Raw genomic sequence first — 144,179 nt, forward strand, 5'->3', positions numbered from 1 at the left:
CAAATTCAAACTGAATGGGGCTTTCTTCTGCTGCCTTCCAGAGGGCGCCTGCAGTCCGCCGCGCGCTGCTCTCGGGCGGGAGCGGCCGCCCGGCGCGCAGCTAGGAGCCAGCGAGCCGGACCCGAGCCCGTGCGGGCCAGCCGGCGGCGGCTAGGGCGGAGGCTGCCGAGGCGCCCGGGCTCCGGGACCAGGCACCCCGGCTCCGGGACCGGGCACCGGACCGCGCCCCCCCTCCGCGCCTCCGCAGCCGGCTCGCTCGCCGCGCACCCGAGCGGGGCGACTGTCACTAGCCGCCCGGACGGGACCCCGGGCGGGGTCTCGGGGTCCCGAAAGGGGCCCGGGCGACCCTCCGAAGAACTTCTTGTGGGCGGGTCCCCGGTACCCTGTGGCCCGGGCGACCGCTATTGTCTACGCGCGGCGCTCGGCGGCGGCCCGGGGCGCGGGAGCCGCGGGCCGGGCGGGGCCGGGCCCGGGGTGGCGGCGGGAGGAGCCGGGGGAGTCGCGTGGGCCGGACTAGGAGGAGGAGCCGCGACCGCGGGAGCCGAGCCGGAGCGGCGCGGGCAGCGGGCAAGCGCGATGCCGGCGGCGGCGGGGGACGGGCTCCTGGGCGAGCCGGCGGCGCCCGGGGGCGGCGGCGGCGCCGAGGACGCGGCCAGGCCGGCGGCGGCCTGCGAGGGAAGTTTCCTGCCGGCGTGGGTGAGCGGCGTGCCCCGCGAGCGGCTCCGCGACTTCCAGCACCACAAGCGCGTGGGCAACTACCTCATCGGCAGCAGGAAGCTGGGCGAGGGCTCCTTCGCCAAGGTGCGCGAGGGGCTGCACGTGCTGACCGGAGAGAAGGTGAGCCGCCCGGGGCGCCGGCCCCTGGCCTTCGGGTTGGGGGATCGGGGCGGCGGGGACCCTGCGGAGAGCCCTGCGCTGCGAGTCTGGCTGCGGAGCCCCGGACGGGCGCCTCCCGCTCCGTCTGCTTTTCCTCTCGTGTTGAAAGCGGGGTCGAGCCAGACGCGCGCGCAGACCCTCGCAGCCGGGATACCGGCCTTTCCCGAGGGGCGATCTGGGGTCACTTTCCCCAGGGGGCGACTGGTTTCCCCGCGAAGCCGCCCGCAGCCTTTTTTGCTCCTCGAAGGGCGCCGCCTGGCGGACACCAGCGCGGGGGTGGGGTGGGCTGGGGGCTGGGGGACTCTGCTCTCCCGGCCGGTAGGGGCGGCAGATCAGTGGAGAGGCTGGAACCAGGAATGGAGTGAGTGGGCCCTTACGCTGAGGGTGGGAGAGCTGATTAGCCAGCCCTTGGGGGAACTTAGAGTCTGATCCGCACCCTGGGCTCTGGGTAGGAGGTGGGGGACGGACGAGAGCCCAGGGACGTACCCACTTGTGCGCTGCGGCAGCTAGGGGAAGTTTTGCGTGCTCACAGGAGGGTTTTCACACGCCGCCCCTCCCTCCACCCACCCTTCCCAGCCCTGCATCCCCATATCACCCCCTCCCCACCCTCAAGCATTCCACCCCCTCCTTCCCTCCTCACTCCAGCCGCTGGGGTGGGAGCTGCAGTAAGGATCCCGCTCTGGCATATGCAGAACTACACACCGCTCTCCCCAGATTTCAGAGGTTGGGAGATGCCTTCTTATCTTTCTAGAAGAGGGGAAAGCAAAGGAAGAACCCCAGACACCTGCAAGGGCACCCCTTCCAGCCTTGTGAGAGGTTAGCAGGGTGTGAACCCTTGCCAGGCAAGCCTCAGCTAGACCTAAGTTGTAACTTAGATCTGTGAGAAGAAACCCATAATATGCATATGACTTACTTTTGAGGTGAGACTCCAGCCGGGAGGCTGCCCCAGCCTGGGAGTTACCCTAAGCTTGGAGCTACTTCAGGCTGGGGTTGCCCCAAGCTCATGATCATCTGAGACTCAAGGCTCCCCCCAGGCTGGGGCTTGCTCGGCACAGGTGGGGTAGTAGCCCCTTTTTGTGGCCCATTCACAAGGGAGGCATCAGCAGTGTGGGTGGGACCGGGAAGCTCCAGGCTTCCTACCTGCCCTTCCACCCTCTGCCCTGGGATCCTCTGTCCAGCCTGGGAGTTCCTGGGAATGCACTGCTGTGCGACCTCTGATTACTGGGCGAGCTGTCCTGCCCCCCAGTCCCCAGCCTCACCTGGCTTTAATCTCCCTCCTCGGTTCCCCAGTGTGTCCTGGAGCCCCTTGCATTTGAGTGCAGGTCTCCATCATCCTTGTCACTTGTCCTTTTCCTACAGCCGCTCTGGGTGGGGTGCCCTTTGTTTTGGGTAAGTGGGGTTACAGTGAGCAGTTCTAAAAGTGCCTCTTGCTTGAATTTCCATGCAAAATGGGAGTGTTCAGGATGAACTCACTGAATTGAGTAACTCTTCAAAGAAGAATAAGAATAAGAAAAAACAAAAACAAAAACAAAAAACTCCAAACCTCATTCTAGTCCAAAGGGAGCGCGGCACCGTTTACTCCTGGGTTCGCAGTGGGCTGGGAACTTAACACATCCCGTCATGGCGCGGGGATGCCCGAGGCCCCAGCTTGCTAACTACAGTGCACTCACTTCTCCGTGCCCGGCACGCGGGGGTAGAACTTTATTTTCATTCGAAATGTATAGGATTCAGTCTAGTTGTGTATGTTTCCTCTTGAAACTTAACAAAAAGAGACGAGGCGTTATGCGGGCAGCAGAATGGGCAACGTTAGGAGTACGCTCGCTTCCCCTGCCCTGCCGCTCAGCTGCTTCGGGCTGCCTTCCACTTTCTGGTCCCTGCTGTGGGTCCGGCTCCTCACCGCTGCATTTTTGCGCCTTAGCATCAGGCTGTTAGTTTTGGCTGAACTGCCCGAGGATGCACTCAGAGCTCAGTCCCTAGCCGGATGCTTGGGTTCTGGAGCTCTGTGCTGGGCCCGAAGGCACCCTGGAATGTGGGGAATTCCTGCCCGGATGGGGTCCAGTGAAGATTCCCCCTCACCCTTAGGTGCTCACGCCCGTTTATGTCATCTTGTCTTTCTTAAATGATGCATCTCACTTCCTCTCCACAAGGGGAGGAACAATTAATTGGATGTAAAATTATTGTGCTGGACTAATTGATTGGATCTAGTTAAGGAGGGTGGTTGTTAGGGTGGAGCCGGAGGTTGAGAGATTTTTGTGATGTGCCCTACTTCAGCCCTGAGAATCAGCGCTCAGGGAATGCAGACATCGTGAGAAATCTGGATTTTAGTTCACTTAATGGCCAGCTTGCAAGAAACAATGGGTGTCATTCATAGCTTTTTATCACCTTAATGCTTAACTAAAAGATTTGGTTTTTGGCAGATCGTAGAGATTAAAATGTTTGTGCGTGTGTGTGTGTGTGTGTGTGTGTGTGTGTGTGTGTATACGTGATTCTGCCTGGGAAGTATTGCTGAGTTCATGAGTCCCCAGCCCCACTCATGTGCTGGATAATGTCTTACTAAGACCAAAACAAAGGTGAAGTCAACCTCACACTATTTGCAGCCTCCAGGTCTCTTTATAAGGTGATCTATTAAGAGGGTTTTCGCCCAGAAAGGGGTTACTCCTGTGAGCCAAGCAAGGGGACACCTCGAGGTGACAGGACCCAGAGGAAGGGAACGAAGTGTCCCCAGAGTGGGTGATATGAGTGTTCCAGAAGGGCCTCTCCCCTCAATAATTCCCCCTTTGGGGAGGTGCATACTTTCTGGAGAAAGCACTTCACTTTTCTCCATTCCTTTTTTTTGGAAAGGACACAGACCACCGCAGGAAGGGAATTAAGTCATGAAGGCTGTCCTAAGAAATAGATGTATCCCCCCCACGCGATCCCCTGAGTGGAAGGATCCAGGGCAGCCTGTCCTGAGGAATCAGTTCATGAAAAATCTGCAAAGGGGGATGGAGAAAGGGAAGAAGGGGAGGTGCCCCACACCTGCAGTTGCAGTCTCAAACTGTGTACATTGTGTTGGGTGATTTATGCCAACATCCAGAGTAGTACTGGCTTAGGGTGCGTGTATGTTTGTGTGTGTGTGTGTTGTGTTGTGTTTTGACGTGGCGCACGTTTCCAAAAAGCTTTTCCTACGTGGCTCACTGAGAATTACTGTCTGAGTCCGTCTGACAAAAGGAGCCGCTTTTTCCTGACTTTCATTCAGGCTTCAATCCTATCTTATCAAGAGGCTCCTTTTCCCACCACTGCCTGCAGGACAGTATTTTTTTTTTGGCCAGCCTCTCTCCAAAGTTGTTTGAAAGTCATTTGAATCCAGTTGGCCCTTTTACCGCTTGAAAAGAAAGGATGGCTTTGGGCAAGACCTAATTTTGTCCTCCTGTAGCTTTGAGTTGCTGCCATCCTCCGTTAACGCGGCTTTGAAAATAAATCATTCACTCGATCATGTGAAACTCTTAACCGGCACGTTCTCAGTCTGTCTTTGACTAAGTTGATGATTAGACAAGGAAAAATGATCACAAAATCAGACTTTGAAAAAAAGAATTCTTAGTGGCTTTGAGACAAAGAGCAAAGTTGCTGTGCAGGAGCATTAAGTGATAACTTTGAAATACGCAGGAAGAGGTGTGCTTGCGGCCTCTGTATTGGTCCCCAATGCCTATGAAATGCATAGTCTCTGGCACTTGATAGGTTATTCATTTTAAAAATGAAAGAATATAGTTGCAGAGGCTTAGAGAGAAGAGCAGAGGGCTATCTCAGGTATAGAGCAGGTTCCACAGGCAGGCAAAGCTGCAAAAAGGGGAAAATAGTTGAGGCCACAATTACTTCTTTTTGTGATTAAGTCTCTCTGAGAGACAAAGTTAGGTACAGAAAATGACTGGTTAAGATGTTTAACTACCTTGTTCTAACCCTTGGTTAAAAAAAAAAAAGCCTGTTTATCACTTTCATTGGAGCTATTTTGGGGCTAAAAATAAGGGTTGCCTGCTTAGTAAGCTGCCAATAATTATGCTTCAAGCATGACAGCGCCAGATACCTGGAGTGAAGGAGTTACTAAAAATACAATTTACTATGTTTTTTTGGAGCAGGAAACATGACTAATTTTAGAGGTGGCCTTTCGGCAGATCTGTTTTTAGCAAGTATTTCGGAAACAAACAGGTGCTAAATCCTGTATTTTTTTTTAAAGTGCTAGAAATTTAGGGGTAATAGCTCTGAGGCTCAAGAAATGCCTAGGGAACTGGAAATTCCCTATTAGTTCCCAGCAGGGATTTCTTGGCACGCGAAAGGCATTGGGCAAAAGCACCTGCTCAGTGTGTTGCTTGTGATAAGGCAGTGCCTATAATTTCCGAGATTGCATGCTGCAGTTCACAGGCACAATCTTTTTGAACTTCCTGCCCTGCCTCATCTTTTTGAAGTCCTTGTGAATGATGGAAATTGGCACTTAGGGCTCGCTTCTCAGTGTTCATTGATACGCAGGTCCCATGGACTTCAAAGGGCGCTTTGAGTCAGCACAACAGCGCTGAACAGTGCCCACGAAGAGGAGCACAGCCTGACATTTTCTCTGCGGGTGTGGAGTCACCGGCACAGGCCGGGCCCAACGACAGCGGTCCGCACGCTGGTGGCCGTTCCAGGGCCGCGTGGCAATCATCCATCCCAGGGGTTAACTTTTCCGGGAGGTGTGGGGAGTGGCAGCTGTGTCTGCCCAGAGAGAGCAGCAGACTGGGTGTCCTCTGTGGGAAGGTGGTTTGGACACCAAGTATCGTTTACCTTGGGAGGTACGCCCCATCTCGATTATTCATGGTAACCCGGCGACCTGCTCTCTTGGCTAATTGAAACCCGTAGATAATCCCCAAGCCTTACTTTTAGCAAACTGGTGAAACCTCTTCCTCCGCTCAGCCTGGGCCCTGGCCACGTTCAAGTGCTGACCTGAATTGAATTTCATGCTCTCTGATGAAATGGTGCTGGCTGGTAGGATGACCAGCAGGGAAGGGGTGAACCACGGGACCTGAATGGTACCCGAGGAGGCAGATACTTCTACAAAGGTAGACAGAGCTATTGCCTCTCCTGTCTCCTGAACACCAGCTCAGCGGTATAGCGCTTTGTGGCATATTCAGGGTCTTCCATGCATTTTCTCATTAGTTGCTAGAAGCAACCCTGGGCAGGTGAGAACCAACTCGCTGGTGTCCTTACCTGTGTTGACTACGTGGAGGTATGCCCTGGGTAGATTTTTCCTCTGACCTTCTCTTCTCTATTGCTAGGGCTGCCCTAACAAATGACCATGAACTGGGTGGCTTAAAACAACAGAAATTTATTCTCTTAGACTTCTGGAAGCCAGAAGTCCAAAATCAAGGTGTTGACAGAACTTCTGAAAGCTCTAGGGGAGGATCTTTCCACGCCTCTTGCAGCTTCTGGTGTTTGCTGACCATCCCTGGCATCCCTTGGCTTGTGGATGCAACACCCCAATCTCTGCCTCTGCCTTCATATGGACTTCTTTCCCCTGTGTGTCTTCTCTGTCTCCAAATCTCCCTCTCCTTATAAGGAAGGAGGGGAATGTGGTCTTAGGGTGTATAATCGGGACCAACACCTGTGAGGGGAGGAGAGGCGAGGGGAGGGACAAGGCAGCATTGGGCAAAGGCAGAAGTTGGGCCCCGACGCAGTCCCAGCTGAAGCCCCCCGCCCATGCCATGCTGCACTCTGGAGCTGAGACGTCCAAGCTGGGGCTCTGTATCTTTATATCTACTGAGGTGTCCAGGTTGGGGCGAAGGGACTGAGCCTTCGTAACTTTGGACCCTGGACCCTGGGTGAGGGCTGCCCTGGGAAGGAGGCGTGGCTTTGGACACTTGCTGAGGGTAGTTCCTGGGGCGAGCTCGCAGCAGAGGTCAGCAGCTGGGGAGGAAGTTCTTAGTCCAGAAGGGGAAGTGGGGCAGCGCGGCCAGGTGTCCACTGCTTACTGGGAGAGACAGGCCAGAGTCCAGGGTCTTGATCTGAGTCCAGGCCGGATCCATAAGCAGAGTGGGCAGCTTCCCGCCCTACCTTGCCCACCTAGTTATGGCACTTCTCCACCTGCAGTGAGGGGACAGCCAGAGTCTGCTTCCTAACAGCGACCATCCTGGGAATATTCCGGCCTCACGTTTCTTTCCACTTAGGATGCTCAGGGCTCACTGTTGGGTTTGTGGGTACCTTTGGGGTACTTTCATGTGTTCTATGTGTTTTCTCTTGAGGACTTTATGTCCACAGAGTTGGGCTAACTTGTCGGCCAGCGTGTCTAATCAGAGACAGTGGGAGAGATCCTCCCTCCCCTATCACTCCTGAGTTGTGGGAAATTGGATTGTCGTCAAACAGAGTCATGATTCGGGACATTCGGGTGACAGGAAGGATTGCTCGGGTGGGAGCCATCTCTTAACACCCTCTTACCACCTCTACCTCCAGCGAACTGGCTCTTCCCTACCCAGCTATGCAGTTTCTAATTACTGGATTCTTTCTGGTTTTTAATCACGGGTGTGTGTGTTTTAAGATTCGTTTGGCTAAAGTTTGGAATAGGAAATACAGACACGTGGTCTTAAATGGAAAGGTTTCAAGAGGGGTGAAAGGAGAGCAGTGAAAGGTAATTCTGCCTTTACCTGTGCGCCTCAGTGATGGGTTCCTCTCCCCAGAGGCAACCCCACTTCTAGTTTCCTGTGTATCCTTCCAAACATACTCTGTCTGCATACAAGTGTACATACATTTGATACTCCATATGCATGCATTTGTAAAGGTATAGATATAGGGAAATATATTTTTACACTATACATGCTGTTCAGTATCTTGCTTTTTTCACTTAACAATATATCTTGAACAACCTTCCCCCAAATTACTACAGAATTGCCTTATTCTTTTTAATTACTGCATAGTATTCATCATATGGAGGTACCATGTTTACTTAGTCATTCCTCGATGAGTATGTCAATGGACGTCACTTAAGGAATTAAGCACAATTAAAGAATGGACATTTAGGTTGTATACAATTTTTTCTTATTCCCCAATAGTGCAGCAGTAAATATCTGTGCCTTTGTGTCATCTTGTAAATGTTTCAAGTATATCTGAGGGATAAATTCCTAGTCTTAGGCGAAAGGGTATGACTGTTTATTTTTGTTTGTTTTTTTGGCCACACTGTGCAGCTTGTGGGATCTTAGTTCCCCAACCAGGGATCGAACCTGGGCCCTCGGCAGTGAAAGCTCTGAGTCCTAACCACTGGACTACCGGGGAATTCCCAAGGGTATGACTTTTAACTGTTGACGAATATTGCCAAATTGCCTGCCAAAGAGGTTGTCCTAGTTTATACTTCCATCAACCTGGTATGTGAGTTTCTTTCCACATCTTCATCAATATAAGGTACTCTTAAACTTTCTGATCTTTGCCTATCTAGTGGATTAAACACGGTATCTTTTTTATGTGTAATCTGTCATATTTGTAAGTGAATTGAACATATTTCATATGTCCAAAAACAATTTGGATTTCGTTTCTGTTAATTGTTCATGTCCATTCTCCATCTTCCCTTGGGTTTTTGGTCTTTTTTAATTGATTTATAGGCACTTTTTATATTTTAAGGCAATCAATCCTCTTTCAGTGATATATTTTGAAGCCTCCTCCACCTTGCTTGCTCCCTGCTTATTCTTTGTCTTTGTTTCTTGGTCATCCTCACCATTGCAGAGGTTATTTCCCTGGATTCTACTAACTAGTGAGGGGGCCATAAGGAGCTTTGCGGTTCCATGGACCCCTACAAATTGTATGCGTATAATTATATTTCTGGGGCAAGGATCCATGACTTCATCAGATTCTACAAGGAATTATTTACCCCCAAAATGTTAAGAGCCACTGCTTGTTGCCTATCCGTGTCAGCAATGCTGTCTGAATGGAGGTTTGTATGTTGGGATCAGGATTTGGATCACCTTGGCGTGTTAGCACCTGTGCTAATTGGGCTGAAGTTGCAGATTACACTCGGGCTAGGCAGGTGATTCTATGACTGTGACCTTGGCTTGGCATGCCTAATTTCTGCCTTCCTGTCCCCCACCATGCCTGGGTCACAGGGAAAGGGCATGATAGAGTGTAGACAGATTTTTGGAAGACCTTGACTCTTGCTAGGACATGTTTGAATCATGTCCCATTATTTCTTCATGGGAAAGGTGATAGATACAGTTTATGGTGGGTGGTTGAGAAGAAAGAGAAAGAGGGAGTATCAAGGGAAATGAAAACCTTTTAAGGAGCAATAGCTGCCTCTTAACTTGGACATAAAATGTACTGAGTCAAGTGTAAGCACGTGTGTAAAAATATTCCTGGGACACTTTGGGGCTATTTTGTCCACCCACGAAGCCCTCCGGTGGGTGGTACTGGTGGAGTGAACAACTGGGCCTGTTTGGAGTCCTGGAGATCAGCATGGCCTCGCTCTGAAGACCCTCTCTATTGCTCCTGTCCCCTGTCACTCTCTGCCCCCTCACCCTGCTTTGTCTTTCCTCAAAGTGCTTCTTACCACCTGTATTAGTTTGCTAGAGCTGCTGTAACAAAGTACCATACACTGGGCGGCTTAAACAGCAGAGACTTATTGCCACAGTTTTGAAGGCCAGAGCCCAAAATCAAGGTGTCGGCAGGGTTGGTTCCTCCTGAGGGCTGTGAGGGCAGGATCTGCTCTAGGCCCCTCTCCTTGGTTTGGGGATAGCTTTCTTCTCTCTGGGTATTTTCACATTGTTTTCCTCTGTGTGTGTCTGTTTCTGTGTCCACATTTCCCCTTTTTATGAGGACATCAGTCATACTAGGGTCCATCCTAATGACCTCACTTGATGACTTCTGTCAAGATCATTATTGCCGAATAAGGTGAAATTCTGAGGTACTGGGGGTTAGTCTGAATGTTTGTGTCCCCTCAAAGTTCATAGGTTAAAACCTAATCCCCAGTGTGACAGTATTAGGAGGTAGGGCCTTTTGGAGGTGATTAGGCCATGAGGACAGAGCCCTTATGAATGGGATTCGTGGCCTTAAAAAAGAGACCCTAGAAAGCTCTTTTGCCTGTTCTGCCATGTGAGGATATAGCAAGAAGATGGCTGTCTAGGAACCAGGAAGAGAGATCTCACCAGACGCCACATCTACCTTGATCTTGGACTTCCCAGCCTCCAGAACTGTGAGAAATAAATGTCTGTTATTTATAAGCTATTTGGCCTATGGTATTTGTTATAGCAGCCTGAACAGACTAAGAAAGGACTTAAACAGATGAATTTTGTGGGGGACTCCATTCAATTCATACCATCACCTGACCCCATGGTATATATTTCTGTGTTCATATGTTTATAATTTTTCTCCCCATTAGACTGTAAGCTCCATGAGGAAGGGATCACTGCTTTATGCTTCGTGGCTAGAATAGTATCTGGTACAGAGACGGTGCTCAGTAAATATTTTTTGAATGGATCAAAGAATGCTTTGATCTCCCCAGGCCATGAGGACGGTTGGCCGGAATGGTTTTGTTTTGTTTTGTTTTGTTTTTTGTTTTTTTTTTGGTCGCGCCACGGAGCTTGCGGGTTCTTAGTTCCCCGACCAGGGATCGAATCCGGGCTCCATCAGTGAAAGCATGGAGTCCTAACCACCAGACCACCTGGGAGTTCCCTGGCCGGGAATGGTTTGACAGCCCTGTCTCTCTCACTTCCTTGCAGCTCCTGGGTGCGCCTGTGTGAGCAGTGAGTAGATTGGACAGCTTGTTCAGCGGGCGCTCTTTGGGAAAAATCCCAGACCCAGGACAGCTGTGCCTTCTGCAGGGACTTGTTAAAGAAGTCACCTAGGTATCAGAGGGACCAGCCAGAGACAGAAAGATATTCTGCAATGTCATGGGACTGTTAATGGACCCTCAGCTCTTTCCTGAGAAAATGTACCAACACTGCAGCAGATGGGCGACGTTGCTATTTGCAAACATACATTTCTTTGGATGTTGCCCATGGAGATATATGGAGCTTTGGATTCTGTCTCTTTAACTACAAATTTTTTTATAAGTTTATCAGTCTCTTAGCCAAATTGCTGCCAAAACATTGAGCAAACCTGCTTGCTTCTCTTGCCTGTTCTCTGAGCTATTTGATTCGTTCTCATCCCTTTCCTTGCGTTATCTCTGTCATGTTTTTTTTTTGAAGTATAGTTGACTTACAATGTTATGTTAGTTTCTGCTGTATAGCAGAGTGATTCAGTTTTATATATATGTGTGTGTGTATATATATATGTATATATATTCTTTTTTTATATTCTTTTCCATTATGGTTTATCATAGGATATTGAATACAGTTCCCTGTGCTACACAGTAGAACCTTACTGTTTATCCATCCTATATATAAAAGCTTACATCTGCTCACCCCAGCCTCCCACTCCATCCCTCCCCCAACCCCCTCCCCCTTGGCAACCATCAGTCTGTTCTCTTTGTCCATGATTCTGTTTCTGTTTCATAGATAGGTTCATTTGTGTCATACTTTAGATTCTACATATAAGCGATATCATATGGTGTTTGTCTTTCTCTTTCTGACTTACTTCACTTAGTATGATAGTCTCTAGTTGTATCCATGTTGCTGCAAAGGGCATTATTTCATTCTTTTTTATGGCTGAGTAGTATTCTATTATATATATGTACCACATCTTCTTCTTTTTTTTTTGGCTGTGCTTCGCGGCTTGCAGGATCTTAGTTCCCTGACCAGGGATTGAACCCGGGGCCACAGCAGTGAAAAGGCCAAGTCCTAACCACTGGACTGCCAGGGAGTTAACGTGTACCACATCTTCTTTATCCATTCATCTGTCGATGGACATTCAGATTGTTTCCCTGTCTTGGCTATTGTGAATAGTGCTGCTATGAACGTAGGGGTGCATGTATCTTTTTGAATTATAGTTCTGTCTGGATATATGCCCAGGAGTGGGATTGCTGGATCATATGGTAGCTCTATTTTTAGTTTTCTGAGGAACCTCCATACTGTTCTCCATAGTGGCTGTATCAATTTACATTCCCACCAGCAGTGTAGGAGGGTTCCCTTTTCTCCACACCCTCTCCAGCAAGTGTTATTTGTGGACTTTTTCATTATGGCCGTTCTGACTGGTGTGAGGTGGTGCCTCATGTAGTGTTGATTTGCATTTCTCTAATAGCTAGAGATGTTGTATCTCTGTCCTTTTTACCTCCTATTGAGTTTCTGTTGTCTTACATCCTGCCCCATGGCTTTTTGGTAAGGTGTCTGGCCATCCCTCTGACTCTGTTCAGATACTCTTGTGCCACGAATCTCCTCTCTTGGTCACGACTTGCTCTTTGCCAGAGCTCTGTGCACAGGGCGCAGGAGGGGTGAACAGCAGTGACGGACGCTTCCTGGGCACAGAGCATGGTGCTGACGGACAAAGCAAGTGGAAAATGCAGCAGCTGCCCACGAGGAGGCTTGCTCTCTCTGTTTCGGATGATGGGATGAAGTTCCAAATCCCAGTGATTCTCTTGTCTACCTGGAGCAGAGCAGGGTTTCCGTGACCTTCTGAATCACCAAAAACCTACAGGAGAGGATTGCGTGCTTGCCCTTTGCTTTGACCACAAGGATGTAATACTGATAACAGTAGTAATAATTAACATTTATGGATCGCATACCATCTGCTAGGCCGTGTCCTAGATGCTTTGCTGCAGAATAGAATTTATTCCTTACAGAGGCTTTTGTAGTAGGCAGTGTTGTCCCTATTTTGTAGCTTAGGTTGACCAGCCATCCGGGGTGCCCAAGAGTCTCTAAAAGTTCTGCATTTGGGGAAACTCCTAAGATAACAGCAAAACCAGATGAACCCAAGAAGACATCTCATCAGTATTTGGAACCCTACTGAGGGTTTTCAAATGAAAGTATTAAAGAGGAGTTAATCAGGTCATGAATAAGTGATGAACGAACCAAAGCCCAAAACCCAAAGCCCTGGGCGTAACTGAGATGCTTACTGTGGATGATGACCTCCACTTGTGGTCCTGGGTGGTGAGGGGGGCTTTTCCCACCCCTGGGCTCCAATATGCTAGGTTCACCGTGCACTCCAAGTCTCCAGGGTGGGCAGAGGTCCTGGTCTGCCATCTTTTACAAGTTCACAATGAGATGAAGAGCTTGAGCCTGCTGTGTGTGTGTGTGTGTATTATTAAATAAAAATCATAATACCGAGCTAAATATAAACACACATAACTCTTTTTTTCAAAGATTTTTTTGATGTGGTCCGTTTTGAAAGTCTTTATTGAATTTGTTACAATATTGCTTCTGTTTTATGTTTTGTTTTTTTGGCCATGAGGCATGTGGGATCTTAGCTCCTCGACCAGGGACCGAGCCCACACCCCCAGCATTGGAAGGTGAAGTCTTAACCACTGGACCACCAAGGAAGTCCCCACACATAATATTTTGGTAGCAGATTTTCTTAATGAAGGAAGCAATGGGGACTAGGAGTTACCTTGAGTAGCTCTGATTAGCGTTCAGTCTTAGTTTTAATACCTTTCTTTTGCATTGGAGGGAGAAAAATCTGTATGAGGGGAGAGAGGATTTTGAATAAAGGTGAAGCTGCAAATGCACGTCTTACGTAGCTCACTGAACAGTCCCTGAGAGTCTCCTTGTTAGACCACCCTCCTTCAAGAATGAACACAGATTATTTATTAAAAACAAAGCAGAACACCCAGTGCCTTTGCCTGCCTTATTTATGCAGACAGTTGGAGCTAGACTAGCTTTTCTAAGCCTTTGCTCTGTCCCCATTTGGGCTAAGAAGGGACGCTGGAGCCAAACGGAAGGAAGTGCCCAAGTGAAAATGCAGCTGCAAGGAAAGTGAGTGTAAAGTCTGGGATCAGAATATTCTAGCATGTTACCTGAGCCCTACTTTAGTGAAACCAAATGCATAAGTGTTATCACTTACGTAATCTGGTCTTTGGGTGGAATTACTGTGGCTTTGATGTAGAAGTCGAGGTTTTTAAGTGTATTCTTTATTCCAGGTTAAAAATTTAATTAGAGAAACTAGTTGATGACTCAGTTCTCAGTTGAACATTTACATTTATAATACTAATAAAAAACTTGTTTTGAAAACACTTCTTCAGGTTTGTAAAGTGTCAGTCCCACGGGATGACATTTTATTCTATTAAAAACTAACATTTGTGAGCAGTGGTTGTAATTTCAAGCCCGACTTGACGTAATGAAACTTGAATTTCCCTCTGGAGGGAAGGTGCTTTATGGCTATGGTACTCCCACCCAATTCAGTACCCTGAGATGCTTCTTCCTAGATCAAAACTGAGCTTTTTGTCATAGAAGCCATTAAATTAAAGCACCTGAGAGCACATAGAGTAACAAATGGTTTCTTTCCAATAATCAGACTTGGAATAATGTGCTACAGATTTCAGCAGGGCATATTTATTTAAAATATATATGTAAATCATCTAGTATAAATCCGTGTTTTTCCTATGATCAGCTATAAATATTTTTTAAATAATTTTTTAAAGTATTTTGGACCAAGTACTTCGTGTTTTAGAAGTTTTTCAGCTAGTCTAGTCACTGGCACATTCTAGAATATTTGTGGTTTTTAATTAATCAAAATAAATCCTAGGCTAATATTTGTCAATTGCCATGTATTTTGTTCTTGCATAGCCACTTACATATACTATTTTCATTATTAACGCTACCACTTGCTACCACACTTGACATGTTTCATTATATACTCCCCTTCGGTTTTAGATACCTTAAAAAAAATTATCCTTTTTTAATCTGATTAATGAAACATAATTTTCCCCCCTGGTTCCTTGTGGAAAATAAACACAAACACGAAGAAGAAAGTAAAAATCACCTGTAATTATACAACCCAGCAATAATCACTGGGTTTAGTTGTTTGGGCTGGTTACATGTGATCCAGATATATATATATATTTACACACACACATATGTGAGTGTGTATATACTTTTAAAAAGCATATTTTGATAATTAGTAGGGTTTATCATAATTTGTGTACTTGATTGAAAATGTGTTTCCTCTTATTAACAACTGTTAATGATTTTTCCCCATTTTTCTCCTGTTCGTCTTGTTGATTTCCACAAACTCTTTACATATTAAGGATATTAGCTTTTTCATCTGTTATGTTGCAGATATTTTCTCCCAATTGATATTTGTCTTTTGATTCATTTTATGGTTCCTTTTTTGGGGAGGGGGTACATAAAATTTTATATTTTGTATAGTGAAACCAATTAGTCTTTTTCCTTTAGTTTTCTCTTATTTTTTATGCTTAAGTAAACTAGAGAGTTTGTTGTTGATTTTGCTTTATAAATTATCAGTGAGTCTTGCCAGTGTTTCATTGTCATCTGCAGAAAAATCTTTGTGTTGGGTAGGGATTTTTGACTGAATTTTCTAGCCTGTTGCATGATTTAACTTAATGGGGTCATGTACTAAAGCACAGGCTTAGGAGCTGAAAGCCTTGGGTTCCAATGGCCTTTCTGCTGCTACCTAGTATCTGTGTGATCTTGTGCAAGGTATTTAAATCTTCTAAACTTCAGTTTTTGTATTTGTAAAATAATGATAATAATATCTCACGGGAATTCAATAGAAATTTGATTAAATATATATGTGTGTGTATAAAATACACATGTATGTAAAAAAAATATATATATATACTGTGTATTTGGTGTGTATGTATGTGTATATATGTGTAAAGCACATAGTTAGCCTGAAAATGTATTCAATATTGTGTTAGTGAACAAATGGCAGTTGGTTATCTTCTTCTGTTATATTTTCACATTTATATTTAACCCTTAAAGATTTGTGTTAATTAGGCTCTTTCAGATAGCAAGTTAACAGACGCCCACTCAGTTCATCATGGAAGATGGAGTTTATTTTAAGGATAAAGGGAAGGTGAGGAAGAAAGACTAGGGCTACATCTCTCACTTCTGCAGTCAGCACCTCCCTGAGGCCTGGAAGGTCTGCAGGACTCCCCAGGGCCCTGGATGTCTGCATTCCAAACATTGCGCTTCCCTTCCCTGCCTCTGCCTGGAGCTTCCCAGGCTCCTAGGGAATATTCCTCCGTCCAGCCCATCCTCCCTGCCTTTTGGCTTCTCTGCCTCCTGGTTTTCCCTTTCTACTCTTTCTAAGTATTATTTGGTTCCCTGACATTTTTTGAATTGGTGACATAGTGCTTGGAAGGTCTGATCATTGAATCCATACTGCCCTGACCTTCTTGTCACCTTTTTGGCACTGAGCATCCTTTAACAGTAGAAAATCATTTTAACAGTAGAAGAAAGAGTCAATTTATAGGTGATTCCCCATGAGTTACCAGATTGGTATGGTTTAGAAAAATATATTAGACAACTTAGTTCTCCATGTTTTTGATTTGGTAGCCAACTCTTTCCTTAACACTCAGTAAAACATTTTACTGTCTTTAGGGGTTCTGATTTCTTCTACATTTGTGGTTTTGGGGATATGGCACTACATTTGTTAACTGGCCCTTTGCTAGAAGTTCCCATTATTTCCAGTGTGATCTAAGATCTCCTTAGAGTCCAGGATTGGACTGAGAATTTTTTATTGGATTATTATTGCCAAAATATCTGTGTTTCCATTTCCTATAGTGCCTCCCAAACTTACCCCCCCTTCAAAGGCAACTTTATTCTTGTACTTTTTCATCTACATTTGACCGCCAGTCGTCCTATGATGTGAGAATAGAATATTGATTGTTTCCTGTTGCCTGTGGGACAGGAATGCTTCTTGAATTAGAGCTAATTTTGGAGTTTAAAGTACTCAATGTCAACTTTTGAAGATAGCCTGTTTAAGATCACTTTGTTATACAAGGGAAGGTCATCCAAGGCTGAGGGGAAGGGAAAGGAAGAAAGAGAAGGGAAAAGAGAAAAGAGCTGATGACTTCTCCCTCTTCTGAATCATTCCCTCTACACTCATGGAGAACTCTTTCCATTTTCATATTGTCCTTTTTAAAGATTTATTTCTTAATCTAAAGCCATTTGCTAGGTGTACTGTGAGGTCAGAACGTTCATGGCTGGAGAAGTTTCCCGGTTGTGAATGGTTTTTAAAGAAAGCATTACCTTTTCTTGGCCGTTGGAGATGATCATGTATTTTTTCATTCAAACATTTATTGATTTCTTTCATTATGCACAGCTGCTGGCAACTTGTATGCGCTTTTGTACAAATGAGAAAAGGCATGTATGTCTAGACAGACTGGTTAGAAAAAGGTGTTGCCCTGGGCAGACTGTTTAGAAAAAGGAGTCTCCTTTGCTAGACCAGTTGGAAAAAGATGCCCCCACGAGTGGCTGCAGCGCCATGGTACCTGGCACCTCCAGGGCACACGGGTTGGCAAGTCAAGTGGAGTCTGGGTTTCTGTCCCAAACGGCCCCTCCAGTGGGTGTTTGTGTGTGTGTGTGTGTGTGTGTAAGGCACCAAACGCAGTGGGAATAGGCAGAAGAATCAGATCTGCCCTCAGGAAACCCGGGTTCTAGAATCAGAACCAAGCCATGAACCACAAACACAGAGCTCATGGTATTACAGTGAAAATGTTTCCTCAAACACTACTGTATAGCACAGGGAACTATATTCAATATCTTGTGATAAACCATAATGGAAAAAAATATGAAAAAGAATATATATATATATATATAACTGAATCACTTTTCTGGACAGCAGAAATTAACACAACTTTGTAAATCAACTATACTTCAATAAAATTTAAAAAAAAAGTTTCCTCAGAGAGTGACAGATGAAGAGTCCTAGGGTCTTAGGGAAGCTCCAGTAAAATTCTGCAGAATCAGTCCTGGTTCCTCTCTGGAAACATCCACTGTGTTACTTTGCTCAGTAAGAGAAAGACAAGCAAGATGAAGCATCTGGGTGAGAAATCAATTCAGTTGTGTTTGTGTTACTCACTGTCCGGGAGACATAAGACATACTCCGGCATATGTAACGTTAAGATCTTGGGGAAATGCCCTTCACTGGAGCCTCAAGGCCTGTGACCCGACCCATCTCCTGAGTCATCATTCAAGCCGATGGAGAGGCCCAGGGCTCAGACTTCCTGTGTGTTAAGAGCTGCAGCAGCTGTTCAGCTGGGGTCCCATAGACCCTGCTCTACGAGTCTGAACAGAAAAATTCCCCCAAAGCACTGATTGCACCTCAGGCCCCTCAGCACCATACCTCCCTTGGATGGCTAAATAGTGTGACCGCTTAATAAAGGGTCAGAGACAATTACATGCAAGTGGAGAGAATGAGAAGCAAGAATCTTTGAACAGAGTTGGCTTTTGTTGTTGTTTTTTCTGGGAAAGGAACGTGATAGTTTTGGGTTTCTCCGTGTATGATCTGAGAGGCTCATCCATCTCAGTGTGACAGAGGAAAATTTCAACATTAGGAGAGTAACTTTTGATTTATCACAAACAGCTGGGTGGGCCATGCCTCACTGGTACCCGGGCATCAGTGACCTTTTCAATATAGTTGCTCAGTGCGGCTTCTGCCCCTGAAAGGGTGTGTAAGCTGGTGCTTGGTGTTTGCAACGGTTGTGAGCCACTGTCATCCTGAACATCCTCACCTAGAGACCAAAGTCTTGCATCTCTTGGGGTTTTTGTTATGGGCTGAATTGTGTCCCCCAACGCCCACCCCCTGCCCCAAATCCCATGTTGGAGTCCTAACCGCTAGGACCTCAGAATGTGGCTGTCTTTGGAGACAGGGACTTTAAAGAGGTAATTACAGTAAAATGAGGTTGTATGGGTGGGTTCTTAAACAGTAGGACTGGTGTCTTCCTAAGAAGAGGGGATCTGAGAAACTCTGCCCTGTGTTCTCACCTCTCTGCCTTCCGTGGAAGCCTGCCCATCTGTGGGGCTCCCAGCTCAAGTCTGGGTCCGGTATTTCTCAGCCTTGATGTTCACCCACGTGCCCCTTGGTTAATCCCCACCTGGCAGAACCATTTTATGGTTCGTGGTTACTATCAGGACCAGCTTTGTATTTTGGGGTTTTATTAGGGCCAAAGTAAGTGTATTGAATATGCGTTTTGCCAGCTCTCTTTTCTTCCAGACTCTGGAGGCCTCTCCTCTGTCTCTGGGTCACCCCTTGAAGAGGCCCAGCCTTGAACTTTGCTGTGGATTGGGGTGGGACAGGGCAGGGGTGGGGCGGAGGCTGATTAACGTCGGCCCAGCCCTGAGGGAAGTAAGGAGTTCAGGAAGTTTAGGGGAAAGGCAGTTTCTGCTGATACTCAAAGAGATGGATTTGAAAGTAAAGACTTTGATATCCGCCAAGCATCCAATCAGTATGCTTAAATAGTTTGCTGGGAGCCTCTTGGGGACTACCGTTCGTGAACTTACTCTCCTTTATGGCTCAGTGTTACAAACACTGATGATGGATGTTACGGGGGAAACAGTTTCAGTGATTATAAGTTATCACCGTCTTCCACTGTTCTGATAGGTATATGAGTATAATGGGGGGAAAGCTGAATCCCGTACTTAGTGCTACAGAGGAAATGGCTTTAGGGCTGGTGGTGATTTCCCGATGAGCTAACCCTCCTCAGATCTTCTGTTTCCACATTCTGTATCCGTTTCCTGGGCCCGCCGAAACAAAGTACCACGAACAAGGTGGCCTAAAACAACAGAAATTCATTGTCTGACAGTTCTGGAGACGAGAAGGTCCGAAATCAATGTGTCATCAGGGCGAGGCTCCCTGTGAAACCCGTAGGGGAGTTTTTCCTTGCCCCTCTTCCAACTTCTGGTTTGCCAGCAAGCTTTGTGTTTCTTGGCTTGTAGCCGCATTACTCCATCTCTCCCTCTGTTTTCACAAGGCGTTCTCCCTGTGTCCCTTCTCTTCCCATGGGGACACGAGCCACCTTGGATAAGGGACCCTTCCTACTCCTGTAGGACCTCCTCTTGCCTTAACTAATTACATCTGCAATGACCCTGTTTCCGAAGAAGGCCCCACTCCGAGGTCCTCAGAGTTAGGATTTCAGTGTATCTTTTTGAGGGGACACAGTTCCACCCCAGACACATCTGTCTCCTGCGCTAACCATCTGTGCCCCCCGATCGCCTCTTTGCCTTCCCTCAGAGGCTTGGTGTCCTCTCCTCCAGCTGCCTCAGCCCCTCCCGGGTTCTTTGCAGCTCCTGTGAGTTCCACTTCCACGTTGCATTTTGATTTTATCACCCACTGACCAGTCTCTTGGCTGCATTCAGGTTTAGTCCTTATTCATCCTCCCCATCCTCAGTTCCTCAGGGCCAGAATCCATCCTAACCATCTAGAAACCATCTCTATGCCACAGCCCTGCTTAAAACAAAAACAAAAACAAAACCCTCAATTGGTTGGTTTTCTTATTACCTACAGAGCAGATTCCAAATTCCATCCCCTTCGTCCAGGCTTCTCAGTGTTCAGTCCCCGAGCTGTGTTCTGGTTTCTCTCCCATTAGCGTTTGTGTTCACCCAGGCCAGATGGGTTCTCTGTCCTTGGAGTGTCCTTTTCGGGGGCCTGTGGCATGCCTCTGCTCCCTGCTGGTGCCACCCGCAGGCCCACCCTTCCAGCCCCGTTGAGATGCCCCTTCTTCCACGGAGCCTGCCCTGATCTGCCCGACCCGAAGCAGTTTCTCCTGCTTCTGTGTCTTCCTGCCCCTGTCACCTCTCGCACTCCATGTGACATCTTGGTCACGAGGGAGCATGTGTTAGCTTCCTCATCGATTCGTAGGATTGTTTAGGTAGAACCAGGTTTTAGTCATTCAAAATAAATACTCTTCTGTGCCTCTTCTGATGTTTCGCACACGGTGGGACTTGGCCGCTCGGGAGAACCAAGGTCTTCCTGGGGAGGCTCTGGCTGCACTTCTGAGGCTTTGTCACCATGCAAGGGTTTCCTTCGGACAACATGACTGCTGTCCTGTGTGAGACCTCAAGTAATCAGTACTCTGGAAGAAAGCTTTTATCCAAGGTCGGCTGCTGGTTTATTGTGGTTTATTTTTAACTTCCTGATGGACCGGATGTGGAGTGGTTGGAAAGGATTTTTCCAGAGGTTTCAGGATGAGCTGGGTGCCAGTAACCCTAGTGTCCTGGATTCGATTCCTGGGACTGTCTAACAAAGAACCACAACCTGGGTGGCTTAGAACAACAGAAACTATTTCCTCACAGTCCTGGAGGCCAGAAGTCCAAAATGAAGGTGTCGACAGGGCCAGGCTCCTTCTGAAGGCTCTAGAAAGCATCTGTCCAGGCCTCCCCTCTAGCTCTGGTAGTTCCTTGGCTTGTGGCAGCATAACTCTGACCTTCACATGGCCTTCTCCCCATGTGCGACTGTGTCCAAATTTCCCCTTTTTATAAAGATGCCAGTCACTGGATTAGGGCCTACCCTAGTGACCTCATCTTAACTAATTACATCTGCAGTGACCTTATTTCAAAGAAGGTCACATTCTGAGGTACTGGGGGCTAGGACTTCAACTTGGATGTTTTGGGGCACACTTGAACCCATAACACCCTGTAGAGCCTGGAGTGTGTCTGCTAGGTTGACTTGGGTGAGGCACTGCAGTTTGCCAGGGCAGAGGGAGGCTCCCTCAGAGGGGAAGGAGGTGAAGAGAAGGAGCTGACCATCCCCATCCCCCCCGTTCCCCTCTAGTCCCTGGGAAATAACTCTGGTCCATACACCTGGCTGTGGAGTCACTGTAAGCCCTTCTCCCACGGGGAAGCCTCAGGCTGCTGGCAAGAGTGACCCACTGGGCTTGGGATGCCTTCAGAGGCCTGCAGGAATTGGTAGGCCCTCTTGGAGAGAGCTTTCGAGATCTCAGAGTTAAGGTCCCAGCATCAGTCACATCTGTGTTTAGCTAATGTTTAAACTTGTAACTTGCCCTTTTCTGTTTATACTGTCCCACCTGTACTATTTCTTTTTTTTGTTTTTTAATTAATTAATTAATTAATTTTTTTTGGCTGTGTTGGGTCTTCGTTTCTGTGCGAGGGCTTTCTCTAGTTGCGGCAAGCGGGGGCCACTCTTCATCGCGGTGCGCAGGCCTCTCACTATCACGGCCTCTCTTGTTGCAGAGCACAGGCTCCAGACGCGCAGGCTCAGTAGTTGTGGCTCACGGGCCTAGTTGCTCCGCGGCATGTGGGATCTTCCCAGACCAGGGCTCAAACCCGTGTGCCCTGCATTGGCAGGCAGACTCTCAACCACTGCGCCACCAGGGAAGTCCTCTGTACTGTTTCTTTCTCTGTTCACCAAGTGCTGCGGCTCAGTGTGATTGAACTACTTCCTGTTTGCTAAGACAGATAGTGTAGGATGTCTCATTAAGCAGTGGGAAGATGTAGAGATTTGGGAATTAGGCTTTTAAAGTGACTAATGTGGAGAGTAAAATAAGTTGTTTTTGTTTTTCTTGGTTACATCGAATTACCTGATTTAGCTGTTTACAATAATCAAATAATCCACTGGGTAGTCCAGCTCGGGCTCCAACTCAGATCCAGTGGCCCCTCTACATGGCAAGAAGAGCTTAGCTGTGGGTTGAGAGTCAAATTCAGGCTGTACCAGTTCCCAGCTGGGTGACCTGTGAGCGAGTTTCTTAATCTGTATAAACCAAGAGTTTCCCCTCTGGTAAAAAGGGGAAAAAGGGACTTCCCTGGTGGTCCATTGGTTAAGAGTCTGCGCTTCCATTGCAGGGGGCACGGGTTCCATCCCCGGTTTGGGGAACTAAGATCCTGCATGCCATGCGGCGTGGCCAAAAAAAAAAAAAGGGCAAATAGTAGGATCTATGGGAGTTACATGAGACAATGCATGTAAAACGTCTTGCAGAGTCTTGCTTGGCAAGTACTTAATAAATAGGACTAGTCCCAATTTGAGCTTTATATGGCTTGGTGACTGTGGTCTACGTGTGTACTTTTTAATTTGTTTTCACACTATGCAGTTGACAAAGAAATGGCAATTGCCCAAATAGCTCATTAATTTTATGCTTATAGACCGCTAAACTAGACAATTTAGATCACTAAATGGATCCCTAGCCAGTTGGAATATTTACATAGCTTCAGTTATTCAGACAGTTGCCTACATTGATTGATTGATCGATTTATCTGGACCACAGAGACACAATCCTAATTACAACAGGAATTTTTAATACTATTTGCACTATGAATCTTTTATTTATGTAATGATAAAAATGTGTTGAATATAATGAGATTATCACTACGGATCTGCTTTAAAAACTATGATAATGATCAAAGTATTTTTTTTTTCCTTTTTGAAGGGGGAGAGGTGGAGTTTGCAACCAGTAAATCTTGTCTCCTATGAAAGACACTATTAAAATCTTTCCATCCTGATTTTGACATAACAAAGCTCCATTAATTTTGATGGAAGAAATAGATAACTGGCACTTGGCCCAAATTCACAGTATGGGACCCAGTAGTGTAGGAAATCATAAACTGGGTAATAACTCCCATCACAGGTATACCTCCACCAAAACTTAAAAAAAAAAAAAATCTCAGAATTTAAAATGTATTTTCATAGTTAGTGATCCCTTTCTTTTAAGTGGGAAACATCCTTTTGAAGTCTGTGATAGTCTGTTCTCTTGAAATGATTCTTTTATTAGCCTTGACTATATAAATATTTATGTTGCTGTGTGTGTATATTTCATGTTGTTTCATCAGTTACTTTTTTGCCATCAGAATAACACAAAATGTTTCCCAGGTATTGACGATACGGTTGAGTTGAGAAATAATTTTAATTCTTGACCAAACAGATTAGTTTATTCTTGCCACAAAAATTACCTTTGCAGCAGACCATTGACTAAATGATGAATAAAAAATGTATATTTTAAAAGAATTCTGAACATTGGTGTCCTGGTAGAGTTGGAATAATTACATTCCAGTCAGGGAATTGCCACTTTGTCTGTGTCACCCTGGGCAAATCCCCAAACTCCCATTAAATACAATTTATCCTCTCCCATCAGTGGAAATAAAACTAAACTCCTAATACTTTCTTAAATGGTCACATTTTCAGAGGGACTGTGCTATGAAAAGTGCATTTTCACAAAATGAGAAAGGTTTTAGAGAAAATAAGAGAAACGTTTGAAGTTGTCTTTCTAAAACATCAGATTGTATCTAATGGGATGAACAATATTGATTAAAAATGGTTTCCCCTTTTTTTTGATAGCTGATTTAGACTATGTGACTCTTAAGTCTTGATACCATTTAAGAAAAGGAAATGGTATTAACAGAAAAGTAGTCTGTTGGGGATGGGTGTGAATTTCTTATCTGACACTTGTAGTTACTACGAGAGTTTTAAAGACTTCTTTAAGGAGGATGGAGCCAAAAACCAATTCTGTTCCTTCCTAGAACCATCTCAAGACCCCCCCTTTCCTGTAAGCTAAGCAATTAGTCGCAGCCCTCTGTCCAACATTCACATTATGACTATTTACCACAAAGGACTGGATTTTTATGTGCACGTATTGAAATCCTGGCAGGTTTTTGACCTGGACTTGCTTCAGGAAATCTTCTTTTGGAGTCCACCCTTGCAGCCCCTTTCTGTCTCTGTTTATTTTTTGCTAAACTTTAAATGGACAAATGGTATAGAGTAGAAAGCATATTTATCTGGTGTTTCCTAAACTTTGTGCGTCGCTAAAAGCAGCTGAAAAAAAAAAAAGAAAACCATGGTGACAAATGCATATAAGACAGTGACCTCCTTTTTCAAAGATATGCAGGAAGTACAATAAATGTCCAAAATTAAGATGCAAAAGATATGTTTATTTGTAGAAAAGTTAATAACTTAAACTAATAAGTATATTGAAATGCATAAGCAGGGAAAACAGGTGACAGATAAAAAGAAACTCAAAGCAATGTGATTGTTGGAATTGAGTTTACTCAGGTCACATTGTTGGTGAGTCCCCTTCTCCGTTACATTTGTTGCTTCCTTTCTTCTAAAACTTGTGAGAAGTTTTCCTGGGTGTTACAGATTGAGTTGTCTCCCTGCCACATTCCTGTGTTGAAGTCCTAACCCCCAGTAGCTGAGAATATGACTGTATTTGGAGATAGGGTCCTTGTATTTATTTTTAATTTTTAAATTTTTTTATTTTTTGAAACTTTTTGATTTTTTTAATTGAAGTATAGTTGACTTACAATGTTGTGCTAATTTCTGCTGTACAGCAAAGTGACTCAGTTATATACATATATACATTTTTTAAAAATATTCTTTTCTATTATGGTTTACCCCGGGAGATTGGATATAGTTCCCTGTGCTTGCTATACAGTAGAACCTTGTTGTTTATCCATTCTAAATGTAATAGTTTGCATCTCCTAACCCCAACCTCCCAATCCATCCCTCTCCCTTCCCCCCTCCTCCTTGGCAACTACAAGTCTGTTCTCTATGACTGTGAGTCTTTCTGTTTTGCAGATAGGTTCATTTGTGCCATATTTTCGATTCCACATATAAGTGATATCATATGATATTTGTATTTGTCTGTCTGACTTACTTCCCTTAGTATGATAATCGCTAGGTCCATCCATGTTGCTGCAAATGATATTATTTCATTCTTTTTAATGGCTGAGTAGTATTCCATTGTGTATATGTACCACATCTTCTTTATCCATTCATCTGTCGATGGACATTTAGGTTGTTTCCATGTCTTGGCTATTGTGAATAGTGCTGCTATGAACATAGGGGTGCATGTTTGGAGACAGGGTCTTTAAAAGGTGATTAAGTTTAAATGAGGTCACTGGGGTGGGCCCTAACTTAATTTTAAAATGGGGCAGGACCCTATCTTCCTTGTCCTCCTCCATGTCCTCAGCCTGCCTTTTGTCTGTGGAAAAACTTTAGCCAAAGAATAAGTTTAATCAGAGAAGTGAGAAAATGCAGAAACAGAAGAAAAGCAGTCAAACAGAACAAAACAATAATAGTTTAGTCAGTAAGTAAAGTCAAGGACCATTAGTTCCTTCTCAAGGGCTATAGATACTATTCTGAGCCGTATCCTGTGAGCTGTCTGGTAGATACTGAAACCCCCGCCAGGTGGAAGAAGTTAACTACATGATGACCAGACTGTAGCCATGACATAGGCTGCCAGAATTCCAAGAATTGGCCTCAAGAAAATAGGAACAAACTGACCCTGGAACTGAAGATTAACTGTACTAAAACAATCAAGATGACGCTGGTCAGACCACCGATGACCAATTTCAAGATGACGTCAGAGCTGACTGTGTTGTTTCTGCATGTAGCCCCTCCCTCAGCTATAAAAGCTCTTGCCCTGATTGTCAGCGGGGGGAGTTGGCCTTTGGATAGGAGTCCGCCCTCCTTCCAGGTTGCCAGCCTCCAAAATAAAGCACACTTTCCTTTCCACCAACCTGGCCTTTTTATTGGCTTTTGAGCGGCGAGCAGCCGGACCCCACTTCCGGTTACAATATGACTGGTGTCTTTAAAAGAAGAGGAGGTTAGGACACAGGCATGTACAGAGGGAGGGCCACGTGAAGACTCAGGTAGAAGACAGCCATCCACAAGCCAAGGAGAGAGGCCTCACAAGAAACCAACCCTGTTGACACCTTGATCTCGGATTTCTAGCCTCTAGGACTGTGAGAAAATAAATTTCTGTTGTTGAAGCCGCCCGATCTTATGTCATTTGTTATGGCAGCCCTTGCAAACGAATACACTGGGAGACGTTAATTAAAATGATTGAAAGAACAACCTGTATTAAAAAGAAAAAAGAATCAAATACTGGAGCTTTCTGGTTTTGCCCAGGCCCTCTCCACGCAGACTGCACCCTGTGCACAAGTGCCTGCGAACGCGCACACACTGCCTGCCGAGCCCCTTTGTTATCTGCTTGTGAATTCCTGGCCCTTCCTAAAAGCCATTATCTGCTGTCAGTGGAAGCGGAGCTTTCAGGATTCCCAGCAAGTGGAAGAGAGGCCGGGAGGATTTATGGTGTCATTGCAGGAACACAAATTCTCCTTTCACACAGACTGACACCATAAATGGATGCGTATAAATCAGAGCAAGAGTGGAAAAAAGACCTAGTTTCCCCTTTCTGAAGAGCACAGGCACTGGGGCTAGCCCTGATGTTTAACGCGTGATTTACGCGGAGAGGAAGGAAGCTTTGTGTGCATGCGGCGCGGGGAGGCCATTGCAGACGCTGATTGAGGACCTCGTGTGAAAGGGCAGCAGCCGCCCCGGGCGCTGGAGACGCGAGGGCTGATAAGGATTCCTGTGCTCCGTGGGTGCACAACTATTATTTTGACTTTACTTTTCTGGAACCACTGCATTTCTCCCTCCCCCGGGCCTTTGCCCTCTCTCATTTTCTGGGGGTTGGTGAACTCTTTTCCACCTTGAGCAGTACGTCCCTCTTCTTGAAGGCTTCCACGAGACACCCCCCAGTCCCCCTGCAGTCTACCCTTCCTTCCTTCCTTCCTTCCTCCTTTCCTCCCTCCCTCTTTTCTTCCCTTCCTTCCATCCTTCCATCCTTCTTTCCTCCCTCCCTCCCTTCCTTCCTCCCTCCCTCCCTTCCTTCCTCCCATCCTTCCTTCCTCCCTCTCTCCCTTCCTTTCTCCCTTCCTTCCGTCCTTTCTTCCTTTTTTCCTCCCTCCCTCCCTTCTTTCCTCCCTCCCTTCCCTCCATCCTTCCTTTCCTTTCCTTTCCTTCCTTCCTTCCTCCCTTCCTCCCTTCTTTTTTTCCTTCCTTCCCCTCCCCATTAGCACGGTGTGATTAGAGCAGTAATATCCTTATCCCACTGTGTTGTCACCATTGTTTGCTCAGTTTTAACTCAACTAATGAACAGTCACTATGTGCCGAGCACTTTACATGGCGTATCCTGGCCACCACCATCACCCGCAGTTTACCGATCAACAATCTGAGGTTTACTGAAGTTAAGTTTCTTGCCTGGGATTTCTCAGTTCTGGAGCTTGACCTTGGTTTGGCTCCAAAAGGTGTGATTTTATTCTCACTACAAATCTGTGTGATTGGCATTCTCCTACACAATGTGCAGATGAAGACCAAGGAGCATGTCTTCATTCCTTTCTTCATTCACCAGGCTTTTTTGTTGAGTTCTCTGTCTCAGGCAGACAGCGTGCTGGGTCCTGTGCTCAGAGGGTGAGTGACTTGGTCAAAGTCATGGAACCAGGACTGCCTGTCTAACCCTGGCCACGCTGCACGTCTGCCTGTGGAACACTGGAAGTGTGCCTGGTCTGAACTGAGATGTGTCGTGAGTGTAAAATCCACATCAGACGTCAGAGACTTAGTATGAAAAAAAAGCGTAAAACAGCTAGTTAAGAATTATTCACAATATGGAAACAAATTAAATGTCTGTTGGATGGGTGGACAAAGAAAGTGTGGCATATATATAATAGAATATTATGTAATCATGACAAAGAAGAAAATCCTGCCATTTGTGACAATATGGATAAATTTGGAGCACATTATGCTAAGTAAAATAAACCAAACACAGAAAAACAAATATTGCATGATCTCACTTATATGGAATCTTGAAAAATCAAACCCATAGAAACAAAGAGTAGAAAGGTGATTACCAAAGGAGGGGGGTCACAGGGAGCTATTGCTTAAAGAATAAGGAGCTTCGGTTTTGCAAGATGAAAAGAGTTCTGGAGATGGGTGGTGGTGACGGTTGCACAACAATATGAATGTACTTGATACCACTGAATGGTACACTTAATACTGCTTAATTTAAACTACAATGAGGAATCACCTCACACCGGTCAGAATGGCCATCATCAAAAGTCTACAAACAATAAATGCTGGAGAGGGTGTGGAGAAAAGGGAACCCTCTTGCACTGTTGGTGGGAATGTAAATTGATACAGCCACTATGGAGAACAGTATGGAGGTTCCTTAAAAAACTAAAAATAGAACTACTATATGACCCAGCAATCCCACTACTGGGTATATACCCTGAGAAAACCATAATTCAAAAAGAGTCATGTACCACAATGTTCATTGCAGCTCTATTTACAATAGCCAGGACATGGAAGCAACCTAAGTGTCCATCGACAGATGAATGGATAAAGAAGATGTGGCACATATATACAATGGAATATTACTCATCATAAAAAGAAACGAAATTGAGTTATTTGTAGTGAGGTGGATGGACCTAGAGTCTGTCATACAGAGTGAAGTTAGAAAGAGAAAAACAAATACCGTATGCTAACACATATATATGGAATCTAAAAAAAAAAAAATAAGAGGTTCTGAAGAACCTAAGGGCAGGACAGGAATAAAGACACAGATGTAGAGAATGGACTTGAGGACATGGGGAGGGGGAAGGGTAAACTGGGACGAAGTGAGAGAGAGGCATGGACATATGTACACTACCAAATGTAAAATCGATAGCTAGTGGGAAGCAGCCGCATAGCACAGGGAGATCAGCTCGGTGCTTTGTGACCACCTAGAGGGGTGGGATAGAGAGGGTGGGAGGGAGACACAAGAGGGAGGAGATATGGGGACATATGTATACGTATAGCTGATTCACTTTGTTATACAGCAGAAACTAACACAACACTGTAAAGCAATTATACTCCAATAAAGATGTTTAAAAAATAAAAAAAATAACGCTTGATTTTATATTAGGTGTCTTTTATCAAAATAAAAATAAATAATAAAGAACAAACAAAAACTTCATGACTATATGTCTCACTATGACTATTATGTGAAACCATTTAAAGAATGAAAACGTCATTTGGCTGACAGCAGTCGGGCTAAATGAAAGTTGATAGAATGTAAGCTAGTCAAAATTTTGCTCAAAAAAAAAAATATGCAGAGGGGGAGGTAAGGGGGCATGGTGGCTTGTGCCAGATCATGAAGGATTTTTAATTTCTCCTCAAGGGATCGATTTTCTTTTAAAAGTTTCTGAGCACAGAAGATGATCATAACCATCCTTAGAAAGAAACCTCTGATGCCTCAGTGTGTAGAGAAGGAAGAAGGTGGAGACCTGAGGGAGCCCCGGGGAGCCCTTAGGAGGCTGGGCCAGCAGCAATGGGGGTGGCGAGGAAGGAAACTTCCAGAAAAGACTTGGTGACTGGTTGCCATGGAAATTGGGGGCTGGGGGGAGAGGGGGAGGGAGTCAAGTGCTCAACCAATAGGTGAGGATGATGATGGCCTCAGTGAGGGGAGCACAGAGAGCGATTCACTCAGAGGAGGAGCATGGCGGGTATGATCTTGGAGAGGCTATAATGGGAGGGTTGGATGCCGGCTGTCCGTCTGGGGTGTCCCGCGGGCAGCCGGGAGTTGCTGTTCTCAGCCAGTTGACAGTGATGGCTGGCGAGGGGTAGTCAAGCCTAACCATCCCATTATCTTTTGGATTCCACTGATCGATTTGCTTCTAGATGATGTAATTTGTGGCTTCCTCCATATTGGCCCCGAGTTACATTCTGGGTCATTAAAAAGTAGGGTGGAGTTAGAAGAGAATTGGAGCAAGAAGAGGCTGCTGGGGGCATCGGAGTTGAAGAGTATTTGAGACAAATGGACGTTCAGTTTTTTAACCAATATATTTATCGATGTAATGTATTTGGTGTTTTCGGAGCCAGGCGCTGTGGGGAATACCAAGATGAATTACCCATGGTCTCAAAAAACTTGTAATCTGTTACTGAGCTGGGGCTTTTTGACCCTTTTCCAAAACCAAGGAGAAATGATTCTAGCATTACCTGTTTTAATTCATCATTTAATCCTCATCTCCCCTTAGGATTCCTGAGCTTTGGTGAATTCCAGCTGGGCAGGGAATTGGGGGTTGCTTTTATCCTTGTGGATAATAAATACATTCTGACGACAAATGAGGCATGCATATTCTAACTAAGTAGGCGGGCTTTTGATAAGAATTCCAACAACTGCACAACTACTGCCCTTTGTGGGCAGCCTGGCTGGTCTACATAGCTCTCTCAAAGTTCTGTGCTTTGCATTTTTCCTCCTTGCAGGAACCAGTTTCTGGTTTCCCACCCACAGGATGTTTCTAGGGTGTCAGGACGTGATTTGCTTTCTGAATCGGAGCTGGAGTCAGGGCGCAGAGAACCCCGGTGATGGTGGCTTCAGAACTTCCCAGGGTGGGTGTGGGAGGGTCTCCCAGCCCGGCATTGCGAGCTGGATTCTGCTCACATCTGCCCAGCACTGGGTTCTGCTCTCATCACCAAGATCAGCCCTAATGAGCTCTGTTGTTTAAACTGGGGAAAGAAACTTTTCCCCCTCATTTCCACAGACACGGCCAGCGGGGAGCCAGGGGTCAGAGCTGTTGTGCTCTGTGACATAAATAGCAGCAATTAATGGGCCCTCATAAAAGACAGCGATTTGTGTGTGCTGTCCAGCATCATTTCTCTGTGAATTGGGGCTACCCTGAAATTACTTATAAAGCCAGCAGAGGATATTTTCTGCTTTCGGTTAAATAAGTATCCTCCGCACAGGCACACTCTCTACTCCAGTGCATTTACACATATACTGTTTCTACGGGAAGAAGGCGTGAAACCAATTTATTTTCAAATCTTCCCACTGGGTCACGCCAATCACCACAGGTTTCAGCCCTTTTACACCGAATTCAGGCTTGGGCTAGAGCCTCAGAGTCCTCAGTCCCTTGCTGTTTTCTTCATGGCTTTTGGGATGTCCCCTCCAGCTCACCCCTGCTCAACTCACTTCAGCCAGTATGGTCACCTAGGTATTATTGTTGTAATGAGATCTACAGAGCAAGCCATCCTATCATCACTGATAACTTTCATGAAGATTCTGTATTAGTCCACTCAGGCTGCCCTAACAAAATACCACAGCTAGGTAGCTTAAACAACAAATTTATTGTCTCACAGTTCTGGAGGCTGGAAGTCCAAGATCAAGGTGTCAGCAGGTTAGATTTCTCTTGAGGCCTCTCTCCTCAGCTTCCAGATGGCCATCTTCTTGCTGTGTCCTCGCATGGCTTTTTCTCTCTGTGAGTGGATCCCTGGTGTCTCTTCCTCTTCTTACAAGGACACCAATCTTATTGGATCAGGGCCCCACCCATATGTCCTCATTTAACCTTAATTACCTCTGTAAAGAGCCATCTCCAAGTAGTCACATTGAGGGTTAGGTCTTTTAACATATGAATCTGAGGGGAGACACAATTTGGTCCATAACAGGTTCTGATATAGTTAATAGAATCTTTTTCTTCCAACTGCACTTGCATTCATTCATTCATTCAAGAAATATTTATTGAGTGTTGTCTATAAGCCAGAGACTATTCTGGATGCTGAAAACATGACAGCAAAGGAGACAAAGAACTGTTTCTTCCTTTCGAGAGCTGCCATGGGTCAGGCAGATTCCACACTCAGTCAATGAGTTCTACAGGATTTAAGAGGTGATGAGCCCTATGGGGACAGATAGACTGGATTGAGGGGATGGTGAGTGCCAGGTGGGTGTGGCTGTAAATAGGTGGGTCACGGGAGCCGCTCTGAGCGGTGACATCTCGGCAAGTCTCGGAGGTGAGGGAGAGCGTGTGTGGCCAGGGCGGGAATACACCTGTCACATTCGTGGAACTACAGGAAGGCCCGCAAGTAAGCAGAGGGAATGAGAGGAGGTGGGAGGGAGATGGGTGTCCAGGCACTGTCAGTACTTTGGCTCTTTCTCTGGGAGAAATGGGGATTCTGGGTGCTTTTGGGTGGTCCTTGCTTTGGGGGAACTTTGCTGCCCCTCTAGATTAGCTGTTCTAGAGAAGGTGACAGATGGTTCAGGCAAGTTTAGGAGGGAGAAAGGGTACATGGCAGGGGCACAGGCCAGAATAAGATGTTGGGGTAGGAGGGACTTAGCGGGCACGAGGGGGAAGAATGAGGCTGCTTCTGTGGTGGACACCAGGTCCCCAGACGGCACATTTCACCGCTGGTCATGGGTGTCCTCTCCAGCACCCCTTGTCCTTGGTGACTTCTCCCAGCTGTCAGGCAGACTCTCAGGAAGTGAGAAACTGCTTTCTGCAGCAGGATGGCTGGGCAGCTCCAGTCCACACGTGGTGAGCAGGGGACCACAATCCACCGCCTTTAGCTTAGCAGGGATTCTGAATTTCTCTGTCTGCTCTGGCTCACCCAGAGAGGGTCACCAAGGATACCGTTTGTTCCATGTCATCTCATCTATTTTCTAGCGTGGGCATTTAGTGTACATCGTCTGGCTTCTATCCGGGAATCCACAAAGCTCACGTGTAAGTGGGAAGGACTGGAGCCATCCATCCATCTTCCCTCTCCCCCGCCCTCCCTTTCTCCCTTCCTCTCTCCTTAACCTGCACAGTTGTTGGCTGTGTCATTGGTCCAGTACACGTTTCTTGAGCTTCTTCTCTGTTCCTGACACTGCTAAGCACAGGTCGTGGAAGGGTGAGCACTGTTTGAAGTGACAACGGGGATTGGGGTTCTGGAAGAGTATTCTACGAAAAGGATGAGGCTTGAAGAAGGGTGAGAAGGACCCAGCAGGGCTGATCCCAAAATCTGGGAGAATTTTATGCTGTGAAGGAGGAATGTCCTATTGGAGCCCAGTGGAAAACCAGAACAGAGTAAGGGGATTATGAGTGTTGCCACGGGGGTGGGGGTGGAGGGCGTGGGTGCAGCTCTAATTAGGCTGGTTAGGGAAGCCTCTGATGAGGTGACATCTCTCAAAAGGGGAAGGGTGTGTTTCCGCATCACAATCACGCTCGAGCTGAAACCACGTCCACAGGTGGCATCACATTTTATAATTTTAATGGTTGAAGGGAAGGCTTTTGGTCTGCCTGTGTTGTAGCTTAGGAAGGGGAGGGCTCGAGTGGCCAGCTTACCCAAGGCAGGCGAAGAGACGACCCCCAGCTCACCATCCTGACCCGCTGTAGCAGACTGCTGGGACCTTTTGTTCTTTTTTTTTTTCTTTCTCTCACGTACTTGCCCTAAATGAGCCAAGCACAGTGTGGAAGCCAGGAACACAAAAGTGAGGAGGCTGGGCAAGTCCTGCCTTCCTGGAAATGACAGTGGAGGGTGTCCCACACCGTGAAGAGTGTGTGTGATGGGTGTGACAGCTGGGGAGTTGCAGGGTGGCCCGAGCCAGTCTGGGGTGGAGAAGCAAACTGTAATCTGAGGTCGGAGAGGGGAGTGGGAGTTGGGAGTTGGCCTGACCGAGAGAGCCCTGTGTGGGAGGGAATTCCAGGCAGGGGAGGGCGGGGGTGGGAGGCATCTGGGCGGGAGAGGATGGTGGTGCAGCAAGCAGCGGATGGAATGGGGGAAGAGAGGGGGTGGGGAGGTCTTAGGAGGTGGAGGCGGCAGGCCCTGGTGATTAATTAGGTGGGGGACTAGGGGTGCGCTGGGTGGAGAAGGATGCACAGTTGGGGTGCAAGGACACCTGTGGAGGGAGGTGCTTCAGGCTGAGCTGGGGAGCCCCAGGGAGGATGAGGGGGAAGTGATGGGTTTGGGGAGCCAGTGGACCATCCACATGGGAGGGGTCCACGGGGCCGTCAGAGCTCGGGGAAGAGGCATAAGCAGGATGTAGGTGTTGGGACTGGTCAGCGTATGGACGGTCGTAGGGGTCCTGGAAGTGGAGGAGATGGACTGTACATCCCTAATGTGAGGAAGGATGGGGCCTGGGGCAGAACCTTGGGAAGACGGGGCTGGGAGGAAAAGCAGGAGACCAGGAGGGAGGGTGACCTTGTGGACTGGGTAGTCGGGAGGCACCGGGGACCCTGACGAGGGCTGCAGGGAGTGACGGGGATGGAAGCTGAGCGGCAGGGGCTTCCTGGCTTCTCTTCTTGCACAAAACGTGCAAATCCTAACAGTGGACACTTATCGAGGGCTTCCAGACATGTCCCCGGTGCTCAGCATCCTTCCTGGGTTTCCTCATTTATATCCCCAGCATCCCCACGAGGTAGGCACCATTATCCCCGCTCCGTTTTTTATAACAGCGAGGAAACCAAGGTCCAAGCTACCAGGTGGCAGAGGTAGGCTTTGAAGTCAAGGCACCCAACCTTGGAATCTGCATGTCTGGCTGCTGTGCCGTTCCACCCTCTGAACTGCCCGGGGTGTGGAAAACTGGGGGAGGGCAGGAAAGGAACTATCAGATCTGACCCCAGTCCTTGGAGAATGGACGCTAGCCCTTGGTTCTTACAGTTACACTCTTCTGCATAGTAGAATTGTGCGATGCTCGGGTGGTCCATTAGTCTGCTCGGTGGCCATAACAAAAGACCACAGACTGGATGGCTTAAGTGACAGACGTTTATTTTCTCACAGTTGTGGAGGCAGGAAGTCCAAGATCCAGGTGCCAGTAGGGTTACTTCCTAGGGAGGCTTCTCTCCTTGGTTTGTAGATGGCCGTCCTCTTGCTGTGTCCTCACATGGCCTTTCCTCTGTGCATGTGTGGAGAGAGAGATCTCTGGTATCTCTTCCTTTTCTTATATGGACACCAATCCTATTAGATTAGGTCCCCACCCTTATGACTCATTTAACCTTTTTACTTCCTAAAAGCCCTATCTCCAAATATAGTTACATTAGGGGTTAAGGCTTCAACATGTGAATTTGGGGGCGGGGTGTGTGTGGGGAGACAGTTCAGCCCATGACAGATGGTCATCTTAAATCACTATAAAAAATCTGAATTATGGCCACAAATGGGCCTGAAGATCCCTATCTCTCTCATAGTGTACACTTGGCATGTAGAACAGTGTCAAGTATATTTTAGGTGGTTAATAAATGTTTGCTGAAGAAGAAAAGATTCACTTGAGTTTAACATACAGTATTTATTAAGAAACCAACATGTTCTGGAAAGGAAGCTCTTTTTGGCTAATTTCCATGTAAAAAGAAAATCCTGCTGATGAGAGCCTCCTATTCTCCGTGCATTCTGATTATTTAAAACATCATGGTATAAAATTGCTTTAATTAAAGAAAGGCTGAACTTACACAGCATACATTGTATAATGGGTAAAACATATATGTATATTTCTGTGATATTAGAGAGTAGTTTCTTTGATCAGTGTTTCCCTCCCTCTCCGTTGTATGGAAGATCCATCCATTTTGCATCTGCCTTTTCATTTTGGAGATTGGATATGTGAACAATCCTTGACATGTTTCAGAGGAATGAATTTTAAAGGCAGTGAAGGGTGATCCAGGATGAAGGGATGAATTTTAAATCCTGTTAACTCTGATCCTACGTAGACAGTCTCAACTAAGTCAATATTTAAAGAAGATGAGAGACTAGACTGATATTAAACCTCCTCCTTGGGATTTAAAAGCAACTCTATTCCAGAGAGTTCGAAACACTGAAATGAGGTTCAGGCTTCTTTTTCTTCTTTTAAATACGCTAAAGCGACAGGTCAAGGAAATGCACATTTTTTTCTTGGCTGAACTAAGCTTGAATGCTTTTCACCCTCTACAGGTTGCCTCAGTGAAAGTAAAATGATAATGATAATAAGAATGTCAATTTAAGGAGCTCTTACTATGTGCCAGACGTTGTACTGAGCGCTTTACGTACGTTATCTTAGGTACCAGTTGGTTTGTCGGAGCGTGTGCCGTGACTGCAGCCCCGTGCTTTTGTGGACCCCGCATTCTAAGTACAATTCTATGTTGGAATTTTTCTCCTAATACGTCACAGGGGCCATTAAAGCATGAATGCCTTTCTGCAGCTGGGGCCTCTCCTGGTGAATTGGGATTCACGTGCTTCGGTCCCTCCTCCTTCCCGTGTGGGAGGGAGTGGTGCTTCCCATCCCTGCAGAGCAGACTCTGCCACCTCTTCCTTTCCTTCCTCAGGATCCTTCCTTGCAGTCACCCCTTCTTTCCCGTATCTTCTATTTCACCACCCCATAGCTGCCCTCTCCTCATCTTAGATCTACTCACTCTTTTTTTTTTCTTGGCCTTGGAGGATTTCCTTTTCTTTCGTATGAGCTTAGTTATTTAAAAGTTTGCTGATTTTATCCATCATTGATAGGTATTTTTTTGGCGGGAGCCTGGGGGATGGGGTGGGGTGGGAGTTGCCATATTGTGAGAAGTGCAACTTCTTTTCTTTGGTGGCGTTTGGTCTTCGTTGCTGTGCGTGGGCTTTCTCCAGTTGCGGCGAGCCGGGGCTACTCTTGCTGTGCTCCGGCTTCTCACTGCGGTGGCTTCTCTTGTTGTGGAGCACGGGCTCTAGGCGTGTAGGCTTCAGTAGTTGTCGCACGTGGACTCAGTAGCTGTGGCTCACGGGCTCTAGAGCACAGGCTCAGTAGTTGCGGTACACGGGCTTAGTTGCTCCGCGGCATGTGGGATCTTCCCGGACCAGGGCTCGAACCCGTGTCCCCTGCATTGGCAGGCAGATTCTTAACCACTGCGCCACCAGGGAAGTCGCAGAAGTGCAACTTCTTAATAAGAAGTTGATGAGTGATCAGTTTCAGCTGTGGTATACTGGCGCTGTGTTAATCTCTCTCTACTAAGTTCCTAGCACCTTAAGACTTTGCTACTTACTTGGAAATACGGGGGCAATCTTTGAAAACGGCTTCCTCTGTAAAATTTCAGGAGGCTTTGCAACTTGGATCCGTCGAAGAGTTGGAGTCTCGGTTTATTGACCTTTCACAGCAAAAGTTCCTGTCCCAATGTGCTCAGGATGCAACTCAGAAACTCCCCTGACACCCTCCCCTCCCCTCCCTCCTACCCTCGAGGACCAGCTTGGGAGTTCCAGTGTGGTCCTGGGACTTGGGGCCTCAGTCAGTCTGTGCAGATTTAATTTCACTCTTTAAAACTCTCCTGACTAAAGCAGTTTATCTTTTCAGCTAGAGACCCATCATCACACTGGGCTCCCCCCAGGTAGAATTCGTGCCTGTAAATCTCTGATTACTGTCAAATTAAATTAGATGCCTCCCTTTGCCGATCATTGATCATTGCCTTTTCCTTAACTTCCATTTCAGTTTTTCCCTTTTCGGTTGTTACAGATGAAGTTGATTAAATGGTTTTGTGTAATCAAGAACGGATTCCATTTTCAGTATTATCAATGCAGAGCTTATAAGTTTAAGGTCGCTTACAAGTAAGGGTGTTTAAAAATAGAGAGGGGGCTTTATAGAAAACCTTCTCCAGGTGAGGCTGCCTAAGGGTTCAGGGTTTTCACGGAGGGACCCTCAGAATCAGTAGAACTTGGGAACCAAGATGTCAAATGATGGTGGAACAGACACCTGGTGTGTTAGTTTCCTGCTGTAATGCATTGTCACAAACTTGGTGGCTTAAAACAACAGAAATTCATTCTCTCACAGTTCTGGAGGCCAGAAGTCCAAAATCGATTTCACTGGGCCAAAATCAAGGTGTCGACGGGGCTATGCTCCCTCTGATGGCTCTAGGGGAATCTGTCCTTTGCCTCTCCCAGCTTCTGGTGGCTGCATTATTCCTTGGCTTGTGGCTCATCCCCGCCATCTCTGCCCCGTTCGCCACTTCTCTGTGTATTTGTGTGAAATCTCCCACTGCCTCTATTTTATAAGGACACTTGTGATGACATTTAGGGCCCACCCAGATAATCTCGATTAATCTCATCTCAACATCCTTCACTTTTTCCAAATAAGGTCACTTTCACATGGTCCACAGATGGGGCCTTAATGTCTTTGGGTGGCCATTATATAACCTACTCCAGGCAATTAAAGAGCTAAATAAATTATCCTAATAATAATTGTGTGCTCTGTTAAGAAAGGCAGATCGTTTTACTGCTGGGTTTTCAGACTGCTGTTTATTCAGAGTACATTGAAGAATTTCACTGCCAAAGGGTGTAATTTTTAAAACATTGCAACATAGACTCGAGCAAAGACAGAATCTAATTGTACTTTCCAGCATTCCTCTTTCTCTCCACCTCCACAAGATGATGGATATATATTTGTATGTATAAATATGTATTATATATATATATATATGTATAGGTATGTGTTATACATATATACACAAATGAGTACAGTTTTGAAAGCTTTTAGTTTCATATATACTGGACTCGTAGGCCAAACTACAGCCCACTTCTGTGGGCTGACAGCACCAGCCTCTCATGGCCCTGGGACAGTACAGGCCCCCAGCTTGTCTGGTCCATTGGTTGATTGTCCCCTGTTAGTCACATCTTTGGTTTAAGGGCCTGAGAATCTCCATTAATATGGGTGAAGGTGGTCCAGAGATACACACTTCTGGTTATGAGTCCTGAGGATGTAAGGTACAGCCTGGTGACTGCAGTTCACAATACTGTATATTTGAAAGTTGCTAATACTGAAGACCTTAATAGTTCCCATCACACACACACACACATTTGTAACTATGGTGACGGATGTTAACTAAACTTATTGTGGTGACCATTTCCCAATATATACATATACCAAATCCTTATGTTGTACACCTAAAACTAATATAGTGTTATAGGTCAATTATATCGCAATTAAAAAAATAAAAATTAAAAAAAGACTGTTCCCCAGAAGAGATAATAGATTAAGCTGTTACAGCTCTTTTTGCTTCAATGGTTAGAAAAAAAAGGTTCACTGATTTGCTCAGTGACCTGTTGGTCACTCACTGTTTATAAACTGCTGTGTGTGGTGAGGGGGGAGCGGTCCCTGTTTTAAGGGAGGGCTGGGAGCTTTAAATGGTATCGCAGGCAGTGGGTGTGGTGGGAGCGTAAGGAAGGAGGGTTGAAGAGGCTTCCTGGAAGGGAGGTGGGCCTGGAGTTAGCATCTGCAGGACCAGGCAGATTTGAAGGGGTGAAGTGGGCTTGTGAGTGCAAGCTTGGAGAGTAGCAGAACGTGTGGTCTGGGCGGTGAGGAGACCCGCCCTGGGGAACTGGGAGTCGGGGCTGGTCAGTGGTGGGGCTGATGGGGAGGGAGCTTCAGGGCTGGGCTGAGGCTGTGGACCTTGCTCTGTGGGCAGCAGGGAGCCGCCGAAGAGCTTTAAGCAAGACATCAGAGTTCCAGACCCACTGACAGGATGAGCATCAAGGAAAAGAGGTAGCACGCTGACATCATAGCCAGGCTAGTGGTGGATAGACTTTTATTTTATTTTATTACAAACTTCTGTCAAGAAAATAACGTTTGAGCCCCTTGCTGCAAACATGTATCTATCTATCTATCTATCTATCTATCTATCTATCTATCTATCTATCATCTATCAATCATTTGCTGATTGATCTATATCACACCTCTGCACATTGAGTGCATTATGAAGCCGTTAAAAAATATAATTACAAAAAAGGAAATAAATAGAAATGGGAGGTCCACTGTTTTTGTCCTGCAGCCCAGTGGCTTGGTAGCCTTGTATGAGAACGTCCCTTGGGTTGCTGGAGTCTCACGTAGAGACAATGCGTCTGGGCGCTGCGAAGCAAGGTCCTAAATGAACCCGACCTGGCATGGGAACAGAGAGGAAGGAAAAGTGAGGAAGGCAGTTAGCAGAAGGTATCGACGTGATGTCACTGGCTGGTCACATTAGAGAGGAGTGAAGACATACGTAAGAAAAGAAGAGGGCCAAACGGTGGTGTGCTTTAAGGCCAGGTGAGTGGATTGGTGACAGCCATTGAAGGAAGGGAGAGTGGGGAAGGGTGCAGACTTGGGCAGAAGGGACAATCTTCCCTTCCCCTCCCTCACGCCATCGTTACTTCCATTCTCCTGTCCCTCCCTCCCCCCTTCCCTCCCTTGATACAAAGCTGGAGGGTCCACACATGTGACATGTTGATTGTGGGGAAGTGACCCAGGAGGCAGCTGACATACCTCTCTGGAGCAGCAATAGGTTGGGCCTGACTTGGGGCCAAGAGATAACCTGTACAGTGATTCACAGGGAAAGCGGTAACCATTGGACAGAGGTGGCCTGGCCTGAGGTCCTGGTACAGGGCAGAGAAAGGGTGGGGAGGAACTGGGCATTGCATCCCCCAGCTCCCTAAACACGCCCTAGAACTGAAGATGGGGCAGATTCGGCCGTTTCAGAAATGGAATCATGGGGGGACCCAACCTGGAGGGATGGTGGCGAGGCCGGAGAGGGAGCGGGGAGGGGCCCTTTGCTGGAGGAGAACTTGGTGTTTCACCCTGCGGAGAACCAAGTTTAACACTGACTCTTCATGGAGGCTTCCGGACCACCATTTGAGTTTGCTTGAGTAAATTTCATTCTCTTCCTTCATAAATGAATCTTTTGATCTTTGCTGATGTTACATCTTTCTTTTCTCCCTTGATGCCACTTCAGATAAAGTTCTTCTCCTGGTGCAGACGAGTAGCTATGTATTTTCCTAGGGTTTTGTGAATAGTCAGGGAATAAACTTTGCCTGCAGTGTCTGACAACAGCCATATTCTTGGTGTCTCCTTAGGTGGCCATAAAAGTCATCGACAAGAAGAGAGCCAAAAAAGACACCTATGTCACCAAAAACCTTCGGCGAGAGGGGCAGATCCAGCAGATGATCCGCCACCCTAACATTACCCAGCTCCTTGATATCTTAGAGACAGAAAACAGCTACTACCTGGTCATGGAGCTGTGTCCTGGGGGCAACCTGATGCACAAGATATATGAGAAGAAGCGGCTGGAGGAACCCGAAGCCCGCAGATACATCAGGCAGCTCATCTCTGCGGTGGAGCACCTGCACCGGGCCGGGGTGGTCCACAGGTAAGGGCCACGCCATGATGCTGATCGCTAACTCTGTGCTGAATGGACGGCACTGTGCTTCAGCGTGCTCCAAGCAAGGCTGATTCCTTGCAGCACGTTTTACAATTCTTCTGCAGTTTTGTTTCATGGACTTGTTTTGTGTGTTGGGTTAATGCTAACGTGGGGTTAAAAGAATGATGTCTGAAGCCAGAGTTGCCTGGGCTCGCATCCTGGCTCTCTCCTTTCATTGTTGTGTGCCCCTGGGCTAGTTAGTTAACCTCTCTGAACCTCAGTTTCTTCTTCTGTAAAATGGGAATATTCGTGATACTTATCTCGTGGTTGGTATAAGGGGAAATGAGTTAATATACAGAAAGAGGGACTTCCCTGGTGGTCCAGTGGTTAAAACTCCACGGTCCCAATAGAGGGGGCCTGGGTTTGATCCCCGGTCGGGGAACTAGATCCCGCATGCCGCACGGCATGGCCAAAAAAAAATTAAAGAAAAACTATATGTATACGGAAAGAGCTTGGAACGGCGTTTGGTACATAGTAAGGGGCATGTTTAGTGTTGGCGGCTCTTATTATTATTATTTGCAAAGTAATGAGAACAGTTGCTCAGGTGCCTGAAAGAAGCATCAATGTTAAGATGGCATGAGATTGTTTTTCAGCAAGTGATGGTTCTTTCACTGTATTTGCTTTACATATGGTAGTTGCTAAATAGCTGTTTCATTCAGTGGAATTGAATCACCATGTGAAGTGTGAACTTGCCCTTGAAAGTGAGGCGTGTTCTCCATAAGCCAAACCAACCTTGCAAATAATTATGAAAATCAAACTTTTTTTTTTTTAAACAGCCTGTTCCTTCCTGAGGAGGAGCTTTGCAAGCAAACTGAGCGGAAACAGAATTCTTAGCAGTGTTGCTGTTGGTGGTGGGTGCTGACTTTTAGTGCTAGACTAAATAAGGTCAATACGATACAATAAAATAAAAAAATGAAAGTGCCCTCTTTTCCTCCCAAGAAAGTGTTGACTTCACCAATAAATGCATAGTTCTTCCTTCATGGAGTTATAATTCATAATTACTCTGGGTTGTTGAGAAAAATTAGGTCTCATGTTTGATTCTCATTTACAAAAGCAAGATCAAGGAATTATATATATATGCACACACATATGTTTAAAATTTTTTGTATTGAGATACAACTCACATACCATAAAAGTCACCATTTTAAAGTGTACAATTCAGTCATTTTCAGTATATTTACAGAGTTGTGCAACTATCACCACTGTCTAATTTTAGAATATTTCCATCACCCCAAACAAGAAACCCTGTACCCATTGGCAGTCACCCCCAATTCCCAGCCCTCCCAGCAGCCCCTGGTAATAACCACTAATCTGCTTTCTGTCTCTATGAACTTGCCTATTCTGGACCTTTCATACAAATGGAAACAGTATATGGTCTTTTACGAGTGGCTTCTTTCACTTAACTTTACCAATGGGATTGGCACGGGGGAATGCTCTACCTTGTGTGCCTGAATCTGGGACACTGTGGGGAGGTCCTGGGCTCGGGCGGGGGGACGCTGTGGGGAGGTCCTGGGCTCGGGCCGGGGGACACTGTGGGGAGGTCCTGGGCTCGGGCGGGGGGACACTGTGGGGAGGTCCTGGGCTCGGGCGGGGGGACACTGTGGGGAGGTCCTGGGCTCAGGCGGGGGGACACTGTGGGGAGGTCCTGGGCTCGGGTGGGGGGACACTGGGAGGAGGTCCCGGGCTCAGGGGCAGAGGGGTGGCACTGGGGGGAAGGAGCCAGCCTTGGCCAGGCCCCATTCAGGCACATCATTTTCTCACTAAGGTAAGAAAACCTCTCCTTGTACATATTTTTAGTCACACACATTGTCACGAAATCACGATTCATTAGAACTCTTTGAGTTTCGATCAGCAAGGAAGGGAACATTCAGAAATTTTAAGTGAATAACACTATTTTTGGCTCTTTCCAACAATACCCTTGTGTAACCTGCCGTGTCAGAGCTCTGCCGTTATTAGGAAAATGATGGTCGTAAGTGCTCCTGGTTCTGTCTTTGGTGATTAAGATGACAAAGGCAGAAAGAAACCTGACGAATGAATCAGCTTGGGTTACCCACTCGGCTGGTCACGGCGGCAAACAGAACCCGGGGAAGAGCTTTCCAAGAGACTCGAGGTGTTATTACAAGGGTTTCGTGCTGTCAAAAATCAGATGTGCACCGAGCTTGGAGCTTTGAGGACAGCAAAGGGAAAGCCAGCAAAGGCCGTGCATCGCTCGCTGGTCCCTCCCCCAGGGAATTCTCAACAACCCTTTTCAAGTAATTTTAACAAAATCCAATCCCTCTCAGTGCAATTACTGTCAGAATGTCAAAGGAATGAATTTAATAATGTTTTGATAGCAAAGACGGTGCGCTTTTTCTCTCTCTGATCTCCAGCGTTCTACTTCTTCCCCCCCTCCCTGGAAATATATTCATCAGCCAATAGTGGCAAAGGCTCAGATCTTTTAAAGTTAGGGAAGATTGGAAATACAGGTGTTGTTTCGGAGGAGTTCTTTATTTTCTTCTCTAGAAATCATGTTAATGAGTGTCACCTATGCACACATGGGCATAGGTGATTAGGTGGTTGAGACAGCACAGGAAAACGTTTGTTTAGAATATATTCATGGGTGGCTGTATCTGGAATGTCTTGATTTTCAAAGGTTCTATACGTCTCATTTTTAGCAGCCGTAACCTGGCTGGTATCCTATATGCTGTAGCCTTTTTCAGTGGTGGAGAATCTTCTCCTTTATGCTACGGAGGTGGAGTGAATTTCATAAATTATTTTGAGGTTAGATTTTTCAAATGAATAAGAGAGTTTAGATAGCATTTCAGAGATGTCCCGGAGTCCCTAGCGGGAAGAGTCCTGAGCAAACAGATTGGATCATCCAAAAGGATTTAGGATGAATTTTGGTGGCTACATTACATGATTTAAAGGGCTTTTGGTTATGTGTTAGAGGATGCTTTAAAAAGCACAGTTCCTGATGAGGCTGGTACTATATCATCATGTCATCATCAACTTAATGCCTAGCAGAGCCCTCATTTCCTGTGAAATTAAATCTAAATATTTAATTATCTCCCCAGAACTATTTAAATATCATTTAAAGGAAGCAAATCTTTAAAAATCTTGGAACTATTACAAGTGGAAGGGAAAAAAGGAAACTAAACGTCTGTAAAGCAGATTTCCTTAGCTGGCAGAGAATTTCATTTAAAACTGGACCTGCCGTAGCTTCTGTGTCTTCTACAACAGGGTTGTTGTTCACTTTTGCAAAGTTAGAATATGGTCTTAACTTCTTCATTACACCATTTGAGGATTGCCTGAGATACTTCCGGTTTAAAATCTAATGAGGGTTTTTTTCTTTTTTTCATTTTCTCTTCCGGGCTCACCCAGCAGGGTGCCATAATCTGCTGATTTTCCTATTGTACAAAGAGCGTTGACTCTTCACATCCATCATGAAGAATACTGATTCTGCCAAGAGGCTACTTTGAGATTCCTCTGTTCATTCAAAATAACAAAGTCCAATCAAACTGTACAGACGAAACATACCTGGGTAACTCAGTACCGCCGTCCCCTAAGCAGGAAGAGACAAGCCATAGGGGCCCGAGGACCGGGAGAGAGACACCGACGATCAAAGTGAACGGGAGCCTGTGTGTCAACACGGCTGCGCCCAGAGCCGTGTCTTTATTCACTCATCAGTATTGGGGAAGGACCTTCTGCACTTGGGAGGACTGTGGGGCAAGAGAGGGGACTCTTCTTTGTTCTCATGGGCCTGACAAGAAGCAAGCCCCTCCTGTACCGGTGGGGGGTTTTAAGAAGTTGTTTTAACTTTTAAGTTTCCCTGGAGAGGGGAAAGAGGGCAAGGCAGACGAGAAGGGAGTGACTTCTGCTCACATCGGGGGCTGTTGGAGATACCAGGGCCTGAGCACACATCTGGAGGTGCTGGTTATACAGATCAGAGGTTTTTTGTTTAGTCGAGTTTGAAAAAATGTGACAACTTTGTGGACTGGGGTGCACGGTGGTCGGCCATGGGGATTTTAAAGCCAGACCGCCTGCGTCCACGGGCGGGGTCTACCACTTAAAAGCTGAACTGTTGCTGGACTTCCCTGGTGGCGCAGTGGTTGAGAATCCGCCTGCCAATGCAGGGGACACGGGTTTGAGCCCTGGTCCAGGAAGATCCCACATGCCATGGAGCAACTAAGCCCATGCACCACAACTACTGAGCCTGTGCTCTAGAGCCTGTGAGCCACAACTACTGAATCCACGTGCCACAACTACTGAAGCCCGCGAACCACAGCTACTGAAGCCCACGTGCCTAGAGCCCGTGCTCCGCAACAAGAGAAGCCACTGCAATGAGAAGACTGCGCACCACAGAGAAGAGTAGCCCCCACTCGCTGCAACTAGAGAAAGCCCGCTCACAGCAACGAAGACCCAACGCAGCCAAAAATAATAAATAAATAAAATAAATAAATTTATGAGGAAAAAAAAGAAAAGCTGCACTGGGCAAATCACTTAGGCTTTTTTGCCTCGCTTTCCAGAGCTACACAACAGGGATAAGGGATTATCCACTTCATGTTGTTGTTGTGAGGATTAAATGAGTCAGTTCATGTAAAGTGCTTAACACCGAGACCCTTAGGAAGTACTGAGTACGTGTTTGCCGTAACTACTACTGAGTCCACCTCACTCATTTTATCCACAGAGGCTGAGTTCTGTGTGCTCAAGGCCTCACAGCTGTTCTCTGCTCGTACTGCCCTTGCAATCTTTGGATGAATCGTATTCATCCTTCAGGTCCCAGCTAGAAAGTTCATGTCCTCCAGGATGCCCTCCAGGCTAGGACCCCCGGTCATAGATTCCCCGGCACCTTCTACTTTGATTTCCAAACACTTTTCACAAGATAACTGGCTTGTTTGCTATCTGTCTTCTGCATAGGCCACCTTATAGCCCAGCGCCCAGCCCAGTACTCACACAGAGAGACTTTGTTGGTTAAATGAAGGGAAACTGAACGGATACAGTTAGTGTCAGAGTTAGCACTGGGATGGAAGCTTTTGGTCACCCATTCGTGTTCTTTCTGGAATATTCCATATTCTCCCTGGAGTTTTAAGGGAGTTTCTTCATTGACTTCGTACCAATTTGTTTATTTTTCAGGTCACAATTTGTAGAGTGGCATCTTTTTAGTGAATGACCAGCTCTTTCATTTTATAAAGAGAATTTGTTTCCGGAGCATTGTAGGAACTCAATAAAGGTTTCATTTTGAATAAATAAATCAGGTACATGCTTAACAAATTGTTCTTATGTTTTACCAAATTGCCCATCTTGTAAATAAATCAAAGATTAAAAAATCATTTGGTTTTAATACAGTGCTTTTGAAGATAAAACCTAATCAAAAACAAAAACAAAAACAGAAAAACCTCTTGTTCACAGCAAAATGCTTATTGCCTTGGGGAGTTATGTGCTTTTCTTGAATGCTTTATTCTTAGCTTATTACTGAAATCCATCTTGTGGCCATCTCCACAGGTACAGCTTTCGCCCCTAGACCTAATCCTCTGTGGGTTTGGTCCAGGCTCCCCACCTCCTGCCCGGGCCCTTCTCTCTGACCTTTCCTTGGAGGGCTCATGCCCCCCAGTACTGTTTGCTTATCACCAAGTGAACCACTTAAGTCTTTCCTGGAGCCTCCCCCTTCACTTTGTCTTAGAACCTTTAACTTCATATCCTCCCCTGGCCACACCAGCCTCTCACCTCTTACCTGTTAGTGGTTGCTCAGCTGGGAGTGGCCCATTTTCTCATTTCCGCGGTGAATGGCCCTGCCAGGTGGCCCTTCTCGTGACGCCATTTTCCAAAGAAGAATCAGAAGCTCAGAGAGTTTAAGTAACTTGCCCAGGGCGGCTCAGCGGGTCAGTTAGAGAGACCCAGCCTCCAGAGCCTGCCTCCTTCCCTCCCCAGGCTGCCGTGTTGGTCCAGGCCTTGCTCAGCCCCTCCGCCCTGGGCCTTCACCAGCTCTTCCCCAGCTCCCCCATGTCTCCCTCTGTCCTCTTCTCCCTTCCCTGGAAGCCTGGCAGCCTCGATTTTATGCCCCTCCGTTCCTCACTTTCATCTTGGGTCTCAGCGCTGAGTGGCCCCTGGAGGCTCTCGAGTTCAGGCCCGGGGTTTGTTAGAGGCCTGACCTTCGACCTTCACTGCATGGCCAGGTGAGGCCCAGGGGAGAAACTCTTCCTGCATTCCCATCCCAGTATTCTGGAAGCGTGTGCGTGCAGGTGCACACAGACACACGTACACACGAACATGTGTGCTCGCACACACACGTGGGTGTGCGTGCAACACATATTCGCACACGTGCAGTCTCGTACAAGTACCCGTACACAGATGTGTGCTTTCCCCGTAAGCGTGCACACACACCTTCCCACTCGGGCCTCTGCTCTGCAGCGAGCCGGGAGCCGCTGCTCCTCCCCTCCCCCATGGCGCCCCAGGACCCTGCGTTTGCTATGGCAACAGCCTCCTCCCCTCCACCCCTCAGTCTGGGAGGGCAGAGTTCCTGGTGGCCAGTCTCCAAATCTTAGAGATTATCACTTTTAAAGAAATGCAAGGAACCTCTGGGTGGGTGGGTGGGTGGGGAGGGGGAGGGGTGCTTGGTAGCCTGTGGGTGAACCTTTAATTATTAGTGCGGCCTGTTCGAGCTTGTTCTTTTGAAATAACCTAGAACAAAGGGCTGGTGATTAGGGCTCTCCCCTTGGGCCTTCTCTCAATCTCTGGAAAGATGCCTACCCACCCCCACTCCCCACCCCCAAACACCGTAGGGAACAGGACCCAATGTTTGGTCTGCCGAGGGCTGCCATGATGAGTCCCACTGGGCATTTTTCCTGGAACTGCCCAGTTACTAGAGATGGGTCCAGAAGCCTCTGAGCCTGCACTCTGGGCCTGGCTGCCTCATGCTTTGCCAAAGGCCACTTCACTGGCTACTTTCCTTTGTTCCTAAGGCACACCATTGCCACTCCTGTCCCCCAGCGCTGTCCTAGTCAGTGGGTCCTCCACACGTGCCCCATCCCCTTTCTTGCTTGTCCTGACTCCTCTTGGAAGCCCCTTTGGCCAAGGAAAAGCTATTTCCTCTCCATCCAGGGACCGTTTTCTTTCCTTCCCTTTGGCTTTCAGTTACAAGTTCACACCACCTCAAGTTTGCCAGCCACAGAGAGGAACTTCTCACACTGCAGGTCGGGAGGAAGAGCCCTCCACTTCTCTCTCGTCTCCACAAAGTGGTTAATCCGATCAAGGACCGTACATGGGAAATTGAGCATTGCCCCATCATCAAGTGCAAACCAGTCAGCTGTCACAACCTTCCTTCCCATCTGACAGATCTGACACTTAACACAGACAAATATTTTGCTTTCGGGATGGAGCTAAAAACCATGCTTTTCACATGGACCATGGGGAGGTTTTCTGGATTATAGAGGCCTGCCAGTATATGTGTGTGTGTGTGTATTGTATACTTAAGGTACATTGTGATACACTAACACTAAAGCCTTGTGAATAAATTCATCCTTCTTCTATTACTCATGTAGTTATCTTTCAGTTTCTGGCCTTTTGGGTCATATGTTGAGTAGCTGGGCAGAGGGTCTGAGTGGCCCACTGTGCTGAATGGATTCGTAATTAACTTCAGACGGTAAGGATACTCCGCAGTGAACATCCTGAATGAGGTGCTTGGTGGTGGCCGTAGCATTCCTAGTACTGATCTCTTAGGAAGGGGGAAAATATCCAAGAGCTACTTAAAAAATTAATAGATTTTATTTTTAAAAGCAGTTTTAGGTTTACAGAAAAATTGTGCAGAACTGCAGAGTTCCCACCTCCCTTCTACATTGTTTTCCCTATTATTAGTATCTTATGATAGTGTAGGACATTGGTTACAATTGGTGAACCAATATTGATACATTATTATTAAATAACATCCACAGTTTACATTAGGGTTCATTAGGGTACATAGTACATTAGGATACTCTTTGTGTTACACATTCTATGGGTTTTGACAAATGCATGATGTCATGTAGCTACCATTATAGTATACAGAATAATTTTACCACCCTAAAAAAATGTGTTCCACCTATTCATTCTAGCCCTCCTCCTGCAACCTCTGGCAACCAGTGATTTTTTTTCACTGTCTATAGTTTTGTCTTTTCCAGAATTTGGAATCATACAGTATGTAGTCTGTTCAGACTACTTTCATTTAAAAACATGCATTTAGGGTTCCTCCATGACTTTCATGACTTGATAACTCATTTCTTCTTAGGGCTGAATAATATTCCATTGTCTGAGATGTCCCCCAATTTGTTTATCCATTCACCTACTGAAGGATATCTTGGTTGCTTCCAAGTTTTGACAATTACGAATGAAGCTGCTGTAAACATTCGTGTCCATAAGTTTTCAATGCATTTGGGTAAAAACCTCGGCTAAAATGACTTTTTAAAATATGATTTTAGACCCTTTTTTCCTAAAGAGTCAGAAGGAAAGTCTTCTTCTCCTCTTTCTAGATAAATCTCCAAAGACAAAGCAGGAGGTGGAAATAAAGCCAAAAGAGGTTGAATGTTCCCTTCATTTGGGTAGATTAAGTACACTGATCTGGGCAGAGACTGATGTAGCTACCTTACCATTAACTAGCCATGGAGGCAGTTAGATTGTTATCACTGAAATCTTTCAGAAACCTTAACAGAAGGGTATGGGTAAACAACCCATTAACCAGGTTTGTTCTGAGCATTTTTCCTAGGGGTTGGGGTGGGTGGCTATGGGATGCAAAGGGTGAAAAAAAAAACTGATTTCATATTTCTCATTTTGCCTAAGAATTACATTTTAATGCTTTCTCCCCTGGTTTTATGACCTTTTCCCGATTTTAAAAGTGGGCTTTTTTTTTTTTTTCTACATTTTTCTCTTAGTTTTAGCCTTCTATTTATATCATTCTTCTAATCACTGTGGTTGTTCTCTGGGCTTTTGTGGCCCCAGAATTATCCAGCTTAGTCTTATTATTCTTGACAATTGCATTCTTTTACCTCACCTCTTTAAGCTGTTTTCCTTTATAGTATTTGTTCTGAACCAAATTTCTCCTTTAATGCCTTAGTGTGGCTTCCATGCTTCCCAGGGAAAGAGGTTTAATTTTGCTGGAAACAAACTGTGGCTCTCCTTTAGATTAAAATAATGCTGCTGCTTTATAATCAGTTTTCACAGAATCACAGTTTGGGCTATTGCTGGCACACTGTTTTTCTGAGTCTGTGCAAGTGGCTGGGAATTACCGTATATGCTTGAATATAAGGGTGTTGTCTTCTGTCCCCATCCTCTTCAGGAAAGAGGAAGTGCCTTACAGAGTGCTTGCAAAGTCTCTGATAGTATGGGGGTACAATCTCAATTACTTTATTTTCAACAACAAAGGACCAGTTAACCTTGGCCTGACTCACTGATGACTTTGGGAACTCTAGAAGTCGCCTGAGGAAACCAATAGAAAGGGAGGCATTTTGCGCAGCTTTAATAATAACTTCTAAAGAGATATGACTCACAATTGTGATAGTTTGTGAGACCACTCTAAAATCGATTCACTCAGCAGATAATTTATAGAGATTTTAAATGGGCTCTTGTTATTTAAATGACTTGGGATAATATTTCCAGCAAGCACATCACAGACAGATTCGAAAAGTGCTTTATCTCAAATATCCAATCAACTTAAAGATCATCTTACACTGGAAACAGTGGGAGATCATTCTGTCATCCTGCTCCTGCCTGCCACAAGTTTGAATGAAACTGTGTCATAAAATGTGAGGGTGTGGGAACAATATTTCTACAATTAATTATGTTAAGGTGATAGTATATGCTCTTAAATAAGATGGTGCAGCTTCATAGGTAAATAGTATAAATAGTCATTTGATAATTTCATTGCATTTCTAAAAATTATATATTTGTGTTTTCCAAAAACCCTTCTGAGGGGCAGGGTCCTCCCACTGGGAAAGTAAGGAGGATCATCTTGTATTGGGGGTCGCCCTGCATTTGGACATATGTGACATCTTTTAAAGCCTGGCACAGTTTTTCAAGTGTATCGTTTCATTTGAATTGAAGTGCAGGTATACAGTTCTTCCCGTTGGTGGGTGCATGTGGATTGGAGACTATCGATTTACCTTCCCCAGCTGCCAGTTCAACGCAGTCTCCCTTATTCAAGTGTCCAGCCTTAAGGCTACCGGCCACCTTCCAATTTTGAAATCCACTGGTCACTGTTCAGAGCCCATCTTTTTCTGCGCTTGACTCCTTAACGCTTCTCGTCTTGAAATGCTGCCCTTTTGTCGTCCTGTGCCAATACTTCCCCGACTCTTTCTTCCCAGCCAGCTCTGAATGTTGGTGTTCCCACCAGCATGTCGTCCTTGGTCTTTTCACCCTCATTCTCTACCCTCTCCCCTGGGCATCTCATGTCCTTTCCAGGCTCAGCTTCTACCCATACTGAGCTTGAAAATTGGTAGGCTGGATCTTGCCTGCAAGGTTGGCCCACGCACTGTGATTGTTATTGTTGTTTTAAATGTGAATTTGTTGCCAACATTTAAAAAACTGGGATGGAATCTAGATTTCTGGCTTCTCTTGGGAAACAGGATGAGCTGGCAGTGCTGGGACCAAGCTGTGAGCCACTGGCCCCGTTAAATGGGACACTTTTGCTCTCCTGGCTACCACGGTCCTAGCAACTGCTGCTTCCCTTGCCTCTGCACTTTGAAGAAGTGCTATCAGTTGCCATTTCTGTTTATCATGACCACACTATTCTAGTCCTAACAATAGAGATAAGAGGACAAAAATAATTCTATTGGCCATGTCTCTATTCAGAAGTGGGAAAATAAAAGCTGGACCAAGAATGCTGTGTTTCAAAATAATGGAAGAAATCATTTTGTGTGTGTATAGAAGGGAAGAATATTCTTACATATTTAATGTTCATGGTGTGTCTGAATTGACAGGCTGCAACTTAAGATGCTCATAGTCGTTGACATAGATGGCTTATACTTTTGCCCGTGTTTTTTCCTTCTGAAATCCCAAACGATCTCTTTGGTAATGTAGATTCATTGGTATTTGCTGAGTATGGAATTGTGCAAAGGTACTGGGGCATAGTGGTAAGCAAGGCAGATATGTTTCTTGCCTTCAAGGGGCTTACAGTCAGCTTGTACAGATACCACAGGCCCCTCACACTCAACATGACCCTGGGTGCATTTCTCCCTCCCACCTTCTGAATCATCTCAGTGTCCATGATCAAAGTCACCCATCTGATTAGCAATCTTCATTCCATCTGCAAACTTAATTTCCTTTGGTCATGTAATGTTAACATATCCTTGGGCATAATACCAAGGATTAGGACCCTGACATCTTTGGGGTCTATTTTTCTGCCCACCATAATAGCTGCTTGCTAAATTGATTTATTATCACTTGCCAACTTGTGGATTGGGCTCCAAGCATGGAGGTTGTAGGACCGATAATTATGTTAGCTTTCCATTTTTTTTTTTTTAAAACTGTCTCCCTGAATTTTCCTTACTCTGGCTGGTTTTGCTCACCGTCTCACAAACATGTGGCCACATTTGTATTTCCCTGACTGTTCGAACAGTGCCTGCCTTGAATGATGCTTCCACTGTCTCCTGGTCTTATTAACTTCCAAGTTTCAGCTTTGGTCCCATTTCTTTTGGAAACTGATTTGTTCTGCCCTTCTTGCTCCCCATCTTATCTGAAATCCTTTAGCTTTTTCAGTCTGCAGCAATTACTTATATCATGTTTTATAAATATTTACTTATTGATTGTGTGAGTTTTGGCAGAAAGCCTTATGGGTTGGTTCAAAGTGGCTCTAAAACAGTTCGTTTCCCTTGAGAAGCAAAATGTTATTCCACCATTTCAAGTGCTTATCTGAAATGTTGTATGGTTTTGTTTATTTCAGAGACTTGAAGATAGAAAACTTGCTGCTAGATGAAGACAATAATATCAAGCTGATTGGTATGACTTTTTTTTTAAAGCAAGATTATCCTCTAAGTGCTGTGTTATCAATTCTCAGTTATTTGTTTCTGACTTTGAAAATTATCATGGTCTATTTCTAATCCCCAGACAATACATCTAGTTCGCCTCCTTTTACCTGCAACATTTAACAATGGTTTGGAAAAAGAAAATTATTTTTAATAAGTTTGACATAAAACATGTTGTTAGGATTCTTCAAACTTCTGCTTCTCTGTTAATTCAGATGGAGCTGAACTTTTATAGGGGTTCTTTTTATCTGAATTCACCAGAAAGCTTCTTAAAAATAGTGGAAAATAGTTTGGTTCAGAAATGCTGCCCTTAGCTTGGCCATGCCTTGTTTTACTTTTCAGTGAATGTAGAGGCACTGAAATCAGGGGGAATGTGACCTACCTTCTCATTTTAATATCTTTAGCCAAGCCCTGTAGTACACTGATGGTCGTGCAAAGAGAAATCCCCACAGAGGGATCCTTTAGAGGTCTGTCCCAATCAGAAGGAGGTTCCAGGATGGAGTGAATCATAATTGGTTCACAAGTCAGGGTCCAGAAGAGAATTCACTCCATGGCTTATTCTCTAGAATTCCGCTTCTGTTTGCCTGTTTTGTTGCTCTTGGCAAAACCTCAGGGCATCATTTTCCACCCAGATATTAGCATCATCTTTTATTCCTTTCTTTCTTTTCCTACCTCAAGTGCAAGTAATTTCTTCCACCTCAATGGCTTGAAAAAACTTTATATTAGAAGAAAAGAGAAGGATCAATAGAACTTTGTGAATTTTAACTTTTGTACCCAAGAAGGAAATTTTGTTTGTCAAATTCTGAAAACCGTCTCAAGACTTTCTAAAACATATCATTCAAGTGACCAATTATATTCTTTGGAAGCCCAGTTGGCTTCCAACCCAGAAACAGGCAAGAGGCTGCAAGGGACTCCAGACCCCTTGGCTGGGTGATTAGGCACCACTGACAGGTGTTGATAAATACACCCATTATTAGGAGATTAACAATTAAGAGGAAACCAGTTTCCCCCCCCCCCCCCCAAAGATTTTATAGGAGGTATTGTTAAAAGATTCCTGGATGATTCAAAGAATTTTTTTTTAATCAAATTGTTTTACTATTGCATCTGAGTTGTCCTGAGGGCCAAATGCAGCAGCACTAAACAAGGCAGACACTGAAATGCCTGCAGGATGTCTTTCTGGTCCTGGTTTCCGGGATCTGCGGTATTGAACAAAGGCATGTCCTGGTGAGGGGGGTGGTGAGGAATGGAGGAAAGGAGATTGTTTTTTAGGTTCCCTGGCAGGGTGACCTGGAACTTGTCTTTGGAAAGTGTGTAGGTGACAGTCACAGAGTTGCCCTAAAGCTGCAGAGATTATAAGAGAACAGGCTGTGTGAAGGCTGGATGTCCATGACCTTACGAGTTAGAATAATCCACTTCCCCTGCGCACCGTCTATACTGAGGCTGGTAATTCCAGCAAAGTGCAGGCCACCGGCAGGGGGTCTCCCTACCCACCCAGCATCCCCTACACTGTTTCTTCCCTTCACTTTGCCTCACTGTCTGCCCCTGTGCTTGCTTTCCCTTGTCTCTCTTCAAATGATAGCCCTAGACGACCATTTGTGAGAGTATACAGTGTTGAAAAGCACAGATCTTTTCATTGCTGAGAAGATCCTCGAAGAACCAATCTCTGTCAACAGCAGATGCATTTAATAAGTAGCTCACAGATTGGCCACATAATAAACCCTCTTAGAGGAGACCTGTACAAATAAGATGAAGACAGGATGGACCTAAATTAGAGCCCACAGTTGCCTTGGGATGAGTGGTGGACCCTTTGGATAGCAGGAGCCATTTTACTCAGTCATCATCTCCCAGCTTGGCAACCGCTGGATTGGTACCCACGCAGGGATTTCAGCTCATCCAGACAAAATGGGCCATGTCAGAAACCAGGTGTCAGAAACTGGAATTCCCAAAATTGCTCAAAAGGAGGCTCTGATAATTAGATGCCCCTTTGTTAGAACTTTTCACTTGGCGCCTAATTCTCTCATGATCAGCTAAAACCAAAGAGTGCTAACGCACGTCCTAATGGAAGGAGACATTATGCCATCCCAGAGGGCAGTTGGGAATTGCGTTTTGTTTAGCAGAATCTGCCGTTTCCTCATTTCTTTCATAAAGAGGAGGCCGAAGGAGGGGAGGGAAGATGCTGGAGGCAAGGAAGGCCCATGGTCTTGTGGGTTTTCTTGCCCCTGGGTTGGGCAATTTGGATCAAATGTCTCTACAACTGTCCTTTTGCAGCTTCAAAGTCCTTTGAACCTTTTCTTCAAAGGAATTACCTAGTTGTTTATTCAAAGGTTGATTATAGCTATTACCATTTTCTCTTAATAGTTTCTCTTTCAAATAATCTGATTTAAATAAATTTACTTAAGCCATGTTTCAAGTTAACTAGAATTAGCTGGAATGAGATTTGATTTAATCAGGATCCTTCCCCCCCCCCACGCCCCCCCCCCCCACCCCCTTTAAAAGAAAAAAAAAGCAGTTTGATGTTTTTAGTTTAGTATAATCTTAAAATGTATCAGCCACAACTTAAAACGATTTTGCACTTCAGTTTTCCAAAACAGCATTCATTTGGATGTCTTTTGAAATTCATTGCGTAGCTCCCAGAAAATTGAGTGATAATTGGCTTATGTGTTTACCAAATCTAATTGAGGCAGACCCATGTGACATTACTGGGAGGCGAAATACTCCCTAGTTTCACAATTCTAATTATAGGCATATGTGTTAAATTTTAATAATTACAGTTATGAATGTGAAACATATTAGTTATTTCTCTACAATATATTTTAAATTAAACCCTTTCGGCTAGGTCAACATAAGTCACTTAAAATGTATATTTTATCTTCTCCATTCCCCAGATCCTCTGCTTATTTATCTTCTTGAAACTTAAGACAAGGCAAGAGGCTGTGTGCACAAGCTTGCCTGGGAGCAAAGGGGGGTGATCTGGTCTCTTATCTCCCCTCCCCTGCCCTCTTTTAAAATCAAGCACTTTGTTGTAGACCCCAAGTCAGGAGGTGAGGGAGTAATTGAAGGAGTTAATGGAACCCCACGGAGATTCGAAAGGGAGGCTTTTAGTTTAGGGGCTCTTAGGAGACTGGGCCTCTAACATGACTGTTAAAGAAATTTTCCTTGAAATGTTGGCCCAGTTAATCTGATGTGTATTCCATGGTGCTACCTCTCCATCTTACCATGGTGGGTGTTCTTTACACATTGGTTGTTTCCTTAAATTTCCTTTGGGAGTTTTAAGTGGCCGTTCAGTTTAAAGCTCAGTATGATTTTTCTACTTATGATCCCCCCACTTCTCCCACTTCAGTGATACCACAGGGTGGGACCCGAGAGCAGGGCCCTCAGATCCTTCTGAACAGAGATCTCCTCCTAATCCGAGAGAGCCGTGGAGCCCCTGAAGGGCCTTTTTGGGCAGGTTATGTGCGGTCTGCTAGTGCAGGCTGGGCCGATGGGAAAAGAAATCGGGGCCTTTTGTCTCCCTATTTGTTAGGGTGGGAGCGCAAGAGTAGAGAGCAGAGGAAGAGAGGAGGAGGGAGATTAAGAGAAAGGAATAAAATCATATTTTAAAAAACTCTTCCAAACAAAAGAAGAGTCAAGTATGTGAACAGGCAGCATTCCTGGTTGGTTTGCTCACCCCGATTTTGGTTCTGATTCTTCATTCCAGTCTTGAGCTGAAGAGTTTGGGTGATCTGCAGAGCCTTGATGTGTTTTCAGAGCTCTGCTTGGATGGGGTTCTATTTATTTATTTTTTAAAATTTTATTTATTTTTAAATTTATTTTTGGCTGCTTTGGGTCTTCGTTGCTGCACGCAGGCTTTTTCTAGTTGCAGTGAGCAGGGGCTACTCTTCGTTGCCATGGTTGGGCCTCTCACCATGGTGGCTTCTCTTGTTGTGGAGCACAGGCTCTAGGCACACAGGCTTCAGTAGTTGTGGCACACAGGCTCAGTAGTTGTGGCTCGCGGGCTCTAGAGCGCAGGCTCAGTAGTTGTGACGCACGGGCTTAGTTGCTCCACGGCATGTGGGATCTTCCCGGACCAGGGCTCGAACCCGTGTGCCTGGCATTGGTAGGCGGATTCCTAACCACTGAGCCACCAGGGAAGTCCTGGGGTTCTATTCAGAAGCGCTCTTTCCTTATACAGCTTACACCAGCGACTGTGGGGAGAGTTTTTCGTGGTGCATCTTGACCTGTGGTGTGTGAGTAACTTCGTGGGCTCGCAGTGCTGACCCACCCTATGTCTCTCCTTTCCTGAGCTTTTCTACAGCTTTCACAAGAGCCGTAGCTCTGCAGGTGGAGACGTGTTAGCCTCAAGGAGAAAACAGTCAACGAAATTAGATGTATATCTTGCCAGTTGAGAAAGTGCAAGGGTTTTGTTCCCCATGTGGAGCCTGTCTCTGACCACAGCCCCTTTCTGACTGAGCCCTGGGGGCTGAGCCTTCTGTTTGGGGACCAAAACCATAATATTTACATTGAAGTTCAAAGGAGGAGCCATGCTCTTAATTCTGCAATCAACAAAGATTGACGAAAGATATCAGATGAGGACCTAACACTAACAGCCCTCTAATGACCTGTCAGTTGCAGGATCTGTAAGGTCAAAAGTAAACACAGCACAAAAGGCACAATGGACCCAGTATGGCTTTAGATGCACTGGGCGCTTCTTTCTTCTTCCCCCCTGCCTTAATCATCCAGGAACAAAGCAATGCTAGGACGTCATTTAGTCTAGTTCTCATTGCTATCTTTCCGGCGTTATTTTTCCGGCCAACACTCAAGCGTTGTCTAAATTGTTGGGTGTATTTTTTCCCCCTCTTCAAATCACCATATGTTGCCTCATGCATTGGGAGCATTTTTAAGAGACTTGCATAAAATGAAAGGATTCAGCCAAAAAAGTCAGCCCTAACTAGTGGGATCGCATGTCACCTGGGGTGACACCAACACCAGCCAGAGAAAATCAATCTTCCTTCGGCTTTTTCCCACTTGGCCACTTGGAAGCCAGCAGGCTGACTCCAAGGACTTCTGCTCGTTTTCTCCTTCTGCCTTAGTCCTAGAAAGCAAGCCTGTCTTTTTTCTGGATGACTCATTTCCAAGATTTGATGAAAATATGTTTTGGTTCAACATACTTTTTAGCTCTCGCTGGATTTGACTGTGAGGCCTGATAGAAAATGTTTCCAGTTCAGCAAGGGAACTTTTGTCTTGAGACCCATATCCAGAGGTTACGGTTCACAGCTGCTGGGTTTCCTTTTGGATGTGAAATGATGTGTTAGCCCGAGAGAATGTTTCCTTTCCTGCTGCTTCCCCCAACCCTCCCCCCTTTTTCATTTCCATGGTTTTCTAATTCCGGGCTGGTTTTGTCCTCCCCTCTTTGCAGACTTTGGCTTGAGCAACTGTGCCGGGATCCTGGGCCACTCCGACCCGTTCAGCACACAGTGTGGCAGCCCCGCGTACGCCGCGCCCGAACTCCTCGCCAGGAAGAAATACGGCCCCAAAATCGATGTCTGGTCCATGTGAGTTATTGAGCTTCTAAGACTGAATGCTCCCTCCTGCTGTCTCCTCTGTCCCCTTCTTATGAAATAACCTTTGAGTATTTGATGAGCATGAATTATAATGATAGGCTCTGGGATATATATGCAGTGATTCTTTGGGGTCCTGACTTCCACCTCTGTTCTTTCTGTCTTTTCTCCATCAACTGCCCAAAAGGCCTTTATTAAAATTCATTAACGTGCTGGAAGGGAGGAAAACAGAGCTGTGCCGCCGCCGAGATCATGTTCTGGTTTCACGAGTCACTCATGGACTTCCCCTGCTTGGAGTCTCCCAAAGCTTTCCGTCAGCATCAGCATAAATCCCAGCCTTGGGGCCTGGCCCCAGACCTCACGGGTCTGCTCACCTCTCCTGCCTCTGCACCTATCACCCCACCCTCTGCTCACGGCTCTTCACACATGTCAGCTTCTGTTTTGTCTTCCCCACCTCTGGGCTTTGCACTCGCTATTTCTTTTCTTTTATTGAAGTATAGTTGGCGTATAATATCGTATTAGTTTCAGGTGTACAACATAGTGAGTGGTTCGACATTTATGTATATTACAAATTGATCAACACAATAAGTCTAGCAACCATCTGTCACTGTACAAAGTTATTGCCATATTATTGACTATATTCCCTATGCTGTAGATTACATCTCAGTAACTTATTTATTTTATAACTGGAAGTTTGTGCCTCTTAATCCCCTTCACCTATTTTGCTCAACCCCCCCATCCCCCTCCCCCCTGGCCAGCACTTGCTGTTGCTTTTGCCTGGAATGCCATTTCCCAGCTCTTTGAATGGCCCGTCCACTCCCACATTCCACTGTTAATCCAGTGTCACCACTGCAGAGTCCATCTCTTGTTCCAGGGATGCCTCAGCACCTGGCACAGAGCCTGGGCTGGAGAGGGATGGAGGGAGGGAGGGAGGGAGGAAGGAAGGAAGGAGGAAAAGGAGAGAAGGGAGGGAGGGAGGGAAAGAGGGAGGGAGGGACAGGCACTTCATCCAGGTGAACAGAAGCTAGAGGGTCAGGGGCTAAAGCTGGCAGAGGAAGCAGACAAAGGAATGTGAGGCAGTGAGGGGATTTCAGGAAGTTCTGGTTGGAGATTATTCAGAGGAACCAGAGATGAGACTGAGATTCTGAGGGCACCAGAATTCCCTGAACTTTCCCAGAAAGGGCCAGCTCTCCCTGGAACCGCCGCTCTGCTTGTTCAGCCAGCGGGTGAGACCAGTGAGTGGGGGATCAGCTTCCATTGCTGAGGGCTCAGAGTTAACTGTCCCCTTTGCTCCTCAGGACAACCTGTGAGGCTGGCTCTTACCCTCTTTTACACAGACAGGAGGGCAGCTCTGTGGTTAGTGTGGCCCAGAGCCCCCCAGCCTGTAGGTGTGGGAGCTGCGCTTGGCACTCAGGGCTGTTCACGCCTCAGCCCGAGCTCCCGGTTCCTTCCCTCTCTCCAGAGGATGTGTGAAGGCTGCAGGTGGAGAGGGTGCCGTGTGCTGCTGACCTGCTGGGGGCCACTGGGGTAGGGGGGAGTGGCGGAAGGAAGCAGAGGCAGAAGATCCCTCCTCTCTGAGGTGCGCTGGGTGGTGAGACTGGCAGTGCTAATCACAGACTCTTTTTATACTGTGCCCAGGCGGGCCTCAGAATCCTTCTCAACACAGCCCTCCAGGCAGCCAACACCAATGGGTCAGAGTCAATACACAGGTGAAATCCATTCTTGGTGTCATAAGTGTCTGGCACGTAATCTGCCCTTAATAAGTATTTATTTATTAATGGGTGAATATGAAAGTTTGAGTCTATAGTCATTCTCTCTCCTTAACAGTTAGGGAACGTATTTAGGCTAAATGGAAAGCTTTGAGAGGGATGATTTGTGTACCAAAAAAAAAAAAAAAAAATGTGGAGAATGGGGAGTCTGAAAGACCAGGGGTTCAGGGGTGTCACGTAACTGTGGTGACAGGCAGTGGGGTGGGCGACATAGTGATCAGAGGGAAAGAGAGGTTGGAGAAGAGGTGACAGTTTGCTCTTGAGGTCCTGCTCTCGAGGGGACTGGACAATACAGTGTCATCCCTGGTTGTCATGGTGATGAAGCTCAGCCTGTGTGAGAGGGACCCTTTCTGGCCCATGACTAACAAAGCGGGCATCTCCGCAAAGTCTAGAACTGCTGGTAGAAGGAAGGAAGGAAGGAAGGCAGGAAGGAAGGAGCCAGTGGATTGCCAGAGCTGTAGGAGAGCGCCTGGCCTTATAACCAGCCTGGGGTCACTCGTCCCCTTGTGCTAACACTAAGATGGGGACAAATCATTTATCCTGTGTGGGGAAATATAAAGGAAAATGAAAAGCACAGGCTGCAAAAGGCAGCACCATCCGACAGTCAGTATTAAGCTCGGACTTTGTTCTTACCTCTTCTTCCAAGTCCCTTGACGCGGGAAAGGAATCCACATTTAGTGACCACAGATGCTCCATTTCTTAGTTTTGGGGCCCCATGATTAAAATAAAGGGACTTGGGACTTCCCTGGGGGCACAGTGGTTAAGAATCCGCTTGCCAATGCAAGGGACACGGGTTTGAGCCCTGGTCCGGGAAGATCCCACATTCTACGGAGTAACTAAGCCCGTGCACCACAACTGCTGAGCCTGAGCTCTAGAGCCCGCGAGCCCCAACTGCTGAGCCTGTGTGCCACAACTACTGAAGCCCACGCGCCTCGAGCCCGTGCTCCGCAACAAGAAAAGCCACCGCAATGAGAAGCCTGTGCACCACAACGAAGAGTAGCCCCTGCTCGCCGCAACTAGAGAAAGCCCGCACACAGCAACGAAGACCCAACGCAACCAAAGATAAATTAAACAATAAATAAATAAAATAAAATAAAGGGACTTGGTCCATTGCCACCTGCTGTGTCGCCATCCATCCAGTGACTCTACCCAGAAGTAATGGTGGCCTCGGAGGAGGGCAGGTGAAGGGGAAGCTGCAGGAGGAATGGAGATGACCCGAGACCAGGACGCCCGGACTCTTCGCCTCCCGCCCCCACCCTGGCTGCTGGCCTGGTGAGGCTGTGTCTGGGGCAGCTGGACACTTCTTTGCTAACCTCCACTTAATCGCATTTTTTTCAAGAAGATGATGTGCAGCTGAAAGTCTCCTGAAAGCTCTAATCGGGCCATATTCTTAGTCATGATACCATCAAGTAATGTATGTGAAAGCCTTTGATAAACGGTTATACACTTTACAGACACTGGGCTTCATCTGATCACGGCAAAGCTCTGGAGGCCCGTGTGGGATGCGTCCAGGTAAACCAGAAACCGCAGCCCCCCGAGTCCCTGTTCCGGTGCCCTGAGGTGGGGAGTTGAGGTGGAGTAAATTCTTACCCTTGCTCAGCCACAAAGGGTCGTGTTTTATTCCTTCTTAGAAACGAGGTTTCCCCAGAGCAGCTCTGTGTTAGCTGACTCTCTGGAACATTCCCTAGGAGAAGAGACCACATGACCCACACCCAATTCACAGGGATGGTATAAACTCGGCCCTTTTTAGAAGCTGTTGATAAAGCTTAAAAAACAAAAGGAAGCTATGTGAGCCCTATATTGGCTTACTAGAGATTTGTTCATTCGGCAGATATTTGTGGAGCCAGGCCCTGTGCCGAGTTCCGAGTGCACAATGGTCCGTCCTGCTCCTGTAATGATCGCTGTTAACCCTCACATACTTCCCACCGAGTGACGAGCAGCGTTCCAAGGGCTCTGCGGGTTTTAGCTCATCTCGTCTGCCTCACAGCGCTTCAAGGGAGTGCTCTGTTGTCCCACTTTACAGATGAGGACACTGAGGCATGAAGAGCTGAAGGCACTTGCCCAGATAACACACAGCTGGTGTGCGATCAAGCCAAGATGGACTGAGGTGGTTTGACTCTAGAGTCTGCCTTTAATTGTCACCCTCTACTGCTTCTACTATGTTGTACTTACTCTTGTAGGGTTTACAAACTAGTGGGGCAGACGGACAATTTTTAAAAAGCTGTAAACTCAGTGCGGTAATGGCTGTGGAAGAAGTGGGCGGGATGCAGGGCACAAGGATGGGGGTGGCCTCTTGAGAAGACCTCAAAGCCAAATCCTAAGGATGAGAAGAATCAGCTATGGGAAGAAGAAGGTGTGGGAGAAGGCTGTAGGCAGACAGCACAGGATGTGTGAAGGCTGTAGAGTGGGAAGGGGTGGGAAGGGGTTTGAATTTTGCCCTAAAGGTAGTGAGAGACTATTGGACAATTATAAGCAGGTGGGTAACAAAAAAGTTATGGATTGAATTGTGTCCCTCCAGAAAAAGGCATGTGGAGTCCTAAACCCCAGGACCTCAGAATATGACCTTACTTAGAGATCGGGTCTTTAATGAGCTAAATGAGGTCATTAGGATGGGCTGTAGTCCAATATGATTGTGTCCTCACATAAAGGGGAAATTTGGACACAGAGAGAAGACTATGTGACAATGAAAGCAGGGATCAGGGTGATGCATCTAGAAGCCAAGGAACCCCAGATGGCCAGCAAACCACCAGAGGCTCGGGGAGCAGCAAGGAACAGATGCTCATTCACTGCCCTCAGGAGACACCAACACTGCCAACACCTTCATCACAGACTCTGCGCCTCCAGAATTGTGAGATTTCCTTTGTTTAAGCTCTGCAATCTCAGCAAAGGTGAAAGGTGAGTAAAAACTCACCACTCCAGATCCCAAGAGCCATTCTCCTTCCCAGTGAATCAAGTGCACTAATTGACAAGTGAAACGGACTAGCTGAAGTCTTGGTCACCCCTCACAGCCCCCCAGCAGAGGTCACCAAAAGGTCAGACCATATACCGAAGTCTCAGTCCTTGCTGTTCCCCATATATTATTGGCTGCATGAAAACCAGAAACAAAAGAAAACCACCAACATGTAGAATTTCATTCACATAATGGTGGGAGAGTCCCTGGAGCAAGAGAGGACAAGCCTTGGTGCAGAAGCACTTTTCAAGAGGCCTCTGTGTCACCTTTTCTCATGTCTCTTTGGGCAAAGCAGAGTGCATGGCCAATCCCAGAGTCAAGAGGAGAGATAGATTCCACCCCCTGATGGAGGAGTAGCAAGGAATTTGTGGTCTTTGTTTTTTTTTGTTTGTTTGTTTTGCAATTGAACATACTTATCTACTCCTATGGACAAGTGTGTTCCCCCCAAAATTCATACTTTGTAGCCCTAACCCCCAGTGTGATGGTATCTGGAGGTTGGGCCTTTGGGAGGTCATGAGGGTGGAGCCTTCATTATGGCATTGGTGTTCTTTTAAGAAGAGATTGCTCACTCCCTAACATGTGAGGACACGGGGAGAAGGTGGCCGTCTACAAGCCAGGAAAAGAGACCTCCCCAGAACCTGGCCACGCTGGCACCCTGATCCAGACTTCCAGCCTCCCGAACTGTGAGAAAATAAATTTCTGGTGGTTAAACTACCCTGTCGGTGGTATTTTGTTATGGCAGCCCAAGCTGACCAAGATACCTGCTTATAGGTGACCTAGAAGTCTCACCTAAAAACAAATAGTGCATGTCAGGAGGCACGGTGCTGAGAACAAATGAGGCTGCCCAGCTGGGTTAAATTCAAGAAGGCATCAGAGGAGCCTTTAATCTGCTCCTGAGGGATGACGTGGAGTTTGCCAGATGGAGAAAAGGAGGGGAAACTTTCCAGGCAGAGGGAACAGCCTATGCAAAGGCGGGTAGTTGTGAAAAGTCTGATTCCTCCTGCTCTTAATCTTGGAGAAAACAAAACTTCAGAACCTTCTTTAAGAGATTACTTTTCCACTGCTTTGGGGTGTTGTGTCTGAGATACTGGTTAGGTTTCTGTTTGGTGCCCATGACTTTGCTGGCGGCATTGGAAATGGAAAACCCAAAGAGAATTTAATTTTAAAGGCTGTTTAAAAAGAGAGTGAAAGTGGGACCAATTTTCTTCCTGGGTCAGACACCAGTATTATAAAACATCCCTTTTATTGTTCTGAAACAATAAAATGAAGAGTTCGCTTCCAAAATCAAAGCAAACTCCCGTCTCCAGAGGTTTTTTTTGGACCTTGACAGATGGATGGGGCCTTTCTTCAAGACTTCTGACACTGACTCAGGAAGAAAACCAGCTTGTCATTCAAGGAAAGCTTGGGAAAGAAAGCTCTTCCCCACAAATGGAGCCCCCAGGATCCTCCTCCTCTAGTGAATCAGGAATTAACAATGGAAATGGAAAAATGTGTGTGCCATCTTGGGGAATTCCCATTATTTTCAATGATCATTGTTTTTGTATTTGAACTGTATATGAATACCTTTAAAATCATTCACTTCTTTCCTTTAACCCCTATGAATGAAATATCTATATCTCTATCTCCAGTGAATTTTGAAACTTCAGACACAAAAATTAAATATTTATTCTGGTGCAGTGAACTTTTTTTATTGCAACTGACTTTTCCTCAGAGTGACATATATGCTAATTTAAAAAACCCTTTAATGCAGATGTACTTTTTAAATGAAAAGAATCCAAATTAACTTAATTTTCAAAATATTACAATGCTCTTGGGAGAACTTCGGTGAATCTCTAAGGGTAGGGAAAACGGAAATTGAGAGTTCTATCCCCAAAACATTGAGAATGCAACATTTTTTCACCAAAGCTGCTCTCTGCTCTCGTGGGGGCATCTGAGGTGAGGGAAGCATTTGTGTGAAGACCTGGTACTTAGTGGAGTGTCCTGCATAATACACCCAGAGCACCCTCCCAGGCTCACTGAGTCTGTTTTCACTTTGTGGGAAATCTCTGTTCCAGTGCTGTCCCTTTGGGTAGACAAGTTGGCCGAGGGGTGCCATCTTGTTCCCAGCCCTACTATCCCCATATAGACCTAAGCATTCAGGAGGGAGAGCGGGAGAATTTGTTCCAGTCCTCAGGCTCTGTTTTGTAAAAGTACTACCAGACACCAGCAGCTACTTCCAGGGCTCAAATCTGGAACGATAGCCTTTTCTCTTCATTCAGGCCCCCTTAAAATGAAAGATGGCAGGAGAAGCAGGCAGAAAGAGGAGCCTGATGGCTTCTTTTGGGTAGTTTAGAGCTTTTGGCTTTTCAAAGAGAAGGTTTCTTTAGCTTCTGAGCTTTTTCAGTTATAAAATACAAGACTTTTTTGTTTTTGTAGCCAGCATGTGCATTTAAAATAGAAGAGGAAAAGGAAGAAAGGAAAAGTCGGGGCGGGGGGGAGAAGCCTTAAAATCCACAAGAAAATAATTGCTTGCTGAACACAGACCATTTAATGGAGCAGTTGTGAACTTTGAGATTTACCAAATGGATGGATCTGTTCCCGCTCTATTTTTAAGACCTTAAATCAGAAGTTTGATACTGAAAGATGGAAGGCTATTGCTTTTAGGCGGAGAGTTATTTTTAATTTTTCCAAGGCAGTTTCTTTCTTGAAGAATCACACAGAAGCAAGGTCTGTCAGCTGAAGGTCCTCTCAGTTTCACTCTGGTATAAACTGGGCTGCCCACTGGCCCTGTGAGAACCTGTATCCACACCCTGCCCTGACACCGTAGCTCTGCCAATTGCTTTGTCCCTTGTGTCTTGTTAAAGTTGCTGGCCGACTTCTCCAGGGAGCTGTGACTCTATGTCTTTCCTTTCAGAGATGCCAGGTGATACCCCAACTTTTCCTCCAGGGAATATTTCTGTGTTTCGGATTAATATCAGGACCACAATTTGGCTCCTGATTTAATCCCAAAGATTCCACATTTACATTTCCCAGGACCCCTTCCTCTCTTCTTCCAGCTGCCCTTCAGTGGCACTTTTTCCTTCTTTCTTGACATCAGAGTATTCCACCTGGCCAGTCTCTCTGGATTTGCTTCCATCCTTATTTCTTTCTGCTTGGAAAACCCTGAATGGTATTTGCTTGTTGCCCTCCTTTATCCCAGCATCTCATTACTTTCTTTCTTTAAAACTATCTGTGGTTCTTGGGGGCCCCATGTCTGCCATGGAGAAGCGAGAAAGCCCATGGGCCATGTTTCAAAAGACATATCAGGAAATTCTGAACATGTTTTGAAACTCCTACTAATTCTATGGGATTACAGAGGTTTATAAACCGCATTCCACATTTTTCCCTTGGTATTCTCACATCCTTCCGAAATGTCAAAGGGACTGGATTTCTCTTTATCCAGATATTAAACGTGTATGAAAACTCTAGGGGAGGGGAATAAGATGCTCAATCTGGTTTCCCTTTTCAAATCTCCTGCAGCTGTAGGACTATTAATGTACGTTTCCATTATCATTTGGCAATAGGTACAAATACAATGGTAGCTTTTTATCTCTCGTTTTAAAAAGTTTTGTGATGAAATGACAGGTCACATTTATCAAGCAGTAAATTTATGCCAGGCACAGCATTCAGCACTTTCTGTGGCTTAGTTCATTTGACCCTCATACAGCCTGAGAGGTAGGTACTATTATTATCCACATTTTATAGATGAGAGACGCTGGATGAGAGAGCTGGGTCTTCTTTACAGATCTGTGACTGTTTTTTGTTGATGATAAACTCCTCCAAGAGAAATGGAAACCTGGAGTGAGTTTGGTAAAATAATCAGGTAGAATTACTATAAAAACCACTTGCTCGATCCTGGTCTGACCACAGAGTTCACGGACACCATTTTTAAGACAAGCATCTGCTACCTTTATCTGTGGTCACCACCAGATCATGGAGAGGGGCAGTGACTGGAGGAGATTTTTTTTTTTTTTTTTTTTTTTGGCTGCTTTGGGTCTTAGTTGCTGCACGCGGGCTTTCTCTAGTTGTGGTGAGCGGGGGGGGCTACTCTTTGTTGTGGTGCGCGGGCTTCTCATTGTGGTGGCTTCTTTTGTTGTGGAACACGGGCTCTAGGCGCACGGGCTTCAGTAGTTGCGGCACGCGGGCTCAGTAGTTGTGCCTCACGGGCTCTAGAACGCAGGCTCAGTAGTTGTGGCACACGGGCTTAGTTGCTCCGCAGCATGTGGGATCTTCCCGGACCAGGGCTCGAACCCGTGTCCCCTGCATTGGCAGGCAGACTCTTAACCACTGCGCCACCAGGGAAGCCCTGGAGGAGATTTCTGTCATCTTTTGCAGCCAGGGGTGACAAGGAGACAAGCAGTTTGATGTCTTAAGAACTCCTTGAAGGAAGAAAGTTCATAAAGCTTTTAGAGTCAGTTCTCTGACCCCATATTACACTCACCAAACTTCTTCAGTTGGATCCCCGTCCCATAACATGCTACCTTATGTAGCATTCTGAACTCTTTCAGGCACCCCGCCTGTCACAGGATGCTCTGTGTCCCTAAAGATAAAGGGAAATAGAAAAGGTCATAGGGCGATATTCATCAAACTTCAGTATCGTTCATTCTTATAAAGGAAGAACATTCTTGGTAACCCCTCGTGTTGACTTGTGATTTTTATTTTAGTTTTACTTATTGTGCATGCCTGTAAAATTAAACTCCTTTTATTTAGGGTCCTGTAGAAATGAAAAACCAAAACTCATTTACAAGTTAAGTCTAACCAAGACTAAAAGAACCCCCAAATAATCAAATTAGCAACATTCACTAAAGGCCAAGCCTACTGTGGGTGGGAGCTGAATTGCTGTACGCAGTCTGAGTGTGGTTCTCACCGCTGGGCACAGGCTTTTTGAGCTGCTCAGTCCTGGCTTGGGATCACTGCACTCGCTCACCACTTTTCACTCTTTGAGTGGCTTTTAACCTTGAGTGTGCACGGGAAGCACATGGGGGGTGGGTCCCCACCCCCCGAGTTTCTAACTCAGTAGGTCTGGCGCGGGGCCCAAGAATCTGCATTTCTAACAAGTTCCCAGGTGATGCTTTGGCTGCTGGTCTGAGGACCACACTTTGGGAACCACCACACTCTCCAGATCATCAGGAGACTTTCTTTCTCACAGATATAAGCATAGAGACATCACTGACAAATTAAGTCCACCTCTGCTCCTTTCTCATTGGCCTATGATAATAAAGGTGGTATATTTTAGCACACACCTTAAGAAAGGTGTGTGTTGGTAAACACAAATGCAAAAGCAGGCACTGCAGTCAAGTGTGTACAGTGGAGGTGACTGGGTTATATGGCAGCCGTCCCATGTCCCTGGTTGGGCTTTGTCAAATGTTTTAGTATTGTCACCACAAGAAAAGCAAAAGTAGGACTGCTGAGCCCCTGAAGTTGTGTCCCTGGGCCTCAGTTTGGGAATCACTGTATGGGTTGGGTACCATAAAACACCTGCGGGAAAAATGATATTGTTTAAGTACCAGGCTGTTCAGCTGTTTAGCTGTGAGTGTCAGAGCCAGGATTAAGGCATGCAGAGGTGAGCGGGGACAGGATTGACTGGTCGTGTCCCACAGCCAATGGGTAGAAGTTGTAGACTTTGGCTTAGTATTTGAAGCCCCTCCCCATGCATTGCCCTGAATGGCCCGAGCTGACTTAGGGAGGTTGGAAGCTGTTTGACTCTGAGGTTCTTCAGGGTTCTCCAACAACAACCTCGTGGAGTGTCCCATAGGGTTTCCATCCATAAGAGCCATGTGTCCAAGACCCCTTTGAATGCAAAAATGATAAAATTTGGAGGCCCTCTTAGTTTTCCCCCTCATCAGTCTCCAAGCATCCTCCAAGCAAGGATGGTTGGCTCTGCCTCAAACAGACCCACAATGCAGCACTGCATCCCAGTTTCTCAAACAGGTTACATCCCCTAACACCGCTTCCCTCTGCCCCCAAACTGGCTCTCCTCCCAGCTTCCTGTCTTCTATCACGATCACCACCATCATCCGGCTTTCCACGTTTGCATCTTGCTTCCCCTTCAAACGTCTCTATTGCTAATTTGCCTTTCTCTTTCCACTGCACGCCATCCCTCCCGTTCAGACTTTAATAACAACATGACACAGTCTCCTGCGCCCCATTCTGAGCCCTCATCCACTTAATGCCAGGTGACTACTCCCCAAATTATCTGGCCATAGAAGGTTTATTCACCCAACATCTATTCTTGTCCTGGGAAACGTGTTCCACTTAGCACACACAGGAAAACGCTGCTGTAAATGGCTCTGCATGTGCTTTGTTCATTCTTGTCTCCATTTCTTGGTCTACACAGTTTATCCTCATATCCAGCCGGCCAAGACAGATAAGCTCACACACATATACTTACCCCTGAGAGGCCTCCCATCTTCAAGTACTTATTATAGTCCTCTGTCTCCCTTAATTGAACTCCTCTGGGGTCAAGAGCAGCAGAGTTCAGCATTTTCTTATCCCCTCTGCACTCACTATTTGAAAGAACTGTGCTTATTTATTTGTTGACTTGCTGGTTGTCAGCCTTCACCCAATTCTAAGTCCAAGATGGCAGCTCCTTGTCTGGTTCCCCACCCGCCCCAGAGCCAGCATCTATTCCACTAGCCTGGGCCAGAGAGCCGACCTGCAAGCATTTGTGGAATGAATGTTGATGTATCAGTCTCCCTAACTCGACTGCGAGTTACAGAGCAGGAACTGGGTCTTGGCATAGGCCTGCAATTCGAGAATGATCTCTAGCTGGAGCCTGTGGGCTCTGTACCTGTCCTTCTCCGGAGCGGCTGTGATTCAGAGGCACCTTGGTGGAATTGGGCCCCAAGGGTCTTCATTTCAGTCAGTCTCATTGGATTTGTTTGGACTGGAGATCCTGTTGCCTCTTTTAAAAACATTCCCTTGGGCGCTTTTGAACACTTCAGACCTCTTGGCAGGCAAGGCATTTCATCCCCATCAGGAAATCTCATCAAAATGATACTAGGTTTGCACATCAGAAGAATAAAAATCCTCCAAGAGATGTTGCTGCTCTCTGGTTTGGCTTTGGATATAAGTATAGTTAAGCCCATTCGAAAGGTATTCTGACCACATCTGAGATATTGGGCCAGAGCTGGGTGGCAGGATCTCACAATAAACAATAATATAGAAAATGAGAGTGGGAAAGAGACTTCCTTTCCCCTCCCCACCCCCAAAGGAATTTCTCCAGTGACAGGCCAAAACAGAACTCAAGGGAAGAGCAAACCAGTGTGGGGTATGAGACTTTTGTCTCAAAGGGCTGAGTGGTAACCAGGCCTGCTGGCTATGCCGTGACTTGCCCTCCTGTGCAGGGTCTTGCTATGTATTTTTTGGTCCGGCCTCCTCTCGGCTCCACCTTGTAAACTGTACTTGGAAAACCACATCATGGCAGACCTACTTTTATTCGAGGTTCCCATTTACATGAGGTTCCCCAGGTATTTTTCACATCATTTGGTCTGGACTTCCTTCCACAAGGAAGGGACATAGTTTCCCCTCCTTACTGGGATAGCTCTTGAAGCTCTTTATTTATTTATTTTTAATTAATTAATTAATTTTTAATTTAATTTTATATTGGAGTATAGTTGATTTACAATATTGTGTTAGTTTCAGGTATACAGCAAAGTGATTCAGTTATACATATACATATATCCATTCTTTTTCTGATTCTTTTCCCATAATAGGTTATTACAGAATATTGAGTAGAGTTCCCTTTGCTATACAGTAGGTCCTTGTTGTTTATCACTTTTATATATAGTAGTGTGTATCTGTTAACCCCAAACTCCTAATTTATCCCCCCCTTCCCCTTTTGGTAACCATAAGTCTCTATGTCTGTGAATCTGTTTCTGTTTTGTAAATAAGTTCATTTGTATCATCTTGAAGCTCTTTAAACTCTTCTTATTGCCTGTCCACATCGTCAGAGTTGTGCTTTCACCCACGTCTTTCACATTTGCTGTTTCAGAGCAGAGCTGAGTGTTCTAGAAAATGACCAAGAAGGAGCACTGAGGTGGACATGAAAGTGGCAGGACTGCAGCTTCCCCAAGCCCACGCCCTCTTTGCCATCCTCTCCCCGGGGTCTTCTTCTGGTCTCATGCTCTGGTGTCTCTCTTTTCAGAGGTGTGAACATGTATGCCATGCTGACCGGGACCCTGCCTTTCACGGTGGAGCCTTTTAGCCTGAGGGCTTTGTACCAGAAGATGGTGGACAAGGAAATGAACCCCCTTCCCACCCAGCTCTCCACAGGTAATGCACCTGCCACTCCGATTCAGGGCCCAGGGCTGCATTCTAACCACCGGAAGCAGTGTTTGTTTTGCAGCACTGGAGTTAGGACGACCCTCTGCTTGTACTCGGTCTCTTCCTAGTATTAAAGCTAAGTCACAAAAAATGGTTGGGTTTCCCATCTCTAAGGAGGCACTCTCCTCAATCCTTTCTTTTTCCGTTGTAATTCTGAACCCCTAACTTCCTCCTTCTGCACAAAATACACATATCCAAAGGATCGTATAGTCTCCCTTGGAAAAATACTTTCAGGCTGGTGTGTTTTAAAACTCACCATAGTATCATGTTGACTTTGAAAAGAATGTTGATCATCACATTTCTATTGTGTCTTCCTTAGTCAAGTCACTGTAAAGAAATATTAGTTTCATTCAACTTTGGTCTGGGATTTGTTTAGCAATGTGAGTTTTTGAGCCTGTTCAGGAGCTTTTAAATATATATAGGTTTGGTTACTTGATTAGACTGAATCATCAGGTGTGTTTGGAAAGTACACTCAACTTTACCTGGTTCACGTTTCAGTAAACAGTTCGTATTAAGGTTTGGTTTCAGATACAGCAGATTAGTACGGTTTGTTCTTTGGTTTGTTTCACAATTCACTTCAAGTTCCTGGCCTTGGCTTGGCCTTGACAGTCATTTAATTGGCTCCTTAGAATAAACTCAGCTTCACTAAGATAAGGCATGTGGCCAAAAAAGAAAAAAGGAGTAATTATTTAATTTCAATGTATGAAACATGGTTAAAATATAGCATTTTTGTTTGACTACTATCAGGTATTTTTTTCTTGAGTTTATAAAGCATCCATGAGCCTGACCTGGAATTTAATGCTTGCCAAATGGCACCCAAGCTGAAATGCATTCTTATAGGTAATTATCTAATTCGGTTCATACTTTCATCTCTGCTGGGGAGGTTTGAATCTCTGGAGGCTGAAAGCAAAGCAGGCATTATGTACTTGGAAAGATGAGTTACACAGTTCTGTCGTTGTAAAAGAAATAGTCCTGCACCAAGAGCCATAACTCCTGGAGTTAGAAAATGTGAAAAATGTTGATTGAATTGTTATATTTATGTTTTAGAGCTTTCTGAAATGTTGAAAGTGCTGCAGTGAAAGCACATTCATTCATTCATTCCATGTTTCACATTCATTCACTTATTCCATGAATATGTCCTGGGCATCAACTCTGTGCTAGGAATGCTGTAGGCACCAGGAGGATAAAACAGTCTCTATCCATATAGAGCATACATATCAGCAGGGGAGGCAAAAAAATAACATATAAACAAACACGTGTGATGTTTAATAGTTTAAGTGCTCTAAAGAAAATAAGATAAACCAGGATAAGGGGATAGAAAATAAAGATAGGTTTTTGTTGTTGTTCTTGTTGTTTCTTAACCAATTACAATTTTTAAACACCTTTTTGTTGTTGTGTAATTGTGGATTCACATGCAGCTGTGAGAAATCATACAGCGAGATATGTTTACCCTTCACCCAGTTTCCCCCATTGGTAGGATCTTAAGTAACTGTAGTTTAATATCACCACCAGGACCTTGTTAGAATCCATTGAGCTTATTGAGATATGCCTGCACTTGTGTGTGTTGGTGTGTATTTAGTTCTATGCAGTTTCATCACACGTGCAGAGTCATGTGACAGTTACACAGTCAAGATAGGGAACAGTCCCATGACCAGGATTCCTCATCCTACCCTTCTGTAGCCACAGCCACCTCCCTGCCTCCTAATTAACCCCTGGCAACCACTAACCTGTTCTCCAACTCTACCATGTGTCCTTTCAAAAATGCTGTATATTTATATATATCACTTTTTGTCACTCAGCATAATTCCTTTGGGATCCGTCTAAGTTGTTGAACGTATCAATCCTTTGTACCTTTTTCCTGCTTAGTAGTAGTCCATGGTATAGATATACCATAGTGTAAATATTCACCCATTGAAGGACATTGGGTTGTTTCCAGTTTCCAGCTACTATGAATAAATCTGCTGTCAACATTCATATACAGGTTTTTGTGTGAACATGTTTTGGTTTCTCTGAGATGAATGCCTAGGAGTGAAATCGCTGGGTTGTATAGTAAGCACATATTTGGTTTATAAGGAACTGTTACACTCCTGTTCTGAGTGGCTGTACCACTTGGCATTCTCTCTAGCAATGTGTGAGTGATCCAGTTTCTCTGCATCCTTGCCAGCATCTGATACTCTCACTACCTTTTATTTTAGCCATTCTGATAGGGGTCTAATGATACCTCATTGTGGTAACAAAAAAGATTTAATGTTTATAAATAAATTCAATCTTTCAAGGTAGTCTCTTTAAGGGTTATATAGTCATAAGTACTGCCATCTTTCAGAGTGATTCTGAAGTTCCTCTTATGATTCAGAGCCTGTTTTGTCCTAAGTGGCCCAATACAAAGAACAATAGGAGGTTGTTTGTATCCTCATGCCTGGAAAAAGCAGACAGTGTTCACTTTGAATCCCAGTGAAACCCTAAAGAGCTGGAGCTGCTTCTCACTGTATTAGTCAGGATAGCCCAGGTTATGCTGCAGTAACAAACAGCCCCCAGATCTCGGTGGCATAAGACAACAAAGATTCTCTCTTTTTTTTTTTTTTTGGTCACGCCATGTGGCATGCGGGATCTTAGCTCCCCGACCAGGGATTGAGCCCGTTTCCCCTGCATTGGAAGCACAGAGTCCTAACCACTGGACCACCAGGGAATTCAACAAAGATTCATTTCTCATTCCTGCTTTATGTCTATGGAGAGTTGGATCAAAGGTCAAAGGGTTCTGCTCATTCTAGTTAGTCAGGGTCCCAGACCAATGGGGCAGCCACAATCTCAAATGTATCTGATCCGTTCAGAGGGACAGAGAAATCTAGAAGGTCTCATGTCAGCAGTGAAATCTTCCACCAACATTCCACTCATAACTCCTAACTTTCCAAAACATGTCACATGGCTTCACCCAGCTAAAGGAACTGAGGAAGTGCAACCTTACCATATATCTGGAAGGCAGAAAGCCAGAAATATCCGTTGACCAAACAGCATTATTAGTGTGAGCCACAGGCTGGAGGAGGAGGAGCGGGGGTTGGGGGTGGGCAGTGATCCCTGCCATCGTCACTAAGGAGGGTTGGGCAGCAGGGCAAGGAAAGGTAGAGTAAGAGCACGAGGAAATCAGTCTCATTACTTCTGAACCAAACTTGTTTTTACCCCCAATACTATTATCTGGCCTTAGTAGGCTAGGCTCTAAGTGTCTTCTGATTGTGACAATTAAATTTACCCTTAAAGAAGTAAAAGTTGCACCCCTGAAAATGTTAACAAAAAAAAAAAAAAGTCCAAAGGAAATTCCACAGAAGAAAAATTAGAAATGTTCCAAGCAATGTCAGCATCCCTGGAGTTGGGGTCCAACCTCACGTAGCTCCTGCGCTGAGCAGACAGTTTTGACTTTGGCCTTAAGCTCTGTGTGTGCTTGTTAAAGATCTTCACATTCCTACAGGATGTTGTGGTCTTGACTGGTGAGGCATGAACAAGCATGAAGTGCATTTCTATATCTGATTTTACAATTAAGGAATTTGGACATTGCCCTCCCCCTTTTATTCTTTTACCATTGGGATGTGTGTATATCTGCTCATCTTGGGCTTTAACCCTTTGTGCCAGGTACCAAACATAGCGTTGGCACATAGTAGTTGCTCAGGGAATCTAAGTCTCTGGCACTTGTGTTAAAGTGTGTGGCCTGGGAAGGCAGCCCATAGATTCATTTGACTACTCAGATACGGGATCTGGCTCGGTGTGGTAGGGCCCAGAGCTGTGCCCCAGCTGCTGAGGAAGCTCAGGTCGTCTTGTTTACAGAGGGAATGACTTCAGTTTTGGGGATCAGCCACTGCCCTTCCATCAGCCCCCTGCTTCTCCAACCCTTTGTTCTTTGCACCCCGAGTTTACCACTTCTCCCTTCTACCGTGCCTGGCCCACCTTCATTTGTGATACTGTATGATACTGCCTTGTTTACATCCCAGAATACTAGCTTACAGTAACAAGAGTAGCTGCCATTTACTGAATGGCCATCGGTAAGTGCTTTTCATAGTACCTCCTGTTCTCAAAACAACTCTGTAAGGTAAGTTCTATTATTCCCAATTTATTAAGGAGGAAACTGAGTCTCGGTGAGGTCATATAGCTTCTCTGGTTTTTAATTTGCATCTGCTTGACCCCCAAACCTGAACTTCCCTACTATACTGGGTTGCTTCCCTATCTGTCTTTATGTTATTCAGTATAAGATGCCTCCGCTCCCCTCCCCACCCCAGATTTGGTGGTTTTATCTGTTGTCCTCATGTTTTGAGTGATATCAAAACTGAAACGTCCAAATTGAGGGTATGCCATTTTATTGTGTCTCACTAACACATCTTTATTAATTTGATGATTCTATCATTCATCCTTTTTTTGAGAATATTTATTTGGTTGCGCTGGGTCTCAGTTGCGGCAGGCGGGCTCCTTCGTTGTGGCATGTGGGCTCCTTAGTTGCAGCATGCGAACTCTTAGGTGTGGCATGCATGTGGGATCTAGTTCCCTGACCAGGGATCAAACCCAGGCCCCCTGCATTGGGAGCGCGGAGTCTTAACCACTGTGCCACCAGAGTAGTCCCCTATCATTCATGCTTGTAATGATCTTTCCACATCTGTTGTATAATAGCACTCTTTTTTAAGACTAAGTTGGAATAATTTTTGCCAAATTTGAGCTGAAAAAGAGCACAGTGTTATTGCCCTTGTGAGTGCGTTCTGCACGCTTTTGAAGATTGCCTCTCTTCTCCACCACGTAGTCTGAAAGCTTAAGCTGTTGGGATCTTGCCAATTCTGGCTTCTAGACAGTTTCTCTTTCTGCTTGTTGGTGCTTGTACATCACAGAGTTGTGAATGCCTTTCATGGCTTTCACGTTTACCTTTTCATCACTACACCTCAATGATGGCACTTAGAATACATTCCAGACACTCAGTTCAGACCTAGAGGGTTTTGCACCATGAAGTCACTGAAGTGATGCTGAAGGTGGGGTGTTAGCATTTGTGAGGGTTGAGCCAATGCCAGTTAAGATTTCTGAGATGGCCAACAGGCACATGAAAAGATGCTCAACATCGCTAATTATTAGAGAAATGCAAATCAAAACTACAATGACATATCACCTCACACTGGTCAGAATGGCCACCATCAAAAAGCCTACAAATAATAAATGCTGGAGAGGGTGTGGAGAAAAAGGAACCCTCCTACATTGTTGGTGGGAATGTAAATTGGTGCAGCCACTATGGAAAACAGTATGGAGGTTTCTTAAAAAACTAAAATAGAATTACCATATGATCCAGCAATCCCACTCCTGGGCATATATCTGGAGAAAACTCTAGTTCGAAAAGATATGTGCACCCCACTGTTTACAGCAGCACTATTTACAATAGCCAAGACACAGAAGCACCCTAAATGTCCAGCAACAGATGAATGGATAAAGAAGATGTAGTACATATGTACAATGGAATATTACTCAGCCATAAAAAAAGAATGAAATAATGCCATTTGCAGCAACTTGGATGGACCTAGAGACTGTCATACTAAGTGAAGTTAGTCAGACAGAGAAAGACAAATATATGATACCACTTATATATGGAATCTAAGAAAAATGATTTAAATGAACTTATTTACAAAACAGAAATAGACTCACAGGCAGAGGGAACAAACTTACGGTTACCAAAGGGGAAGGGCAGTGGTGGGGGGAGATAAATTTGGAATTTGGGATTAACAGATACATAGTACTATATATAAAATAGATAAACAACAAGGCCCTACTGTATAGCACAGGGAATTATATTCAGTACCTTGTCTATAACCTATAATGAAAAAGAGTCTGAAAAAGAATACGTATATCTTTATATATATGTGTGTGTATATATATATATATATATATATATATATATATATATATATATATATACACACACACACATACATATATATGAAAAAAAGATTTCTGAGAAGCCTCGACTGTCAAATAATTGTTGTTGCTGCTTTCTCCTGGGAGGGGATGAGGAAGGAGCTTCGGGTGTGGGAGGCCCCAGCTGCCGTCCCATGGGCTGCACTGGAGCAAAAAGTTTAATGCCTTCATCTGTCTCCTGTGGCTCTTTCTCTAGGCACAGGGTCAGGAGCTCAAACAAGCCAGTCCAGACTTTGGAAAGCTGCAGCTCATGGAGGTAACAGGTCTTGCACCGGAAGAGTGTGTACCTTCTGTGACATGGAGCACAGAGAGGGAGTGCGCCCTGTGCGGGCCATCCCTACGCTTGAGCCCGCTTGGAGACCCCAAGCGCTAGCTTAGAAGACGGGCTGGGACGCATGGCTGTGCCCCCCATGGCTTTCCAGGACAGTGGAGAATATTTTAATCCCTTTTGCTCATGAGTCAGAGGGATAGTCAAGACCCTAACACAAACTTCAAAGAGCTCTAAGGATGTTTTCAAAGTCCTTTTTGGATAGGAAGGCAATATTTGTGATGTCCACAGAAAGAAAATTCACCAGTAGAGATCTGAACTAAAATTACTCGTGCTCATCAGCAATTTGTGAAGGCGCAGAGCGCTTGTCCTGAAAATAGAACAAAAACACGCATCCAGTCTGTTCTTAGCTCTTCTGGTTAATCATACTCTGAGAAAGCCTGGGTTGCTGTTCAGGTCCTTTGAGGGTAAGCAACAGAGATGTCTGTAAGCGGAACATCGTTTACTGAATAGCCTCCCCGTTTCAACTCATTAAGCTCACATCTTTTTTTCTTTGACCAATAGATACCCCTGATAAAGCAAATATAAATGATCTTACAATATAGGGGAGGTGAGAGAAGGGAGATAGATAGAGGTTCCAACAAGAGGAACCCCTCTTTTTGAGCCCCACTAGCATTGAAGAACATTTTAGAAAAGTTTTATTTGGAGACCCAGCTATAAACCTTAGAATAGTAAATGTATCTCATTGACTGTTCTGGCATCTACCCATATATTTTTACCCACAACCTTCTCAAAGGGAAATGACCTTCTGGAGACCTCATCAACTGTGTGGGAACCCACCTGGAGAGGTTACCTGGGGTCCTGAACTAGCAAAGGTTATTTCTTTTGGGTTGATTCTGGCATCAGAGTTAGCTCCTTTTTTGATGGCTTCATTTTTACCCCGTGAAAAATGGTTGACAGTAACACCCATCATTCTGTAAAGGACAGTTTTTGAAATGACAACTAAAGCCTGTGAGAAAGTGAGAATTTTTATGACTTATCACTGAAAAGTTAGATTATCTTAGAAAACTGAAAAATAGCTTTGGAGAGAAGATAGAAAAGTTTGGTGACCAAGCAAATTAAGATTATTTTCTGGAATCTATTGCTTGGTATATTGGAAATTGGATATCATGTAGAAAGCTACATAAAAGAGTATTTTTTTCTCTTGCAAGGAGAATATCACAATGCTTCATAAAATGAGTATAAATAAGAAAATATCCTGGTCCCCAAACTCAAGCAAGACAGACCATCTTCATTTTGAAGGAATCCCTGGCATTCCTTGTCCATATGAGGACCTGCATATTCTCCTGCTGAACAATTTTGGAGCCTGTGACCTTCATGTGCATTATAAACGTATTTTCCCATGTTGTGTAGTTGTCTCCATTGTTATAATCTTAAAGGATGCATGTATAGCACAGGGAACTATACTCAGTATTTGGTAATAACCTATAAAGAGAAAAGAATCTGAAAAGAATTTGTATATATATAATATATAAATATATAATTATATTATATATATAATAATATATATATATTCCTCAAAACCTACCTTGAGATCAAGCACTGTCTTTTTACTTTCTTTCATCCCTCTTTGGCTCACCTTTAGCAGTGGACCAGAGAAGAAACCACAGCGGTGGACCATAAGATAAGAGCACAGGTGGTTTGGGGAAGTACAGGATGTGGGGAGACCCGCGCTGGTTCGTGCTCTACCGTGTTCCAGGTGCACCTCTTGGACAGATATCTTAAACTCTTGACTTATGACACCCAGAGATCCAGAAAATAGATCAGCAGTGGCTCAGGAGGTGTGGTGGGTCCCCTGCCCTGGGTCTTCCTTCAGCCTGTAACACATGCGTGTTCTCTGCTGAATGCCTTTACAGGAGCCGTGAACTTCCTGCGTTCTCTCCTGGAACCAGATCCTGTGAAGAGGCCCAATATCCAGCAAGCACTGGCGAATCGCTGGCTTAATGAGAATTACATGGGCAAAGTGCCATGCAATGTCACCTATCCCAACAGGTAATCAAGTGCACACAGAAGGACTCCTCCTTGTGCAAGATGGGGCCTGTCTTACGAGCCCCTGAATAGTTCTGGACAGGAAACTACACGTGATTCGAGGAAAGGCCACGCCTTCTCTTGGCTGCCCTTCCCCACTCCGCACACAAGAGGGAGGGTAGGCGGGGCCGGCCCGTGTGGCTGTGCAGAGCGCGCCCTGCAGGGGGCGCCCGGCGGAGGGCGTGTGGGCGCTGAAATCAGGCCGCACTCCCCTTACCAAACCTGCGTTTTTCCAGAGCAGCACTTCTTTCTAATTCACAGCAAGGGACCGTGTAGACTAGCTATGACCTGAGTGAGTGTGTGTGTGTGTATGTTTGTGTTTGAGTGTGTCTGTGAGTGTATCTGTTTGTGTGTGTGTGTGTGTGTGTGTGTTCCACTCAAGAGCTCTCCTGTCGGCATCGGGCGGAATCCAGGGGAATCGCCTCTCTCCCTTTTCAGACCATCCCCCGGGCTCCTCTTCTGCCACTTCTTTGCTCTGATGTTTGTTTCAGCCCGAAGTGCCCTGCCCTGAAATGTTGGGAGCGGAAAGAAAAGTCAAGAGTAGGAGTCCTTTGCTTCAGGCCGCGTCTCCCCGTGCCACTTCCGTGAGGAGGAATCTTTAGGGAAGGCTTACAGGCAGGAGTCCACAGGAGTCCTCGGGTATCACTGAGGGACACCTCATGATGGCCCACATGTCCCCATGCGTGGGTATCGAGTACAGATTTGAAAACAAGTACAGGAAAACGTTTCCTTGTACTTTTCCCTACTCATTTGACATATTGTTAACTAGCCCGAGTGGGGGAATGAGGACCCTCCCCCTTGGTGACTTTAGAGCCAACGTGAGGACCTATGGGTCCAGTACCCCCCAGGACTGGGACCTACCTTGAGTACTTCTTCCTTCAGACCTAGAGTGGCCTGCACATTCTAGATCTGAAGCTCAGATGAAGACAAGAGAGCCACTGATGAAGCGGGACAAGTAGAGCACTGACAGGGCAGGGAAGAGGTGTCCTCTGTGATCATGTCTTCAAAATGCCCAGGAAGGTCTGGAAACATCCACCAAGACTTAATGAAAGTTGCAGCACTGACTTCTCCAAATGAGATGGGCAGGCGGAGCTCCGTCTTGGGGAGGAAGGTCTAGAAGAACTTCAGGGGGTGTGGGTGGACAGTGCCGGGACCCGCCTCCTGGCTACTGGGCCACATTTGCACTCGCCATGGCCATAGATAGCTGTCATCTACAATTCTAGCGTTTGACTTGTGGGAGGTAATGTAAACAAAGTCTAGGTTACTTAGGTTACCAAGGGAACCTGGAAATAGACTGCTGGTTTCCAGTGCTGGCTCGATTTGGGCTAGTACCTGAAATAGACACCAGGAATATTAGCCCAGTGTGAGACGGAAAGCAAAGCCGAGGGGCCGTGCCTCATCACCAGGGCTCACGCTGCCTGGCACGCCCAGGTGTGCTCTCTGTAAAGGAGGAGGCGCTGGTGGCAGCCAAATGAGTCATTAACCTAATGTAATCATGGTCTAAATGAGCAGAATCAATCCACTCAATGCAGCAGCTGTTAAAGGAAGTGAAGCCGCTGTTAAAAATACAGTCCCCCCCCACCCCCCCGCTTGCTGACCACATCTTCATTCACAAAGATTCAGGCCCAGGCATCTCATTTTGTAGCTTATAAACAGGCTTTTGTAGATTAAAACTTAAATTCTAGTAACCTATACTGGCTTTGCCAGATTGGTCATTTTTGCATTTGGACTTGGTCAAAAACAATAAAGGCTGCACATGATCTAGTTGGATAGATTGTAAAAATGGTTAAGAGCTTGTATATTAAGGAAAACAGCAGCTCAATATCTTCTGTTTAGGTAAGATTCGTTACTCATTTTATACTCGAGGCAAATCAATGTCCAGTTTTTAAGTAATGAAACCAGAAATCTCAACTATTGGGAAAGACACGTGTTATTTACAGTCTTTATTATGAAAAATATATGATGCAAAAAAAAAAAAGTGCTTTTGATGATTATTTTTCTGGTTTTACCAGCACACAGATGAAGGGAGTAAGAACATGTGACCAGGGAAAGGAATATTTTCTTTATAAAGTCTATTTTATAGCTTCCCGACATTCATAGCCCCAGATTTAATTATTTTAGATGTTGTCAATGTTTTACGTCTGGGAAAGAGAGAAAAAAAAGGTCCTGTGTTTTATATCACTCTTCTGTAAAGCCTTCTGTTAATTCATTTGGGCCTCCAGGTTGATATCCCCAAGACGCAAGAGGAAAATGTCTTTAAATGTAAACTCTTTATGATAAATGTTCACGCCAGTCAGTCACAGATGTTTGCTGTGTGCCAGGCTCCCCTCCCTGTTCTGGGAGCAGACATTTTTTTTAGAGCCGACCTTGGCTACCTCCTTCCTGTCCTGCCTGGGCCTGGACACTCTCCCACACCTCCAGTTAGCTCTGGAGATGAGTGGGAGGGAAAGCAGGTCATTGGTTCACAGGACAGAATTAGACCAAAGTGGAATAAAATTGGATTTAATGCAAATTTACTCAAAATTATACCTAGTGTCCTGGAACATTTTTTACCATTGTCTATATCATCAAAACTTGGAGGGATACGTTTGTTCTCTACATCTGTGTCTCAATTTCTGCCCTGCAAACCAGTTCATCTGTACCATTTTTCTCGTTTCCACATATATGCGTTAATATATGATATTTGTTTTTCTCTTTCTGACTTACTTCACTCTGTATGACAGTCTCTAGATTCATCCACGTCTCTAAAAATGACCCAATTTCGTTCCTTTTTATGGCTGAGTACTATTCCATTGTATATATGTGCCACATCTTCTTTATCCACCAAGGGGGGAAAGTGGTGGGGGGGAGGGGTTGGTGGTGGGATGAACTGGGAGATTGGGATTGACATATATACACTAATATGTATAAAATGGATAACTAATAAGAACCTGCTGTATAAAAAATAAAATTTAAAAAAAAGAAAGAAACTTGGAGAGATAACACAGGTTCAACAACTGATACAGGAGAGCACTAAATACATGCATTGCTTATTGAAAATGTTTAAAATATTACTCTCAGTCAAGAGCCAGTCCACAGTCTACGTTTGGCAGAGTTCACCTGTTTTGGAAGACAGCAGGTACAAAGGGCAGAGACCGGGTGTCCCCCCCTGCTCACTTTCCTCCTCTCTCCTCCACCCCCAGCCCCACCCTGGTGGCCCCCCACACCCAGGGCACCCTCCCTTCCAGGACCTGCTCCTGGTAGGGGGCGGGGCCATCCGTGTGTAGCTGTGGGTGATTGGCCAAGGGTGGGGGGGAGGGTCACAAAAATCATGATCTGATTGGCTGGGAGGTGAGGCCATGAGGCTGTGGTCTGATTGGCCAGTGTCAGGGCAGTGATCTCATTGGCCAGGAGTGAGGTCAAGCGGCAGTGGTGTCATTGACCTAGGGCAGGGCTGCTGGCATGTGGTTGTTACCAGATAGTTTCAAACAGTTGTGCTTTCTGTGTTAAGTGCTTGTGGCAATCTTCACGTAATTGTATCCTTTTTAAACAAACGCTATCATTTTTAACCATTAATCACACCAACCATACTCCAACCTGCTTTCTAGAATTTGTGATTTTGTAGCCAACAGGAGTGAGGAAGGCAGATTTTGTGGTTTTTTGGGCACCTTTTCTTTGGACAGCACTTAGCTAAATAGAGGGAGAGCTGACCTAGGTTACAATGGTCAACAGACCTAGGTCTGCCCTTGCTGCCCCTACTAACGGGCCTGTGAACTTGGCAAGTCGGTTTCCTCTTCTGCACCATTATGGGGTTATACTGTGTGGTTTTTCCTAGTGTTATGGTTCTGAGGTTCCACCAGAAATGTCTTCAGACTCTTTGGCGGTGGTTACAGAACTCTCTAGCCAGATGTGCTCGCCTTCCGCTCACAGAGTACTGTATTTGCATCTCTCTTAAGGACTGTAGCACGTTCTCTCTGATGGCACACCTCCACTACCAACACACATACTCTCTACGCCCCTCAGTCTGTTTTTGTGTTCCCCATAGCTGCCACTTCTTGCCTATGTGTCCCTGTGCAAGTTACTTCCCTGTTGTGGGCCTCAGTTTCTCCATCTGTAAAATGGGGATAGTAATGGTACCTACTCATAAGACTGTCATGAAGAATAAATGAATTTATTTTCTCTCTTCCCCACTGGAATGTAAACTCCATGAGGTAGGGACTTGTTGAATGAACGAAATGAGTGAATGAGTGGTTAAATGAATGCCTGGCATTCATTTCTTTGGCATTTTATCCCAAGGAGTTTATCTTCATAATACTCCTGTGTAGAAGCTTTAACCTGTCCTCTGAGAGCACTTTACTTTACAGCTGAGCCCCAAATCCCCTATTTGTGAACTTGTGAACTCACATTGTTCCTTTAAACACTCTCTGGGCTGGCTCCTGAATACCCTCCTTTCCCAACTCAGCTTCCACCCAACCTAAGTGTGGGCTCCACCCCATCTCCAATAAATACATTTGAAGGAAAAAATGTCAAATTGTAAAGAAATTTGGGACAATTGGGGAAATTTGAATATATTCTAGATATCAGAGAATATTAAGAGATTACTAAAATTTTGTTGGCTGTGTTGATGGTATTGTGGTTCTACAGGAGATGTCCTTGGTTTTTAAAGATGCAGGTCGAGGTGTTTAGGAAAAAAGATGTCATGATGTTTGTGATTTAAAATACTTTAGGAAAGAAAGGAAGGGAGGGAGAGATGGAGGAAGGAAGGAAGAAAGAAAGCAAGGCAAAGTGTTAACAATTGGTTCAACCAGGAATTGGGTACACACATAGGCTATTAGACTATTCCCTTTACTTTTCTGTATATGTAACTTTTCATAATAAAAAGTCAGGTGAATGAATGAGTGTATGCATGGACTGATTGTCCATGAGGGGGCCCGTGTGTGTGCTGGGGGGGCGGTTTCTGTGCTGTCATGTTTGTGACCATCGCTAAGGAGGCCCTGGAGCCTCTCAGCGACGGTGGAGAAGTGACTGGCTCTGTGTCTGTCTGCCCCGCAGGATTTCCCTGGAAGACCTGAGTCCGAGTGTGGTGCTGCACATGACGGAGAAGCTGGGCTACAAGAACAGCGACGTGATCAACACCGTGCTCTCCAACCGCGCCTGCCACATCCTTGCCATCTACTTCCTCTTAAACAAGAAGCTCGAGCGCTATTTGTCAGGGGTGAGTGGAGCCCCGCGGTGGTTTTCTCTGCTCTCTGTGGAAGAACGAGCTCTGACATTTGAAATGTTTCCCAGCTACTGACACTTGATCTGAGCTGTTAATTGAAACTAATGTGAGGCTGAGTTTCCTGAAGGTGGGATAAAATAGTAGCAAAACCTGCTTCTCAGGGAGCGCTTTTTATCTGAGGTGTTTTAAAAATATTCTCCCACAGAGTTAAGCTCTGGGCAGACTCGTGAGAGATTCAAGCCTCTTTTCCTTTCAGCTTCTTGTTGCCTTTTTGGCTCTGTTTCTCTTGGCTCCTTGGGGTCCCCGTGTAGACGCACTGGGGCTTGTGTAATCATAAAAGTTGGGGAGCAGAGCCCCTCAAGCCTTCACCTCTAAAGCATGGTAGATGAGAAAGCCACTATTTACATTTACTTCTCTAGAAAACAAAAGTGAAACCTTGGCCCCTTCACTCAGTCTGGGCATCAGATAGTCCAGGTGTCGCGTGTGTTGAAGATGAAGGAGGTAGAGCTGGGAGCCTGTGTTGGGCCATGGTACCCTCATGCTTTGGTCACCTTCATCCTTCTGCCTCATGAAGTTCATACGTGCCTGGGTGAGGGAATTTACATGCTTCAATATCTAGTTTTGACGAAATCAACTCTTTCCAAATGGACAATGGATAAAAAAGAATTCTGCAAAGAAAACTGGATCACAGGCAGATGGATTCTGCGTATCACTCCTTCTGTTTCTCCTACTCAGAACGGTGAGGACTGACCAGATCTAACAGGAAGTCAGCCAGAGAAATTTGGAACTGTCAGGAAGCCCATCTGAAATTTGATTTCATACCCATTCCTGAAGGATGATCTTCACCTTGCCTATATGGCACCTTGAGATCAGGTTGTATGGGGTCATCACTGTTAGGAAGACATTTAGAATCCAGAACGTAAAGAGGAACTTCTAGAGTTTTGCGGTGCTATTTAAAGTCATGTGATAGCCCAGTATCCCACAAAATTCCACTAAACAATAGGCTTACAAACCTTTTATGAGGTTTCTACATTAAAGCTAAAGATGAAAATTCACCGATAGTTGGGGAAATGATATATTCTCCCTGATGAGGGAGAAAATGACCAAAATGATGCCCAGAAGACAGCATGATCAGAATGTGTCTCTTATTAGCAAATGGATTTGGGAGACATCTAGAAAACATTGCCGAATAGATGAAGAAACTTGACGGGAGATTTGTTAAACAATGGAACAAAAGTATAGATGTTTCTAAGCTGATTCAGCTTAGGGTATTTCCTAGATTTGGCTTCAACAGGAAATTATCCACAGAACAACTTTTTTTGTTGGTGAGCCACCAAAGGAATGATGTACATGAGAAGAAACATTATAGTAAAAGGCATTTAAAAATAAGAGCAATGTTTTAGGGGGAAAAAAAAACGTGCTCCAGAAGCAGTGATGGGACGAAACTTCGGAAGGGAACAGATATGCAGCTGGATTTCAGAGCCAGTGTCACGGTCACAGGAAAGCTACTGCAGGAGAGAAGTGGAGTTGAGAAAGATGAGACCTTTGATACATAGTATGTTATTTATATCATTTTATTATGTGATAGGAGGGATCAAGAAATTCTCTCACACCAGAGAACAGAGGTCCTCTGTTCACCTATGATGATGAGCTTAAAAGACATGTTAGACTTGAAGCCATTTCTCATTTCTCTTTTATAAGAAGACCATATGTCCTATATTTCTTTCTTATCTTATCCTTTTAAATTCCTATTTTATTGCCTATTTTATAATGTACATATGTTAGTACAGTACATGCTTATAATTTATAAATAAATGTGCACATATTGTAGATGCCTGCTAACAACTTTTTTCACTCATATGGGCTCAAGGTCACACCATTTAGGAACCACCATGCTAGGGACAAGTAGTTCTCAAGTAAAAGGAACAGAGGAGGGTCACACGCTGATTTTCTTTTTGAAATGATGAATGTTGTTCAAAAATTAGTTTTAAAAAATGTTTCCATGAAACTGACTATAAAGTTTATGATTTCACATATTTAAAGGATGACATTGCTACTTTCCTGAATAAGCTAGCAGATTCAAACATTCTTCTTTTGGAAGAACCAGTTTTCTGCATACTGATCAATAAGATAGAGGGGATTTTGTTTTTAAAATAGTTTATTTCCTTATTTAAATTATATTTTGTATTTTTGTCTGTGTTGGGTCTTCGTTGCTACGCACGGGCTTTCTCTAGTTGTGGCGAGCGGGGGCTACTCTTCGTTGCGGTGTGAGGGCTTCTCTTATTGTGGAACACGGTCTCTAGGCATGCGGGCTTCAGTAGTTGCAGCACGCAGGCTCAGTAGTTGTGGCTCCCAGGCTCTAGAGCGCAGGCTCAGTAGTTGCGGCGCATGGGCTTAGTTGCTCTGCGGCACGTGGGATCTTCCCAGACCAGGGCTCAAACCCGCGTTCCCTGCGTTGGCAGGCGGATTCCTAACCACTGTGCCACCAGGGAAACCCTAGTTTCTTTCTTATGTCTACCTCCACATCTACATATGCAAACTTCGGTTACTCACACTCTTAATCACACGGCTCATCCCAAGTAAGAGACATTTGTATGAAGCTCTCAGGGCATGTCTTGCCTTCTCTGGATGTCTTGCCATCTGCTGTGTTTGCCCAGCGTCAGGGTTACAAGTGGTGCAGTGTTGCAAAGCTCTGTGGTTTTGTCTACTGAGAAGTTCCCTGGAAGCTCAACTAACTTAGTTCTAACTGGAGAAGGTTCTTTCTTATTTTATTGTCTGTTTCACCCTTAAACCTTAAATCATAGGACATAGCTGGTGTGAGAACCAGTGTCTAGGTGGGTGGCTGCTTTTAAGAATGAATTATTCCCCACAGACAGCCATAGCTGGTCCACTCAGTAATTTCCACACAAGGCTAATTTAATTGCACCTATGCACTGGTCCAGTTTTGACTATCATTAACCAATTACTAACAGCCGTGTATAATTTTGAAAGCAAAACTAGTGAACTAAAAAGTAAAATATTGTAACTTAATTATTTGTCATTTCTCCCCTTATCCCTTGATTCTTGTTTCCTCTTTCTAAAACCTAGAAGCGTGGATTTTAATTTGGAGAGCCTGTAAAGGCATTCTGTGAATATTTGTTGGCTGAAAAATTAATCAGTCATTTAATTTCACCTGTCGCCAGAGAGGATTGCACCTAAATAGTGCCCCTAGATCATCTTAGGTGTGGTTATCTGTCTTCTTCTTTAAGCTATATTATGAATTGCTGTGACATTTATTGGGGCAGGGGGCAGGAACTAGGGCTTTTTTTTTTAATTGAAGTATAGTTGATGTACAGTGTTGTGTTAGTTTCAGGTGTACAGCAAAGTGATTCAGCTATACCTATAAATATATATTCTTTTTCAGATTATTTTCCATTATAGGTTATTACAAGATATTAAATCTAGCTCCCTGTGCTGTACAGTAGGTCCTTGTTATTTATCCATTTTAGGGCTGTTTTTAAATAAGCAACATCTGTATCCCATTCAGTAATTCAGTAAAGTAAGGTATTCTCCCCAGCTCACATACTTGGTCTCTGCTTTCATGTCTTAGAGTGGTCTTCATCGCACAGATGAAAGGACTGAGGCCCAGCAAGGAGCAGTGATGTGTCCAGGGTCACCTGGCCCTTTCCTGGCAGAGCCAGGAACAGAAATAGGTCACCTGATTCTGGGTCCCGGGCTCTCCCCACACTCCGTCCTTGGATGAGGCTTTGCACTGCAATTAAGTGCCTTGCCAACCACTTTCTGCCCTTTCTCAGCCAAGCGCTGGTTTAAAAATTAATGAATGCTTAATGGACATTTCTATTTCCTGTGAGTTAAGCCAGGCTTTTTTTCTCTTCTCCTCTGGTAGAAATCCGACATCCAGGACAGCGTCTGTTACAAGACCCAGCTCTACCAGATAGAAAAGTGCAGGCCCACCAAGGAGCCCTATGAGGTGAGTGGCCCCCAGAGCAAACCCCAGGATCTCTTAGGAAGAGTGGATTTCCATTCTGGGGGGAAAGGGGGAAAGGAAACCAATTATTGTGGGACACAGAAGTAGCCAAAGACAAATAATTACTTGACTGAGCCTTTGAGAAATGGTTTACAGTGGGGCCGCCATCGTTCAGTCTCTAGACTATGGTTCTCAGCTGTGGCCACATAGTGGAATCCTTGAGGAGCATTTTAACATCTGGATGCCCAGGCCGTACCTCAGACTGATTCCATCGATCCATTCTTGATCCCCAACGAGGTCGGGGGTCAGTATTTTCTAAAGCTCCCTGAATGGTTCCCAGTGGAATCAAGGTTGGAATCCGCTGTCAGATCTCCAAAAGGTAAAAACGAGGTGCTGAAAAATATAAGTGTGTGTAACACTTGGCATCAGGAGAACAAAGTACAGTGAGGAACAGGAAAAAGTATCTGGAGCAAGCCTTTCCAGTCAGCTGTCCCTGGTGACTTGATGCTACCTAAAACGAACCTGAGAGAAAATACCAAGATTCTTTGATTTCAGAGTAAAAACTGGTATCATATTGTCCCAAATTTGGACCCCAAATACATGCTTGTTAAGAGACTGTGCCTGGGAACTCGAGATCCAAGGCCTGGAGCACAGGGTAAGGGTCCCCCCCACCAGGACTCCTCATTCGCTGTTTTGTCCAGTGGGGCTCCCCTGTCTTCTCAGTGATTTTCCATGGAATATGGAACGAGCTGGGCTGCGCTCCATGGCGGCAGCAGAAAGCAAGTGGGACACGGCCCAGGCCAACCCAGTGACGCGGGTGACGGGGTTGCTGAGCTGCCGGGCACCACGTGCAAATGCAGCCACCCCTGAGCATCGAGGCTGGGGTAGCGTGGGGTGGCCGTAGGAGGAGGGCGAGGCTGGTCAATCTCGACAGCCTGGGGGATGGCACAATTTAAGGAGGCAGAGAAAAGGAGACGCTGATGACAGAGAAGCTAGCGAAGATAACGGGGCAGCCGGAGACCCAGGAGGGAAGGATGTCAGGGAGGACATGGGAAAGGTCAAGTATAAGGCAGCCAGTGGTGACAGCTGGGCAGTTTCTCGTCCTGGAGGAGGTGGAGAAGGCAGAAAGGAGATTGCGTGGGTTTGGGGGAGCGAGGACCGTGAGCATAGATCTCTCCGTCGATGCCTCTGGCAGTGAAGAGGGGCTGGGGAGCAGGTGGGCCGGGAGGCAGAGGAAGGAACTCCAGCGATGGGTGGGGAAGGCCATGCATTCAGAGCAGCCAGGGTGGGCCCTAGCCTTGACCCCAGGCTGCAGGCCTCCTTCCTCTGAGACTGGCTGTGAGGCAACCAGCATGATGAGGACGGAGATGAGCTTTTGGAGGGGCAGCGGGGGGGCGCGCACTGGGGCTGGGAGGGAAGCACACGCATGGCTCCTAGGGCTGGGAGCGGGAGAGCAGAGACGGTGTAGGGCCAGACTCCCCTGAGCTCCACACCCCTCCGGCCAGTTGCTTACTGAACCTTCTGTTGCGTGAATGAAGGCGTCTCAAATTCAGCACACCTGGAACCAGCCCCACCTCTCCTCCCCCATCTCCCCCCACCCCTGGCCCCTATTTTCTGTCTCCAAATGGCAGCCCCACCCTCAGTACAGGGCAGAAACCCGGAAGACCTTTGTACTCCTTTCCCTCACCCCGAGAGCCAGTCTGTCGCCAAGTTCTGCTGGTTTGACTCCTGAAGCTCTCCAACCCCTCCACTCTCCATCCGCCCCATCCTAGCCGCCATCACTTCTTGCGTGGACCTCAGCGGCAGCCTCCTTCCTAACTGGTCCCGCTCCTTCCCCGTGACTACCTGGCGCTCTGTCCACACACCGGCCAGAGCGAGCGATTCGCACTCAAGTCAGACCGTGTCACTTCCCCGCTTGAAACCTTCAAAGGCTTCCTTAACCTGGAAGGCAAACTCTGTGACGTGGCCACCACGTCCCGGATTGAACTGCCTTTGCCAGCTCCTCCAGCCTTGTCTCCCGGGCCCCACACACAGCCCTGCTTCTTGCTTTGTGCTCAGTCCCATGGGCCTTGAGACTCTGTGCTCTCTTGGCTGCCAGGGCTGGGCACACCCTGTTCTCTCTTCCAGAATGTTCTCCCCACCCCTCTCTGCTGAGTTAATGTGTATCTTCAGATCCCACGGCAGGGTCATGTCCTCGTGGACCCCTGCCATTCTCTGACCTCTGCCACTGGGTTGCATCCCTCCAGTAAACACTGTCACACACATTCTGCTTCCTGGGGCTTGTCCCATTGGCAGGGTTCTGTCTGTTCAGGGATTATTTGATTATCATCTCTTCCCCACTCTGGACTGCGAGTTCCTTAAGAGCAGGGACGGTGTCACTTTTGCTCCTCACCGTGTCCCTAGAGCCTACACAATGCCTGGCACCCAGTAGAGGCTCAATAAATATTTGCTAAATGAACAAATGAAATAATCAAGTGGACCTTGGCCCAAGTCTCAGAAAATAGAATCGGGCCAGCATCTGGGGAAGGTCAAACATTCCAGGTGGGACACCTAGAAAGTAGGGGACCACCTGCACCATAGCGAGCAAGTCGAATTATCATCACCTGATGGTCATGCCCTGCAGCGGGGAGGGACCTCTTACAGTCACTTGCAGGGAGGTTGGGTGCCTCGGCTGGGGTCCAGGGGATACTGAATTCACTGGTAGGCTCCCCTGCCTCTTGGTTTGACTGTTTAGGACCTCAGGTAATAACAGAAACTTAGACGTACCGCATGCCCCTATGTGTGTGCCCTAGGCAGCCTCTAAGCCACCTGGCTGACGCCCATGTCCTTGGTTGCCCTCGTACCCGACCTTGCTTGTGTGTTAAGTGTCAGAACCGCGATGGGAAAGGGGCCTCTTTTCTTCATCCAGATTATTATTCTCAGCTGATTACTTCATTTGGCCTGGAAAACACATAGTAAGCATTTTAAAACATTTGTCGAAATATTTAATGGTTAGGGTTTCAATAGGAACGCTAATGGGAAGACAGCATTTCAATTTTCTGTGATCCATTTGTTTTCTCCAAACTGCGGCGATACTTGTGCTAATTAAATTACAGGCTCTGACTAGATGATGCAACTCCTCTCTGTTGGAACCTAGAAAGTGAAATGGGGCCAGTTAGAAAAAGTGGTGAGAAAGTCTGAAGGAAGCCAGATTTTCCAGGTAAAGCCCACTCAGAGCCTCTGTGGGGCTCTTCCCAGTTGCCATCAGCTGGTCCAGGAGGAGAAGCGGCCAAGTAGCAGGGGAGGGAGGTGCTGTGAGCCGGAGCCGTGGAATGAAGTTCAAGGTTGTACACAAGCCTGCTGGGGAGCGGCTCCGGGGCCATGTCCGGGCATTGAGGGCAAGTGATGGTCTCTTTCTTCTTCTTGATCCTGGTTCTTTTTCTCCAAGGAGATGGAGGAGCTGAATTAAGTGGAAAAAACTTCCCTCTTGGGACTACAGTGTCGTCATTTTATGACTTTACCACTTTCTCCCCCTCTTCTTCCTGTAACAGGCAGAGATTATGTCTGGAAAAGTGGGACACTTGTCTCACCTTAGGCATGTGCCCCAGAGACTCCGTTTCCTAAGAGGCCCTGGGGGACCATGGGGGTGGTGGCAGAGCAGTCATCATTTCTAAACTGGCTTATTAAAGCTGTAGAGAGCCAGGAGCCAAGTTTGTTTAGTCTTGAAGAATAATGCTAATTTGTAGCAAAATGTAAGTTAGAATTAGCAGGGCTTCTCTGTAGTGTCAAAGTAACATTGCAGTTTTGGAAGAAAAGTTATGCAGGGGTGGCGGAGGGACTGTATTAGTTTGCTAGGGCTGCCGTAACAAAGTCCCACAAACTGAGTGGCTTAAACAACAGAAGTGTATTGTCTCCCAGTTCTGGAGGCCAGAAGTCCAAGTTCGAGGTGTCTGCAGGATTGGTTCCCTCTGAGGGCTGTGAGGGAGAATCTTTCATGCCTCCTAGCTTCTGGTGGCTGCTGGCAATCTTTGGCATTCTTTGGCTTGTAGAAGCATCACCCCGATCTCTGCCTTCATCTTCACATGGCGTTCTGTGTGTGTGTGTGACCAATTTCCCCCTTTCTATTAGAATACCAGTCACATTGCACTAGAACACACCCTGATGACCTCATCTTAACTTGCTTACCTCTGTCAAGGTAACACCAACACTCCTTCTTCTCAAAGGCAAAGGAGAGCAAACTTTCACACTCCCCCCTCCCCCAAGCTTCAAAGAGGATGTGACGGGCCTGTCCTGACCCTGTCTTCAAGTAAGGCCACATTCTGAGGTCTGGGGGTTAGGACTCCAACATATGAATTTGGGGGGAATAAAATTAAACCCATAACGGAGACTCTAAGTTTAAAGGTAAAATATTACAATGATTTTTCTTTGTGTCATTTTAAAATCTGTACAAAGTTTTAAAATCAAGTATGGAATCAGGTCAAGCTGAATTGTTAGAAATCAGAACAGTGGTTACCTTTGGGGACAGGGAGAGGATGCTGGGAACGAGGGACTTCCAGGTGCCAGCTGGGTTCTGTGTCTTGATCAGGGTGCCATGTCGATGTGTTTTCGCTGTTTGAGGAAACGTATTGAACTCCTTACTCATCATCGGAGCACCTCTGTGTTATGTGTCCTAGACTTTAATAAAAATCTTACCTAGAAAATCTATCCAGGGCAGGCATTAGGACATCTGCTGCCTGCTTCCACGACAGTTTGGTTTCTTGTCTATAAACTTTGAAAGGGAGACTCCTCAACCGGAGCTGCAAGTGGGAGGGGGTAGAGTTTAGGAAATAAACAACAAGTGCAGCTTCTTGAATTGTTGAAAAATGCTGCTTTTTACAGGCCTCCCTGGGCACCTGGACAAGAGACCTCGAATTTCACGCTGTGCAGGTAAGAACTTGGGGGGTTATGATGGCTTAGTCAGAGTTCTCCAGAGAAACAGAACCAATGGGGTGTGTGTGTGTGTGTGTGTGTGTGTGTGATGCTTGGACACCCAGGGAAGGGCTGATGTTTCAGCTTCATCCCTGTGTCTTCTGGAGGCAGAATCCCTTCTTCCTCAGGACACCTCAGTCTTTTTCTCTTAAGGCCTTTAACTGATTGCACGAGGCCCACCCAGACTGTAGAGGCTAATCTGCTTTACTCAAAGCCTACCAATTTAAATGTCAGTCACATCTACCATGTACCTTCACCGCAGCATCTAGACTGGTGTTTGACTAGACACGGGGTACCCTGGCTTAGCCAACTTGACACATGAAAGTAACCATCGCATATGACCCTGAAGGTTGGCAGATCTCTGCCCAGGGCTCTGGACCCTGCACACCTCCATCCTGTCCTAAATTCCAACATGCAGAATCCTGTTGTAACTGTCACATATGACCCTGAAGGTTGGCAGATCTCTGCCCAGGGCTCTGGACCCTGCACACCTCCATCCTGTCCTAAATTCCAACATGCAGAATCCTGTTGTAACCGTCACATATGACCCTGAAGGTTGGCAGATCTCTGCCCAGGGCTCTGGACCCTGCACACCTCCATCCTGTCCTAAATTCCAACATGCAGAATCCTGTTGTAACCGTCACATATGACCCTGAAGGTTGGCAGATCTCTGCCCAGGGCTCTGGACCCTGCACACCTCCATCCTGTCCTGAATTCCACCGTGCAGAATCCTGTTGTAAGTGGATTTGTCAGAATCCCTCAGATCAGATCAGTGCTGTCTATGCGTAGTTGACCATTTTTTTATTGTCTCACTAAAACTACACGCTTGGCTATGCATTCGTGTTTCTACCTGCAAAGAAGTGGGGTTTACAACAGTCCAGGGCTTCCCGGCTCAGTGGCCTAATTTATGAACCAAGCCCTCTTTTTTCTCAACTCAGTTGCTTGTTTCCTATGGCAAAATCAGGCCTCTGTGGCTTTCCCTTATGGGATGGGCAGCAAGGAACCAAAAGCAACCAGCAGACAACACCTGGACCCCTGGGCCATCCCAGGTGTCCACGATCCGCACCTGGTTCTGATGTTCCAAACGGCCGGGTGAGGTTGTCTCATCATCAAGGGGACCCCAGGCTCCAGAAAGCCCACGCTGAGCGGACTTGAAGGCTCCTCAAAGAGGACAGCTTTAGCTCGCCTCCAGTCCCCTGGCCCCTCCGCTGTGCCATCACTGACACTCTGTGGTCAGTTCTGCACTGCGCGAGGGGCAGGTGGCCCCGCTGGGCAGCACTTCCTCCTGCAGCCCCGGGGGTGCGGGGCTGAGGGGGTGGCCCCAGGAGGCGTGGCCGCAACTGTCCTAGTTGAATGAATGCCTTTGCCTTTCAGACAGTGAAGCAGGCGAGATGTGGGGTTCATTTTTTATAACCGAAGAGCTTAGGAAGGACCCACCCTTTTGGTTATAGATGGGGAGGCCCGTCCCTCAAGGGGAAGTGACTTGCTGAAGGTCACCTGGCCGTACCTTCAGGAGCAAAACGGGAAAGGCAGGGGGAGGGCTGTGGCTCTTTGGAGCCAGGAGCCTGGAGTCGCAGGGAAGAGTCTAAGGGGACCCGCGCCCTGGAGCTCAGATCTCAGAAGCTGAGGACTGGCTCCCCGCTACTCCCCGGCCCGGCTGCCGAGCCTGCAGACGCCTCCCTCCCGTAGCCCAGTGGATCCTCGCTCACTGGTTTCTTCCTCTCCTCCATCAAACAGTCCACGACATCCAAAGAGTCTTGGGTAGGTAACCCTTTAAGGGGTCACATTTTCAAAGTGTCCAGCTTTGTAAATGTCCACGCACATGTGTGGTGGTTGGAACGTGGTTGAAAGAAAACAAGAAGCTGTTTTGTGTGGGGCTTGCTTGCGGTCTCCTCTTGGATCTGCCTTGGGGGTGCGGACTGGGCATGAGGCGGCAGAGGAGACCCCTGAAGCTTCAGCTCCATCGCCCACCCTTAGGCGCACGCGGGGGAGGGGCGCACCGCCCTCCCGTGAGAATCACAGGGAAACCAAAGAGGCCTGAAGGCAGCCAGCGTTGCTGGGTGGGGTGCGCGGGAATGGGTGCAGGCATGTCAGAGGGGGAACGTAATTAGTCCTTCTGGAGATCTGTTTCTGTTACATAAGGCAATTCAGCGTCCTGCTTCCTGGGAAATCTCTTTTGGAGAAAATAGGCCATGCAAATGAACAGGTAGAATTGGATGATCAGTTGCATTTGTAACCGGTGTTTGGAAGGCATGAGGATGGCTGCTTGTAAACAAACTCGTTTCCTGGGGGCTGGTGACCCTTCCACCGGGACTGACTGACCCAGGGGATTGTCCCACATAGGGAGTGGTGCGGTGATGAATTCTTGGTATCTCCCAAGAAACTGGTCACTATAACGTCACCCAGTCTTTTTGGCTGGAGAAAGGTGCTCTGGGGGTTATGAAGGAAGCACCATGGTTCAGGATCCTGGGATTAAGTTCAACAGGGGGGCCTGAGCAGGCTTTCCCACAATCTTTAGTCCTAAATCCATGTCCCCTTTCTTCTGCCCCCATTGCAGGCTTTCTGCTCATTGCCAAATACCCCTTTGTCGGTTGTTGGAGAGATTCCCAGAGCCAACCTTGGTCTCTTCCTACAGAAAACTCTCATACCTTGTACACCTCTTGGTTCATGAGCTCTATCTGGGTGGTGATACTGGCCCCCCGAAAATTTGCATCTTGATCCTTTAGCTTTGAGAACCCACGGAGAGTTAGAAAAGGGCTGAGCTGGACCCAGGAAGCCGTCGGCAGGAAGCCCTCTGAGTGCAGGGAACGCAGGGCAGCCCAAAGGAAGGCGTGCTCATCATTCTTAAAAAAATCCTTAAAAACGGGCCGGGGGCGGGGGGAGGGGGGGACTGAAGTTTTGCTTTTTCTTTCAAATACTGTTTTACAATGTATCACAAAAGTGTGTTTGATTTCTTTTTTCCTGTTTAATGTGTTATCAGGTAGAACTTATGAGTTTTCTCGTAAAAACAGAGATAGAACGGAGCAAAAGGATGGAATTCTGCCAGACTTTTCGGGACAGGCCCTTTGATGCCTGGGGGAGGCTGGGGAGTGTGAAAGCTCACTCTCCTTTGCCGTAGAGACGGGGGCCTGTTGGTGTTTGATAGAAACGGGGAGAGGGGGGCAGCGGAGAATTGTGCTTGGCCTTGACCTGGAGCGGATGCCCCCTTCCCCCTCCGTAGTATCCTGCCCACGGCCTCCTCTGTAGCATTCCAGATGCCGACCGGAGCCCTGGGACTACAGTGGGGTCCCTGCTCCTGGCCAGTCGCTGTGCCCAGCCTTCCTCTATGGCACTGGAAACGCCTGGCCCTGCCCCAGGCTTCCGGAGGGCACTGTGGAGTCAAGCGTTAAGAACACCGACTTTCAGGGAGGGCTGTGAAAAACTGAGTTGCCGTCCGGCTCCTGGATGAATTCTTTTTTTTCTTTTTTTTATTGAAGTATAGTTGATTTACAATGTTGTGCCAGTCTCTGCTGTACAGCAAAGTGACTCAGTTATACACATGTAGACATTCTTTTTTTATATTCTTTTCCATTATGGTTTATCACAGGATATTGAATATACTTTTGTGTGCTCTACAGTAGGACCGTGTTGGTTATCCAGTCTAAATGTAATAGTTTGCATCTACCAACCCCAAACTCCCAGTCCATCCCTCTCCCTCCCCCCTGCCCCCGCCTTGGCAACCACCAGTCTGATCTCTATGTCTGTAAGTCTGTTCCTGTTTTGTAGATAAGTTCATTTGTGCCATATTTTAGATTCCACATGTAAGTGATATCACATGGTATTTGTCTTTCTCTTTCTGACTCACTTCACTTAGTATGATAATCTCTAGTTGCATCCATGTTGCTGCAAATGACATGATTTCGTTCTTTTTTATGGCTGAGTAGTATTCCATTGCATATATGTACCACATCTTCTTTATCCATTCCTCTGTCAGATATTTAGGTTGTTTCCATATCTTGGCTATTGTGAATAGTGCTGCTATGAACATAGGAGTGCGTGGATCTTTTTGAATTATAGTTTTGTCCGGGTATGTTCTGGGGGAATTCTTTACCCACCACAGTCCCCTCTGCAAGAGGGGATAACAGTATTTGCCTCATCGTGGGTCGTGCTCTTAGAGTAGCGTCTTGCATTCCAAGCATCCTCAGTAAAGGTGCCAGTGGCTGTCCAGAAGCTGGGGAGGGTGTTTGCAGAAGTTTCACCTCTGCTTTCATCCCACTTCGCCCCTCCTCGGATGACGAGCCACCTCAGCCAAGGCGTAGGCCCCAGGGAGCTATTGTCCTCATGGTGACACTCAAGGCTGGGCTGGGCGTCGCCACTTTCCATCTCTTCCCAGTCGTTCTTTCCCACTCAAAACCTGGACATAATGAACCCCAGTTCGTAAAGGCTCTGAAAATCCTCACTAGAAAGGGCTACCTGAGTGCAAGGGGATGTTTCCTCGAGAAGCTTTTCAACAACATCAATGAAAAATAGATGAGCTCTCTTGAATTGCAAATGCTCTTAAGGTTTAAGGCAAAAAATGTGAAAATCGGTCTCTTTTCCCCCCCGCTCCCTTGTGGTGAGGTTCGGATTCAGTTGCCTCTGTTTAACAGTAAACATCAAACATAATCTTTAGGGCCAGAAAAAAGCTTCCTTTTAGCAACATCACCCTTCCCAGAAGCTTGAACCCAATTAATTTTAATTCAGCTCCATTTCCACTGGCTTTTTTGTTTTTGCTTTTTAATATTTCAATAACTATTTATTAAGCTTTCTCTCTGTGCCTGCCTTCATGCCCGAGGCTGTGGGGTGGAAGATATATAAAACAGTCAAATTCATTCCTAGCAGAGGGATTATAATTGAGTTAAATAAAGGCAAGACTGACAGCACAAGTGGCTGAATTGTGCCAATTTAAGTACACAAGTAAGAGCCCACGTGCCCAGAGCGGGTAAAGGGGTCAGAAACTCACCTAGACTGGCTCAGGGCTCCGTGGGCTGGTCGTCCACCTCCTCGGCTTGACTGAACACACAAGCACCGAGGAAGCAGTTACGTTTCCTTTGCAGAATTGCCTTTGCAAAACCACTACCGTGGGCAGAATCTTAGGGCTCTGCTATAAATAAGACGGCAGGTTTCCGGGAGTCCTCATCTGCTTTGCCTCAGTTTGTTCAGCTTGTTCTAGAATAATGGACCGCCCAGGGATGACCTTGCCCTTGTTGGAACACGTCAAAACGGCATAGGGCAGGGAGCTGGGGACCACCGAAGCCTGCTGTGGCCCAGGGGTAGGGAGGGAGGTTCCCTGGAGCAGCCGCTGGGCCTCAGCGCTTCCATTGTTCAACACGTAGCTGAGAGCCTAGCGTTTTGGAAAACTGGGGTTTCTTAACTCTACTTCGATAACTCTTCGAAGAGGGACCCCATTGTGTATTCTTGTGTGCGTCTGAGTACCTATGTTTGCTTCTGTTTGGAAGGATAAAAAGCCCAAAGAACAAGAAAAAAGAGGGGATTTTCTTCACCGGCCATTTTCCAAGAAGTTGGATAAGAACCTGCCGTCGCACAAGCAGCCCTCGGCCTTGCTCATCACGCAGACTCAGAGCACCAGGGCCCTGCTGAGGGACCGGAAGGCCGCCAAGCCTGGCCTCCCCGACAAAGGTGGGTCAGCTCGGGGGGCTCTCCAGGCCGTTTGTGTTCAGCTGTGGGGCCGCCGTGTACCCCATGCTGGTGGCTGTGTAGGCCCCTGGGACAGACACGACTCTCGTGCCCATGGGAAAGCAGGATCAATGCGTGCAAGGCAACTTGAGAATAAGCAAGTCCGGACTGCCTGGTGCTGTCTACCGGTGTGGACAGGATTTGAGAAAGCACAGGTGGGGTGCACGGGATTGTGGGAGCAGAGATCAGGGGGTAAGGTATTACAGGCGTAGAGATTTTGGTGCAGAAAAAGAGATCAGGGTGAAGGAGCAGAGATCGGGAGGAACGGTTTTGCAGGAGCCGATGCCAGGGTGTGTGGTACTGTGAGAGCAGATATCAGGGTGCGTGGCATTGCGGGAGCAGAGCTTGGGGTGCATGGTATCATGGAACCAGGAACGGGTGTTCAGTACTTGGAGGGGCAGAGATCGTGGTGCGGGAGCGGTGATGGGGGCGTGCTCTTGTGGGAGCCTTCACCAGAGAAGTGCACCCTGAGAGGCAGTGATGTGGGCTTTGGGGTGGAGGTAGGGTGCTCAAACCCAGCTCTGTAGTTGGTTGTGGCCCAAGTTCCTTACCCACTGAGGATCTTGATTGGTTCCCTTACTTGTGAGGACATCTACCCGTCAGAGCTACTGGGTGGATCGAATGAAATACGTGTGTGGGCTACTCTGCCTCATTCATCATCCAGCACGTGAGGTAACTGATCCATGCGGGTCTCCTTCCTCTGGGCCAAGCATCCAGCGATGCGGAGGGGGGGCTTAACACACGGAGAGCCGGGAGGCGGGCATAGGGAGCCGGGAGGCGGGCATAGGGAGCCGGGGAGCATCCTGAAGCCAACTGTGGGGTAGGGGAGAGGTTCTCCTTACAGAGGGCGGATGGGAGAGATTGTGGAGTCCAGTCTTTGATCTCTTTGTTTTAAATAGGAAGAGACTGAGGTTCCAGGAGGGCCCTGGCTGTCTGAGATCAACCAGTGGTTCCCTGGGGAAGCAGGAAAATATCAGAGATTCAAACAGCACCAAGCAGCACGGTCCATTTGACTCTGAGACCGGTTCTCACCCAGAGAAGAACAATGCCATTTAGTTCAGTTTCACTCTGCAGCTTTCAGGAAGGCAGGGACCCCACTGGAGGGACTGTGCTTGTCCCTCCTTGGGGGATCCTCCTTTCTGGCTTGGGAACAGGCAGCAAATCCTGTTAGGACCCTTGGCAGTGGCGTCCTATGGATTCCCCAAGGAAAGTCTAGGTCACGGCTGCATATGTGGGGGTAACTTTGCAGCCCCAGAGGTGGAGTGCATTCTTTGATACTTTCCTGGACCAACTGTCCTCTGTTTCTTTGCATTTTTCCTTCCCCCTGGGATTTGAGAGCTTGTTGCTGAGAAGCACCCCGGAGCCTATATAATTGCTAGCACTGACCACTCACTGTGCGGTAGGCACTGTTTCAACTCTTACCTCAACCCAGTGAAATCATTCTCACCCCCATTTCTAGAGACGAGGAAATAGCCCAGAGAGTTGTCCAAAGTCAGAGAGCTGGTGAGTGACGGCATCTAGATTTCCAACCAGGCAGCCTGGCTCTAGAGCTTTCTCTCCTGACCAGTGTAGCCGACTGCCTCCCGGGAAGGATGGGATGAAGAGGAGCTGGCAGTCATGCTCAAGGGTCGGGGCTGGTGACTGTGCCCTTCTTGCGGGGGACACTGCAGTGTCTGGCTCTGTGCCCCGGGGCTGACTCTGAGCGAGGGATCAGTAGGGCGAGTGTGGGGGGCGTCCTCCCAGGATCTGCACCTCTGGGGAAGTGAAGGAAGCAGGACGGCACGGAGGGAGAAGCCGGGCTACAAGTTGGGAGCACGCAGCCATCTCAGGGAGGGACGGGGACCTCACGTGCCAGCTGGAACACTGGAGACGTTAGCCATTGATGAAATTTTCCTTTTCTCTGCCGGTGAATCTCAGGCATCTGTGCTGGCCCGAGGAGGAGGTTTATTTCAGGATCTGTGTATTTATTTATGTAAGGCGAAGGATTCCCAGTGCCCTGGGATGTCCCCGAAATCTCTGCTGGGGGCAGCAGCTTGCTCCTGCCTCCGGGCCCCGACGGGGCCTATGAAATATGATGGTAGGAAAAGGCAGCTAAGATAGGGCCTGTTCCACAGGAACTTGGCTTTACTTCCCTCACCTCCAAACTCGTGGAGGTTTTCCCTTTCTTTTCTGGCAGAGTCTGCAAACCTGGATTCTAGTCTGTGCCAACTTGAGATGGAAACCGTGGGGGTTGGCTGGTTGCCTTAAATATACAGAGGAAGAGTGTTTCACCCCTGTTCAGAATTAGGTGAGGCTCCGGTGAGACAAAAAACCATGAGGGAGCCTTAAAAAGGAAGGGGATTCTGACCCGTGCTACACTGACACGGAGGAACCTTGAGGACATTGTGCCCAGTGAAACAAGCCGTTCACAAAAGGACACATATTGCGGATTCCGCTTATACAAGGGACCTAGAGTAGTCACATTCATAGACGGGTTGCCCCTGGCAACCACTGTTAGATTTGCAAGGTGAAGAGTTCTATTTCACAGCAGTGTGAATGTACTGAACATTACTGAACTGTACACTTAAAAGTGGTTAAGTAATAAATATACACTTTAAAATTCATGTTATGTAATTTTTACCATATTTTTTTTTTAAAAAGTCACAAGGGTAACCCTCCTTCCAGCTTTGATTATCTGAGGACCAGATTTGCAAGTCCTCAGAGAGCTGGTATCCATGTGCTTCCCCAGTTTTGTGGTCGTTCTGTTGAGCCATGGACCTTTTTATTCAAAGGCTCTTCGGCAGGGTCCAGAATTTTAAGCAACCAAAGGAGAACAGATGTTAAGCTGGCGCCATGAGGCAAATCAGAATCCAGGAGGCCTCCCATCACCAGCCTTCTGTGCCCTCCATTCTAGGAAGACCGTCTGATACCCCATGGGGAGAATGGGATGCTGAGGCCATGCACTTCTTGGTTCCATCTGACCTCCCTGGATAACGCACTGTCTTAGTGAAGCTGGAGGTCAGAGCAGGCGGGAGTGGGCCATTGGCACTGTTTGCATGGCCGTCTTCATGTTTCCTTTGCTTTCTTGGTGTGCAGATTCCTTTGGCTGCCGCAATATTTTTCGCAAAACCTCGGACTCCAATTGTGTGGCTTCCTCCTCCATGGAGTTCATCCCCGTGCCACCCCCCAGGACACCCAGGATTGTCAAGAAACCAGAGCCCCCTCAGCAGGGGCCTGGGAGCGCTGGCATCCCTGCCAAGGAAGACCCCCTGATGCTGGATATGGTGCGCTCCTTTGAGTCTGTGGATCGTGATGACCAGACGGAACTGCTGTCCCCGTCCCATCACTATAGGATTCTGAGCTCCCCTGGGGGCCTGGCTCGAGGGAATCCCGGTGAGCGGACGCTCTCTCCCGTCCTGCTGCCTGGAAGCCCGTCACCTCTCCAAACTCCTTTGCACCCCACTCTGGTCTCCTTTGCCCACGAAGATAAGAACAGCCCCCCCAAAGAGGAGGGCATGTGTCCCCCAGCCCCGGGGCCTGGCAATGGCACCACACAGCCCCTGGGGAGCCCGAACTGTGTGAAGAGCCGAGGCAGGTTCCCCATGATGGGCATCGGACAGATGTTGAGGAAGCGGCATCAGAGCCTGCAGCCCTCCACAGACAGGCCCCTGGAGGCCAACATGCCCCCGCTGCAGCCCCTGGCCCCCGTGAGCCTCTCCTTCGACATGGCTGACGGGGTCAAAGGCCAGTGTTAACCTGGGCCAGCGGCGGGGTTCTTAGCATTTCTAAGGAAGGCAATGGAGCCGCTCCCTACATCCGTCAGGGCATGAAGACTCAAAGGCCTCTCACAGAGCATCCTTCACGGTCTCACCTCCTCCTGACATGCGATGTCCCCACAGCTGAAACCCACAGACCCAGAGCCTGTACAGCCCAGTCCCGAGTAGGGCCCCCTGGAGATGCTGGGATCCCCCAGGAGGGTTGGCTGTCTGTGCGTCCAGCTCCAATCACGCACGGCCTCCTTCCTCCCACCCACTCACCAGCCCGCCACCCACCTCCCTCAACTGCGCTGGGGGTGAGAACCCAGCATCGGGCTCTGGGCCACTCAGATTACAGACCCTTCCGAGCTGTTTCTCCACTTCGTGCTCTGTGTGTGCCTCTCAACGGATTGTTCTCTTTTCAGCAGTCAGATGGTGGCGTCACAAACTGGTTCACCCAGGCACGGTTTCCCCTCTTTTCATAGAGGTGGATCCCTGCAGGGGTGGCAAGAGTTGGCGACCTGGAGCACCCAGTCCCATGAACCCCTGGAGAGGACAGGCAGGAACCTCCGAAAGCAGCACCGCCCCCTCTGAGCAAAAAGGGGCATCTGGTCAAAGACTGATCCGAACAGTGGGGACGCCAATGAAAGGAAAGGGCCGATGGGGACACTCATTTGCCAAGCGGGGTCTTGACAGATTTCTTTTCTCTTTTGGTTGAAACTTGCTAATGGTGGAATTATCTTCTCCGAAGATGATTTTTCTTTATGTGATGTCATTAAACCGAAACAACATAATTTTTAAAAACCTGGATGGAGAGATGAGAATTGATTTCACCAAACTCCTGTTCTCACGGGAGGATAAGCGTGGAGGGCATCAAAGCTCACCCAGGTGATGTTTTGAGTGGCTGGTGGCCCACGCTGGCCTGCAGGAGGGGCGAGATCACGGCCGGCCATGTGTTCTTCCCATCGGATCAACAGAGCCCTGATCCTGCTGGAAAGTGTAACACATAGTTACAGGTGGTTATTCGGAAAGAGAGAAGAGAATTAAGGTTGGATATGGATGTACTTGGAAGGCACCATTAGCTCTGTGCCATGTGGTTTTCAAGCTGCCAAGGAAACAGGCATGATTTAGAACTCAGCCAGTTTGCCGTGGGCTGTGAGAGGCTCGTCTGGAGGGCATCACGTTCAAAATACAGTACCGTATCTTCTTTGAGGACAGCAGCATTCCTCACACAGGCTTTGAGTCCATGTTCTGTTTTCACACCTTTTGCCAAGGATGGAACCAAAGATGCATCTCTGGGTCTGTGTCTGTGCCGTCCCTCTGTACGTGTTTTGTGGACCCCAGCGTTGTCTGACCGTGTGTAGCTTGGAGCCCACCGGGGGCTGTCTCCACCGGGGCCTGGGCCCTGGCACTTGGCGGGGACCACTTGGTGGTGAGCAGAACTGGCAAAAGAAGGAGAATCAGCACAGGTTGGATAGAGGTCAGTTCGGAGACGGGTTACACTACAGCCTGGAGTCTTTGACTGTTGGCTGGTGCAGGTGTGGCCAGAAACCACTAATGCGGCCACCCCAGGGCTAGTCCTCCCAGCCCACTGATTCCGAAGAAAGGCCACGGCCTTTGAGCATTTGCAAAGCCTGCCTTCCCTTCCACCGGCAGCCAGCCTGTGCCGGAGAGTAGCGGGGATGGTCCTTCGTTTCTTCTCATTCAGCACTGGTGACCTCCTTCTGCCCCAAACGTCTCTGACTGAGCAAGGCGAGAGCGGATACTTGGCTGTCCCCAGAAGCCACTGCCGTGCCCAGTCTTGGCCGACCTTGACAAGACCTGGGGCTGCTGCATCCCCCCGGATGGGATCACCCCAGCCCTAGGGCTAGGGAGCAAGTCAGGCTCCCCGCTGTTGGTGGCACTCCTTTGGATGGCTCCAGACCGGGTTGTGGAACTTTCCGTTGAAAATAGAGCTTTTTAAGCCGAGAGAAGAAAAGCATCTGAGAAAGTCCCTCTCTCCATTTGACATGAAGTGTTTGGTTTTTGATTGCCGAAGAAGCCTTTTTGAAGGTGGTTTCCAGCTGCAAGTGACGGCTCTGCAGGCTTGCAGGCTGCGTGCCTGTGAACTTGGTCTAGCTCTTTATGTCTCTCTCTTGTGTTTTACTTGCCTCGAGAACATGAGCATTTCTGTGTCGCTGTTAGCTTGCTGGGACGTGCTCCCCGATCCTCGTATGCTTCCAGAACGGCTGCAGGCTCTCCTACGACGGACCAACTGCATCGCCACTGGCAACTTGAACTGTGAACTCAGGTTTATTCCAAACCCAGTGAGAGGTGAGGGGGGAGTGAGGAAGGGGGGAAACTGTATTTTGTGTGTGTGAGCACCTGACAAATCTATGGAATCGAGTGAGAGAAGAAATGTTAATTCTTTATTATTTTATTATATTTATATGGAGACCTTGATTATCCCTTTGGTAAGTACAAGGCGTGTTGTCTCTTTGACCCATGACTGTCTCTCAGTAGTCTGCACCTGTGAGCTGAGTCAGCCTATAGTTACTGCCGGAAGTGACAGCTATCATCGTGTGACATCCGGGAGGAAAAGTCGGCTTTCATCGTACCATCTGGTCATAAGTAAGGACTGTATTTATGTCACCATTATTAAATATATGTACTTTTATAACGACTGTGAAATACACTTTTCCCTCACTATGACTGCTTCATTTATTGGCTGATACATCTTAAAACTAAGAGCACGTTGCAAAATAGTGGTATCGTCTCCTACGTAAAGTTCTTGGCCCAGGAACTGACAGGATACAAGAGGGGATCGAGGTGTGGGTATTTGAGGGCATTTTTGGCTTCGTTTCACTTGCCACAGGGTGTCTGCCAACGTCTATCTGCCTGACATACGGCAAATGGCAGTTCAAGACGAATCAGCATTTTTCTTTTTTTTTGCGGGGGGGTGTGGTCAGGATCTTCCTTGTAGACTCTGAAAATGGCACATGAAGAATGCCATCTGTGAACATTACCTCTAGCTTTTGTCCTTGTTTGAGGGTTGGGGGAAGAGGAGTGATGAGTAGAATGGAAGCGGGGTCCAGACGGGGTGTTTGGATTGGCCCAGTTCTGACTTCATTCATAACTGTTCACAAAACATTTTTCATATCTACAGACTTGCTGAAGCCCTGTGTCCCCCTACAGTGTGGCTCCCCTGTACGGTGTAGCATGGTAGAAAGTGAGAGGCCCGCAGTTTCCACTACGCAAAGCTCGCCCTGAAGTTTGATGGGGTGGGGATGGGGGAGGCAAGAAGGTGTATCTAGTTTTGATGATGATATTTTCTTTTAGGAATCAGAACAATTTAGAACAGAAGGGACCTGAGATCATGGGGTCCAACCCAAGCTTTCTTGAAGAAGAGAAAACTGGGGCCCCAAATGGTTTAAGGACTCTCCAGGGTCCCTGAGTGAGCTGGTCCCTGAGTGGGTCTGGGGGGGCAGGGCACCTTCCTCAAAGAACACAGAGAAATCAGAGAACATGGCCGCCGTGGGCAGAGGGGAAAGTCAACAGCAGATCGAGCCGTCCTTACAGCACGTATCTTTGGGGTTTCCACGTGGGCCAGGTCTTTGCTGTTTGAAGTCATTCTCAAAATTGTGCAGTTTCTTGAGATTCTGAGCATCACACACTTTCCGTCTACCATCAACTCTTTTTTTTTTTTTAAACTCTTTATTTTATATTGGAGTACAGTTGATTAACGATGTTGTGTTTCAGGTGTACAGCAAAGTGATTCAGTTATACATATACATGTATCTATTGTTTTTCAAATTCTTTTCCCATTTAGGTTGTTACGTAATATTGAGCAGAGTTCCCTGTGCTATACAGGAGGTCCTCATTGGTTATCTATTTTAAATATAGCAGTGTGTACATGTCAATCCCAAACTCCCTAACTATCCCTCTCCCCTCCCTTTCCCCCCAGTAACCATAAGTTCGTTCTCTAAATCTGTGAGTCTGTTTCTGTTTTGTAAATAAGTTCATTTGTGTCATTTTATTTTAGATTCCACATATAAGTGATATCATACCATACTTCTCTTTCTCTTACTTCACTCAGTATGACAACTCTTGAAGCTGGACAAAGACTCTTTCTTTCTCAACAGATCTCCCAAGTAAGCAGCCATCCTGGATAGCCTTGTTATCTATGTTAGCTGTTAAAAGGCTGCTGGGTTTTACTAGATTAAGTCAATAAAATACTTTCTATATAGCCATGTCATAACGTGAGACCAATTCAGAAAGAATGTGAGACTGATATTTTTAGGGGGTCTGGAAGCCTCTCGATTATTGTATTTGTTTTCTTTGTAAGACCCTCTAAGTGTTACAGGCACAGTTAGAATAATTCAGAGCAGTACTGGGAGCTGGTTCAATTTAATGTCATCACTTTTCAATGAAAAGAGCATATTTCCTGAGTAGTAAATGAGTGTACTATTTGTGGCAGATTTTTTTTTTTTTTTTTTTTTGTCAAGGGTGCTTTTCAGACACCTGGTTCCAAAGACAAATGGAGTCTGTATTTGCACTTCGTTTCTGTTGACCTGTTTTCAGGGCACACAGTTACCTCTGAGAGCTGATGCCTGTGGCACCAAGGGCCTGGGGGTGGGAAAGGGTGGGGAGCATCTCGGCCTTTGCAATTCCCTTCTACATGTATATCCACGTTTGAACTGGTGTGCGGATAAGGAGGTCTTTGGGGGCATGAGCTCTGGGAGCGCAGAGTAGACTGATGTGCAGCAAACTCAGGGACTAACCAGTGACACATCACAGAGTGGACGGTGCCAGGATGCTGCATTATTTACAGGTGAAAAAAATAAATGGCTCCAATTTAAGGGCCTGAGTTAGTTACACAACATATTCCTTGTTCAGAAGATGGCCCATAGCTGTTTTTTTTTTTAATTTATTTACTTTATTTATTTATTTTTGGCTGCATTGGGTCTTCGTTGCTGCGCGCGGGCTTCTCATTGCGGTGGCTTCTCCTGCTGCGGAGCACGGGATCTAGGCGCGCGGGCTTCAGTAGTTGTGGCTTGCAGGCTCAGTAGTTGTGGCTCGCGGGCTCTAGAGCGCAGGCTTGGTAGTTGTGGCGCACGGGCTTAGTTGCTCCGTGGCATGTGGGATCTTCCCGGACCAGGGCTCGAACCCGTGTGCCCTGCATTGGCAGGCGGATTCTTAACCACTGTGCCACCAGGGAAGTCCCCCCATAGCTATTTTGAAGAGAAAGTCTTTGGCTGATATTATATATAAACCCTCAGGAATAGCAAAATTTATTTTTTCTAGGCCTTGTTACTACAGCCAGCGAACAAAGGGCAGAGTGCAAGCCTGTGTCAGGAATAAGGCTTCTTGTCCAAGGTTAGGTAGTGAATTCACGGCAGGTCTGAAATGAGCGTGCCTTCTGTGATCCTTCTCCAGCGTTCGGCTCTTCTCTGACAACCAGTGTGTTAGATAGATCAGCCTTTGCTATGATAAATTAAACCCCAAATCTCTGTGATGTGTGCAATAAAGCTTTATTTCTTACTTCCACAATCGTTTATGCACTTTGGCTGACTCCAGAGTAGCTGTCCTCTATGTGGTGACTCGGGGATCCAGGCTGCTTCCAGCTTCCAGTTCTGTCCACTGAAAATGAAGCTTCTCTGGCTGCTACAGCCAAGGAAGGGCGAGCTGGAGGGCTTCCACTGGCCCTTGAGAGCTTCATGAGAGCTGGAACTAATCCTATGGCCCTGCCTGTGAGCAAGAGCCTGAGAAATGTGTGGGACCACATGGATATTTTGGGTGCAGTGAATGTTTCTGCCACAGGGGAAGTGCAGATACCTCTCACTTAAAGGTTTCCTAAAATGGGATTGGCCTTTCCCATTGTTACACAATTATGGCACCTCTTCATGTGTAAGGGCTATTTGTTCTAAATAAAGGGATAAGCATTGTTAATTATAGATACTTCCTTTAATTTAACAAGAGTGTTATAAGCGGAATTGTATACCCTCAAAAATTCATATATTGAAGGCCTAACCCCCAGTACCTCAGAATGTGGCTGTGTTTGGATATAGGGCCTTTAAAGAGGTGAGTTTTAAAAAGGCCACCATTAGGGTGGGCCCTAATTCAATCTGACTGGTGTCCTTATAAGAAGAGGAAATTTGGATACACAGAGGGGACACCAGACAGAGGAAAGACCATGTGAAAACACAATGAGAAGGCAGCATCTGCCAGCCAAGGAGAGAGGCCTCAGGAGAAACCCAACATGCTGACACCTGGATCTTGGACTTCTGGCCTCCAGAACTGTGAGGAAATAAATGTCTGTTGTTTAAGCCGCATGGTCTGTGGTATTTTGTTATGGCAGCCCCAGCAGACTAACACGGTGGGGAGGCCAAATAGAAATATTTATATATTCTACAAATCCTACAGATTTTGTCCCATATGTTGAATCTCATTTACCCTTTTCTTGCAACTGAATTACTCCCAGAAAGTTGTCCTTTTTTTGGAGTGAAATTCCACCTTTTCCAAGTGTCCCCGCTATGCTAGACCCATGTGCCAGTTGTTTTCAAGTGTATTTCTTCCTTCAATCCAGAGACCCACAGACTTTTCTGTAAAGGGCCAGATAGCAAATACTTTACGCTTAGCAGATTGTCATGCAGTCTGTGGTATATTCTTCTTTGTGTTTTGTTTTTGTTTTTCTACAACCCTTTAAAAATGTCTGGTGGGAAGACAAAAACAGGCCACAGAGACTTTGGCCCTCAGGCCTCCCGCTTTAATCCTCACAAGAACCCTGGGGAGCGGTCAGAGTGTCTCTATTTTACAGGTAAGTTGAGGTAGCTTTGCCCAGTTCACACAACCAGCACTAATGCCGTCACAGGCCACAGATGTTCAAAATGTCCCACCACCCGAAAAGAAGAGAAAGAGAGCTCCTTCCTGTATTGCTTTTGGTAGATTTCCAGCGCTGGTTCCATCCACGGGTGCAGCGATACTTCAGGAGAATGTCCTGGTCACCAGTCTGCCGCTGCCACGATTCGTCCCCATTTTCGGATTCATCCTGCTTCATCCACGCAGAACAGAGCGTGGCCCTGGTGCTCAAATGACATTCCATTCAGGCCGTTTCCCATTCTCTTTGTGAATGGCCTCTCCAAAATGGGCTCTTGCTTGCTCATAAAAAGAGAGAGCTTAGTCAACATTTGAGGGGAAAAGTCTAAATCTAGAGCAGATGTGTAGCTGCATGATGTCTTGTAGATGAATCATGACCATTACTCGAACCTGAATGACACGATGTCGCCACCGGCTGGACCAGCGTCCCCTCCACTGAAAGAGGAATCGTGCCATCTGAGTCAGAGAGCCCCAGAGGGCCCATTCAGAGCCCCTCCCACCATGGCCACTTCAATTACGTGAGCCATTCTCACTTTCAGAGCCTTTGGGGCCAAGTCACAGAATCACAAGGACCTTGGGGTCACCTAGTTCCTGGGCTTAGTCCCCCCCAGGAGCTTGGGGCAGTCCACAAAGAGCAACAGGAAACATGGGTTCTCAAGATAAGCACGAAGCAGCTTCTTGGAGCAGAGCTTTTATAACTCACTGCTAATTAAAACAATTTTTTTTTTTTTTTTTTTACTTAAAACTAACATATGTCATGTATTCAGATGCAAAATTAGTGTGAATATTGTGAATCCACCCCTGATTGTCCTCTCTGCTTTGGATATTTCAGGGGATAATTTTAAGAGGCAGAGTCAGGGTCAACCTCCCTCATTTACAGATGATGCTTTTGAGGCCAGAATGGAGAAATAAGGCATGAGGAACTCAAACTTGTCATTGGCAACATCTGCCTCCATGGTCCGTTCTCTTCCCACCGCCCTGCGTGAAGAGCCCAGAATTAAAGGAGGGGCTGGGGATGCTTAGGAGTGTCACGATGTCTGGGGTCTACTCGTTCCCTCTTGCAAATTTTGGGCCACAGAGAGGGTGGATAATAGAAAGAAGGAAATTGATTTGTGAGGAGTATTTGAAGGAAGAGGGTATGTGTAACTGCTCTCTCCACCTTCCCAAGCATGGTTTGTCTTGCCCTTCTCTGGGTACTCCTGGTCCTCCACGAGTACATCCAACACAGGGATGGATGGGTGGGTGGATAGTAGATAGATGGGTGGGTAGACGAGTGAGTAGATGATGAATGGATGGGTAGGTGGTGGATGGATGGGTGGGTGGATGGGTGAGTGGCTGATGAATGGATGGGTGGGTGGTGGATAGATGGGTGGGTGGTGGATAGATGCGTGGGTGGATGGTAGATGGGTGGGTGGGTGGATGGGTGAGTGGCTGATGGATGGATGGGTGGGTGGTGGATAGATGCTTGGGTGGGTGGTAGATGGATGGGTGGGTGGATGGGTGAGTGGCTGATGAAAGGTTGGGCAGGCGGTGGATAGATGGGTGGGTGGTGGATAGATGCGTGGGTGGATGGTAGATGGATGGGTGGGTGGATGGGTGAGTGGCTGATGGATGGATGGGTGGGTGGTGGATAGATGCTTGGGTGGGTGGTAGATGGATGGGTGGGTGGATGGGTGAGTGGCTGATGGATGGATGGGTGGGTGGTGGATAGATGGGTGGGTGGTGGATAGATGCATGGGTGGATGGTAGATGGATGGGTGGGTGGATGGGTGAGTGGCTGATGGATGGATGGGTGGATGGTGGATGGATGGGTGGGTGGTCGAACTGATGCATGAATAGTATTAAGAGTAAATGTGGAGAGGAGTTAGATGACTTCAATTAGTGGATGGCTGAAGGGCACTTCAGGGAAAGGAAAATACTGCTCTAACCCAGAGTATAAGCCCGCAGATATATCATAAACGTTCAAGCAGAGGGCCTGGGAAATAAATAGGGCTCTCAGTTTGGGTACCAACATCCTTCACAGAAGACGGCCAGAGTACTGCCTCCTCCTAATATTGGTCCATTCGCCATCCTGGAAACAAGTAATCATGGGCCTTGGTTGTGTGGTGAAGCCATTGTCCCCATTTCTTAAAGGCATGTATGTCCACTTGACTGTTTTACTTTGGTGACTGTATAGAGATTTGGCAAGAAGGTGAGGCGATTATGAGAGAAGCTGGGACAGTTACCTGGCCTCCTCCTCCCCCCACATGGTTGCTTACTAGCCTAGTTTACTGAGGCCCAAACTCTTCTCTGTATCCTAATACTGACTCTGAAATGCTCCTTCTTATTTACTTTCATATCTTGTCATCCCAATCTTTCAGCTCTGTTGCACACAAATCATCTAAAAGCTACACACAGATAATGCATTTTTACAAGGGAGATAGAATGTCTCACCCCAGCTGACCTGGTCTCTTCCCCTCTGCTATGGGCTGAATTGTGTCCTCCCACAATTCATATATTGAAGCCCTAATTTCCAGTATCTCAGGATATGAATATATTTGGAAATAGGGCTTTTAAAGAGGTAATTAAGTTAAAATGAGGTTGCTGTTAGGGTGGGCCCTAATCCAATGTGACTGATGTCCTTATAAGAAGAGGAAATTTGATCACACAGAGAAACACCAGGGATACACAAGCACAGAGGAATGACCATGTGAGGACACGGGGAGAAGGCGGCCATCTGCAAGCCATGGAGAGAGAGGCCTCAGGAGAAACCAACCTGCCAGCCCCTTGATCTTGGACTTCCAGCCTCCAGAGCTATGAGAAAATAAATTTCTGTTGCTTAAGCTGCCCAGTCTGTGGTATTTGTTATGGTAACCCTTGCAAACTAATACACCCACATATTCCGGGTGTGGAAATAATGAAGACTACCCAGTGAGAACAGACAGAGGCTATTTCTCAGAGCTCGCTGTAGCAAGGGAATCAGAACCATCTCAACAGCAGGCCGGGGAGTGGGAAAGCTTCGTAGTGGGATCAAGGGAAGGCTTCAGGTGTGCCCCGATTGGAGGCGGTTGTCATGGAGAAGCTGGAGACAGACTAACTAGAAGCAGGGCATCCTACGTGATTGGCTAGGGGAACACAGCTGGCTTCTTCTGGTTGGTTTGGAGTTGGAAGCAGAGACAAAACTAGGGAAATAGGCAATCACTGACCAATTCCTGACCTGCTGGGCTGATTGTTGCAGAGGGTGTAGTTTGGTTTTGCAGGTTGGTTACATCGGAGGTTGAAACTTAAGAGTTCCTCTGAGAGCTTTATAGCGTCCCACCCCTGGGCATATACCCAGAGAAAACCATAATTCAAAAAGACACATGCACCCCAGTGTTCATTGCAGTACTATTTACAGTAGCCAGGACATGGACGCAGCCTAAGTGTCCATCGACAGAGGAATGGATAAAGAAGATGCGGCACATATATATAATGGAATATCACTCAGCCATAAAAAGGAATGAAATTGGGTCATTTGTAGGAACGTGGATGGACCTAGAGACTGTCATACAGAGTGAAGTAAGTCAGAAAGAGAAAAGCAAATATTGCATATTAACGCATATATGTGGAATCTAAAAAAAAAATGGTATGGATGATATTTGCAAAGCAGAAATAGAGACACAGACGTAGAGAACAAATGTATGGATACCAAGGGGGAAGGAGGGGTGGAATGAACTGGGAGATGGGGATTGACATATATACACTACAGATACTATGTATAAAACAGATAACGAATGAGAACCTACTGTATAGCACAGGGAATTCTACTCGTTGCTCTGCAGTGACCTAAATGGGAAGGAAATCCAAAAAAGAGGGGATATATGTATACGTAGAGCTGATTCACTTTGCTGTACAGTAGAAACTAACACAACACTGTAAAGCAACTATACTCCAATAAAATTTTTTTAAAAAATGAAGGATTGAATTCAAAAAAAAAAAAAAGGAAAAAGAAAATCAGAGTTCCATTTTCCATTTGTACAATATATCCTGTACCTCACTGGTGTTCTCATTCCATTTATCTGGCTGTGTTAGTCTCTGAGGACTGCTGTAAGAAATTACCACAAGCTTGGTGGCTTAAAACAACAGAAATGTATTCTCTCACAGTGCTCGAGAAGAGAGTTTGAAATCAAGGTTTCAGCAGGGCTGTGCTCTCTCTGAAGGCTCTAGGGGAGGACCTTCCCTTGCCTCTTCCAGCTCCAGGTGGTTCTTGGCAATCTTTGGTATCGTTGGGCTATAGACTCATGACTCCAATGTCTGCCTCCATCGTCACTTGTCGTTCTTCCCTGTGTGTCTCTACATGGCCTTCTTACAAAGACACCAGTCATTGGGTTGGGGCCCTCTCTAACGCAGTATGAACTCATTTTTAATTATATCTGCAGTACTCCTATTTCTAAATCAGGTCACATTCTAAGGCTCCAGGTGGACGTGAATTTTAGGGGAGACACTATACAACATACTATACTGGTTAAGGACTCTCTTCTGCTGTCACCAGGGCCAGAGGCCTGGCAAGTCTGGACCTGACACAGGGCCTTGGGCACCATGGGGGAGTCAACTCTGTGAAGTCTCGAGATGTTCAGAACTGAGCATGTTAGGAAGTGATGCTTTGGGTGGGAACTTTGGGATGCTCAGAGGCGGGGAGGAGAGGAAACCACATCTGACCATGTGGAGTGATTGGCAGGTCCACCCCAAGGAAGGCGGACACTGGGGCCAGGTTGATGATCTGGTCACCTCCTGACATAGACTTTCACAAAGAGAGAGACAACCCTCGGTGGGGGGGGGATGCTGAATTGTGGGAATGCTGCGTCCAGGGGTTTATGAAGTCTTGATTCTCCACAAAATCCATGGATCAACATACTGTTTGTCCTAAAACTCTATCTTCACATCAGAATATTCTCTGGAGTTTCAGGCATGTTTATCAAGCCCCAGAGAAGGACCACATTCAACTCAGTGTATCCAAAACAAATTATCTCATTCTTCAGACCAAATTCTCCTGGTCTCCCTCTTGCAGTGAAGGGCACCACAGATGCCTCCTTGCCCAAGCCCCATCCTAAGCATCATCCTGGACCACACTCTCCCCTCACCTCCCACTTCTAGTGTATTCACAAATCCTGTTAGTTCCACCCTCCAAAGACGAAGGGCTACCAAGGGCTAGTATGAACTCCACATGGAGGTATGAAATCCACTCTCCTCTCATGCCACTTAGCATGGGGCAGTGGAAGATGCATCAAATCCAGAACCACCTGCAAAATAAGAATTTGGGGTAATAAGGTAAATGAGGATTAAATAGTTAATATATGCAAGACACTTAGAAGAGTCTGGTACAAAGCAAGTGCTATAGGCGTGTAAGCTATCTTGTGGCAGTTTGCTGTGCTGTTGTACAGAGTACCAGAGTCGAGGGGCCTGCGTCCTCAGCCTCGATCCGCATTAAGGAGCTATGGACAAGTTGCCCCACTCTCTAGGGAGAGATTCCTCACTGAAATAAAACAAAAACAGTTGAGTTCAGCCCCTTGAGAAACTGAACTCGTGTTCTAGCATTGCTGCCATTTTTCAGAATGTTTTTGTGGAATTCTGTTTTAGTATTTCTCTTGGAGTTCAAAGTATTCTTTTTTTTAATTGACTTTTTATTTTGGAAAAATGTTAGATTTACAGAAAAATTACAAAGATAGTACAGAGAGTTTCCCTTACCTGGATATTCCTTACCCAGTTTCCCCCATTGTTAACATCTTATTTTATTAGGGTATATTTGTCACAACTAAGAAACTGACATTGTTGCATTACTATTAACTAATCTCCAGACTTTATTTGGGTCTCATCAGTTTTCCCATTAATAGGACAATTTCTGTCCCAGGATCCAATCCAGGACACCACATTGCATTTAACTGTCATGACTCCCCAGTCTCCTCTGGCCTGTGGCAGTTTCTCGATCTTTTGTTGTTTTTCATGACCTTGCGGGTCTCAAGGAATACTGGCCAGGTGTCCTGTAGAATGTCTCCTAATCTGGGTTTTTCTACTGGTTTCCTCATGATTAGACTAGAGTATGGGTCTTTGTAAGCAATTCCATGGAGGAGAAGTACCCTTCTCAACGCATTGTATCAGGGCGTACCTGGGAGCCACATGGCAACATAATGATATGAACCTCAATCATTTGGTTAAGGTAGAGTTGTCAGGTTTCTCCGTTGTCAAGTTCCTGTTTTTCCCTTTCTCTAGTTTTTGGAAGCCAGTGACTAAGTGAGAAGAGGGGAAACCAAGCTTCACCTCCGGGAAGAGGGAGTATTACATACATTATTTGAAATTCTTCTTTAAGAAAGATATGTCTCTTTTTGCCCATTTGTTTGTTTATTCAGTCACTTATTAATATCAGTATGGACTCGTGGTTTATAAATTTATACTTTAGGTTATAATCCAATATACATTATTTATTTTGTTGCCCAAATTGTTCCAGTTTTGGGTATTGGGAACCCTTTCAGGTTGGTTTCTGCATCCCTTTGACATGCTTCCTCCCTTCTGTTTTTTTAACACTCCCTTACTTTCTGGCATTCTAAGATGCTCCAGGCTCATCTTGTATTAATACTTTCCCTGCCTCTGTCCTAGAAGCAGCCATTTTTCCAAGGAGCCCTGATTCATTATGTTCTTTTGAATGCCACCAACAGTGCCAAGTCCAATTCCTTTGTGAGTGGATTTAAAAAATATTTTAATAACCAAACATCATTTGGAATCTTATCTGGTGACATAGATTGGTAATCAAGTGAGTTAAATAATCTCTTTCATCAAAAACTATGTGACAGAAAGTAAGTGGTGAACCAAAGCAATGGCATGGTTGAGAAGCAAATCACAGCCAGTCTTTTTTTAAAAAGTATTTAACATTTCTCAATGACTTCTGTGTTTATGCATTTAAAAAATCTGATCAACTCTCGGCTTTTGTGGGATGAATTAAGCATGAACAACGTCACTGATGCAAAAGAAACAAATGAACACTTCCTTCCCTTTTGCTTTTGAAAGGGGTGTTTTTCTTAAGTCTTAAGGATGTTGAAGTTTTCCACCATAAATGTTGAAACTTAGCTTCTGGATCATAATAGAAACACCACGTTCCATGATTAGTTACTATTTTTCTCAAAAACATGTGTGCTTGTTCACTTCTTCAAACCCGCCTTGAAAAATTAGAGCAAATGCCAAGGCTTTTTAGCTTTAAGTTCATGAATTAAAATTCTTGGCAAGTTTTCACAGAAATCTCTCTAGTGTTCAAGTCCTCTTCCATCTGACTGTAACACTTCAGCCATCATGCTCACAATTAATTGTCCAGCGTGCCGATCTTTCAGCATTTCCACTGCTCTTTTGAGTGAGAAGGCAACTCCCCGTTCTCCATCGCTGAACCAGCTCCTTCCTTTCTCAAGCCTTCCGTGACAATCAAGAGCTCTCTTCTTTGCCATATGTTCTTGGCTTTTTCTCCCAATGCTTTCTTTTGAAAAAAAAGTCAGATGTCTAGCTTGCCCATTGTTTTATTTTATACAAAATTGGAGACTCTTTGCTCTTAAAACTGCCATCATTTTTACTCAGGCATGAAGCAACATGCACATCTTCTTCAACCCCCTGGCGCAGACCTGTCTGCTTGGTGTGGGAAATCCTGCAGCCGTCAGGCAAAGGCAGGTTACAGCAAGTCCCTTTTAAGATCAGTCTTTGACTTCCACAAGTCTCACGGGCCACCCCTTTGGATACACAGAAATCCACTGCAGTGGATGGACAGATATTCGTGGTGCAAAGGTCAAAAATGTTTGTCTTGTGTACGATGATTAATTTTACCTGTCAACTTGTCTGGCCATGGAGTGCCCAGATTCAACATTATTTTGGGTGTGTCTATGAGGCGGTTTCCAGAAGAGAGTCGCATTTGAATGGGTGGACTCAGTAAAGCAGATGGTCCTCCACAAGGTGGGTGGGCATCAACCAATCCATTGAGGGCCTGAATAGAACAAAAGGCGGAGGAAAGAGAGATTCTCCCCTTTTATTCCTGCCTCACTGCTGGAGCTGGGACATCTCATCTCATCTCTGGCCTTTGAACTGGGGTTTATACTAGATGCTCCCCTGGTTCTCATGTCTTTGGACTTGGACTAAATTATATCACCAGCTTTCCTGGGTCTCCAGCTTGCAGAGGGCAGACTGTGGGATTTCTCAGTCCCCAATTCCTCATGATAAATCTTTCTCTCTCTCTCTCCCCATATGTGTGTGTGTCTGTGTGTGTGTGTGTCTGTGTGTGTGTGTCTCTCTCTCTCCCCACATATATGTGTGTGTGTTGTGTGTGTTTGTGTGTGTGTGTACACCTCTATAGGTATATATGTTCTATTGGTTCTCTTTCATCTGGAGAACCCCGACTAATACACTCTCCTTAGAAGGACCACATGTCATCTGGCTAGGAACCACCGCCAGAAGTTCCCCACCAAGCTGTCTTCTGTAGAGCCTCATACACCACAGCGAGCCCCTCCAGTACTGCCCTACCTTGACCCAACACTATTCCAACTTGGATCTCTTCCCCTTCTCATCCCAACATATCCAAACTTTTTGAAGATGTTCTCACATTTGCTGCTTCCATTTCTTCACTCTGTTCCATCCACCAGGCACCACTGCCTTCTGGCATCTTCTCCCACTGTGTCATTGAAATTGCTCTCCAGCATCATTAGGAACTTCCTCATTGCCAAATATAATGAGTATTTTTCATTTATTTCACTGGACTGTCTCTGTTATGGACTGAATTGTGTCCCCCTGCCAAATTCATGCATTGATGCCCTAACCCCAATGTGACTGTATTTGGAGATGGGACCTTTAAGGTGGTAATTAAGGATAAATGGGGTCATAAGGGTGGACCCTAATAGGATAGAACTGGGGGAACTTATAAGAAGAGGAAGACACATCAGGGATGCACAAACACAGAGGAAAGAGCATGTAAGGACACAGTGAGAAGACTGCCATCTATACAAGCCATGGAGAGAGGCCTCAGGAGAAACCAACCTTGCTGACACCTTGATCTTGGACTTCCAGCAGTATTTTGTTACAGCAGCCCTAGCTGACTCATACACTTTTTTCCCTAGAAACTCTCTACTCTCCCAGTTCCGTGATTCTCCTCTCATCTCTTTGACTCTTCCTTCTTTGTCTCCCTCTGGATTTCCTCTCCCCTCACTGCTTTCTAAATGCTGGTGTCCCCACCTCCCATCCCCAGACACCTCACTCACTGTCATTGTTTCAGATCCTCCCTCCAAGCCAAAGTTGTTAACATCTATATCTCCCTGAACTTCAGACATGAGCGTTCAGTCTCTGGTTGGAAATCTCAGCAATCTCATAGGCACCTCAAAGTCAACATGTGCAAAGCCAGACTTACCAGTGTCCCCTCTGAATCTGCTCTCTTTCCTCCATTCTGTTTTCTTCTGCCCTGAGGCCCGCAGGCCAGAATCCTGGCTCTTGTGCTTGATTCCTCTCCTTCAGCTCCCACGTTCAACCAACCTCAGGATCTTGCTTCTTCCACCCCTTCATTGAAGCCACTTCCTTTCAATAGCCTTTACACCAGTCTTTATCATCTTGGGTCAAGCCTATTGCAACAACCATCTCACTGGTCTCCTGAAATCCACCCTTCATCCACTTGGTCACTGATCTTCCTAATATTAAACTCTGACCATGTCACTCCCCTACTTACAGACCTTCATTGACTCCCTAATAGCCACAGGCTACAACCCCCACTGCTTAGCAAGAACACAGGGCTCTGTGCAACCTGGTCCCTGCTTATCTTCCAAGCTCAACTCTCACCATTCCTTGTCTGTAACTGTGCTTTAGCCATGCTCAGCTGCTTGTATTCCAACACACATATCTGCTGTCTTCTCTGCTGGGTCCCTCTCTCCCACTTTTCCTGCCCATTTTGTAAGACTACGTCCAATGTTCTCTTATCAAGGAGACATCATTGTCCCCACTCCTACCATCCTGGAGTGGGTCATCATATGCCTGTATTAGTTTCCTATTGCTGCTTAACAAATCACCACAAACTTAACGGCTTAAATAATACAAATGTATTCTCTTACACCTCTAGAGGTCAGAAGTCTGAAATGAGTCTTATGGGACTAAAATCAAGGTGTTGTCAGGACTGGTTTCTTCTGGAGGTGCTGTTTTCCTGCCTTTTCAGCTTCTAGTAGCTGCCTGTGGCCACTTCAAAGTTATATCACTCTTATCCCTGCTTCCTTCATCATACCTCTTTTTTCTGACTCTGACCCTCCCTTCCATTTGGTAAGGACCTCTGTGATTAGATAGGGCCCACCTAGATAATCCAGGGCACTGCCCCCATCCCCAACATGGTAACATCTTTATATCCTTAAGTTAATCACATCTGCAAAGTTCTTTTTGCCATAAAAAGTAATACTTATAGGTTCTGGGGATTAGGATGTGGATATTTGGTGGGGGGCATTATTCAGTCAACCACAACACCCCTCTCTGATTCTCCCATAACTATTGATGCATATCCTGATCGCTTCACTTATTACGTTAGTTTGTAGTTGTCTATTTCTGCATCCATCTTGCCTCTTTTACCCCCAACTGCTCTCCAGGCTTCGGAACCATATCTTTCTCATCTTGTATTCCCAGTAACAGCTGTGCCTGGAGCATAGTGGGTGCTTAGCAAACATTTGTTGAATAATGAAATGAATAGAGATCTCATCCTGGTTTTAAGATCTGACCTTTGGCTGGACTTGATGTATGCTGAGATTGCCCAAGAATTTAGTAGTTCAGAGAGTAAAGAGCATGGCAAGTTGTTTGCCCCCCTTGTACCTAGCGCCCCTCCGCCCACCAAGCCAGGAGAAGCAACATGCACCACGTTCAGGGAGCTGGAGGTCTGGAGTGCACAGGCAGAGCAGCCCTGCAGAATTTGGATGGGGAAGGCTCCCTGAGGGTCCTTTCTCCACACACAGGGTGGGGTTTGAGGTTTGGAGATATTAGTATTGCCAGTTTTTCATGCTGCCAAACCACACAGAGTTGAAGCTCGTGATCCCATTTGGACCCAGCAACCACCCTCCCCATTGTAGTGTGTGGGCTGTGAATTCCCTTGATTCTGGGCCAAGCCACAAGCTGTGGGTTTGGGGCCACCATCCAATCCTCCCATGGTGGGAACCTGGCACCCTGATCTGTGGCTGTGGCCATGCACCCACTGACCTGGGAAATGCAAGACTGTATAATGGCTGTTTAGCAAGGTTACCACAGGGCCACACGTCCTGCCTTTAGCCTCCCAGTGTGGCTGGCATCTTGGGTCCTGAAGGTCATCAGGTCCTGTGGTCCTTGCTCTGGGCTGTGGCAAGGTAGAATTGGGGGAGGGGTCTTCCAGGTGGGTATTAGTGTTATGAGTCAGTTTTTTGGTGAGCAATTCACCAGACTGGAAAATAACAAGGTAAAAGGGCTGGAGGGACACAGAAGACAAATTTGTGTCTTTGAGGTACACAGGGGAAAACAGCCATTCCAGATTTGGGTCTGGGAAGGAGAGTTTAACAACAGCTGATCCAAAGGCAGAGCCTACCCTTCGGTGGCCTGATATGGGCTTGTCAGGAAAGTAGCTGGCTTGGAAGATGAAATGAAGGCCAGTGTGTTAGTTTCCAAGGGCTCCCGTGACAAAGTACCACAGGCTGGGAGGCTTAAACAACAGAAAAATATAGTCTTACAATTCTGGAGGCTACAAGTCTGAGATCACGGTGTCAGCAGGTTTAGTTTCTTTTGAGGGCTCTGAGGGAGAATCTGCTCCAGGCCTCTCTCCTAGCTTTTGGTGTTCTCGGGCTCTCCTTGACTTGTAAGTGACTGTCTTCTCCCTGCATCTTCACATCATCTTCCCTCTGTGCATGTCTGTCTCTATATCCAAATTTCCCCTTTTTCTAAGGACACCAGTCATTTTGGATTAGGGTCCATCCTAATGACCTCATCTTAACTTATTTGTCTCTATAGAGACCCTATCTCCAAATAAGGTCACATTCTGAGGTACTGGGGATTAGGACTCCAACTTATCTTTTTTGGGGGGGATAGAATTTAACCTATAACAGCCAGTCAGCTAGGAAATAAGAATTTTTGCTCAGAATGATGTTTCTTCTCGAGAAGAACTTTCTCTGCAGTTTGTAGGGTGGGTTACGATGGGAGAAGGGGTTAGAAAGGGATGGAGAGTCTGGTGAAAGACACCAGAGCCCCCAGGTTGTGATTGAACTTCGTAGAAAAGCTTCCTGATCATCAATGACAAGGCCACTAGTCTGTTTGTGACAATAACATTCTTTCCTGTTCAGAATAGAGCATCCCATCTTTAGCCTGGGTGGGGACTGATGCCTTTGTTGTCTTTTCAGCAATTGCTCTTCTGGTTTTCATCTCACCATTCATTATAGGGATGGTTATTATAATTCCTTCAATAAAAATTTATTTGTGTTTATAAATATAGATTTATAAATCTATAAATATTTGTCTATGAATAACTTTTTGTGAGTCTTTGGGGATCTAAAAATGAGACTTTCTTTTGGCCCTTGAATATCAAGAGACTCATGTTTCTATATTTGACTAGAAAATAGCAGAGGGTTTTTTAAAAGTGAGGGATTTTTCCCCCTAATTGTAATAATACAGTTGCATTTTAGCAAATCTTGAAGGTTAGGAAAAAAGGAAAAACCGTTTACCCCAAATCCCATGCCTAAAAACATTTGTAATTCTTTCCCATGCATTTATAAATACAGTTTTACCCTTTATAGTGTTTGTTCATTTTACTATTATTTTTTAACTTTTTATTTAGAAATAATTTTAGGTTCATACAAGTTGCAAAACGAGTATGGAGAGTTCCCATGTACCCTCCCCCAGTTTTACCCAGTGATTATTTTAATTTTTGGCTGCACTATGCAGCTTGCAGGATCTTAGTTCCCCAAACAAGGATTGACCCGGGGCCATGGCAGTGAAGGTGCCAAATCCTCACCACTGGACCACCAGGGAACTCCCTTATTTTTTTAAATTGTGGTAAAATATACAAAACATAAATTTTAAGTGTCCCATTCATTGTCAATAAGTACATTCACGTTGTTGCACAACCGTTACTACCATCCATCTCTAGAACATTTTCATCTTGCAAAACTAAAACACCTGACCCATTAAACAAGAATGCCCCATCATCCTTCCCCCAAGCCCCTGACCACCTCCATTCTACTTTCTGTCTGAATTTGACTATGCTAGGCATCTCATATAAGTGGAAGCATACAGTATTTGTCCTTTCAAGACTGGCTTATTTCACTTAGCATAAAGGCTTCAAGGTGCATCCATGTTATAGCATGTCTCAGAATTTCCTTCCTTTCTGAGGCTGAATAATAATCCATTGTATGACTATACAATGTATACTACGTATAATACATTTTCTTTATCTATTCATTCGTTGATGGATACTTGAGTTGCTTTCACCTCTTGGCTATTGTGAATGATGCTGCCATTAACCTGGGTGTACAAATATCTCTTCAAGATCCGGCTGTCACTTTTTTGGGGTCTATACCCAGAAGTGGAATTGCTGGATCACGTGGTAGTTCTATGTTTAGTTCTTTGAGGAACTGCCATAGTGTTTGCCACAGTGGCTGCACCATTTTACATTCCCACCAGTGAAGCACAAGTGTTCTAATTTCTCCACATCCTTGACAACACTTGCTATATTCTGTCTTTTTGATAATAACCATCCTAATGGCTGTGCCTAGTGATAATATCTTCTATAACCATAGTACGATTGTCAACATATATAATTTTTTAAACCTTATTTTTCTTTTTAATTGCATATGCAATCTTTGTGGCCACCAGCTTTATTTACTTAACAAAATACAGTCACATAACAAAAGCATTTGGCCCTGTCACTAAAACCTCTCCATAAATACCATTTTATTTGGCAGCCTCCTACTCCACTGCAGGGCTATGGCTTCCCTGCCATGAGTGGACTTGTAAAGAGAAGGGAGGGTAGTGTTTACTCTTCCCAGGCTGCGAGGCCAGCAGGTCACTGGGTCTCCTGTGTCCTGGGTGACTCCCTGAACCTGATGACCTGGAGTGGGGACACCGAGTGGGAGAAAGAGACTTGGTGAGTGATGGCTCCTTTTCAGCTTATTGGTGCACTAAGCCACCAGACTTAGAAATATCGCGATAGCAGGTCCATAGGGAACCTTCATTTCTAACACGTGTTCTTGAGGCTCAGAAGGGAAAACAAAAGTTTGGGGTTTGCTTCAGTCCGGATGAGCGTCAAGCTAGCAATGGCTGATTGCAGAGGCAGAGCTGCTCCAGTAGCGACTGTTTGGCCTGGACATCGAATCCAGGGCCCTTGGACCTCAGGACCTCAGCAGCTGCCCTGGCTGTCCCCACTGGATAAAACACCCCTCAACTGTCCAGGGCCCTTACAACTGTTCCCCTGAGTCCATAATCACAGAGCCCTCCTGGCTTAGTTTCCTGTAGCTGCCATAACAAAATACCACAAACAGAGTGCCTTAGAACAGCAAAAATTTATTCTCCTACAGTTCTGGAGGCCAGAAGTCTGAAATCAAGGTGTCTCAAGCAAAAGGTCTCTGGTCTTGGGCAAATTACTTAATCTCTCTGTACCTCAATTTTCTCATCTGTAAAATGGGAGGATATTAGCACCAGGGGACACTCTTGATGTCCAGGTGTCCAGGAATCCCTTTTACCCGTTCTACACGTGCATCCCCCAGCTTCCATGTGCTTTGCTCCTATATGCTTGCACCTGTGTCCTTCAGATGCCTGCCACTGGATCTGCTTCACCTGCAAGGGCATGGAGTGGAAGTGCCAGGGAGTTGACATCCCTGGGGATGGCCGGTAGCCCAGCGCTGGCTTGTGCTCCTTGGAGATGAGGCAAAGAGCAATGACCTCCCCGTGGTGCGAGTGGGGCTTGCAGTATATACACTTGCGGCTTTCCAGGAAGGGTAATGAGGGCATGGGGACCTCTAGGTAGGGTAAGGGCCTTGTCTTGGTTTTCCCTGGACTTGCCCAGTTTTCATACAAAGTCTATTGTATTAGTCTACTCAGGCTGCCATAACAAAGCACCACAGAGTGGGTGGCTTGAACAACAGACGTGTATTTTCTCACAGTTCTGGAGGCTGGAAAGTCCAAGATCAAGGTGCTGTCAGGGTTGGTTTCTGGTGAGACCTCTCTTGCTGGTTTATAGATGGCTGATTTCTAGCTGTGTCCTCACATGGCCTTTTCTCTGTGCAAGTGCAGAGAGAGAATCACTGGAGTCTCTTCTTCTTATAATGGCACCAGGCCTATAGGATTGGGGCCCCACCCTTATGACCTCATTTAACCTTATTTACCTCCTATAGGGCCTATCTCCAAATACAGCCACATGGGAGTTATGGCTTCAACATAAGAATTTGTGGGGGTGGGTGGGGAACACAAGTCAGTCTATAGCTTCCTCCACAAAGGCTGGTCACCACTACATTAGCAAGACACACAAGCCTAAAAGACAGCCTACTGCCTCTGGCCTCCACTTGATGCTTCTGTGCTTACATGGATGATGTGGGACCCTTGCCTTGGCTGCCACAGCTGCACCTGGCACTGTTGCCGAGGGGATGGGGTTTTCCAGGGCCCCCTGTGTATTTCCCCCAGCCTGACCTTTCTTTTTGGCAGCTGACTGCAGCCTCAGAGAGTCTGAGCCAGGAGTATGAGTGGCAGGGACATACCAGGCATTGCCCCCTTTCAGCATGATGGGTGGGGAGGTTCCCAGAGGAGTTCATGTTGGCAAAGGGCAGGGAAACTGTGGATGAAAGGCAGCCTCTCAGATATCCTCATCCGCTGCCTGGAATAGGCATGCGGGTCTGGCGCCCAGCCTGTCGCCATCCGTGTGATGCCAAACAGCTCCTGGGCAGACACAGACAGGAATTTAAAGGCAAGGCCTGTGTCAGTGGTCCTCCCTGACAGCCAGAAACCCCAGCTTGATAGTTTCAAAGGCTTGGGGCAAAACATACCACCATAGTGAGTTAGACCAGTTTATAAAAGAAGCTCCAAATAGGAGGGTTTGCCAGCATTTCTGTTTCATGTCATCCTGCTATTTGATTTAACTGTTTTGGTGAACTTTCCTGATGGTCACGATGGTGGCGGCCAGGGAAATGTTATCAAATCTTCTTGCATTAATTCTGGAAGATGGTTCTTAATGATCCCAATGCAAGCGTTCCCATCTCTTCATCTCATTTGGAATGATTGCAGAACTTTCCAAGGGATCTGCCGGATTCCGTGCAGAAGGTGGCCCTCACTCATCCTGTATCCCTGACATTTTGCAGAGCTGTAACTTTTGGAGGTAGGCTATGGACAGACCAATTCACCGGTGAAAGAAATGCCTTATGTCGTTACTGCAGTGCTGGAAGTTTCAGGTTCAGTTCTCAACTTTCCTTTCTCCTGATGGAATAGGAGGAAACTGAGAAGGGAAGGAGATAGGAAATGGCATTTGGTGTATGGAATAGAAATCTGTCCTTCTACAGGAGAAGGGGGGAGGGGACACATGGACATTCCATCTTGTAAATGTCTGTTCACAGGTGATGCTAGGTGGTTTCAGTTTCATTTCAGAGGGGAACCCAGCCAGAAAGCTCTTTGCTGAACTTCCAAATCTCAATTTTCTCTGGGCAGGGAAGAAAGAAGATCTGCTAATGAAGAAGATACCCAGGTTTCAACAGCTTATTAGTTCTATAGTTTTATTGCTCAGAATCCAGTGCACATGTGAACAGGCAGGACTGAGTCAGGGCATAGATGGGAGAGTCTTTTAGGAGGAAGAAGGAGAAGGGTCTGGGTAACACAGAGGTGGGATAACTTCCTCTTGCAAAACTCAGTGCTGGTTATAGGCTCTGATTTCTCCAAAGGAAATCTCCACATGACCAATGGCAAAGAAAAAAATGACTCATCTCTCAAGACTGCCATGAGTTATGATTTCAATAAACCCTGGATACCACGCTTTTATTAAATCCCCAACTACCTGCCACTTTTGTCGGTATAATGGTAGTATTTCACTGTCATTAAAAAAAACACTCCAAAATCAGAATCATGTCCATCTTGAGGCAGACCTAGGGAGTTATAAGCTTAAAGGTCTCCTTACTTGGAAAGAGTGGAGACCACTTCTCTCAGTTGTTCAAAACCCTCCTAAGGAATTGTATTGTTTCTTTTAATTTCTATTTCTGGAGTTCCTAATGAGGTTGAACATCTTATATTTATTGGTCATTTATATTTTTCCCAGAGCGTTTGGCCCACATCTCTTTCCTTAACTCTCTCTCGGAGCCATTTCAGAATTACCGGGGATTATTAAGGAGAAGGGTGTATTATTAAGGAGTAGGGGATGATGTTGGGGGAGAGGAAGGAAGGATGAGAAGAGGAAGATTCTCAAACCCAATCCCCCGCCCCAGTAGCAAATCACCTCCCACTCCTCAGGGCTACATTCCCTCCACTTTATTCTCATTTTTTCCTCCAAGGCCAAGTCCAGTCTCTTAGGGAAGATCTCTCTTCTAAGATAATTTATTTTTCCAAGGCCCTTCTTTCTCAATCGTTCCACTTGGAGAGAGGAAAACTTTAGTCCTGGATCCTGACCTCCTCTCGGGTAGAATGCCTCTGAGGACAAAATCATAGATGGTCCTGGTGATCCTCTCTCATTTAAAAAGTAAAATACTAGTATTTTAATTGGCATGAAGCAAAAGAAATACCCAAATCCTGGCTTCATGACTTTTCCTTCCCACAAGGGAATCAGTAAGGCAGAGGGTTGTCTGATTCAACATTTGCATGAAAATTCAGGCTCCTCCCCAGGGATGCGAGGGAGCAGCTGCTGCCCCTGGAGCCTCAGAGAGCCCTGCCTATGCCTTCCTCTCTCCTTCCTTAAAGGTCTGTGACATGCTGGGTCCACCCCTGAGTTGTATGTCCTTTTATAATAATTTGTAACATTTAATCCTTGCTGTCGTGTAGGAAATCACCTTGATCTAGCGGTAGCCTCCAAAGAGACCACCCTGAAAACAATTCCAGTGGTCCCTGAACAGACAGCACACAGACCAAACTAAGACGCTTGAATCTCATGGTTTCTTAAGTGAACTTAAAACACACAGCAAGAAGCAAAGGGGCTGGGACGGGGTAGTTACCACAGTTAGCATAGCGGGCAACCCACGTGAATCCTGGCTTACATGGCATACACACACCCTGTCTGTACAGCTGCATCAACCTTCTGCAGTGATGGTTTGGTGCCAAGGTTGAGCAGGGGTCAGCAGGCAGAAGGTTCCTGGGGTCAACGTACACTTGCTCTGCTGGAGAGATGCGGGGGCAGTTATGCCCAGTCATAGCTGGAGTTTGCCGACTAGCTTACTGAACAGCTGTGGGTTTTATCAGCATTCCTTGGGCAGAGCACATGGGGATTCAGAATGCAACATACTGAGTGCCACAGACGGGTGGCCAATCCAGGGATGACAAAACAGTCAGCTTAGAGGTGGCATGCCCCATGCGTTATGACTTGGTCTTTCCATCCCTTTCTCTCTGTAAGCAGCACTCTTGCTAGTCCATCCATTTTTTAAAAAATCATACAACATCACTTACAGGTTACTAATTTATTATCTATACTTGACATTTCTTATGAATTCTGCTTATGTCTTACAAGCTACTTGCTTATTCATTCTTTGTACTTCACCTTATTTCATCCAACTCATCTCATTTCCTATCCTCCATCACAGAATTGAATATCCTCAGATAATATGACAGATTCATGTTATACCTGCTCGTGACCTGCACTTTAGATGACAAAATCCCAAGATTACCTTTTAAAAAAGTGAATCAGATTTGTCTTATATTTAAGGCATGTAGTCATCACCTACATGGAAGGTTTCAGGGAGCTGCACCAACCTTATTCTGACCAACCCCCATCCCATCACTGGCAGACCCCAAGGACTCAGGACTTATCTAGATTAGGGTTTGGAGATGACATCTGACCTAGAAAAGACAAACAGGCTGAGGCATTGTGTCTGTCCAGATTGATGAGGTCCAGTGAAGAAAAGCAAATGCGATGCATGGCAGGATTCCTTTGAGGGAGAAAGAAGTCTCATCTTTTGTGTGGAAAGAATTCAACCTTGCCCAAAGAGAGGCTGGCCTTTGTCCTCAGCTTCTAGGAGGGGACATCCAAGCCCTTGGGATGTCATGCTTGATGGGAGTGTCTTTGTTTGCCTGGAGGTTTTGAGCCACATCAACAGTGTGACTTAGGGTGGGGACTTTGGGTTACGCGGTATCAGCTGACGTCTGGAAGAGCTGGAGACTGAGGTCAACCATGTGGGGGCCTGACCAGGTTTAAACGATGGAGCGCCAATAAAGGCTCTGGACTCCAAGGCTTGGTGAACTTTCCTGGTTGGCAGGGCCCAGTGTGGATTGTGACACCCCTGTGCTGGGAGAGTGATGCTGGCCTGACTCTACTGGGAGAGAACAACTGGAACTCTGCACTTGGATCTTGCTTGGCCTCCACCCTATGCTTCTCTTCCCTAGTCTGATTTTAATCTGTATCCTTTTACTGTAATAAACTGTAACCATGAGTAGAAAGCTTTCAGTAAGTTCTGTGAGCCCTTCTAATGAATCATCAAACCTCAGGGTGGGGGACTGTGCTCCCCTGAACTTGGCAGTTGGTGCCAGAGGCAAAGGCTATGTGTGCACAGCTCCCGGGCTTCACATCTTCCCAAGCAAAGACCAGCAGTAGAGGGAGGAAAAAGGATGGAAGCTTCATTTTTCCCTTGTGACTAACTGTGCATCTGGCCTCCTCCATCATCCCCTTCCCTTCCTTCCACTGGTCCTGCACTGGCCCCCACTGGGACCAGATCTCCAGTTATCAATGAAGAAGTGGAAATGATTGCAGAGCACTTATCTTCATGGATTTCTGAGCATTTCATACATGAATCCAGCTAAGCCTTTCCTACATTACAGGGTGAATTAGAAAAGCAGGCTCAGATTAGCATCTTTTATTTGCTCTTAGATGCAGAATAAGTTCATTATTTGGCCCAAATGGAAGAGCAAGCCTCTCATTGCTTCCATGCAGTCATCACCTGTGGAAGACAGGGTTTCTGCGCCCTCTCTGAGCCAGGACCAGCCTGTCTTTAGATATATCTCATTCAGTGTCCCAAAGCAGGACTGCCCGGGCTTCATTTGAGCTGAGGTGCTTTTACCTCTGACAACCAAGCATAGACATGAATTAAAGAGAAGCAAAGCCAACCCTTCAAGTGAAATGTCAAGTTCAACCATATGAATTTTCCTTTTTTGTAGGCCAATTTTACATCAGCTTAATACCCACAAGTTCACCAACAGGTAAAGCACTGGTTCACAATCTGACTGCACATTACACTGGGGAGCTTTAAAAACAAAACGAAACAAGAACAATGCCCAGGCCATACCCTAGACCAATTAAATTGGAATCTCCAGGGTTGGAACCCAAATGTCAAGACTTTGTTTCAAAACTCCCCAGGCGATTTCAATGGGCAGCTGAGACCAAGAATTTCTAAAACAAATTAAAATGTGTGGTTTCCATGAAATCGTCAGTAGACCTTCCTCATTGGAAACAGTCGTTTAACACATTTGCTGAGAGCTCACCATGAGTCAGGCACTGATTCGACCCTAGGACAGCAGGGAGCCCCTGCCTTGACTCATGGCAACTCTGCTTCCATCGCTCTGCACACCTGTACCTGGGGTTATGCCAGCAGTCCTTCTTCAGGTGTTCTCTAGGCTGGGTTGTTTCTTCCGGTGGGCTCACCTATAGGCACCTCTTACGGCTCTTTTCAATGGCTTGGAAGGTTACACTTTTCCTATGGCCTCCTCCAGGAATAACAATCTTCTCTGTCATCTGGGGCCATGTTTCTCAAAATATGGTCCAGGGACCACCTGCCTCAGAACCACAAAGGGATGTTTGTTTAAATGAAGGTTCTGGAGTCAATATTTTAAACAAGCCCCCCTTCCCAACCAAGATGATTTTAATGCACCTAGAGTTTGAGAACCAGCTGACGGACTTGACCTGGTGGCCTGGCCACGAGGTGTGTGTCTTACTTCTTCCAGCCACGCTGGCCACCCTCGCCACTGACCAGAGGCCACACGGGGTGGGCTGGCCTCCCAGGCCACAGCCCTTGGAGTTTCATCTCTGGGGATTGCCCTGACTCTCACATCTTAGTAAGATGCTGGGGCCCTGAAGTACCTCATACCTCCCCTCAGCTTAAGGGAGAGGTCTGTGTTCATGTATTATTTATCTGTTATCTATCTGTCTGTCTGTCTATCTATATATCTATCCATCAAGCATTTATCACCGATCTATCTATCTATCTCCATGATCTATCCATCCCTTTCTTTCCTCCCCTTTTCCCTTCCTTCCTTCTTCCTGTCATTGAACCCACTACGTGCCAGGCACTGTTCTAATCACGTGGGATGTGTAAAGGAACAACACAGTGTAAGATCACCACTGTTATGGAGCTTGCATACTGGTGGGGGAAGAAAGACCATGTTTTCTGGGGCAGCAATGACTTCAGGGCACAGACCTGTTGGGAAGATACCCTCCCTAGGAGTGAAATATAATTTTCTTTGGACTTTTTTTTCCCTCTGTAAAAATCTTTTCCCTTCCTCTACAATCTTTTGCTTCTACAAAGCAAAAAACATTCTTGCTTTACATGGGAGAAGTTGGAGCTCTATTTCCACCCACTACAGAGAGAGTACACACCAGGGCTGTTCCTTAAATGAGTGTGGATTGTCAGTTTGGGGGGAGAAAACAGAATTGCGGGGTGGGGGGCTTTGCTGGCCAATTCAACATCAGGTGATGAGTGGAAAAGAGCTAGAAGCCTGAAAACATCGCATCATTTTCATCACAGTGATCGTTCACACCAGACTCCATGGACCCAGTCTGAATCCCGGTGGCTCATTTCCTCTTTTTTTTTTTTTTTTTAATAAATTTACTTATTTATATTTTTATTTTTGGCTGCGTTGGGTCTTCGTTGCTGCGCGCGGGTTTTCCTAGCTGTGGCGAGCAGGGGCTACTCTTTTTTTTTTTTTTTTTAACATCTTTATTGGAGTATAATTGCTTTACAATGGTGTGTTAGTTTCTGCTTTATAACAAAGTGAATCAGTTATACATATACATATGTCCCCATATCTCTTCCCTCTTGCATCTCCCTCCCTCCCACTCATTTCCTCTTTATCTGCTGGGTCTGGATCCTGGTAGGAAACAGGTATTCTCAAGCTGGGTAATTGAGGGATGTTTCCTAAAAGGACTATTTACAAAGGTGTGGGCTGATTTAGAGAAAGAACAGGGATGGTGCATTACCCTGGGGCATAACATCAGCGGGAGCCGTTACCTCCCCTTGCCTGGAGGGGAGGGACAGCGAGCGGTTACGTCTGGGTGAAGAGGACAGTGGAGCCGCGAGGACCGCCAACAGAGCAGCGACATTTGCTAGATGGACGCAGCCAACTGGGAGCCTCTCAGCAGAAAGGGACCCTGGAGATTAAACAGCCGAAGCGCACGCTCCGCCCCTCCATCTCCCTCCGCTGCTGCCTCCCACTGGCCGACCCCAGGTGGAGGGCGGCTGGCGATGCAGTAAATGCAGGCCAGCCCCGCAGGGCGCAGAGCCGAGCTGGGAAGGACAGAGGCAAACGAAAAGCATCGGGCATGCCCACCTGTCACAGCATATTCCAGAGAACCGTACTCCCAGGGGGAGGGTTTGCAAGCCCAGGCCTCCATGCCCTCCCTCTGCGCCTTCACCCCACAGGCAAACCAGCTGCACAACCAAACCTCTTGTAGCTACAGACAACCTTCCCCTGCTCGTCCCTTGTCTGGTCAGCCAGAGCTATGCCTGGGCTGAGAGAAGGCTACGAAACAGCGTGAGGTTCTTCTGAATCATTAATTCAGATTACCCGTTTCTCCCCACCCTGCTGTGTTGCCTGTAGTTCCAGCTTTGTGGGGTGCGCGTGTGCACACGTGCGTGCCTGTGTGTGTGTGTGTCCTTGGTCCACAGTCCCTGAGTGAGAGCCACAAACATCTCACCAAGGGGTCCTTCCAGAGCTCAGTGCCAAGTGTAGCCAAAGCCTTGCTTTCCTTTCTCCTCCTAAGGTGTAAAAGTAAGACCTTCACCCATTGGACCCTACAATCATTGGGGTTCTCAATCTGGTGTTTGGGGAACTCAGGTTGTCTGAAGAGGGGAGCTGCTAGTTGGTTGAACAGAGAACTCAGTGAGAGGAAAAGTTAAGGAATGTTTCCCAGGACCTAAAACACAAAGTCTCCACTCTGACCTCAGACTCTCGAATTTCCTTCTTAGAGGCCCCGTGTTGCTTTTTAAATCCCTGAGAAGACAGCGTGACATCATGAACGCCACAGTAAAAATGAGTTTATCAGGTTCCTACCTTCCAGGGGGCAGGGTTTGCAGCAGGAGAGCTGGGGACCAGCCTGGGAGAGGAGGTTGGGAGGTTGAAAGGTACTCAGGGGGTTCTCCGATATTCTAGGCTTTCACCCAATCCCAGCAGCGGTCCCTGAAATTCTAAATTAAAGCACGAACTCCTCAGAGGGCCCAGGCACCCCTGGGGACCTTCTCTAGAAAGAATGTGAATTCGCCTGCATTTCCGCCTCCGCATGGGGTAGAGTGGGAACTCCAGCACCCTCTCCCTCCCAGGCCTCCTCCTCTCCTGGGGGGATCCTGGAGCTTAGCTGGGAAAATGACAATCTCAGAAATCACCTTCGCCAGCCAAAGTGTTCCTGGCACTAAACTTGAGGGCTTCGCACGCGGAAGAGATAGCCCCTCTGTACCCCACTTGTGAGCCAAACCGCTGCTGGTTGAGCAGTGGGAAGGGACGGAGGCAACAGACAGAAACAGGGCTTTCGGGAGAAATTATGTTTGTATTGTACAGGCCAGGTTTGCACTTTCTGGAAGGGCCAGTGTGGTAGCTTGACAATCAACTACACAGTGAAATCAGGGGAAAGAGATGGCAAGGGCAGTTTTCCTGGAAGTGAAACAAACAAACAAACGAAACAAGCCACCATACAAGGCGGTGGGGAGACCCGGCCAGACCTGGCATCCTCAGGCCCCCAGAGGATTCTGTCCACTGCCTGGCTTTGGGCCTTGGGGTTGGTTCAGCACGAGCCAGCCACACCACCTACTGATCTACTGCAACAGCCCCCAAGTCACTGTCCTACCTGGCTGGAGGTCCCACAGGCTTGCAACAGTCACCCCAGTTTGTTCTTCTGGACCCTCTTTGTCTCAAAGGCCACGTGAGGGGAGTTTCTTACAGGCTGTGCTTTGTCAGTTGAGAGATCTTTTCTCTGAGAAATGAAGGAAAGGGTCTGAGTTGCCACCATCCACCTCAGTGGCTATCCCACCCCATGGACCAGAAGCCTGGCTACCACGACTCACCTCACCTTGATGCTACAGAACATGACCTTGAGGTGAAGAGACCCCAGTCACCCTGGCCTCTTTATCAAAGAATAACCTTGGAAATGGCATTTTTTTGTTCTTTTTTACAGCTGAGTAACATTCCATACATATAGAGATTGTCATACTTAGTGAAGTAAGTCAGACAGAGAAAGACAAATATCATATGATATCGCTTGTATGTGGAATCTAAAAAAATGGTACAAATGAACTTATTTACAAAACAAAGATAGAATCACAGATGTAGAAAACAAACTTACGGTTACCAGGGAGAAAAGGTAGCAGGAGAGATAAATTGGGAGATTGGGATTGACATATACACACTACTGTATATAAAATAGATAAACAACAAGAATTTACTGTTTAGCACAGGGAACTATATTCAACATCTTGTAATAAAGTATAGTGGAAAAGAATTGGGAAAAAAGAATATCTATATCTATATATCTGAATTACTTTCCTGTATACTTGAAACTAACACAGTATAGTAAATCAACTATACTTCGAAAAAAAAAAAAAAGATTCCACTCTTTAAAAAAAATTTTGTTTTCAAACATTTATTTCATCTTGACTGAAAAGAATCAAGAGGAAGCCTCCCTAGCTGGTTGTCTACAGAGCGGAGTTTCTCAGAGTCGGCTCTATTGAGTCCTGACCACATCATTCTTTGTTATGGGGGACCATCCTGTGCATTGTAGGGTGTTTACCATCATCCTTGGCCTCTCCTCACTAGATGCCAGTAGCAGCCCTCCCCTTGGCCAGTCATGACAACCAAAAATGTCTCCAGACATTGCCAAGCATCTCCTGGTGCCGGGAGTCGGGGTGGAGGAGCAAAATCATCCCCAACTGAGGACCATGGCTGTAGAATGATTTTATTCAAAGAGCAGACATGGGTTGCGCATGTCTGTGATAACTCATTAAACATCTTACCTGAATCAGCAACTGGAAGGGTAAAGCTATGACTAAGACATCATCCCTGTTCTCTGGAAGCTTGCTACATGGAACTGGAGATGTCTCACAAATGTCTGGAGGTAAGAGAGAAGGTGAACGCCTCAAGATAGAAGAGTGCCCCTCACCTGCCTCACTTTTGATCAGGGAGGAAATAACCTTCCCCAAAAGTCCCCAGCAGATCCCTCCTTACGTCTCATTGGCCAGTATTAGGTCACATGCTCACTCCTAGGCCAATCACTGGCCAAGGGGAAGGTGATTGAAAGACAGGCTGGACCAATCGTGACTCATCCTCTAGGGTGGGCGTTCTTACATGCCCACCGCCCCCACCACTCACCCCAGAAAACTTTTTGTTTTTTAATCGAGGAAGTAAATGGACAGAATGCTGATGATTCAGCCAGCCGTGTCTGCCACACCGTGTCCCAGGACTGGGTCCTCCTGACCTTCTTTTATTCCTTTATTACCACCCACAGAATATACGCTGCTCTTTGCGGTCACAGACACTGCTTTTTATTTTATTTTTTTGGCTTTGCTTTTTATGAGAAAGCTAAGTTTGGGCTGCCTTTAGATAATGTCACGGTAGAGTTAAGTGCCTCGTGTCAAGAACAGACATTGAAAAAGAGTTGAGTTGATTCTACCTCAGAATGTGAGCAGTTCATTGTGGCTGCTAAGAGTTGATTCATCCTCTGGCTGAAAGGGTTTGGCAAAACCCAGTGGCCACCGTCTACTTTATTAATGAACTCACAACCAGACCACATAAAGAAACCACTGGCTATGCTTGTAATGCATGGATGCTTGCATTGAAGAACTGTCAGATATTGCCCGGTGTCTGGTTGGTTGTGTGTCAGTCTTTCCTGCCCACACTTGGTGTATGTCTGGGCGTGTACCATGACAGCTGCCACTTACTGCACACTCACTATCTGTCCCTTTATGTACATCATTTCATTTAACCCTCACAGCACTCCTGGGAGGCAGCTATCATGATCACTGATTTACTCATGAGAGAAATAGTAGCTTCCTGAGGTCACCCAGGCAGGACCGGTGCCCACCCAGTCTGCCTAATGCTTGTCTGCATGTCAGACCATCTCTCCAGAGGCCGAGCAGGCTTGTGAAGAGAAACGGTGGGCCCTCTGTTCCAGTAAGGGGTAGAGAAAAGAAAGTAGCCACAGAAGGAAGATTCTGGGGGCTGTTAGACCCACCTTGGAGGGTGTGACACATAAGAATTGCTGTGCCCTTTTGGGCCACCGAGCCTGCCCTTCTTCAAACATCCCCCTGCATTGCCTGATGGTTTTCATCTTTTCAACCTCCCACACCCAACCGTGTAGGAGTGTTCCCTTTTCTCCACACCCTCTCCAGCATTTATTGTTTGTAGACTTTTTGATGATGGACATTCTGACCGGTGTGAGGTGATACCTCATTGAAGTTTTGGTTTGCATTGCTCTAATAATTAGCGATTTTCAGCATCTTTTCATGTGCTTTTTGGCCATCTGTATGTCTTCTTTGGAGAAATGTCTACAGTAAGTCCTACATACGAATGAGTTCCATTCTGAGAGCGTGTTTGTAAGTCCAATATGTTCGTAAGTCCAACAGAGTTAGCCTAGGTACCCAACTAACACAATCGGCTATATAGTACTGTACTGTAATAGGTTTATAATACTTTTCACAGAAATAATACATAAAAAACAAACACAAAAAATAAAGAAAACATTTAAAATCTTACAGTACAGTACCTTGAAAAGTACAGTAGTACAGTGCAACAGCTGGCATCCAGGGGCTGGCATCGAGTGAACAGGCAAGAAAAGTTACTGACTGGAGGAGGGAGAGGAGGTGGGAGATGGTAGAGCTGAAGGATCGTCAGCAATAGGAGACGGAGGGCTGCAATTTCACTCACTCCTGACGTTGATGTCTCAGGTTCTGGTTCCTTGCTGGAACCAGATGCACATTTGCATCTTTGAAAGTTCGAAAATTGAAGGCTCGTATGTAGGGGACTTGCTGTATTTAGATCTTCTGCCCATTTTTTAATTGGGTTGTTTGTTTTTTCGATATTGAGCCACCTGAGCTGTTTGTATATTTTGGAGATTAATCCCTTGTTGGTCACTTCATCTGCAAAGAGAGTGATACTTTTAAATGCATGAGTCTCCAGCTCTCCCTGGAGTTCCCATCCCAGCAGGGGTAAATCGCTAGGAACATCCCATCGCAACTCACACGTGTTCCCTCTGCACTTTATGTTTCTTTATAGCATTTACATTGTCATTTCTTTTATTTATATTTGGCCCCCTCCACCCCAACCCCACACCTGGAATACGCACCCCATGAGAGCAAAGCCCCTCTCTATTTTGTTCACTGCCGGATTCTCAGCACCTGGAGCACAGCCTCGTTCGTAGGAGGCACTCAATCGATGAGAGTTTATTTACTGAACGAAAGAAGGAATGAATGAGTAGGGAATGATAATAATTTGTCCTCCGGGATCTCCCAAATATTAGAAAGCCACCTCTGAGAGGCAGGGCAGAGCACCAGCGCAGGAAAGGTGTGAAGGAAGTCTGGGGTCCCCAGGATCAGGGCTTTGGAGGAAACGATCGGATCATCTGGGTGATAGTATCCAAGAGACAAGCAGAGGACCAAGGCTGCAGCAGGAGGGCTGCCCTAGAAAACATCCCTTCACACCGGCTTCCTCGGGCCAATAGCAAACCATGCAGAGCGCTCCCACCATCCAGAGGAGCACTGGCACTCAGCAGCCCCGCCAGCCATATGCATGCACGCATGCACGTGCACACACACACACACGCACACACACATGCATGCACGCACACACACGCATGCACACACATGCACGCACGCACACACACACGCACGCACACACACACACATGCACACACACACGCATGCACACACAGGGGCCTCCCTCAGGGGGTCTCATCTGATCTGTAATCCGTGAATTTGTCAACTGTCTACTGCATCCTGCCGGGTGGAGGGGCGAAGTTGACCCAAAGAGCTTTGTCCAAGGCTGGTCAGTACCTCTTTAGATGCAGGGGAGGAAGGGGTGTGTGTGAGAGTGTGTGAGTGAGTGTGTGCATGTGTGTGAACTTGAGAGTGTGCATGTGTGTGAGTGAGTAAACAAGTGTGTCTGAGAGTGTGAGTGTGTGCATGAGGGAACATGAGAGAGTGCATGTGAGTAAGAGTGTGTGAGTGTGTGAGCTTGAGCGTGCACACGTGTGTAAAAGTGGCTGAGTGTCTGGGAGTGTGACTGTGTACCTGTGAGTGAGCATGAGAGTGTGCATGTACCTGTAAGTAAGAACGTGTGTGTGTATGTGACTGTGGGGTATGCACATGTATGCACGTGTGCATGTATTTGGGTGATATGTACGTGGGTGTGTGAGAGTGTGTATATGTGTGAGTGCTCACACACACACACACACAGAGCTCTCCGTTCACGTGGAGAAGTCCAGCAGATGAAGGAAGGGCTATCAGCTCACCTCCCTCTGACTGGCTAGTCATGGACTTTGTTCTACCCAGGATTCCCCCGGGGATGGAGACATTGTTCCACGGGGCAGCCTGAAGGGACCTTCTGCCAATGTTCAAAGGACACTATTAAGGACAAGCCTTCCAGATCTTAAAATGAACTCCTGGGAGTGTCTGGCCTCGTCTGGGAGCACTTCAAGCCCCTCACAGAATGACTGGTAAATGCCAACTCCATCCCGAGAGGGCCCCAGACCCGTTTCATGCAGCGGGAGACAGAAGGGGTGAGACACAGGGGCCTCCACTGTGGGAGGGGGGCAAAGACAAAGGCACCCTGGGTGGAAGCCAGTCACGTGGACGGGGGCCACTATAAGGTCAGATGATCTCTGGTATCTTCCATGGTGCCTAGGACACAGGTGTGACCCATGTCACTGTTTGGACACCCACACATGTGGTTCAATCAGAACATGGCTGGGACCAGGGTGGTTTTGTCCTCACCCATCCCTGTGCTGCAGACACTTGGGTTGAACTTCACATACTTTCCCCTGAATGATGGTTCATGTTCACACATGAACTTGCTTCCTAGCCCACCCCCCATTAGTCCAGCTGGAGGTTTCAGTGCCCCACCCCATCCCTGAGTTCAGACACTCAGGATTATGGTCCTCACCCTTCACCCTAACTCTTTGCACTGCACACAGGCACCACAACTGGGCCTTTCTCTGTGTGATCACCACTCCTTCTCTGCATGCTTTTCCCTTGAGAAGCATATGCTCATGCACATCTTTAGTTCTGGGTTTCAAGTTTCCACTGAAACCCAAATACCACATAATTCAAGGTGTTTATTTGCCAGGCTGAGAGATAGACAGGATGGCTGTGGGTCACCTTGCTCATGTTTCTGGGATGCTGTAAAACATGGTCTAGGAATTTGTCCACGTAAAATGTAAGATTTATAGATGCTGAGGCACCCTCCTATTTTCTTGATTTAGAATTTCTGGACATAGTTTGGTGTGTGTGTGTGTGTGTGTGTGTGTGTGTGTGTGTGTGTGTGTGTGTGTCTGCAAAGGGAATTCCCCACTTTAATTCTGTGGGAACACAGTGATCGTAAAGCAGCACACACATGGTAGTAACACAACACCCAAGCATATCCTATTCAAACTGCAGAAAATCAAAGACAGAGAGAAAATCTTGAAAGAAGCTGGGGGAGGGAGGGGAAACACCTATAGAGGAACAAGGATAAGAATTACATTGGGGCTTTCCTGGTGATGCAGTGGTTGAGAATCTGCCTGCCAATGCAGAGGACACAGGTTCGAGCCCTGGTCTGGGAAGATCCCACATGCCGCGGAGCAACTGGGCCCGTGAGCCACAACTACTGAGCCTGTGTGTCTGGAGCCTGTGCTCCACAACAACAGAGGCTGCGATAGTGAGAGGCCCATGCACCACGATGAAGAGTGGCCCCCGCTTGCCACAACTAGAGAAAGCCCTCGCACAGAAATGAAGGCCCAACACAGCAAAAATAAATAAATAAATAAATAAATTTATAAAGTTCCTACCAAAATTTAAAAAAAAAAAAAAAGAATTACATTGGATTTCTGTTCAGAAACCATGCAAGCAAAAAGATAGTGGAATGAAATATTTATAGTGTTGAAAGAAAAAACCCACCAACCTAGAATTTTGTACTCTGCGAAATTATCCTTCGAAAGTGAAGAGGAAACAGAGTCTCTCAGACAAACACAAAATCAAGAGAATTTGAGTTTTGAATCAAATAGACCTGCCTTGCAAGAATTAAAAGAATTTCTTCAGAGGGAAGGAAAATGATATAGGTTAGAAACCCAGATCCACATGAAAAAGGAAGAGAATTAGAGATGAAATAAATGAAGGTAAAATAAAATATATTTTTAAAACTTCTTGATTGATCTAACAGATAACAGTTTGTCCAAAATTATAATAGCAACGATGTATTGTGTGATTATAACTTATGGATAAGTGATATGAATGACAGTAGTGTTATAAGAGATGGAAAAGAAGAATTGGAAATACTCTGTTACTAAGGTGCTTGTACTACACATAAAGTGGTATGATGTTATTTGAAAGTGGACCTGGATTAGTTGTAAATGCATATTGCAACTCAAGGGCAACTGATAAATATCTTTTTAAAAGAAGTATAATTGATATGCTAAAAGATGGGATAAAATGGTATCATGTAAAATGCTCAGCTAGAGTGGAAGACCAAAAAAGTAGTAAAGACAATGAACAGAAAACAGTAACAAATATATTAGTCCAAATATAGCAATGATCATTTTAAAATCAAAGGTCTAATTACATGAATTGAATGACAGACACCATCAGTGTGAATCAGAAAACAACACCCAACTCTACGTTGTCTACAACAAACCTACTTTAAAGACATAATTAGATGAAAAGTAAAGGGATGAAGGAAGATATACCATGCTAACACTAATTGAAAGAAAGTGAAAGTAGCTATATAAATATCAGACAAAGTGGACCTCAGAACAAGGAAGTCATCAGTGGTTTCCAGCAGTTCCAGAGGAGAAAGGGAGGGATGAATAGGTGGGGGACAGTGGATTTTTAGGGCTGTGACACTATTATGTATGATACATGACATTACCCATTTGTCAAAACTTATAAAACTGTACAGAACAAAGAGTGAGCCCTCAGGTAAGTGATAGACTTTAGTCAATAATAATGCATCAGTTTGGTTCACTAGTCACAAATGCACCACACTAATACAAGATATTAATAGTAAGAGACATTTTGCAGGGAGACAAAGGCATATATGTAAAATCTCTGTACTTTCTGCTCAATTTTTCTTTGACCCTAAATCTGCTCTTTAAAAATAGTCTGATTAAAAATTTTAAAAAGATACAATGTTCACTGTGGGCACTTGGCCCCCTCCTCCCCTCACTACAAGACCTGGTCAGAGCCTCGGCTCTCTCCATCCATACAGCCCCTGCAGCCTGAGCCCTGACACCCCTCAGGACCCCCAGACTGGCCTCTGCTGACAATTCTCTTGTTTCCTTCTCAGATGGACGGACTGGGGATAAAAGGCTCATGGCGGAGTTCCAGGGGATGGACAAGGGAGCTCTGAGCCTGGTCTACCAAAGAGATACTAGGAGAGTGAGATGTGGTTTAATGAAATAAAAGGGGGCAATTCAGCCGAAGAAGGACCCGCTCCCTCCCCAGAGGCCCACTTCTGAAGAGGTCTCAGTGGATTAGAGACCCTCCGAAGGCCACCTTGGGAGGCGTGGGCTGAAGATGGAGGAAGAACATGAAGGAAGAACTCCGGTCACTGTGTCACTCCTGGAGCTGAGTCACCCCCTCCTAGGAATCCTTGGATTGAACAAAACTGGTTCCACAGAAAAATCCTTGAAATTATGAGACCTTGCCAGTTCCAAACGATTTCTCCTGAGTTGTTAGGATTGGAATCTTTGTCTCTTAGTTAATACCTTCGGGGATACCTTTCAGTCTGGTGCCCCTGCCTGCCTGTCCACAGTGACCACACACAAAGAAGAGAGGGAGCCACAGAGAAGGGAGATCCCCAGGGCCTTTGAGGGCAAGACCAGGCTTCCCTGCAGCAGAAGGAAACTTTAAATCAGGAGAATGGGTCTCACTTGGGGAAAGAGCCCCACCAATCTGCCCCAATGTGCTCTTGTATATGAAAAAAGACATAGCCTGGCCCTGCTTTGACCCCCTAGGTTGGCTGTAGGGCCAGGTGGGACCTAGAGTGGCTGAGCTCCAGGCTGCGACCAGCCCTTTCCACCTCCCCCAGGGGCTGTATAAGTGAGATGACTTTCTGTTTCAGAGCAGTTAGGGAGCACTGTTTCCTAGAACCTGGCTGGCCCCTCCCCCTCCCCCAGCCCAACTGATCTACCCTGGTTACGGAGCAATTGTTTACCTTGGAGACGGAACACTCTGCAGGGTTCTGAGCCGTTAGCTGCGGCCAACAGGACACTGGCTCTCAGAGGCAGAGCTGTGGAGCCCTCACAGCCATGGAGAGCCTGCTGCCTGCCTCTGGATCCACTTTCCAGTTGATCCTGGAGCATCTGCGGGGTGCTCTTGTGGTGGTTTCTGAAAGTTTGACAAACGTGGCAGGTCTCCCTGCCTTTCCCTGGGAGATCCTGGTATGTGCTGTGATGCTAGTTGTGACAGTAAAGAGACAGCACACTTTTAGAAGTGTGACGTTGCTAGGCAAAAGGAGTTCTGCCCATGATGAAACCTGTAGTGAGAATGAGATTGTTGGACCAAGGCACAAGCTGATGAAGTCCTCAGGTCCCCTGGGGTGGAGGCCAGTCCTCCCATGTTACAAACCCTGTGCTTATTGGCAATGAATACATCGCTGAGCAAGTCCTCATTTCGGGGAAATGATGACTTTCTGGAAAAGGCACGGGAGAGCCAGCCTCCTCAACTTTCCCAAGTCACTGATGGAAAACCCATCTTAAAAGCATCAATGAAGTGTGGAGAACAACCTCAGAAGAAAATGGATGATTTGAATGAGACCACTCGTTTTCCAGAAGGTTCAGAACTGCTCGCCCAAGAAATTGCCAGGTGGAAGCAGAGAGTCCAGAAAATGAAGGAGAAGAAAGGCTGGAACAGTCAAAGCCACAAACAGAGCACATCCTGAATGGTAAAATCAGCCAACTGACATCAATGTCTGAGCACATGCTGAAGACCATCCCCTTACCTGACCTCCTTGGAGATCATGTGGATGATGGGAACTCGAAAGTCC

At 46.3% G+C, this 144,179-nt stretch overlaps 1 protein-coding gene and 1 long non-coding RNA gene across 2 annotated transcripts; one reads left to right on the forward strand and one right to left on the reverse strand.

Annotated features, from left to right (window-relative positions):
* The first annotated feature begins 559 nt into the window (after nt 1-559).
* Nucleotides 560-106,457, forward strand: HUNK (hormonally up-regulated Neu-associated kinase). The gene is made up of 11 exons (XM_036851392.1): nt 560-837; nt 41,014-41,306; nt 53,242-53,297; nt 58,719-58,854; nt 71,744-71,871; nt 80,035-80,170; nt 85,238-85,400; nt 89,293-89,376; nt 94,231-94,278; nt 99,798-99,978; nt 103,111-106,457. The coding sequence occupies exons 1-11, from the start codon at nt 577-579 to the stop codon at nt 103,767-103,769; spliced, it is 2,145 nt and encodes a 714-aa protein (XP_036707287.1). The 5' UTR covers nt 560-576; the 3' UTR covers nt 103,770-106,457.
* Nucleotides 85,407-91,420, reverse strand: LOC118894808. Its single transcript, XR_005019763.1, has 3 exons — nt 91,219-91,420; nt 89,500-89,766; nt 85,407-85,991 (listed from the first exon to the last, which is right to left on the reverse strand). It is a non-coding gene; the product is annotated as an uncharacterized LOC118894808 (long non-coding RNA).
* Nucleotides 106,458-144,179: the final 37,722 nt, after the last annotated feature.

This window comes from Balaenoptera musculus, chromosome 4, assembly GCF_009873245.2.
Source record: "Balaenoptera musculus isolate JJ_BM4_2016_0621 chromosome 4, mBalMus1.pri.v3, whole genome shotgun sequence".
Lineage (NCBI taxonomy): Eukaryota > Metazoa > Chordata > Mammalia > Artiodactyla > Balaenopteridae > Balaenoptera > Balaenoptera musculus.

Coding starts and splice junctions, on each gene's coding strand:
- HUNK (XM_036851392.1), top strand. CDS start 577: ATGCCGGCGGCGGCGGGGGACGGGCTCCTGGGCGAGCCGGCGGCGCCC. Junction 71,872..80,034: donor TCCCACCCAGCTCTCCACAG/GTAATGCACCTG, acceptor ATGCCTTTACAG/GAGCCGTGAACTTCCTGCGT. Junction 89,377..94,230: donor CCACCAAGGAGCCCTATGAG/GTGAGTGGCCCC, acceptor TGCTTTTTACAG/GCCTCCCTGGGCACCTGGAC.